Source organism: Labrus bergylta, chromosome 5 (genome assembly GCF_963930695.1).
Source record: "Labrus bergylta chromosome 5, fLabBer1.1, whole genome shotgun sequence".
Taxonomy (NCBI): domain Eukaryota; kingdom Metazoa; phylum Chordata; class Actinopteri; order Labriformes; family Labridae; genus Labrus; species Labrus bergylta.
The window spans coordinates 25461035-25585089 of record NC_089199.1 but is presented as its reverse complement, the minus strand read 5'-3'; the positions used below and the strand labels follow the sequence as shown (position 1 = coordinate 25585089).

Here is a 124055-nt window from a genome sequence, read left to right as displayed (position 1 = left end):
AAAGAGACAGGTGAGACTAAAGACACAGGTGAGACTAAAGAGACAGGTGAGACTAAAGACACAGGTGAGACAAAAGACACAGGTGAGACAAAAGGCACAGGTAAGACTAAAGACACAGGTGAGACTAACAAGACACAGGTGAGACTAAAGAGACAGGTGAGACTAAAGACACAGGTGAGACTAACAAGACACAGGTGAGACTAACAAGACACAGGTGAGACTAACGAGACATAGGTGAGACTAACAAGACACATGTGAGACTAAAGAGACATAGGTGAGACTAAAGACACAGGCGAGACTAAAGACAGGTGAGACTAGAGAGACAGGTGAGACTAAAGACACAGGCGAGACTAAAGACACAGGTGAGACTAAAGACAGGTGAGACTAAAGAGACAGGTGAGACTAACGACACAGGTGAGACGAAAGACACAGATGAGACACAAGACACAGGTGAGACTAAAGAGACAGGTGAGACTAAATATACAGGTGAGACTAAAGAAACAGGTGAGACTAAAGAGACAGGTGAGACTAAAGACACAGGTGAGACTAAAGAGACACAGGTGAAACTAAAGACACAGGCGAGACTACCAAGACACAGGTGAGACTAAAGACACAGGTGAGACTAAAGAGACATAGGTGAGACTAAAGACAGGCGAGACTAAAGACACAGGTGAGACTAAAGACAGGTGAGACTAGAGAGACAGGTGAGAATAAAGACACAGGTGAGACTAGAGAAACAGGTGAGACTAAAGACACAGGCGAGACTAAAGACACAGGTGAGACTAAAGACAGGTGAGACTAAAGACACAAGTGAGACTAAAGACAGGTGAGACTAAAGACACAGGCGAAACTAAAGACACAGGTGAGACTAAAGAGACAGGTGAGACTAAAGAGACATAGGTGAGAATAAAGACACAGGTGAGACTAAAGAGACAGGTGAGACTAAAGACACAGGTGAGACGAAAGAGACAGGTGAGACTAAAGACAGGTGAGACTAAAGACACAGGTAAGACTAAAGACACAAGTGAGACTAACAAGACACAGGTGAGACTAAAGAGACAGGTGAGACTCAAGACACAGGTGAGACAAACGACACAGGTGAGACTAACAAGACACAGGTGAGACTAACGAGACATAGGTGAGACTAACAAGACACAGGTGAGACTAAAGAGACATAGGTGAGACTAACAAGACACAGGTGAGACTAAAGACAGCTGAGACTAAAGACACAGGTGAGACTAAAGACACAGGGGAGACTAAAGACAGCTGAGACTAAAGAGACAGGTGAGACTAAAGACACAGGTGAGACTAAAGACAGCTGAGACTAAAGAAACAGGTGAGACTAAAGACACAGGGGAGACTAAAGACACAGGTGAGACTAAAGACAGCTGAGACTAAAGAAACAGGTGAGACTAAAGAGACAGGTGAGACTAAAGACACAGGTGAGACTAAAGAAACAGGTGAGACTAAAGACAGCTGAGACTAAAGAAACAGGGGAGACTAAAGACAGCTGAGACTAAAGAAACAGGTGAGACTAAAGACACAGGCGAGACTAAAGACACAGGTGAGACTAAAGAGACAGGCGAGACTAAAGACACAGGTGAGACTAAAGACAGGTGAGACTAAAGAGACAGGTGAGACTAAAGACACAGGCGAGACTAAAGACACAGGTGAGACTAAAGACAGGTGAGACTAAAGAGACAGGTGAGACTAAAGACACAGGCGAGACTAAAGACACAGGTGAGACTAAAGACAGGTGAGACTAAAGAGACAGGCGAGACTAAAGACACAGGTGAGACTAAAGACACAGGCGAGACTAAAGACACAGGTGAGACTAAAGACAGGTGAGACTAAAGACACAGATGAGACTAACAAGATGCATGTGAGACAAAAGACACAGGTGAGACAAAGGCTACTTCTCATGTCTCTTAAATTACATCCACGTTTACTTCACTTGCTTCCCTCACTTGGGTCTTAGCCCCTCCCACCAGAGATCCACGGAGAGACGTGAGGAAACGAAGCCAAGGAGAGAGGAAACAAGGAAACGAAGAGGAAACGAAGAGGAAATGAGGAAACGATGCCAAGGAGAGAGGAAATGAGGAAACGAAGCAGAGGAAAGACGAAAACGAGGAAACAAAGCCGAGGAGAGAGGAAATGAGGAAACAAAGCAGAGGAAAGACGAAACGAGGAAACGAAGCAGAGGAAGGATTTTTATGATCGTAAGGGGCGGCAGTGGCTCAGTTGGTAGAGTCGTCGCCTCCCAACCGGAAGGTCGAGGGTTCCCAGCTGGGCAGCATGTCCGATGTCTCCTTGGGCAAGACACTTAACCTCGAATTGCTCCCGCTGCTTCGGTGGGGGTGTATTAATAGGATTAGTTACTTCTGATGGATGATACTACCATCAGTGTATGAATGGGCAGGTGTGACATGCAGTGTAAAAGCGCTTTGAGTAGTTATGTCCATTTACCATTTACCATTGACACACACACACACACAAAGTAGGTGTTTATTACGGAGTGACATCAGAGTAAAAAGTGATGATTCATTAACCTCGGACAGTTTTTCAGTCTGATCAGGAAGCTGCAGGTGAGAATTCAAGTCAGTCACCTGAACCCTCGGCTCACCTGAACCATCGACTCACCTTAACCATCGACTCACCTAAGACTGTTAAACCAGATTCAGACCAGAGATCTGTCAAACCAGGACCATGACTTCGTCAGTGTCAGCCTCAGCAGGTGGAGTGCTGGTAGTCACCCAGGTGTACCCTCCTAATTCTCAGCACCAAGGGCAGCAGGTGTGTGAGGGGATGCAGACGTTCAGCCGGGCACACCCGCTTGCTGTCGGGGTGAGTTTGACACTGACCAGGTGATCCGAATTTTCTCCAGTTTTAGTTCATTATTATATTGTGAAATCTGTGTGTTTCTCAGGTGTTTCATGTTGTAAACCTCCAAGTGATAAAACCTGAACAGAATCTCTGAGTTCACAAATAAATGTTTTATATCTTTGATGACAGTCATGTGATATGTCATCAGAGCAGTAAGTCTCTTAGATTATAAACATGTGACAGACACCTAAATCAAAGATGAAATCTTTTTTTTGCTTTTCTCTCAAAGTGTCAGTTTGATTCTTTCGAAGCTGTTCCCCCTTTTCATCAAGGTTCCTCTTCCTCCTCTTCCTCTTTTTCTGTGGCCTCTGCAGACGGTGCAGATCATTATTGGTGCGATGGTGTTTTTGTTCGGGGTTGCCATGGTTGCCACCCAACCATTCTTTCTGGCGGTGTACAGTGGTTTCTTCGTATGGGGAGCTGCGTTTGTGAGTTTTTACAGATTTTTATAATTTATTTAAAGTTTAATTATAAAGTTCCGTCCATTTTCTGCTGCTTATCCGTGGTCGAAGGTTGCAGTGGGAGCAGGTGAAATCAGTCGCACCCGACTTCCTGCTCTCCAGCAACCTTTTTCCCCAGCCCAGGTTTGAATCCCCCAGTAGATCTATAGAGTTCCCAGGATTTCCAGGACCCCACCCACAGACTCCAGGACGGCTGTTAGGTGCATACGCACCTGTGCGAATAGAATGTCATGTTTCATGTTATAAACACATTTTAAACAAAACATTAAAAGTTAAAATATTTATTTTCAAATATTGAAAAATGTAGATTTTAAAGTTTGATAATGTTTTCCACATCTTTGAAATCTTTCTGAATATACTAATCACTTTTTAAATATTAAAGTGTTTTATTTTTATCTGATGTTCTCAGTACATCACAGCCGGCTCTCTCACAGTGGCTGCTGGGAAATCTTTCAACCGCTGCCTGGTGAGTAACTTCCTGTTTCCTGTCAGTAGCTGCTGTTCTCCACTGGAGGGCAGTGACACCAATGAAGCCTTGGTAATGTTAGCATCATGTTAATAACTTAAAATCTCCCAGCATGCTTCACTTCTCATGTCGTCTGGCGTGTCGTCTGCTCCCTTCCAGGTAAACACCACTCTGGGGTTTAACGTGGTTGCCTCGGTGGCGTCGGGTACGGCCATCATCCTGTACACTATGGACGCTACAATATGGTTTTGCTACGATTGCCCCTACCTGGTATTTAGTTTGCTTTCTTTTTTCTCAGATTTGAGAATAAGTAGACACCAAACAGCTCCACGTCTGATCAGCTCCATGTCTGGTCAGACCTCCAACTCCATTGTTCGGGGGGGGGGGGGGGGGGGGGGTGGGCTGGTCCTTGTTTGGGGGGGGGGGGGAGCTGGTTGTTGACCATCCATTGGGAAATGTTGCTGGGGAGGAGATGTAGGTCAACATGCCTCCCGTGACTGTAACTGAGCCCCAGACCATAAACAATAAATGATGATTCAGCGTGTGAGTCACATCCATCAGGTGATAAAAAACAGGTAGCTTCATTAAGGCAGGCTGTTGTCAAATGATAAGTAACCTACTTCAGAGTTCAAAGGTCAGCATCAGTTAGCTGCTGCAGGCACGGTCAATAAAACTTTATTTATATTTATGCAACACAGCAAGCAGACAAAGAACAAAGCACGCTAATGACACTGAGACACGACGACGTAATTACAGTGTGTGTGTGTGTGTGTGTGTGTGTGTGTGTGTGTGTGTGTGTGTGTGTCTGTCTGTGTGTGTTGTAGAATCAGATGCACGGTATCTCGGGGGTCCTGGCCGTGTTCCATTTATTGGAGTTCATTGTTTCCATCACCGTCTCAGCGTTCGCCTGTAAGGCTACCTGTAACTGTGGCAGACAGGTGAGTTCCTCCAGCCCGACTGTATATGTTTTTGTGTTCAGCTGTGAGGGATGTGTGTGTGTGCAGAGACTAACTGATGTGTGTGTTTGGTGTGTGTGTGTGTGTGTGTGTGTGTGTGTGTGTGTGTGTGTGTGTGTGTGTGTGTGTGTGTGTGTGTGTGCAGAGACTAACTGATGTGTGTGTGTGTTTGTTGTGTTTCAGCAGCAGCCGTTCTACATCATTCCTGGAAATGCTTCAATGGGTCCACAAGCTGTTCCCACTTTCGAAGCTGCGTCGGCCTCCGTGACTCTGCCCCCCCCACAGGTCAGCTGCCCCCTCCCTGAAGGAGGCGCTACAGAGCTCAGTGACTCAAGCAAACACAATCAGAACCAGGTTCAGTTGGGGGGGGGGGGGGGGGGGGGGGGGGGAGTTGGTCATTGTTCAGGGGGGTGCAGGTCCTGGTCGTTGTTCGGGGGGGGAGCTGGTCGTTGTTCGGGGGGGGGAGCTTGACGTTGTTCAGGGGCGGGGGGATATGGTTGTTATTCGGGGGGGCGCTGGTCATTGTTCGGGGGGGTGCAGGTGCTGGTCGTTGTTCGGGGGGGAGCTGGTCGTTGTTCGGAGGGGGGGAGCTGGTCGTTATTCAGGAGGGGGAGCTGGTCGTTGTTCGGGGGGAGCTGGTCGTTGTTCGGGGGGGGAGCTTGTCGTTGTTCGGGGGGAGCTGGTCGTTGTTCGGGGGGGGAGCTTGTCGTTGTTCGGGGGGGGAGCTGGTTGTTATTCGGGGGGGGAGTTGGTCGTTATTCAGGAGGGGGAGCTGGTCGTTGTTCGGGGGGGGAGCTGGTTGTTGTTCGGGGGGGGGGAGCTTGACGTTATTCAGGAGGGGGAGCTGGTCGTTGTTCGGGGGGGGAGCTGGTTGTTATTCGGGGGGGGAGTTGGTCGTTATTCAGGAGGGGGAGCTGGTCGTTGTTCGGGGGGGGAGCTGGTTGTTATTCGGGGGGGGAGTTGGTCGTTATTCAGGAGGGGGCGCTGGTCATTGTTCGGGGGGGTGCAGGTGCTGGTCGTTGTTCGGGGGGGAGCTGGTCGTTGTTCGGAGGGGGGGAGCTGGTCGTTATTCAGGAGGGGGAGCTGGTCGTTGTTCGGGGGGAGCTGGTTGTTATTCGGGGGGGAGCTGGTCGTTGTTCGGGGGGGGAGCTGGTTGTTATTCGGGGGGGAGCTGGTCGTTGTTCGGGGGGGAGCTGGTCGTTGTTCGGGGGGGAGCTGGTCGTTGTTTGGGGGGTGGAGCTGGTCGTTATTCAGGAGGGGGAGCTGGTCGTTGTTCGGGGGGGGAGCTGGTTGTTGTTCGGGGGGGGGAGCTGGTCGTTATTCAGGAGGGGGAGCTGGTCGTTGTTCGGGGGGGGGAGCTGGTCGTTGTTCGGGGGGGGGAGCTGGTTGTTATTCGGGGGGGAGCTGGTCGTTGTTCGGGGGGGAGCTGGTCGTTGTTCGGGGGGGGAGCTGGTCGTTATTCAGGGGGGGGAGCTGGTCGTTATTCAGGGGGGGGAGCTGGTCGTTATTCAGGGGGGGGAGCTGGTCGTTGTTCGAGGGGGGGAGCTGGTCGTTATTCAGGAGAGGGAGCTGGTCGTTGTTCGGGGGGGGAGCTGGTCGTTGTTCGGGGGGGAGCTGGTCGTTGTTCGGGGGGGGGGAGCTGGTCGTTATTCAGGGGGGGGAGCTGGTCGTTGTTCGAGGGGGGGAGCTGGTCGTTGTTCGAGGGGGGGAGCTGGTCATTGTTCGGGGGGGGGGAGCTGGTCGTTGTTCAGGGGGGGGGAGCTGGTCGTTGTTCAGATTTAGGATTGCAAGTGTCCAGGGTCAGGAGAGGGCGTGAGTGGGAAACCCATTGCCGCAACTTGGCCCTGGTTTGTCCTCATGGATGAGGTGTTGGGACAGAGGCATTCCACCTCACCCCCTGTCCTAATTGCCTCCATCCCTGAAGACACACCAGGGCCAAGTGAGGCTGTGGGTGACCAGGAGGAGGAGAGGAAAGAGAGAGAGAGACAATCATGATGAACTGATGCAATTAATCAAAGAGGACATGCGGTTCTAGAGGGAGGCAGCAGAGAAGAGGGCACAGGAGAGCAAGGCACAGATGGAGAGGATGTTCTCCCTTCTGGAGCGTTTGAGGGATGTGTGTGTGTGCAGAGACTAACTGATGAGTGTGTGTGTGTGTGTGTGTGTGTGTGTGTGTGTGTGTGTGTGTGTGTGTGTGTGTGTGTGTGCAGAGACTAACTGATGTGTGTGTGTGTTTGTTGTGTTTCAGCAGCAGCCGTTCTACATCATTCCTGGAAATGCTTCAATGGCTCCACAAGCTGTTCCCACTTTCGAAGCTGCGTCGGCCTCCGTGACTCCGCCCCCCCCACAGGTCAGCTGCCCCCTCCCTGAAGGAGGCGCTACAGAGCTCAGTGACTCAAGCAAACACAATCAGAACCAGGTTCAGTTGGGGGGGGGGAGCTGGTGGTTGTTCGGGGGGGGGGAGCTGGTCGTTGTTCGGGGGAGGGGGGGGGGAGCTGGTCGTTGTTCAGGGGGGGAGCTGGTCGTTGTTCGGGGGGGGGGAGCTGGTCGTTGTTCAGGGGGGGGGAGCTGGTCGTTGTTCGGGGGAGGGGGGAGCTGGTCGTTGTTCGGGGGAGGGGGGGGGGAGCTGGTCGTTGTTCAGGGGGGGAGCTGGTCGTTGTTCGGGTGGGGGGAGCTGGTCGTTGTTCAGGGGGGGGGAGCTGGTCGTTGTTCAGGGGGGGGGGAGCTGGTCGTTGTTCGAGGGGGGGAGCTGGTCGTTATTCAGACTTAGGATTGCAAGTGTCCAGGGTCAGGAGAGGGCGTGAGTGGGAAACCCATTGCCGCAACTTGGCCCTGGTTTGTCCTCATGGATGAGGTGTTGGGACAGAGGCATTCCACCTCACCCCCAGTCCTAATTGCCTCCATCCCTGAGGACACACCAGGGCCAAGTGAGGCTGTGGGTGACCAGGAGGAGGAAAGAGAAAGAGAGAGAGAGACAATCATGATGTACTGATGCAATTAATCAAAGAGGACATGCGGTTCCAGAGGGAGGCAGCAGAGAAGAGGGCACAGGAGAGCAAGGCACAGATGGAGAGGATGTTCTCCCTTCTGGAGCGTTTGATAGAAAAATGATGTAAATAAAATATTTGAATTAAAATAGGAATCATTCATTTTCTTCATTTTTATGTTTGCTCTGTTTAGTGTTACTTTAATGTACTTTATAATTAATGAAAATCATTTAAATTGAATTCAGATATAAATGGTTTCTATTATTATATTATTGTTGTTTTTATGGTAATCTAATATGCCAATCCATAAAATGTATATAAATTGAAAACATTTGGTTAATTTAAATAATGTTGTTCATTTTGTTTATATTTATGAATGCATAAAAATGATTGAACTTAGAAACTGATTTAAATTATGACTTATGATTAATTGATTCTCTACAGGTGCAAACTAAATAACAAGAAAATAATCTGACCTTCAACGCTGTCACACATGCTGCTTTTCCTCCCCCAAGAAAATATTTAGACTGCACATTATTTACTGTACCAGCTACCTACCTTAGAGACCAGAAAATAACCAGACTTGTTTGAATATTTAAAATTATAAATAAAATGCTGTGACTAAATCCACAGAAAACTACAGTCCCAGTGATTACTAAGTATCAAGGAGCCACTGCTAGTAGTTTCTCACAGGAAAGAAATGTAAGAATATCAGTAGACTAATGCAAGAGTAAATTGGAAGCAACTGGGCTTGCACTTCAACCAATCCTCATAGCTTCATTATCCCAAAATACCTACAGTTAGTCTGGCACTTTAGGGAAATGGAATTTTCGGATGGAACTAAGAAAAATTACCTAATGGTAGTATCAGTATGAAGAGTATTATTACAACCCTGCTTCACAGTATACACAAAATTTAACCTCTATTGTGTAGATTATCAAAAATCAAAAAATGGGATTCAAACAGGCTAAAATCCATCTCTCTCTCTCTCATCAATAATTGAATAAACAAAATAAATAAAGTCACAATCTCTAGAGGTTCCATTTGATTTGACTAAAATTAAATTAATAAGTAGCTAAGTTAGAAAAGAAAGTTAATTAATGAGATGGAAAAGACAAAAGGAAAAGGAAAAACGTTAGCCTAAGTGATCTGTCAAAAAACGTCAAAACGAACGCTGTCAGGGTTGCTAGGAGACAGAACAGTTAGTGACGCAAGTAGGAAGTCCTCTCGTAGACAAGACCGTCTCATTTCGGAGACCGCTCGGAGCCACGTCCTCCGTAGACCGAGAAGACCTCGGCCTTCGAAGGCTGCGGCCGCTGGAATGGGACACAGCTATTAAATCTGTTCCTAGTCCAGGTTTTGTTCCTGGTCCAGGTTGTGGTCCTGGATCTGGTTTGGGTTGTGATGGTGCTGTGTTGTTTTGCAGATGGTGAACCTCCATAAAGAGGGACTTACTGTTCCGGAGCCTCCAGCATACGATGTTAACTGACACAGCGTCACGAACCTGTTTCACGCTGACATGAGGTTCGACTGCAACGTGAAATAAATTTAATAACTTTAAAACAAAGTGATTATAAAATGTAAAAACTGAAACTTAAACACTGAACTTTGAATCAAAATGTTTTCCAGAATAAACTGTTGAAATCTGACTCTAAATAAACTCCTTTCTGCTGACAGACATTTTGTCTTCTCATCATTTCAAACGCATTAGCAAAGCCTCCACTGATCATGCTAAAGCCATTAAAGGGAGATCATGCTAACGCCATTAAAGGGAGACTCCGCTGATCATGCTAATGCCATTAAAGGGAAACGTTATGAGTGTTGTTCACCACACTGATCCTTGGGTCACATGTCTGGTCTGTTCCCGTCCTGTGGTTGTACAAGGTGTCTCCTTCATTGACATTTTAACCTCTTCTGGAACCGATTGTTCAGTTAGGATGACATTCAACCGAACTGGTAAAGCTGATAACGGAGTTCATATATATATATGTTCATCCGGAGGGAAGTTCAAGCACCAATAAAATGTAAAATAATCTGCATCTCTCTCCGTATATTAATGAAATCATGACTAATCGGAATAAGTAAGAATTCTGCTTAATGTTATACCTCCTGGAGTTTTACAAATCACTCAGATTAGTCAATTGCCAAAACTTTTTTAATTGCAGTGAACATTTAAAACAACTTAGTGCAACTTAGTGAAAATTTTTATCTAAAATAAACTAAATAAAATACAGCATGCAAATAAAATATTTAAAAACGTAAACAGTAAAAAAGGAACTTCAATATACATACAGCAGACTAGACTACAAGCCATCCATCTCTCGCTCCGTATGCTACTATAATGTCTCTGCATTGTGTTGTGTATGATGAGACGAGGACCAAAAACTTCCTTGCCAACTGGAGAAAATTAATTTTCACACCATCTGCCTGTGTAAAATAAAATACATTCAGTACAGCAACTTCATACGACTGGGCTTCAACATGCACACCTCTCCTCAGCGGGGTCTCAGGCCGTCTCACACAATGCATACGGGTGTGCTGTGACATTCTTTTATAAACGAGAACGAAAACTAAATAAAAAGTATAAATTGTATTTCAGCTTATTTCTTACTCAACAATGGCAATTTTGTGTTTTTGTCAAAACCGAATGTGCTTAAACAGCTAAACTAATCTTCTTATACGGTACACTTCACGTTATATTAAAATAACAAAATAATTTGTGATCAAATATATCTGTTAACTACAAGAACAAAGAAAGAGCTCACATGCCTGTGTAAAATAAAATACATTCAGTACAGCAACTTCATACGACTGGGCTTCAACATGCACACCTTTAAAGGGAAGGAGAAAATACAGCGGACCACGAGAAACCACACGGATGCTCTAGCTTGAAGTTTGCCTAATTAGCATATACAAACTAAGAGCTGTACGACAAATGAAACTCTTTAAATACATTAACCAACAGTGAACATGTTATTAAAACGTCTGTGAGCCTAACGAAGTATAGTTGAACCACTATTTAGCATGTTATTCCCATGTTTTGTCCCTACATTGTGTTCAAGTGCTAATTTTTCTGTGAAGTTTGTTTTAAATAAGTTATTTGAAGTTGAAAAACGGGATTTTATGTCATATTTGACGATGATTGACAGCCGCCGACCTTGCATAGCTCTCTTTGTGAATAGCAAAAGTTACGTAGGGAAGGAAAGCCGAGACGCCATTGAATTTTTCCGTTCAGTTTTTTCGTCTTTTTTGAGCTGGCAAAATGAGTTGTTCTGCAGGAAACTGTTCTAACCGACCTGTGGGAGCTAAGGGATCTTTGCAGTTTTTAAGATTTATGTGTCATTGGTTGGTTAAAGTCGTTATCTAGCTAGCTAACACATAAGCAGTCTAAGGTTAGCTGAAATGTTGTAAAGCTAGGTTACTTATCCGGCATGATTTATCTTTTTATTTTATTTTTTAAAATGAGCAAACCTAATAACTGACATGCTATGTTTCTTGATATTGTTATATTGTTATTGTGATTGAAATTGAATTTAAAACCAAGAATCGTAATATAAAATCCGCTCACAGATGCGGTTCATTGACTGTACAGTTATTTTACAGCAAAAAATAAATACGTCTGGTAAGGTCTCAAAAAAGTATCTAGGGCAAAAACAAAGCCAAATAATTGTAATCTGGTCTGTATCATTACTAATGTGTACATGTTTACAGTCTGAGTGATAAGTGGGCTATACCCAGAGAGTAATAGGTTTTACTTTAACCGTGAAGGCTGAAATTCATAATACTATATACGAGGGTAGAATATTTCTCTAGCTATCCAGATAAAACTAAAGGTATGATCTGATTTAATATAACTGTTACTGATTTAAGAGACTAACCGAACGTGAACGCAAACATCAACAACCGGCGGCGGTGTAATGCAATATTAACCGAGCATCATGCCGCTTAAACATGCTAAATGTTCTGCATTGGCTTCCACACACACCAATTCAACAGTCACAAGTTGATCATATTGTAAATGTAATGACGCTCATTGAGAATTTGTACTAAAAATTTACAAAACCTGACAAAAATTGCGGTGATTATGACTGTGTCTGTATTTAACACCTTTGAAAGGAAGGTGTTAATGCAGGAGACCAGCGTTACACACAACATGTTGCTGTTACGTTAGTTAGGAGGAGACATATTTTAAACTGGGATTTCCTTTTTCTCAGGTTGTGCGTCTCTCCCCCAGCTCGCCCCCTCTGGTGCGCTCCTCTCCATAATGCGCTCGTCTCCTCCCTCTACAGCTGATGCTACTCTGTAGGACGCTTGGATTGGGGAACCTCACCAATAAAATGCTATTTTATATTTTATAAGCAGTTTGCCACCACACTGCACTTTTACTCTCCAAAGGCATATGAGTATGTGCGTGACAACTTTAACAAAGCTTTAGCAGACAGTCACACCATCCGCACAGCTGATCCAGGATTTACTGTAGCATCTTTTACAGCGCTAAAAGGTCATGTACAGGCAAACAGAGAGAAGGGAAAAGAAACAATCTGTGCTCTCAAATAACAAAGCAGTCTCAAATCTTTTTGAGGAATTACAGCTAAAAATTCTACTTTGCATACAGTACATCCTCTGATAAATAAACTAAAGTACTTTAAATGCATTTCTGTGGTGTTCCTGTAGGTGACCATGATGCAGCCAGACTGCCAGACTGTTTGACAAGTCTTTGATTGAATAAATTGAAATGGAATCTCATGCGTATCTTGCTATGCTTATTGGCTTTAGATGTTTAATTTTAAATAAGTTTGAAGGCCAATTATCTCAGACGAGCCCGGCTGTGACAAGCTGAGCTCGTCTGTTAGCTTTGCTGTTGTTGGTCAAGAAGAAATTAATGTCAGTTCAAGGCCTTTTCAAATGTGAACTATAAACTTAACTGCTAAATTATTTTACTGTGACCAACATTTTGTAGTGCTCCAGTTAATCAGAGAAAGTCAATTCAGATTTTAAAAAAGTTTATTTAAACATTTTATGAAAAAAAAACAACCCCTGGCTTCATTAACCACGTGGAAAATAAGTAAGGGAGACCATCAGGTCGAATTGCTGGGAGAAAGTATAAAAAATAATTTAACAAAGAAATCCCAACAAAAATCTAATAAAGTTTAGAGATCCTGGATGATTGTTTGACTGTTAAAATATGATGGAAAAATCAAATCCAACACAACCCTCCAGCATTTGGCCTTTCAAACACAGGGCAACATCATGTAAAGAAAATAGCACCATTGAATATTGACCAGGATCTCTGTGTTTTCTCTGAGGATGACTATGGTAGCCTTCTCACTGTTCACTGTCACAAAGCACCAGACTCTGTCCACCTTCTTCAGACGTCGATCAGCTCCTCTGGGTGATGGCAGAGAGGACTCTTCATCTGGGAGAGCTGCTGGTGTAAGGTCATTTCTACCACAGTGGATGAGCAGAGCATCGGGCACAGCTCTTACTCCAAGCACAGGTGAAAAAAGGAGGAGGTTCCTTCAAACTATGTGACCCCACCCTGACCTCTGTAACAGGTGTGCAGACAAAGGTTGAAATGAGTCATTTTTAGGTTCAGTTGATTGTAAAATGGAAAAGAAAACATCACCTTCCTATTTAACATTTAGCTGGTGTATGACTCAGTGTGATTTTTATTTTATTTTAGAAGACTGTATTGTTAACAATATCTTGTTTTGACAATCCTCTTATGAAACTTCAAAAAAAAATCACAGGATATATAACTTTTAACAGATGATTTTAACTTACGCTTCACCTCTGTGGAAGATATCAGACCAGCTGCTTTTATCTCTTCTTTGCCTAAATAAAGATACAAAAACAACTGAATTACTGTTTACTTAAACATATTAGAAAAGCAGACATGAATCACATTGTAGACTATCAGTTTCTAACAAAATACAACATATCTTACCACCTGTAGCCCACGGTCTGTGATGCTAACCTAGCTTAAATATAGAACGATTTCGGCAGAAACAGAGGACCCAGCAGCCCACGTATTTTCAATAATGATCAAAATAGCAGGATTTTTTAAAACAGTGTGTTTAAATATTAGACTTTAAATACGGTGGTTTGTTGTACTTACACATTTCTTCATAAGACTCGTAGACCGGCAGAGCGCTTTCGGCGTAGCTGGGCTGCGTAAGTCATCAGGGCAGTACGCTAAATGGGTGGGGCGTGTTACCGGGGCCCCTGCCCCCGGACCCTACAGCGCAGACTCTGGCTCCAAATGACGTCAAAATCGCAAGATGGAAGCGCCCGTAAGGGGCGTATTTTGGCTTCAAGAATGTTGAGTGGGAACAGCTACAGTGCGCGCCCACTGGTCCTACCCAATTGACCCTGGATATTGGAATCCGCCCAAATTTCCAATAAGGTCTCTACCTCCGCATCGCACCAACGTGAACCCTTTGCCACCATTGTTTAAAATGATTGTCGAGAGGAGGGGTCGCAGTGATTATACCTAATTTCCTGCTTGTGCTCGTGCATGATGTGTACCGTGCCGAAGGACTGCCGTAAGGCCAGCCGCTCCTCTCTTTTACATGGTGAAGTGAGCCGCAAGGAAGGATTTTTATGATTGTAAATTTAAAGGTGAACACACACACACACACACACACACACACACACACACACACACACACACACACACACACACACACACAAGTAGGTGTTTATTACAGAGTGACATCAGAGTACAAAGTGATGAATCATTAACCTCGGACAGTTTTTCAGTCTGATTAGGAAGCTGCAGGTGAGAACTCAAGTCAGTCACCCTAACCATCGACTCACCTGAACCATCGACTCACCTGAACCATCGACTCACCTAAGACTGTTAAACCAGATTCAGACCAGAGATCTGTCAAACCAGGACCATGACTTCGTCAGTGTCAGCCTCAGCAGGTGGAATGCTGGTAGTCACCCAGGTGTACCCTCCTAATTCTCAGCACCAAGGGCAGCAGGTGTGTGAGGGGATGCAGACGTTCAGCCGGGCACACCTGCTTGCTGTCGGGGTGAGTTTGACACTGACCAGGTGATCCGAATTTTCTCCAGTTTTAGTTCATTATTATATTGTGAAATCTGTGTGTTTCTCAGGTGTTTCATGTTGTAAACCTCCGAGGAAGTCTCTTAGATTATAAACATGTGACAGACACCTAAATCAAAGATGAAATCTTTTTTTTGATTTTCTCTCAAAGTGTCAGTTTGATTCTTTCGAAGCTGTGCCCCCTTTTCATCAAGGTTCCTCTTCCTCCTCTTCCTCTTTTTCTGTGGCCTCTGCAGACGGTGCAGATCATTATTGGTGCGATGGTGTTTTTGTTCGGGATTGTCACGTTTGCCACCCAACCATCCTTTATGGTGTCGTACAGTGGTTTCTTCGTATGGGGAGCTGTGTTTGTGAGTTTTTACAGATTTTTATAATTTATTTAAACTTTAATTATAAAGTTCCGTCCATTTTCTGCTGCTTATCCGTGGTCGAAGGTTGCAGTGGGAGCAGGTGAAATCAGTCGCACCCGACTTCCCGCTCTCCAGCAACCTTTTTCCCCAGCCCAGGTTTGAATCCCCCAGTAGATCTATAGAGTTCCCAGGATTTCCAGGACCCCACCCACAGACTCCAGGACGGCTGTTAGGTGCATACGCACCTGTGCGAATAGAATGTCATGTTTCATGTTATAAACACATTTTAAACAAAACATTAAAAGTTAAAATATTTATTTTTAAATATTGAAAAATGTAGATTTTAAAGTTTGATAATGTTTTCCACATCTTTGAAATCTTTCTGAATATACTAATCACTTTTTAAATATTAAAGTGTTTTATTTGTATCTGATGTTCTCAGTACATCACAGCCGGCTCTCTCACAGTGGCTGCTGGGAAATCTTTCAACCGCTGCCTGGTGAGTAACTTCCTGTTTCCTGTCAGTAGCTGCTGTTCTCCACTGGAGGGCAGTGACACCAATGAAGCCTTGGTAATGTTAGCATCATGATAATAACTTAAAATCTCCCAGCATGCTTCACTTCTCATGTCGTCTGGCGTGTCGTCTGCTCCCTTCCAGGTGAAGACCACTCTTGGGTTTAACGTGGTTGCCTCGATGGCGTCGGGTACGGCCATCATCCTGTACACTTTGGACGCTACAATACAGTTTTGCTACTACTGCCCCTACACGGTATTTAGTTTGCTTTCTTTTTTCTCAGATTTCAGAATAAGTAGACACCAAACAGCTCCACGTCTGATCAGCTCCATGTCTGGTCAGACCTCCATTCTTCTTCATGTCTTTTAGAGGACTGGGGGTCTTCTGGGAGTTCTGGAGGAGACAGTTTGCAGTTTATTGTGGTCAGGGTCAGCTCCTTGAAGTCTGCAGGAAAACGGGGGGAGCATCCATTGGGAAATGTTGCTGGGGAGGAGATGTAGGTCAACATGCCTACGTGACTGTAACTGAGCCCCAGACCATAAACATGAAAAATTATCAAACAATAAATGATGATTCAGCGTGAGTCACATCCATCAGGTGATAAAAAACAGGTAGCTTCATTAAGGCAGGCTGTTGTCAAATGATAAGTAACCTACTTCAGAGTTCAAAGGTCAGCATCAGTTAGCTGCTGCAGGCACGGTCAATAAAACTTTATTTATATTTATGCAACACAGCAAGCAGACAAAGAACAAAGCACGCTAATGACACTGAGACAGTGTGTGTGTGTGTGTGTGTGTGTGTGTGTGTGTGTGTGTGTGTGTGTGTGTCTGTCTGTCTGTGTGTGTTGCAGAATCAGATGCAGGGTGTCTCGGGGGTCCTGGCCGTGTTTCAATTATTGGAGTTCATTGTTTCCATCACCGTCTCAGCGTTCGCCTGTAAGGCTACCTGTAACTGTTGCAGATAGGTGAGTTCCTCCAGCCCGACTGTATATGTTTTTGTGTTCAGCTGTGAGGGATGTGTGTGTGTGCAGAGACTAACTGATGTGTGTGTGTGTGTGTGTGTGTGTGTGTGTGTGTGTGTGTGTGTGTGTGTGTGTGTGTGTGTGTGTGTGCAGAGACTAACTGATGTGTGTGTGTGTGTGTGTGTGTGTGTGTGTGTGTGTGTGTGTGTGTGTGCATAGACTAACTGATGTGTGTGTGTGTTTGTTGTGTTTCAAAAAAATTACCTAATGGTAGTATCAGTATGAAGAGTATTATTACAACCCTGCTTCACAGTATACACAAAATTTAACCTCTATTGTGTAGATTATCAAAAATCAAAAAATGGGATTCAAACAGGCTAAAATCCATCTCTCTCTCTCTTATCAATAATTGAATAAACAAAATAAATAAAGTTACAATCTCTAGAGGTTCCATTTGATTTGACTAAAATTAAATTAATAAGTAGCTAAGTTAGAAAAGAAAGTTAATTAATGAGATGGAAAAGACAAAAGGAAAAGGAAAAACGTTGGCCTAAGTGATCTGTCAAAAAACGTCAAAACGAACGCTGTCAGGGTTGCTAGGAGACAGAACAGTTAGTGACGCAAGTAGGAAGTCCTCTCGTAGACAAGACCGTCTCATTTCGTAGACCGCTCAGAGCCACGTCCTCCGTAGACCGAGAAGACCTCGGCCTTCGAAGGCTGCGGCCGCTGGAATGGGACACAGCTATTAAATCTGTTCCTAGTCCAGGTTTTGTTCCTGGTCCAGGTTGTGGTCCTGGATCTGGTTTGGGTTGTGATGGTGCTGTGTTGTTTTGCAGATGGTGAACCTCCATAAAGAGGGACTTACTGTTCCGGAGCCTCCAGCATACGATGTTAACTGACACAGCGTCACGAACCTGTTTCACGCTGACATGAGGTTCGACTGCAACGTGAAATAAATTTAATAACTTTAAAACAAAGTGATTATAAAATGTAAAAACTGAAACTTAAACACTGAACTTTGAATCAAAATGTTTTCCAGAATAAACTGTTGAAATCTGACTCTAAATAAACTCCTTTCTGCTGACAGACATTTTGTCTTCTCATCATTTCAAACGCATTAGCAAAGCCTCCACTGATCATGCTAAAGCCATTAAAGGGAGATCATGCTAACGACATTAAAGAGAGACTCCGCTGATCATGCTAACGCCATTAAAAGGGAAACGTTATGAGTGTTGTTCACCACACTGATCCTTGGGTCACATGTCCGGTCTGTTCCCGTCCTGTGGTTGTACAAGGTGTCTCCTTCATTGACATTTTAACCTCTTCTGGAACCGATTGTTCAGTTAGGATGACATTCAACCGAACTGGTAAAGCTGATAACGGAGTTCATATATATATATGTTCATCCGGAGGGAAGTTCAAGCACCAATAAAATGTAAAATAATCTGCATCTCTCTCCGTATATTAATGAAATCATGACTAATCGGAATAAGTAAGAATTCTGCTTAATGTTATACCTCCTGGAGTTTTACAAATCACTCAGATTAGTCAATTGCCAAAACTTTTTTAATTGCAGTGAACATTTAAAACAACTTAGTGCAACTTAGTGAAAATTTTTATCTAAAATAAACTAAATAAAATACAGCATGCAAATAAAATATTTAAAAACGTAAACAGTAAAAAAGGAACTTCAATATACATACAGCAGACTAGACTACAAGCCATCCATCTCTCGCTCCGTATGCTACTATAATGTCTCTGCATTGTGTTGTGTATGATGAGACGAGGACCAAAAACTTCCTTGCCAACTGGAGAAAATTAATTTTCACACCATCTGCCTGTGTAAAATAAAATACATTCAGTACAGCAACTTCATACGACTGGGCTTCAACATGCACACCTCTCCTCAGCGGGGTCTCAGGCCGTCTCACACAATGCATACGGGTGTGCTGTGACATTCTTTTATAAACGAGAACGAAAACTAAATAAAAAGTATAAATTGTATTTCAGCTTATTTCTCACTCAACAGTGGCAATTTTGTGTTTTTGTCAAAACCGAAAATGTGCTTAAACAGCTAAACTAATCTTCTTATACGGTACACTTCACGTTATATTAAAATAACAAAATAATTTGTGATCAAATATATCTGTTAACTACAAGAACAAAGAAAGAGCTCACATGCCTGTGTAAAATAAAATACATTCAGTACAGCAACTTCATACGACTGGGCTTCAACATGCACACCTTTAAAGGGAAGGAGAAAATACAGCGGACCACGAGAAACCACACGGATGCTCTAGCTTGAAGTTTGCCTAATTAGCATATACAAACTAAGAGCTGTACGACAAATTAAACTCTTTAAATACATTAACCAACAGTGAACATGTTATTAAAACGTCTGTGAGCCTAACGAAGTATAGTTGAACCACTATTTAGCATGTTATTCCCATGTTTTGTCCTTGTGTTGCTTTTTCTGCAGGTTTAGAAACGCCTCCATCATGTCCTCCTTACTGGTCCTCTTCCTGCTCACAGATGTAGTGAGTAAGGGTGCTGGTTGAAGGAGTAGGCTGTGCTGCCTCACTCATCGTCTCCTCGGGAGTCAGTGATCCGTCTGTCAAAACAACGACTTTCAAGATGGTCACGGATCTGACCAAAGAACTCAGAGTTTTTGTGAGTCCTACCCATAGACTGTAAAAATAATGGATGGGACAAGGTCCCTGGTCTAGTGAAGCTTTTATTTTTAGAGCTCCCCCTGCTGACTGGCTGGAGTATAGGTCATAAACCCCGCCTCCTCAATGATAACAGATGGGATGTGGGTCAAACTGTAAAGTTAAAATACTCGTCACATAATTTTTTTCCAAACCTAAACTCTGCTGTGATCATTAGTTATTATCACCCTACATTGTGTTCAAGTGCTCATTTTTCTGTGAAGTTTGTTTTAAATAAGTTATTTGAAGTTGAAAAACGGGATTTTATGTCATATTTGACGATGATTGACAGCCGCCGATCTTGCATAGCTCTCTTTGTGAATAGCAAAAGTTACGTAGGGAAGGAAAGCCGAGACGCCATTGAATTTTTCCGTTCAGTTTTTTCGTCTTTTTTGAGCTGGCAAAATGAGTTGTTCTGCAGGAAACTGTTCTAACCGACCTGTGGGAGCTAAGGGATCTTTGCAGTTTTTAAGATTTATGTGTCATTGGTTGGTTAAAGTCGTTATCTAGCTAGCTAACACATAAGCAGTCTAAGGTTAGCTGAAATGTTGTAAAGCTAGGTTACTTATCCGGCATGATTTATCTTTTTATTTTATTTTTTAAAATGAGCAAACCTAATAACTGACATGCTATGTTTCTTGATATTGTTATATTGTTATTGTGATTGAAATTGAATTTAAAACCAAGAATCGTAATATAAAATCCGCTCACAGATGCGGTTCATTGACTGTACAGTTATTTTACAGCAAAAAATAAATACGTCTGGTAAGGTCTCAAAAAAGTATCTCGGGCAAAAACAAAGCCAAATAATTGTAATCTGGTCTGTATCATTACTAATGTGTACATGTTTACAGTCTGAGTGATAAGTGGGCTATACCCAGAGAGTAATAGGTTTTACTTTAACCGTGCAGGCTGAAATTCATAATACTATATACGAGGGTAGAATATTTCTCTAGCTATCCAGATAAAACTAAAGGTATGATCTGATTTAATATAACTGTTACTGATTTAAGAGACTAACCGAACGTGAACGCAAACATCAACAACCGGCGGCGGTGTAATGCAATATTAACCGAGCATCATGCCGCTTAAACGTGCTAAATGTTCTGCATTGGCTTCCACACACTACCAATTCAACAGTCACAAGTTGATCATATTGTAAATGTAATGACGCTCATTGAGAATTTGTCCTAAAAATTTACAAAACCTGACAAAAATTGCGGTGATTATGACTGTGTCTGTATTTAACACCTTTGAAAGGAAGGTGTTAATGCAGGAGACCAGCGTTACACACAACATGTTGCTGTTATGTTAGTTAGGAGGAGACATATTTTAAACTGGGATTTCCTTTTTCTCAGGTTGTGCATCTCTCCCCCAGCTCGCCCCCTCTGGTGCGCTCCTCTCCATAATGCGCTCGTCTCCTCCCTCTACAGCTGATGCTACTCTGTAGGACGCTTGGATTGGGGAACCTCACCAATAAAATGCTATTTTATATTTTATAAGCAGTTTGCCACCACACTGCACTTTTACTCTCCAAAGGCATATGAGTATGTGCGTGACAACTTTAACAAAGCTTTAGCAGACAGTCACACCATCCGCACAGCTGATCCAGGATTTACTGTAGCATCTTTTACAGCACTAAAAGGTCATGTACAGGCAAACAGAGAGAAGGGGAAAAGAAACAATCTGTGCTCTCAAATAACAAAGCAGTCTCAAATCTTTTTGAGGAATTACAGCTAAAAATTGTACTTTGCATACAGTACATCCTCTGATAAATAAACTAAAGTACTTTAAATGCATTTCTGTGGTGTTCCTGTAGGTGACCATGATGCAGCCAGACTGCCAGACTGTTTGACAAGTCTTTGGTTGAATAAATTGAAATGGAATCTCATGCGTATCTTGCTATGCTTATTGGCTTTAGATGTTTAATTTTAAATAAGTTTGAAGGCCAATTATCTCAGACGAGCCCGGCTGTGACAAGCTGAGCTCGTCTGTTAGCTTTGCTGTTGTCTTAGCTGTTGTTGGTCAAGAAGAAATTAATGTCAGTTCAAGGCCTTTTCAAATGTGAACTATAAACTTAACTGCTAAATTATTTTACTGTGACCAACATTTTGTAGTGCTCCAGTTAATCAGAGAAAGTCAATTCAGATTTTAAAAAAGTTTATTTAAACATTTTATGAAAAAAAAACAACCCCTGGCTTCATTAACCACGTGGAAAATAAGTAAGGGAGACCATCAGGTCGAATTGCTGGGAGAAAGTATAAAAAATAATTTAACAAAGAAATCCCAACAAAAATCTAATAAAGTTTAGAGATCCTGGATGATTGTTTGACTGTTAAAATATGATGGAAAAAACAAATCCAACACAACCCTCCAGCATTTGGCTTTTCAAACACAGGGCAACATCATGTAAAGAGAATAGCACCATTGAATATTGACCAGGATCTCTGTGTTTTCTCTGAGGATGACTATGGTAGCCTTCTCACTGTTCACTGTCACAAAGCACCAGACTCTGTCCACCTTCTTCAGACGTCGATCAGCTCCTCTGGGTGATGGCAGAGAGGACTCTTCATCTGGGAGAGCTGCTGGTGTAAGGTCATTTCTACCACAGTGGATGAGCAGAGCATCGGGCACAGCTCTTACTCCAAGCACAGGTGAAAAAAGGAGGAGGTTCCTTCAAACTATGTGACCCCACCCTGACCTCTGTAACAGGTGTGCAGACAAAGGTTGAAATGAGTCATTTTTAGGTTCAGTTGATTGTAAAATGGAAAAGAAAACATCACCTTCCTATTTAACATTTAGCTGGTGTATGACTCAGTGTGATTTTTATTTTATTTTAGAAGACTGTATTGTTAACAATATCTTGTTTTGACAATCCTCTTATGAAACTTCAAAAAAAAATCACAGGATATATAACTTTTAACAGATGATTTTAACTTACGCTTCGCCTCTGTGGAAGATATCAGACCAGCTGCTTTTATCTCTTCTTTGCCTAAATAAAGATACAAAAACAACTGAATTACTGTTTACTTAAACATATTAGAAAAGCAGACATGAATCACATTGTAGACTATCAGTTTCTAACAAAATACAACATATCTTACCACCTGTAGCCTACGGTCTGTGATGCTAACCTAGCTTAACTAGAGAACGATTTCGGCAGAAACAGAGGACCCAGCAGCCCACGTATTTTCAATAATGATCAAAATAGCAGGATTTTTTAAAACAGTGTGTTTAAATATTAGACTTTAAATACGGTGGTTTGTTGTACTTACACATTTCTTCATAAGACTCGTAGACCAGCAGAGCGCTTTCGGCGTAGCTGGGCTGCGTAAGTCATCAGGGCAGTACGCTAAATGGGTGGGGCGTGTTACCAGGGCTCCTGCCCCCGGACCCTACAGCGCAGACTCTGGCTCCAAATGACGTCAAAATCGCAAGATGGAAGCGCCCGTAAGGGGCGTATTTTGGCTTCAAGAATGTTGAGTGGGAACAGCTACAGTGCGCGCCCACTGGTCCTATCCAATTGACCCTGGATATTGGAATCCGCCCAAATTTCCAATAAGGTCTCTACCTCCGCATCGCACCAACGTGAACCCTTTGCCGCCATTGTTTAAAATGATTGTCGAGAGGAGGGGTCGCAGTGATTATACGTAATTTCCTGCTTGTGCTCGTGTATGATGTGTACCGTGCCGAAGGACTGCCGTAAGGCCAGCCGCTCCTCTCTTTTACATGGTGAAGTGAGCCGCAAGGAAGGATTTTTATGATTGTAAATTTAAAGGTGAACACACACACACACACACACACACACACACACACACACACACACACACACACACACACACACACACACACACACACAAAGTAGGTGTTTATTACAGAGTGACATCAGAGTACAAAGTGATGAATCATTAACCTCGGACAGTTTTTCAGTCTGATTAGGAAGCTGCAGGTGAGAACTCAAGTCAGTCACCCTAACCATCGACTCACCTGAACAATCGACTCACCTGAACCATCGACTCACCTAAGACTGTTAAACCAGATTCAGACCAGAGATCTGTCAAACCAGGACCATGACTTCGTCAGTGTCAGCCTCAGCAGGTGGAATGCTGGTAGTCACCCAGGTGTACCCTGCTAATTCTCAGCACCAAGGGCAGCAGGTGTGTGAGGGGATGCAGACGTTCAGCCGGGCACACCTGCTTGCTGTCGGGGTGAGTTTGACACTGACCAGGTGATCCGAATTTTCTCCAGTTTTAGTTCATTATTATATTGTGAAATCTGTGTGTTTTTCAGGTGTTTCATGTTGTAAACCTCCGAGGAAGTCTCTTAGATTATAAACATGTGACAGACACCTAAATCAAAGATGAAATCTTTTTTTTGCTTTTCTCTCAAAGTGTCAGTTTGATTCTTTCGAAGCTGTGCCCCCTTTTCATCAAGGTTCCTCTTCCTCCTCTTCCTCTTTTTCTGTGGCCTCTGCAGACGGTGCAGATCATTATTGGTGCGATGGTGTTTTTGTTCGGGATTGTCACGGTTGCCACCCAACCACCCTATCTGGTGGCGTACAGTGGTTTCTTCGTATGGGGAGCTGTGTTTGTGAGTTTTTACAGATTTTTATAATTTATTTAAACTTTAATTATAAAGTTCCGTCCATTTTCTGCTGCTTATCCGTGGTCGAAGGTTGCAGTGGGAGCAGGTGAAATCAGTCGCACCCGACTTCCTGCTCTCCAGCAACCTTTTTCCCCAGCCCAGGTTTGAATCCCCCAGTAGATCTATAGAGTTCCCAGGATTTCCAGGACCCCACCCACAGACTCCAGGACGGCTGTTAGGTGCATACGCACCTGTGCGAATAGAATGTCATGTTTCATGTTATAAACACATTTTAAACAAAACATTAAAAGTTAAAATATTTATTTTTAAATATTGAAAAATGTAGATTTTAAAGTTTGATAATGTTTTCCACATCTTTGAAATCTTTCTGAATATACTAATCACTTTTTAAATATTAAAGTGTTTTATTTTTATCTGATGTTCTCAGTACATCACAGCCGGCTCTCTCACAGTGGCTGCTGGGAAATCTTTCAACCGCTGCCTGGTGAGTAACTTCCTGTTTCCTGTCAGTAGCTGCTGTTCTCCACTGGAGGGCAGTGACACCAATGAAGCCTTGGTAATGTTAGCATCATGATAATAACTTAAAATCTCCCAGCATGCTTCACTTCTCATGTCGTCTGGCGTGTCGTCTGCTCCCTTCCAGGTGAAGACCACTCTCGGGTTTAACGTGGTTGCCTCGATGGCGTCATGTACGGCCATCATAATGTACACTTTGGAAGCTACAATACCGCTTTGCTACTACTGCCCCTCCACGGTATTTAGTTTGCTTTCTTTTTTCTCAGATTTCAGAATAAGTAGACACCAAACAGCTCCACGTCTGATCAGCTCCATGTCTGGTCAGACCTCCATTCTTCTTCATGTCTTTTAGAGGACTGGGGGTCTTCTGGGAGTTCTGGAGGAGACAGTTTGCAGTTTATTGTGGTCAGGGTCAGCTCCTTGAAGTCTGCAGGAAAACGGGGGGAGCATCCATTGGGAAATGTTGCTGGGGAGGAGATGTAGGTCAACATGCCTACGTGACTGTAACTGAGCCCCAGACCATAAACATGAAAAATTATCAAACAATAAATGATGATTTAGCGTGTGAGTCACATCCATCAGGTGATAAAAAACAGGTAGCTTCATTAAGGCAGGCTGTTGTCAAATGATAAGTAACCTACTTCAGAGTTCAAAGGTCAGCATCAGTTAGCTGCTGCAGGCACGGTCAATAAAACTTTATTTATATTTATGCAACACAGCAAGCAGACAAAGAACAAAGCACGCTAATGACACTGAGACAGTGTGTGTGTGTGTGTGTGTGTGTGTGTGTGTGTGTGTGTTGCAGAATCAGATGAAGGGTGTCTCGGGGGTCCTGGCCGTGTTCCATTTATTGGAGTTCATTGTTTCCATCACCGTCTCAGCGTTCGCCTGTAAGGCTACCTGTAACTGTTGCAGATAGGTGAGTTCCTCCAGCCCGACTGTATATGTTTTTGTGTTCAGCTGTGAGGGATGTGTGTGTGTGCAGAGACTAACTGATGTGTGTGTGTGTGTGTGTGTGTGTGTGTGTGTGTGTGTGTGTGTGCGTGTGTGTGCAGAGACTAACTGATGTGTGTGTGTGTGTGTGTGTGTGGGTGTGTGTGTGTGTGTGTGTGTGTGTGTGTGTGTGTGTGTGTGTGTGTGTGCAGAGACTAACTGATGTGTGTGTGTGTTTGTTGTGTTTCAGCAGCAAACACAATCAGAACCAGGTTCAGTTGGGGGGGGGGGGCTAGTCATTGTTCGGGGGGGGGGGGGGGCTAGTCATTGTTCGGGGGGGGGGAGCTGGTCGTTATTCAGGGGGGGGAGCTGGTCGTTGTTCGGGGGGGGGAGCTGGTCGTTGTTCGGGGGGGGGGGGGGGGGGCTGGTCGTTATTCAGGGGGGGGAGCTGGTCGTTATTCAGGGGGGGAGCTGGTCATTGTTCGGGGGGGGGGGAGCTGGTCGTTATTCAGGGGGGGGGAGCTGGTCGTTGTTCGGGGGGGGAGCTGGTCGTTGTTCGGGGGGGGGAGCTGGTCGTTGTTCGGGGGGGGGGGGGGGGGGGGGCTGGTCGTTGTTCAGGGGGGGGGAGCTGGTCGTTGTTCGAGGGGGGGAGCTGGTCGTTATTCAGACTTAGGATTGCAAGTGTCCAGGGTCAGGAAGAGGGCGTGAGTGGGAAACCCATTGCCGCAACTTGGCCCTGGTTTGTCCTCATGGATGAGGTGTTGGGACAAAGGCATTCCACCTCACCCCCTGTCCTAATTGCCTCCATCCCTGAGGACACACCAGGGCCAAGTGAGGCTGTGGGTGACCAGGAGGAGGAAAGAGAAAGAGAGAGAGAGACAATCATGATGAACTGATGCAATTAATCAAAGAGGACATGCGGTTCTAGAGGGAGGCAGCAGAGAAGAGGGCACAGGAGAGCAAGGCACAGATGGAGAGGATGTTCTCCCTTCTGGAGCGTTTGATAGAAAAATGATGTAAATAAAATATTTGAATTAAAATAGGAATCATTCATTTTCTTAATTTTTATGTTTGCTCTGTTTAGTGTTACTTTAATATACTTTTTAATTAATGAAAATCATTTAAATTGAATTCAGATATAAATGGTTTCTATTATTATATTATTGTTGTATTTATGGTAATCGAATATGCCAATCCATAAAATGTATATAAATTGAAAACATTTGGTTAATTTAACGAACGCTGTCAGGGTTGCTAGGAGACAGAACAGTTAGTGACGCAAGTAGGAAGTCCTCTCGTAGACAAGACCGTCTCATTTCGGAGACCGCTCGGAGCCACATCCTCCGTAGACCAAGAAGACCTCGGCCTTCGAAGGCTGCGGCCGCTGGAATGGGACACAGCTATTAAATCTGTTCCTGGTCCAGGTTTTGTTCCTGGTCCAGGTTGTGGTCCTGGATCTGGTTTGGGTTGTGATGGTGCTGTGTTGTTTTGCAGATGGTGAACCTCCATAAAGAGGGACTTACTGTTCCGGAGCCTCCAGCATACGATGTTAACTGACACAGCGTCACGAACCTGTTTCACGCTGACATGAGGTTCGACTGCAACGTGAAATAAATTTAATAACTTTAAAACAAAGTGATTATAAAATGTAAAAACTGAAACTTAAACACTGAACTTTGAATCACAATGTTTTCCAGAATAAACTGTTGAAATCTGACTCTAAATAAACTCCTTTCTGCTGACAGACTTTTTGTCTTCTCATCATTTCAAACGCATTAGCAAAGCCTCCACTGATCATGCTAACGCCATTAAAGGGAGATCATGCTAACGCCATTAAAGGGAGACTCCGCTGATCATGCTAACGCCATTAAAGGGAGATCATGCTAACGCCATTAAAGGGAGACTCCCCTGATCATGCACACGGTGTCTCCTTCATCAACATTTTAACCTCTTCTGGAAGCGATTATTCAGTTCGGACAACATTCACCCGAACTGGTAAAGCTGCTAATGGAGTTTCTCGCTCACATGTTATGCTCCAAGGTAATCATAAACATTCACCGAAGTCCACTCCCTCTGACCAGGCCCACTACCAGTGACGTCCCCCAGGTCCTAGGGCAAGTGTTAGTTACTGTGGTCCTTTAGTTACTGGTCCTTTAGTTACTGTGGTCCTTTAGTTACTGTTCCTTTAGTTACTGTTCCTTTAGTTGCTGGTCATTTAGTTACTGTTCCTTTAGTTACTGGTCATTTAGTTACTGTTCCTTTAGTTACTGTTCCTTTAGTTACTGGTCATTTAGTTACTGTTCCTTTAGTTACTGTTCCTTTAGTTGCTGGTCATTTAGTTACTGTTCCTTTAGTTACTGGTCATTTAGTTACTGTTCCTTTAGTTACTGTTCCTTTAGTTACTGGTCATTTAGTTACTGTTCCTTTAGTTACTGGTCATTTAGTTACTGGTCATTTAGCTACTGTTCCTTTAGTTACTCTGGTCCTTTAGTTACTGGTCATTTAGTTACTGTTCCTTTAGTTGCTGGTCCTTTAGTTACTGTTCCTTTAGTTGCTGGTCATTTAGTTACTGTTCCTTTAGTTACTGGTCATTTAGTTACTGGTCATTTAGTTACTGTTCCTTTAGTTACTCTGGTCCTTTAGTTACTGGTCATTTAGTTACTGTTCCTTCAGTTACTGGTCCTTTAGGTACTGTGGTCATATAGTTACTGGTCCTTTAGTTACTGGTCCTTCAGTTACTGGTCCTTTAGTTACTGTGGTCATTTAGTTACTGTGGTCCTTTAGTTACTGGTCCCTTAGTTACTGTGGTCATTTAGTTACTGGTCCTTCAGTTACTGGTCCTTTAGTTACTGTGGTCATTTAGTTACTGTGGTCCTTTAGTTACTGTGGTCCTTTAGTTACTGGTCCTTTAGTTACTGTGGTCATTTAGTTACTGTGGTCCTTTAGTTACTGGTCCTTTCGTTACTGTGGTCCTGTGTGTGTGTGTGTGTGTGTGTGTGTGTGTGTGTGTGTGTGTGTGTGTGTGTGTGTATATGTGTTTGTGTGTGTGCATCTGACTATGTATGTGTGTGAGTGTGTGTTTATTTTGGTTTTAATTGGATTTCTGAATCATAATTATGATTGTTGAAATATCTGTTTCTTGTCTTCCTGTTTTTAACCTTTGTGTAAAGCTCACTGAGCTTACCTGTAACGAAATGCTTCATAAATAAATGTTCTATTGTAAACCACAGTGTTGTTCTATCTAAACTCGCAGCACAAGCTGCCCTCTGATCCTGATCCAGAGTCAGTCCTGCAACAAAAACCGGTCTGTGAACCCTGAGATCACTAATTCTTGCTGCGAAATAAACGTAATGGACTGTCTGGGCCTCTTTTGTGGTGCGCCTGCAGTCAGGCTCATTGTCTATATTTATTCTGTCACCAAACAGCTGCTCAGAAAAGAAATCCCTGACACGTCGAGCCGACAGCTGCCATTCCTCTGAGGGTTCAGAGTGAAAATGGTAACAGACAGAGAGGAGCTCAGAGCGATGTCCCTCAACAGAAACAACCTGAACAACATGAAAGGGAATCATTAAGGAGCTTTAACAGGCACTCAGGACCACCACATTTAAAACATATCTTGAGCAATCCTTTATAAAATACATCAAACTGCAAACTCTCTCTCCTGGATCCATAATGGCCGACAGCAGCAGCCCCCCGCTGACGTCCTATATCATGGACGAGGAGACTCTGAAGAGAAAACAGAAGGAGAAGCTGAAGAAGCTGATGGCTACAGGGGGAAACCCCCGACCTGCTCGCTCGCTCCTCTTCCTCACACTGAGGAACCCGTTCAGGAAGGCCTGCATCAGCATTGTCGAGTGGAAGTATCCTAAACCCCGTTTTGCTCTGACTGTAGATCCATGTGGTCAACTATGACCTGTCATGTAAATCTTTACTGCTCTACCAATTAGCTTTATTATGGTAGCCATGTAAGTTCTTCTTGGTAGCGTCGTTACTTTCTTATTGTTATCTTTGTTAGCTTCTTGTTGTTTGCATCGTTACCTTCTTATTCTTAGCCTTGTTAGTTTCTTGTAGTTAGCCTTGTTAGCTTCTTGTAGTTAGTTAGCCTTGTTAGCTTCTTGTAGTTAGTTAGCCTTGTCAGCTTCTTGTAGTTAGTTAGCCTTGTGAGCTTCTTGTAGTTAGTTAGCCTTGTGAGCTTCTTGTAGTTAGCCTTGTTAGCTACTTGTAGTTAGTTAGCCTTGTTAGCTTCTTGTAGTTAGTTTGCCTTGTGAGCTTCTTGTAGTTAGCCTTGTTAGCTTCTTGTAGTTAGTTAGCCTTGTTAGCTTCTTGTAGTTAGTTAGCCTTGTGAGCTTCTTGTAGTTAGCCTTGTTAGCTTCTTGTAGTTAGTTAGCCTTGTTAGCTTCTTGTAGTTAGTTTGCCTTGTGAGCTTCTCGTAGTTAGCCTTGTTAGCTTCTTGTAGTTAGTTAGCCTTGTTAGCTTCTTGTAGTTAGCCTTGTTAGCGTCTTGTAGTTAGCCTTGTTAGCTTCCTATAAATCCTCTTCAGACCTTTTGAGATCATCATCCTGTTAGCCATCTTTGCTAACTGCGTTGCTCTGGCTGTATATCTGCCCATGCCAGAGGAAGACAGCAACAACACCAATAGCAACCTGGTGCGTCATTGCGTGTGTTTGTGTGTGTGCGCGCGCGTGTGTTTTCGTGTGTGTCTTAGTAAATACTGTGTTTTAAATTCTAACAGTTTTAATGTCTCACAACGTGCAGATTGAGTTGTCATAACTCTTTTCACAGCATGTTTTCATTGATAATAATATATCAAGATGACTTGTAACATTAATGTGTCACATTGATTAATAAAGAATTGAATGAATCTTCTTTGTTCATCTAATCTTTTAATGTTCATGTTTTCATCACAAATTAAAACGGTTTGAAACAAAGTCCAGAGTCTTGTTTGATTTCATTAACATTTCATTTTTTAACTCAATGAATGTTTGACGAACTCAACATGTTTTTTTTTACTCACATGAACACTACGGCCTACGTTACACACAGCACCGCCAGACATCACAGCGACAGCACTGCTGTTAAATGCTGACTTTGGAGGGGCAATATGTCCAGGTCTCTAAAGACCCTCCATGGTCCACACTCTGATGACTGAGAAACAAGGCTGGGCCACAAACGCACACAGATATGGGATGACTGATGGGACCAGTGGGTTCATAAATTGGGATGTTTAGGACCAGTGGGTTCAGGGATTGACCTTGCCCCCATTTGATCGTGGATGGATGTCAGTAGGTGTGTTCTGTCCGTTCAGAAAATGACATACCAATGAAACTTGCCAAACATGGGGTCAACATATGGAACCAACATGTGTGATGGTCCAGCTAAACATGGCGTCAACAATATTACAAAGAATAAATTAAAATCCTTAAAAGCACAAAAATATCTCTTTAAAGTTTCAGATCATTCCCAGATTTATCAGTGGGATTGTTAACTGTAACTAATTTTTCCACAGTCAGGTGTAAGGTGTAATGGCTGTGAATTTGCTTTTATTTAGCAAACAAACAGGAAGTACCTGAAATGAACTTGAAATATCGGTCACACGTGTTTCTTATCATTTTAAAGGTGAAGTAAAGTTTACTGTAAAGTTTAACATTCAGTAAAGGTTACCGTAAAAATGATGATGTAACTCTACCAAACCATTCCAACACTTTAAAGTTAAATACTTTTATTACAGATTATAATCAGTCTAATCAGTGTTTCTGTATTATCTCTGATCTATGGGTTAGGGTTAGTATGAAACGCGCTCTGATGGTGGACCCAGCTGCAGTTTCAAAATGAAGGATTGACCTGATTTATCTCCAAGGACAAATATTGTCTCAAATATCAGCTGATTGAAATTAGAATGAAAGAGGACACAGGCAATCCTCTGAAAGACAGACAGGCAGGAGCAGATGGACAGAGAGAGACAGACAGACAGACAGACAGACAGAAAGACAGACAGACAGACAGGCAGGCAAACAGGCAGGCAGGCAGACAGACAGACAGACAGACAGACAGACAGGCAGGCAGGCAAACAGACAGGCAGGCAGGCAGGCGGGCAGACAGACAGACAGACAGACAGACAGACAGACAGACAGACAGACAGGCAGGCAGGCAAACAGAGAGGCAGGCAGGCAGGCAGACAGACAGACAGACAGACAGAAATACTTTTATTACAGATTATAATCAGTCTAATCGGTGTTTCTGTATTATCTCTGATCTATGGGTTAGGGTTAGTATGAAACGCGCTCTGATGGTGGACCCAGCTGCAGTTTCAAAATGAAGGATTGACCTGATTAATGTCCAAGGACAAAAATTGTCTCAAATATCAGCTGATTGAAATTAGAATGAAAGAGGACACAGGCAATCCTCTGAAAGACAGACAGACAGACAGACAGATTTAAAATCAACATAAAGTGACATATTAAAGTGAAATATAACCATTTGAACCAATGCAGTCAGTTTTTCTGTTTTCAGCGGTGTGAAAATGGTCTTTTCAGATCATAACAACAAACTACCGCCGCCTGCTGACAAGGAGAGTTATTTCCTTTCATGCATGAGCGTGGTGGTTGGCCGTCGGCTGTAGTCTTAGCGGTGTGTTCAAGTGCAACTTTTTGGCCAAGACGTGAGGCAACACCACAGGCGGCCTTCGTCGACAATACTTCTTTGCCGTCTGCTTGTTGTGTCATGGCCTTTAGTAGTAGCCTTAAATAGTAGTTCTCGAAGTTGCAAAGGTGACAGGCGCCCTCTTTTGGTATAAAATGGTATTACATGTGACTGCTGGTAAACTAGTAAACAGCTTGTCGGTTAATATATTTTTAATCGGTTGGATTCTTCATTAATCAGCGATTAATCGATTGATCACTAACATCCCTAATTGTTGTTGTTCATCGTTGTTGTGTGTTGTTGTTGTTTATTGTTTTTGCTTATCATTGTTGTTTATATTTGTTTGTTGTTCATGGTTGTTGATGTTTATTGTTGTGACACAGGAGAGTCTGGAGTACATCTTCCTCATCATTTTCTCCATCGAGTGTTTCCTGAAGATCGTGGCGTACGGATTTCTCTTCCACGCAGATGCTTACTTAAGAAACTGCTGGAACATTCTGGACTTTGTTTGTGTGTCTGTCGGGTCAGTATTTGTTTGTATACCATTCACACACACACACATGCAAACATACACAGATATGACTTGGGGGTTAAAACAGTCCGGGGCTGTCAGCGGCTCCACGATTCGTCCATGTGTTTTTTTAAAATCTGGATAGCATTGCTATGTTACGGGAAGGACACTTTGTTAGACACCAAGGGTGGAGAAATTGGCAAAAGCAAATGATGCTGACTTTAGCAAGCTGCGTTCCATTATTAGTGATTATCTCAACAGAAGAAGTGACGTGTTTGTTTACACATGTATGTTCTAATGTTCTGTGTGTATGTGCATCATTTTTCTGTTTCAATATAATCACTTTGTTTACCTGCAGCTTGTTCAATGTATACTGTGTGTGTGTGTGTAGCTTGTTCACAGTAGCAGTAGATGCCATTAACCACCTAAGTGGGGTGGAGGCTCCGGTGGGAGAAAAAGGTGGAGGTTTTGACATGAAAGCTTTGAGAGCGTTCAGAGTCCTCAGACCTCTCAGACTGGTTTCTGGAGTCCCCAGTAAGACACTCGTGTGAATGATCAGCGCATGTGTGAGGACATTAATACACGTATCTGTATCAGAGAGGTATTACCTGTGTTTTCTTTTGTACCTCCATCAGGCCTGCAGGTGGTGATGAACTCCATCCTGAAGTCCATGCTCCCTCTCTTCCACATCACCCTGCTCGTCCTCTTCATGGTCACCATCTACTCCATCATGGGCCTAGAGCTCTTCAAGTGTAAGATGCACAAGACCTGCTACTACACCGGCACAGGTAAGATCACCGTAGTAACTGATTCTAAACACCTGGGGCTGAAACTTCAAGGATAGTTCAGTATACCCAGAGTGTCTGTCAGTTACTTGTCTTCACTAACCTGACATCAGAGATCACACATAACGGTCACATGAAGCTCTTTAGCAACCTCACAAATCCACCCGGAGTTTCTGTGACAGCGTTCACATAAAAAGGGCAGATTTAGCTTCATATAACGATCATCATACTAAACAATGACACTCATCACTGTGACCTGTATGAGAAGGTCCGTTGGCCTTCTCTTTATATATCTTTAAGGCTCTTATTGGTAAACTTCCACCTTACATCACAGACCTGTTGGAGTGGAATACGAGTGCCTATACGAGTGCCTACATGACCCGTTCTTCTGATTGGCTCGTTCTTAAAGTCCTTGGAGCTTTTACTGAACTCGGTAAATCTGCATTTTCTTTTGATGCCCCAAATTTGTGGAACGCCCTCCAGCTAACTCTAAGGATCGGAGTTCTTCCCTCTCTTCCAGAGTTTAGGAATTTGATTTTGAACAACTTTGTTTCAAATTGTAACTGTTTTAAATGATCTCAGTGGTTTTTGTCACAGATTCTGAGTGTTTGATGTGTTTTTGCTTGTTTTACTGTGCTTGTAATCTCGACTGCATTGGAAATGAGGGAAACCTCAGTGTCTTTTCGAGAATAAATAAAGGTTTGAATTGAATTAAATTTCAGCTGATGTTAACATAGTGCCTATCAGTCTGTGCTGAAGGTTAAGGATTAATACCAGTAAAGAACAACTTAAATTTAATGTAATGTGTGTTTGCGCTCTCCTCACCTTCAGCTCACAGTGCTCCATGATGAAGAGATCTGATTGGTTATTAAGCGGAGTTTGTGTGTTTAGAATATTAATCAATTTAGAATTTAGAACTCATTTAAACTCATGATGTTTTCAAACTAAAAGAAAGATCCTCTGAAGCTGCCTTCTGTTGTTATATCTCAGGGTGATGGGATTGAGTGCTATAATCTCAACTACCTCAGAGTCTGAAAGCTGAATCTGTTTTTTAAGTTTAATATTAGCAGCCTGTAAAGAAGTAAAAGTTGCAGCTGGGCTTTAATTTTAAGTATTTAAGTCTTGACTCTCTCTAGCTGCAGAAATGGGACTTGTTTCTGTTCCTTTTATGCCTTTTAATGACTGTGGTGATGTTTTATGTATGCATGCATCTTCTCAATGCCTGAAAGTTTGGATACTGTTGTTACGATTTGATGTGATTAATTCAAACAGGACACAACAAAGTTATCAAAATAACCAACCCACAACACACACTAAACAACAGCTTGATGTGTGCTTTGCTTGTAATTATAAAATAATGAAAACTATATTTAAAGATTAAACTCTTGATTTCTTTGCGCTAAAAGAAAGCTGGTTTATTTGGGGCCTCACACGGGGCACATGTGTTATGATGTGATTAATAATTATACTGAATTACTAGTATTAATAAACTCAATAATTTATCTGAATTAATAACAACCGGGCACCACCATGGAATCATGATAATAATAGGATAAGATAATGGTGCCATAAGCCTAACCCTAACCCTATTTTATCTTCATACAAATGTTAGAAGATTCAGTCCACTGTGACCCAATCACAAATCCCATTCCTGTTATCTGTTAAAGTGCGTCTTGAAACAGGGAAAAGGAGTTTCAGGTTCGCTGCTCCTGCAGGATGGATGTGATCTGACTCATGACTTCCTGCTCTGTGACTAAGATATATTGCCCTGTCTTTGTTTTGTATCTTACATCTGTATCTTTGTTAAAATGAGCTGCTGAGCTGAGCTTGTTAAGGGGACTCTTAACAATCTCGACGAGGTTTTCCTGGTTAAATAGTCTTTTGATTAAAGAAATGTTCCCATTTATTGCAGGCATTATAGCCACAGTAGAAAATGAGAAGCCCTCTCCGTGCGCTCAGGCAGGAAATGGTCGTCGGTGTTCGATAAACGGTACGGAGTGCCGAGCTGGTTGGCCCGGTCCGAACCATGGGATCACACACTTTGATAACCTGGGTTTCTCCATGCTGACCGTGTACCAGTGCATCACCACGCAGGGTTGGACCGACGTTCTGTACTGGGTCAGTCATCACAGTGTTTGATCCTGTCAGGTTTACGATTTAACACATAATGACTTATTTAAACACCGGATGTGTTCTTACAGGTGAACGATGCCATTGGGATGGAATGGCCCTGGATCTTTTTTACCACACTCATCCTTGTGGGATCATTCTTCGTCCTAAACCTGGTTCTGGGAGTGCTCAGTGGGTATGTACCAGCCTTTATTTCTTTGATATTAATGACGTTATCCTTCATTCTGTTTGTTTCACTCTACTCTGACTCAGAGAGTTCACGAAGGAGCGTGAGAAGGCAAAGTCTCGAGGAGAGTTTCAGAAGCTGAGGGAGACTCAGCAGCTGGATGAAGATCTGAAGGGTTACATGGAGTGGATCACTCAGGCTGAAGTGATGGACAACGACCAGGAGGGGCAGGGTGATACACACACACACACACACACACACACGCACACGCACACACACACACACAACAATAACAACAGGTTAATTTACATAAGCTGCTCAATAAACTGTGTATGTACTTTAATTGTGTGTGTCTGTGTGTGTCTGTGTGTGTATGTGTGTCCTCAGGTCTGCTGGACACAGAAAATGGCGGCTCAGAGACAGGAAGTGTCAGTAAGATGGACACCATGCAGCTCATCGTTTATTACTAGTCAGTGAATTTAAGTTTCTGGTTAGAGATGTTAATGAAGCTTCTCATATATATTCATAATATTAATGAGTATAATAAAAAGTAAGAATAATAAGTTCCTCTGATTCAATCCGTTTTATTCTTTGTTCAGTAAACTCGCTCGTAAGTGGAACCGCTGGCTTCGCCGGCGATGTCTTGTTTACGTGAAGTCGAGACTTTTCTATTGGTGGGTCATCATGCTCGTCTTCTTCAACACGCTCGCCATTGCCACCGAACACCACCAACAGTCTGAACGACTCACAAACTGGCAAGGTGAGAGTGTAACACAAACACACAAACACACAAACACACACTCCTCCTCCTCCTCCTCCTCCTCCTCCTCAGATGATGCTAACAAGCTGCTGCTGTCCCTGTTTGCTCTGGAGATGATGAAGGCAATGTACTCTCTCTCCTCCTCCTCCTTGCTCTCCTCCTCCTCCTCCTTCTCTTCCTCCTCTCTCCTCCTCCTCCTTCTCTTCCTCCTCTCACCTCCTCCTCGCTCTCTTCCTCCTCCTCCTCCTCTCTCCTCCTCTCTCCTCCTCCTCCTCCTCCTCCTCCTCCTCCTTGCTCTCCTCCTCCTCCTCGCTCTCCTCCTCTCTCCTCCTCCTCCTCCTCACTCTCCTCCTCTCTGTTCCTCCTCCTCTCTCCTCCTCCTCCTCCTCCTCTCTCCTCTTCCTCCTCCTCTCTCTCCTCCTCTCTTCTCCTCTCTCTCCTCCACTTCCTCCTCTCTCCTCTTCCTCCTCTCTCTCCTCCTCCTCTCTCTCCTCCTCTCTTCTCCTCTCTCTCCTCCGCTTCCTCCTCTCTCCTCTTCCTCCTCTCTCCTCCTCCTCCTCTCTCTCCTCCTCCTCTCTCTCCTCCTCTCTTCTCCTCTCTCTCCTCCTCCTCCTCTCTCTCCTCCTCCTCTCTCTTCTCCTCTCTCTCCTCCTCCTCCTCTCTCTCCTCCTCCTCTCTCTCCTCCTCTCTTCTCCTCTCTCTCCTCCTCCTCCTCTCTCTCCTCCTCCTCTCTCTTCTCCTCTCTCTCCTCCTCCTCCTCTCTCTCCTCCTCCTCTCTCTCCTCCTCTCTTCTCCTCTCTCTCCTCCTCCTCCTCTCTCTCCTCCTCCTCCTCTCTTCTCCTCTCTCTCCTCCTCCTCCTCCTCTCTTCTCCTCTCTCTCCTCCTCCTCCTCTCTCTCCTCCTCCTCTCTCTCCTCTTCCTCCTCAGATAATGCTAACAAGCTGCTGCTGTCCATGTTTGCTCTGGAGATGATGATGAAGATGTACGCTCTGGGTCTGCCCTCGTATTTCATGTCTCTGTTTAACCGCTTCGACTGCTTCGTGGTGTCGACAGGAATCATGGAGCTCGTCCTTGTGCACATGGGCATCATGTCAGTGATGGGGATCTCTGTGCTACGCTGCATCCGCCTGCTGCGCCTGCTCAAAGTCACACGGTCTGCACTCATTCATTCACAACATGACCATGATCACATGATCTCTGTGGCTTCACTGATTGGTTGTCCTCCTTTCCCGAAAAAACAAACAGCTGATTAAAAACATTATGAACAGAAGGACTGTTATTTGTAGTCACTATCTGAAGTTCTTTATTGTTCATTTATTTGTTTGTTTGTAGTTACTGGACCTCTCTCAGTAATCTCGTGGCGTCCCTCCTGAATTCGGTTCGCTCCATCGCCTGCCTGCTGCTGCTCCTCTTCCTCTTTATTGTCATCTTCTCTCTGCTCGGCATGCAGGTGTTTGGAGGAAAGTTCAACTTTCCCAACAAGCTGAAACCTCGCAGCTCTTTCGACAGCTTCCCTCAGGCCCTCATCACCGTCTTCCAGGTACAAACACACTGTTCAAGCCCTCATCACCGTCTTCCAGGTACAAACACACACAGGTACAAACACACTGTTCAAGCCCTCAACACCGTCTTCCAGGTACAAACACACACAGGTACAAACCGACTGTTCAAGCCCTCATCTACGTCTAACAGGCTCAAACACATTGTTCTAGCCCTCATCAGCGTCTTCCAGGTACAAACATATTGTTCAAGCCCTGATCACCGTCTCACAGGTACAACGACAGACTTTGACAGTAAAGTTTCTGTTTAGTTTTAGCTCTCTTTAGGCCGGACTAAACCCAAACTCTTTTGGATAAATGAAGCAATTGTAATTGTTTGGAGTCCTGGTAAGAGTGCTGTCAGCTGTTTCATCTCTGAAATAAAGGCACCCTGATGATGGGGCTTATGGGGAGGATGGCGATTGTGATGATGATGAATATTAATCGTCATGTTCAAGATCCTGACAGGTGAGGACTGGAACGCTGTCATGTATGATGGCATCATGGCTCATGGAGGACCGAGCATGCCCGGCATCCTTGTCAGCATTTACTTCATCATTCTTTTCGTCTGCGGAAACTGTATCCTCACAGAGAGAGAGTGTGTGTGTGTGTGTGTGTGTGTGTGTGTGTGTGTGTGTGTGTGTGTGTGTTTCTGTGTGTGTGTGTGTGTGTGTGTGTGTGTGTGTGTGTGTGTGTGTGTGTGTGTGTGTGTGTGTGTGTGTGTGTGTGTGTGTGTGTGTGTGTGTGTGTGCTCATAGTTTAGTTTAGATCTTTGACTCGTCTGTTTTCAGTCATCCTGCTGAACGTATTCTTGGCGATTGCTGTGGATAATCTGGCTGAAGCTGAGTCACTGACTTTGGCTCAGAAAGAAAAAGCAGAGGAGCAGAAACGTAAGAAGGCTCTCAGGTGGGTCTTCTCCTTTCTCAAAGTAACACATTACAATTAAACCTGTTCTTTTTCCATGTCGTCAAATACCGATGCTTTGTCTATAATGAGTTTAACCTCAGGAGATGGCGGTCAGCTGACCATCACGTGGAAGAACAGAATGCAGTCAGGTTTCCGATTCCAAATTCTGATAAGCTTTATGTTCTCATTTGGTGTTTTGTGACAGAGATGTTAAATAAAATCTAATGATTGGTAAACTTTGAGACATCAAACAGTTGATGATGATCGATGCCTCCTGTTTGAAGTTTATATACAGAATGAGTTTCTTCTGTTGTCGAACTAATTGTCTGGTCGACCTCTATAGCGCTTTAATTAAAGAAATCATTTGACTCTTTGATCACTTTGAAATTCTTCTTGAAACTTTGAAAATGTCACATCGTCTCTGAAACTGTTGTGAGAGTTTAGTTTGTCACAATAACTAGCCCATGTTCAGTGACAGGAAGTCCTCCTGTTTATATTATCCCCAGTGTCCTATGAACGCCTCAGTTTAGATGAAGTCTTCTTTTGTTCGATAGTCTTAATGGAAATCTGCAGCTCGCTATAGACATTTTTATGGTCCAGACCATACATTTCTATGTAACAACCTCTGTGTTGATCACAGAGCCAACATGCCGGACAAAGCTTCAGAGGAGAAAGCAAACCTGGCTAAGAAGTTAGCTGAGCAGCGAGCGAAGGGCGTGGAGGGCATTCCAACTACAGCCAAGGTGAGGCGACAGCTCAACGTCTCATTATAACAATATGAAGTGTTCTCTGCCTTAAGCTCTGTTAATAAGTAAACACATCCAATTTATTTTCAGCTGAAAATCGACGAGTTTGAGTCCAATGTGAACGAGATCAAAGACCCGTTTCCTCCGGCAGACTTTCCAGGTGAATCTGTGTGAAGCCTGCAATGAATCAAACTGTTCTTGTTTACTGATTGATGGATTTATGGATTTGTTGAACCCTCTCTCTCTGACCAGGTGACGATGAAGAGGAGGACCCTGAGATCCCGGATAGTCCCCGACCTCGTCCTATGGCGGACCTGCAGCTGAAAGAGGAGGCCGTGCCGATGCCTGAGGCCAGCTCATTTTTCATCTTTGGACCTCAGAACAAGTACGAAGCCGTTTAACGATGATCAATCTGTTGTGGTTCAAAAAGAAGCTGACCACAGCTGAGGAGAATCAGAACGTTAACCAGAAATAAATAATGTCCAGACTGTCAGAGGTCGAATGACTGGTGGAAAATCGAGTGTTAGAAAAGGTTTAGTTTGATTTTGAAATACAGAGATGTCCCCTTAAGACAAAAACAACAGAAAACACTAAAACATTGTCTGAAAGCTCGAGACTTTGACAGAACTGGAGGTCACTTTTCTCTACATCACGTTATCACTGCGAGAGAGCGAGGTTAAAGAAAACGAGGAAATGAGGAATAATTGTAAAAGTGACCAGTTTCAGTTCTGACAGTAAAACAGATTAATCTGTGTTAAAGCTGTGAAGACGTCTGGAACCACACTACAGACAAAACCACCAAAACAGACAAAGCAAGAGATCCTGAGCAGCAGCTGGCTGTTAGTTAAATGTAGAGATACATGTGCATGTATGGTGGCCCTGAGTTGTCCAACAATCCTCGAAATGATTAGGACAGAGAATCCAACCTGTTCTGTAGATTTACACGAAAGTTTCAAAGCCAGTGCGCAAACGTGATTGGCTCGACATGAGTTCTTATTTCTCTTTAAACGTCAGTGATGAAGACGTCTTTAACCCTTCAGGTTCAGAAAGCTGTGCCATCGTATCATCAATGCGACCACCTTCACCAACATCATCCTCCTCTTCATCCTGCTCTCCTCCGTCTCTCTGGCTGCTGAGGATCCCATCGACCCCATGTCCTTCAGGAACCAGGTGACCCCCCCACACACCTGTGCAGATCATATGAAGCACTGAAAAGTCTTTCTGATAGAAATGTGTAATAAAGTCAAACACTTCTTATTACTTCTTATCTACGTGTTTGTACAGACAGAATAATTATCGATTTTTCCAGGTGTTGGCGTCCGCTGACATCGTCTTCACCTCCGTGTTCACAGCAGAGATCGTTCTGAAGGTAAAAACTGATGTTTACATTAAAGTGTAAATAATTTATTATACATATGAACAAACTTCACAGACCATTCAAATGTTGTTGGAATAAAAAGAACCAAAAGAATACTGATTCTGATCGACCTGTGTCACCTGATCGTTTCCTCCTCACCTGTTCAAATGCTAAGAACGTCACACAGTGGACATACATTTACCATCATGGAGAGAAGACGTCTGATTGGCTGTGATAAACAGGTGACCTGTCCAGGTGTACGCCCCCCCCCCCCCCACATGTTTATTTCATACCTGTGTTTCAGATGACGACGTACGGAGCCATCCTTCATACCGGTTCATTCTGCAGAAACTCGTTCAACATCCTCGACCTGCTGGTGGTCAGCGTGTCGCTGCTGTCCATGGGCATGGAGTGAGTCAATGTACACAACACTACTACACACCTACTACACGACACTACTACACACCTACTACACGACACTACTACACACCTACTACACGACACTACTACACACCTACTACACAACTAATTCACACAACGAATATACACACAACAGAACTAAAAGAACCCAGGTGGTGTTCTGTTATTGGACTTCTAGTCATAAACTGGAAAAACGAACACTATGTTCAAGGGGGGTCCATAACAGAACCTGGTCCTTCTACATAGCCTCTCCGAATTCCTCCCACATCTAGGTGTTTTGCTTCTGTAATTACCAATGTCTTTTTGCAGTAACCTCTGGCAGCCGCTTCCACCATGAAGGTTTTGAACAAAGACCACTCAGACTCCATGTACCCAACCAGGTTACACATGACATTTTTCTAGGGGTGGGTGTTGAAGACTTCACAGACAGGAGTCTATGTCAGACATTCCTAGTTCACCCTTACTACATAAAACACACCACACACAACACAACACATTGCCTCTATGGGCATAGGTCACACTACACATATAACACACAACTCATACACACAAAGAACAACACACTTTCTCTGCTGTCCATGTGTATGTGATCAGATCCAGTGCCATCTCTGTGGTGAAGATCCTCAGGGTGCTGAGGGTGTTGAGGCCTTTAAGGGCGATAAACAGAGCCAAGGGACTGAAGGTGAGACAGAGAATGGATAATAATGTCCTCAAATATCTGCACGTGTGTGTGTGTGTGTGTGTGTGGTAATATATAATGACTATGTCTCTGCAGCACGTGGTTCAGTGTGTGTTTGTGGCTGTGAAGACGATCGGAAACATTGTTCTGGTGACGATGCTGCTCGACTTCATGTTCGCCTGTATCGGAGTTCAGCTCTTCAAAGTGAGTCAGAGAGTAAATCTGTGTTTATTATTAATGATAATAATAGTGTTTCATAATGATGTCATCATTTTAACGTAATATTTATAAACTGTTTCCTATACATGTAATGTTTATTATGACTTGTGTTTGTTATGAGATCTTGAGCTCATTGGGTTCAGTAGCAGAATAAATAAAGGGGAAATGAAAAATAAAATCATTCAAATATTTACTGATGGCTTTTTCTCTCTAAGGGGAAGTTTTACTCATGCACAGATCCAGACCAGATGACCGAGGAGACCTGCAGGTATGTTTATCATGTAAACAAACACTTGTGTTGTTTTTTCACGTGTCTGATAGTTACTCACCTGTACCCCCACACCCCGACTCCCCTGTGTCTCAGAGGCTGGTTCATTAGGTACCAGGAGGGGGCGCTGCACGAGATGGAGCTCCATCAGAGACGCTGGACCAACTCGGAGCTGAATTTTGACAACATCCTAAATGGCATGCTGGCCCTGTTCACCATCTCCACCTTCGAGGGTTGGCCGAGGTCAGACCTGATCCTAGTCCTAATCCTTAAACTGACCCTACACCTGAGCCTAGTCCTGATCGCCTAGTCCTGATCCTTAAACCGATGCCAGACCTTAGCCTAGACCTAATCGTTAAACTGACCCAACACATGAGCTTGGTCCTAATAACCTAGTCCTGATCCTTAAAATGACCCCAGACCTTAGCCTAGTCCTGATCCTTAAAATGACCCCAGACCTTAGTCTAGTCCTAATCATTAAACTGACCCCCAGACCTGAGCCTCCTGATCCTTAAACTAAAAAACAGTATCATCTGCGTACATTATGGTTTCAACCTCAGGACAAATAGATGGAAGGTCATTAATGTGAAGGCTGAACAAGAGGGGGACCAAGAATGGATCCTTGCAGGACACCAAGAAGAAGTGGGTTTCACGCAGGCAGCAGTCAGGTCACCTAAAGGTGCCAATGACAAATTAGATCCTGTCCACAAACAGGTGATCAGCTGGAGCTCAGGGCGGAGTCTATGAGACAATCACAGGTCATGACAGTCTGAAAGGTTCTGAGCCAGCAGGTTGTGTGTTTTAGCTCGACCTGCTAACTCAGGTGTGTGTATGTGTGTGTGTGTGTGTGTGTGTGTGTGTGTGTGTGTGTATGTGTGTGTGTGTGTGTGTGTGTGTGTGTGTGTGTGTGTGTGTGTGTGTGTGTGTGTGTGTGTGTGTGTGTGTGTCACAGACTCCTGTATAAAGCCATAGACTCTAACCTGGAGGACAAAGGTCCCGTGTACGACAACAGAGTGGCCATTTCCATCTTCTTCATCGTCTACCTCATCCTCATCGCCTTCTTCATGATGAACATCTTCGTCGGCTTCGTCATTGTCACCTTCCAGGAGCAGGGAGAGCAGGAGTACAAGAACTGCGAGCTGGACAAGAACCAGGTACACACACTACACAAACACACACACAGAAACACACACACCTATTGAATTAATATTGTTTTACCTGTTGACCTATGTGACTCGTTCAACTGTCTCACTTGTCTTACCTTTTCACCTGAGTGACCAGTTCACCTATTGACTTGTCCACTGGTCTTACCTGTAAGACCTGTTCACCGGTCTTACCTGTTCACCGGTCTTACCTGCTCACCTGTCTTACCTGTGTCACCTGCAGCGTCAATGTGTGCAATACGCTCTGAAGGCCCGCCCCCTTAGGTGTTACATACCCAAGAACCCGTATCAGTACCAGGTGTGGTATATCGTCACTTCCTGTTACTTTGAGTACCTGATGTTCCTGCTCATCATGCTCAACACCATGTGTCTGGGGATGCAGGTACACACACACACTCACTCACACTACACACACACACACACACACACACACACACACACACACACACACACACACACACACACACACACACACACACAAAGGGTTAAATGTTCCTCTAACCCAGTGCAAACTGTGTCTCTGTGTGTCGCTGCGGTTTGTATTTAAATGACCCATTATTCAGTCATTTGAAGAATAATCATCTCTTTCTCTGTGAATCAGCCTCATTGTAAAAAGAGTCTAACTCACCAACAGGGGGCGCTAACAGCCACGCACAGTTAGAGTGTAAACATGGTCGTCTGCTGAGAGTTGGTGGTAACTACGCCGCAGTATTTGTAAGAGATGTGACGCTCAAACACTCCAGAGATCAGGAAAACCCTTCCACCTCTGTAAGACTCACCTGTCTGATTATATATTTACCTGTCAGCACTGTAACCAGTCGGATCACGTCACTCACCTGTCTGATTATGTATTTACCTGTCAGCACTGTAACCAGTCGGATCACGTCACTCACCTGTCTGATTATGTATTTACCTGTCAGCACTGTAACCAGTCGGATCACGTCACTCACCTGTCCGACATGCTGAACGTGATCTTCACGGTCCTCTTCACTGTGGAGATGATCCTGAAGCTCATGGCGTTCAAAGCAAAGGTCAGTCTGTATATTTGTATTCATGTTTTAAATATTAAATATGGAGGATCTTATTTTATCTTGTGAATAATTATTTCTTAAACAGGTTTATCAATTCTCTGATTTGAACTTCATTTTCCTGTGAAAACACAAACATGAAAACCTGTAAATATTTAATAATCATGAATATCACTGAACACACACACACACATTAACACACACATACATTAAGATGTATATACATTATATGTGTATACATGTATATATGTATGTATTATATGTATTGTATATACATTATATGTATATACATTAAGACCACACATTTACACACATTTACACACACACATCGTGTCATTGTTATAGGGTTACTTTGGAGACCCGTGGAACGTGTTCGACTTCGTCATCGTTATTGGGAGTGTGGTGGACGTCATTCTGAGCGAGATCGATGTAAGAAACATAATTCTTCTATTGAACATTATTTCATCATTATCTGCCTGTCCATGTGTAATCCCGCCCCTCACACACACATACATCATTATCTACCTGTCCAGGTGTAACCCCAGTTATCTCACACACACGCACACACACACACACACACACACACACACACACACACACACACACACACACACACACACACACACACACACACACACACACACACAAACACACACACACACACACACACACACACACATCATTATCTTCCTGATAATGTAGTTTGTGCATACTCGCGTATAAACCAAACTCACCCTGGTGAAGTAAACGTTCCCCCTCGATCACAGAATACTGAAGAGCACTTTTTTTAAACTCTTTAAATAACGAGCTAATGAGCGGCTGTGATGCTCTGACACGGCGAATGATCTTCACCCCCAGTCTTCCATTATGACATCACTTTCTGTCACTGTCACAGGCTTGCCTTCACATCCTGTAGCACCTGATTTTTGTTCTTCTGTGACATCACTTCCTGTGTGTGTCTCCTCCCACAGGCAGCTCTGGCCTCCTCTGGAGGACTTTACTGTCTCCACGGCTGTGCTGTAACTATCCACCTGCTGCACCTGCATGAACATGATGCATGACACACCTGAGCATTGTTCACACACAGGTGGACCTTTACCTCAAGTATCAGGACACCAACATCTGAAAACCTTTACCTTATATGGAGTTGTCTTCCTGTCAGCAGCTGGTCTCCACCAATCAGAAGAAGCTGAATTTAGAAACATATCCATGTTTACAGGGTTTAAGGTGCTAGTTCATGATGACACACATAAAGAGATGAAGCATCTGAGTGAGAAAGCAGGTTTGTTTGAGAGCACAGAGCTAAACATCGCTGTGTCGTCTGCATAACGCTGAATCTTAAGGACGAGAGAGAGTTCAAAATATCGAAATTCATCTGTTTGTAAAGACATGAATCTGTAGAAGGACTCTGATCCATAACGCTGTAATATTCGTGAACAATTAGCATGAATGACCCTGTTGAATATTTCAGATCTCTAATACGTGTTCAGCGTTCCTGTTAGCCTGCATGTTTGAATCTCCTCCCATAATAACATCATGATGAACGTGTGGTTACACAAAGTTTAAATAAACACCAACAATGTTTGAAACATGAGCTAAAATATTAAAAACGTTTTATTTCTGCAGGCTGTGGATCCTATGCAGGCCATCGCGGTGAGTTTCAACGGCTTCATTTAAATTCAACTTATACTCAACGCACCTGTGATCATTTAAACTGACCTGTGATCAGAGAACATGATGTTCAAACTGACCTGTGATCAGGAACATGATGTTTAAACTGACCTGTGATCAGGAACATGATGTTTAAACTGACCTGTGATCAGAGAACATGATGTTTAAACTGACCTGTGATCAGGAACATGATGTTTAAACTGACCTGTGATCAGGAACATGATGTTTAAACTGACCTGTGATCAGGAACATGATGTTTAAACTGACCTGTGATCAGAGAACATGATGTTTAAACTGACCTGTGATCAGAGAACATGATGTTTAAACTGACCTGTGATCAGTCCTCAGAAAACATGAGTGTTTCCGTGACTTTCTTCCGGCTGTTCCGTGTGATGCGTTTGGTGAAACTTTTAAATCGATCTGAGGGTATCAGGAATCTTCTGTGGACCTTCATCAAGTCCCTGCAGGTTAATATTCTTCTTATTATTATTATCATCATTAATATATATATATATATATTTTTTTTGTTTTATTTATTTTATTTTTTTTTACTGTCTGTGTCTCAGGCTCTTCCATATGTGGCGCTTCTCATCCTCATGTTGTTCTTTATATATGCTGTGGTTGGAATGCAGGTACACACACACACACACACACACACATACACACACATACACACACACACACACACACACATACACACACACACACACACACACACACACACACACTGGCTTGAAATCTTAAGTGGTATAACAGTGGGATTGATGGACTGGTAAGGACGCATGAGTGTGACATCAGTGCAGCCGGAGTTGTCTGCCTGAAGTACCTCGCAGCAGAGACACATCATCGAGGATTTCATGTTCTCGGTCTTTCTGAGGTTCAGAATCAGTTACAGACAAGACAGAGCTGGTTCAATATGTTTTAGGCACAGAAGAATAATATATAGTGTCATCAGCATAAGGATTTTCTGAATTTTGTTTGATATCATTTGTAAATGATGTAATCAGATGTGGGCCTGCTATAGCTCCCTCGGGTACTCCTTTATGATCACTTTAAGAATAATCAGGTAGTGGAGACTGTAGACCAGCAAAGGGAAAGACAGCAGCTGACCAGTCTTTCTTCTGATTTAAAGGTCCACAGATTAAGAATACTCTCCCACCAGAAATAAAACATGAACTGATCAAAAGCTCTTAATAACAAAATATGGCTTAAACATCGGCAAACCTGCAAACACTAAATTACATGTTTTATTATAGCACAGCATATTTTACTTATTTTTTCTTTGTGTTTGTTCATAGGTGTTATTTTTAATTATTGCTCTTAAATTCTTACTCTGAGTCATTATCATGTCAAAGTGTGCTTTACTGTTTGTTTTTATGCATCTTAGATAACCTTAGAAAACAGTCCTCATCATTAAAGAACTGGTTTTAACTGGTTACATTTGAGTTTTTATTAGCAACAGGACCCTAACGCCCTAAACCAGGACCCTAACCCCCTCACCCAGGACCCTAACGCCCTAAACCAGGACCCTAACCCCCTCACCCAGGACCTTAACACCCTAAACCGGGACCCTAACCCCTTCACCCCGGCCCCTAACCCAGGACCCTAACCCAGGACCCAAACCCCCTAACCCCCTAACCCACCACCCTAACCCCCTCACCCAGGACCCTAAACCTAACCCAGTGGGAACAGATGATGCACAGTCTGTAACAACATCTTCTCTTTATGCAGATATTTGGTAAAATTGCGTTGGTTGACGGAACATACATCAACAGGAACAACAACTTTCAGACGTTCCCACAGGCGGTGCTGCTGCTATTCAGGTGTTTATGAACGTGTGACTGATCAGCTGTTTGTGTTTATGAACGTGTGACTGATCAGCTGTTTGTGTTTATGAGTGTGTGAATTCAGTTTCCTTGTCTCTATTGTGCAGGTGTGCGACAGGTGAGGCGTGGCACGAGGTCATGTTAGCAAGTATGTACGGCAAGAAGTGTGACCCAAAATCAGATTACCTTCCCGGAGAGGAGAACACCTGTGGCTCCAACTTCGCCATCATCTACTTCATGAGTTTCTACATGCTGTGTGCATTCCTGGTAACACACACACACACACACACTAATACTGACTAACTGACTAATAACGTTAAACATGACTGATGGATTTCCTTGTGTGTGTGTGTGTGTGTGTGTGTGTGTGTGTGTGTGTGTGTGTGTGTGTGTGTGGTGTTCTTGTTCTTCAAAGATCATCAACCTGTTTGTGGCCGTCATCATGGATAACTTTGACTACCTGACTCGTGATTGGTCGATCCTCGGTCCTCAGCACCTGGATGAGTTTAAGAAGATCTGGGCGGAGTACGATCCTGAGGCCACGTAAGCCACCGTACTTTGATGTCTTATATGTTTGGCCCTTAGGAGCCACTGTACTTTAATGTCTTATATGTGTGGCCCTTAGGAGCCACTGTACTTTAATGTCTTATATGTGTGGCCAGTGTGGACTATGCACAGCTCTACCAGGCATCTTTCTCTCCAACGTGCGCTCACTGTGCAACAAACTGGACGAACTTCAGCTACTGATGGGAAGAAAAAGAGACTTTTATACATCCTGTGTTTTGTGTTTCATGGAGACGTGGCTGTGTGGAGTGATACCGTACTCACAACTTTCCGGGAAAAAAAAAGGGTGGAGGAATCTGTTTCTATGTCAACAGTAGCTGGTGTACGGATGTAAATGTAATCCAAAGGCATTGTTCTCCTGAGCTGGAATCTTTTTTTCATTCATTGCAAACCTTTTGATTCCCCCCGCGAGTTCGCTTCATTCATTCTGGCCGGTGTTTACATTTCACCGCAAGCCAACTTGCAGGAGGCACAGCGCCCTCTCGCCGACCAGATACTGTGGTGGAGTGTGGAGCGGACAAACCCGGACTCCTTAATTATTGTCCTCGGCGACTTTAACAAAGGTAATCTCAGTCATGAGCTCCCTAAGTACAGACAGATTATTAAATGTCTGACCAGAGAGAGAAATGTTTTGGATCACTGTTACACCACCGTCAGCAATGCCTATCACGCTGTCCCCCGCGCTGCACTGGGCCACTTTGAACATGTCATGGTCCATTTGATTCCTTCATACAAGCAGAAATTAAAGCTCTGTAAACCTGTGGTGATGACATCAAAGCAGGGGACCAGTGAAGTTGTGGAAGAATTAAAGGCGTGCTTATACTGTACAGACTGGGATGTTTTCAGGTCTGCCACAGTCTGGATGAGTACACAGAGGCTGTGACGTCATACATTGACTTCTGCCAGGTCTTGTGTGTAACATCACGCACTACGGTGAGTAACAACAACGACAAGCCCTGGTTCACAGCTAAACTCAGACGGTTAAGGCAGAAATCGGAGGAGGCATTCAAGAGCGGGGACAGGGAGAGTTTTAAAAAGGCTAAATACACCTTCAATAGGGCGTTGAGAGATGCCAATCGTCTTTACTCTGAGAAACTACAACAACAGTTCTCAGACAGAGATACTAGCTCAGTCTGGAAAGGTCTCAGACAGCTCACCAGCTACAAGCCTAAAACCCCACACTCTGCAAGTGACCTGCGTCTGGCCAACAACCTGAACAACTTCTACTGTCGCTTTGAAAGACAATGGGACAGCCCAGAAACCAACAACTCCACTCCACAACTTTGTTTGAGGTGTTAATAAGATCTTTAAGAGACAGAACCCCCGCAAAGCAGCTGGACCAGACTCTGTCTCTCCCTCTATCCTGAAGCACTGTGCTGATCAGCTGTCTCCAGTCTTTACAGACATTTTTAACAGCTCATTGGAGACATGCCATGTGCCAGCCTGCTTCAAGTCCTCAACCATCATCCCTGTCCCCAAAAAGCTAAGGACCACAAGACTTAATGACTTCAGACCCATCACCCTGACCTCTGTGGTGATGAAGTCTTTTGAGCGCCTTGTGCTCTCCCACCTCAAAAACATCACAGACCCTCTCCTGGACCCCCTGCAGTTTGCCTACAGAGCCAACAGGTCTGTGGATGATGCTGTCAACCTGGCCCTTCACCACATCCTCAAGCATCTGGACCCAGCAGGAACCTACGCCAGGATCCTGTTTGTGGATTTCAGCTCTGCTTTCAATACAATAATCCCGGCTCTGCTCCAGGACAAGCTCTCCCAGCTGAAAGTGCCTGAGTCCACCTGCAGGTGGATCACAGACTTCCTGTCTGACAGGAGACAGCAAGTGAAGCTGGGGAAGAGTGTTTCGGACAGCAGGACTATCAGCACTGGCTCCCCTCAAGGCTTCGTTTTTTCTCCTCTGCTCTTCTCCCTGTACACCAACAGTTGTACCTCCAGTCATCAGTCTGTCAAGCTCCTCAAGTTCGCAGACGTCACCACCCTCATTGGACTGATCTCTCGTGGTGATGAGTCTGCCTACAGGTGGGAGGCTGACCATCTGGTGATCTGGTGCGGCGAAAACAATCTAGAGCTTAACGCTTTGAAGACAGTGGAGATGGTTGTGGACTTTAGGAAAAATGCAGCCGCCCCCAGCCCCATCACCATCGATGAATCCATGGTGTCTAATGTGAAGTTTTTCCGCTCCCTGGGGACCATCATCTCCCAGGACCTCAAGTGGGAGCTGAACATCACCTCCCTCATCAAGAAAGGACAGCAGAGGATGTACTTGCTGCGGCAGCTGAAGAAGTTCAACCTGCCAAAGACCATGATGGTTCACTTCTACACTGCCATCATTGAGTCCATCCTCTCCTCCTCCATCACAGTCTGGTAGCGCATCATCCGCTCTGCTGAGAAGGTGATTGGCTGCAACCTGCCATCTCTCCACGACCTGTAAACCTCCAGGACCCTGAGGCGTGCAGGTAAGATTGTGGCCGACCCCTCTCACCCCGCACATGGACTGTTTGAGACTCTCCCCTCTGGTAAGAGGCTGCGGTCCATCAAGACCAAAACCTCTCGCCACAAGAACAGTTTCTTCCCCTCCGCTGTCAGCCTGATGAACAATGTCCCTGCTCCCCCCCTCCTCCCACATAACACAGACTCTCATCAGCCCCACAGTCAGTAAAACATCAAAGTAATGTGAATGCTGAACTGTTCTTTATGAGCTACATTAACGCCCACTGGACTTTAAATTTATTTTCCTTACATGCACTCTGTGAGTAGGTTACATACACTGTAAGATTTTTCTCATAGTCCACAGCACAGCTCCTACATTGCACCTTTTGTACATTTTGTGTTTTGTATTTTTTACATTTTATATTTTACATTTTTAAATTATATTTTATATATTTTAATAGCTTCTTATACTGTATTATTTAAGTTGTTGCTAGTTTTGCTCTATTTCCTTGTTAATTGTTTAGAACCAATACACCAAGTCAAATTTCAATGTGTAAATGTACTTGGCAATAAAACCCGATTCTGATTCTGATTCTGATTCTGATCATGCAGGTGACAGGTCCTGATAGTATCATGGTGACATGGTCCTGATAGTATCATGGTGACATGGTCCTGATAGTATCATGGTGACAGGGTCCTGCTAATGACAGGGTCCTGCTAATGACAGGGTCCTGCTGGTGAACTCAATTAGTTGTTCATGATTGATCTGTTTGCTCTGGTGAGACTAATTCAGGTAGAGGTGCTGTTATGACTTTGGTGGTCCATGTGTGAAGGCTTAACAGACTGAACTGAAGAGACTCTTTTTGAGTCCAAAGTTGGTCCATATTAAAGTATGAAATAAACTACTGTATTTGTGTGTTAGTATCTAACCCTTTTTTAAATATTGTCTGGCCTATAGGGGGCGTATTAAGCACCTTGACGTGGTGACTCTCTTGCGTAGGATTCCTCCTCCTCTGGGTTTTGGAAAGTTTTGTCCACATCGAATCGCCTGCAAGGTGAGAAACTGTTGCACCTGGTGTCAGGTCAACATCGAGTTGGTATAAACGCTTCACAACGTTCACACACCATGACGCTTACATCCTCTGATATCTAACCATGACCCCAACTTCCTGTGATATCTAACCATGACCCCAACATCCTGTGATAGCTAACCATGACCCCAACATCCTGTGATAGCTAACCATGACCCCAACATCCTGTGATAGCTAACCATGACCCCAACATCCTGTGATAGCTAACCATGACCCCAACATCCTGTGATATCTAACCATGACCCCAACATCCTGTGATAGCTAACCATGACCCCAACATCCTGTGATAGCTAACCATGACCCCAACATCCTGTGATAGCTAACCATGACCATGACCCCCTGTTGAACGCCATTGACAACTGTGTAGTAAAAAGGTGAAATTTCTCCATCTCTCTCTCCGCTCACTCTAATAAATGCAGAAGGAGGCACATTGCACTCAGTTGGCGGTAAATGCGGTGCAGTAACTCTAAGTATTTATAAGAGCTGTGACGCTCAAATTTTCCAGTGATCAGGAAAACACTTTCACCTCTTTATGCCTTCAAAATAAAAGCTCTGTAAATAATGGATTAACATAACCAGGGGTTAAATCAGTCTGGGACTGTCAGCGCTCTGGAGCCTTTACCATGACAATGCAAGATTTCCTCCTGTTTCAGTTTCCTTTGATTGCTCCATATAGCGAACTTACAGTGTGTGTGTGTGTGTGTGTGTGTGTGTGTGTGTGTGTGTGTGTGTGTGTGTCTGTGTGTGTGTGTGTGTGTGTGTGTGTGTGTGTGTGTGTGTGTTACAGAGGCTGGTGTCTATGAACATGCCCCTGAACAGTGACGGCACAGTTACCTTTAACGCCACGCTGTTCGCTCTGGTCAGAACGGCTCTGAAGATCAAGACTGAAGGTCAGTGTGTGTGTGTCTGTGTTACACTTTGTGTAAATTGGCTGAGTGGTGTTGATGAACCAGCAGCTCATGGTGTGATTTTTAGGATTTTTCTGTCTGTTCAGGAAACTTTGAACAAGCTAATGAGGAGCTCCGAGGGATCATCAAGAAGATCTGGAAACGAACCAGCATGAAACTCCTGGACCAGGTCATCCCACCAATCGGAGGTCAGAGACTGACGGACAGTAACATCTGGATCTGATATGAGGATGAACTCTATGAATACATAAGCTCGGTATTAAAACTCTGTGTGTTCTCTCAGACGATGAGGTGACAGTGGGGAAGTTCTACGCCACCTTCCTGATCCAGGATTATTTCAGGAAACTGAAGAAGAGACAGGAGGAGTACTACGGTTGCCGACCCACCAAGAACAACGCCACACATGAGATTCAGGTGAGCTCAGAATGAGCTCAGCATGAGGTTGATTTCTGATGATTGCTTGAAGACTAACAGGTGTTTGTGTGGATCAGGCCGGTCTGAGGAACATCGAGGAGGAAGCAGCTCCTGAACTTCACAGAACGATCTCTGGAGACCTGGTCACCGAGGAGGAGATGGAGCGAGCCATCGATGAAGCTACTGACACCATCTTCAGGGTGACAACGACACTGGAAGTGTTTTAACAGAATAGGGATAAACAGTTCCATCTGACACAGGATTTAAGATTGGCATCACACCTAACACCTGTATCACATCTAACACCTGTATCACACCTGTATCATACCTGTATCACACCTAACACCTGTATCACACCTGTATCATACCTGTATCATACCTAACACCTGTATCACATCTAACACCTGTATCACACCTGTATCACACCTAACACCTGTATCACACCTGTCTCACACCTGTATCACACCTGTATCACATCTAACACCAGTATCACACCTAACCCCTGTATTACACATAACACCTGTATCATACCTGTATCACACCTAACACCTGTATCATATCTAACACCTGTATCACACCTGTATCATACCTAACACCTGTATCACACCTGTATCATACCTAACACCTGTATCACATCTAACACCTGTATCACACCTGTATCACATCTAACACCTGTATCATACCTGTATCATACCTGTATCACACCTGTATCATACCTAACACCTGTATCACATCTAACACCTGTATCACATCTAACACCTGTATCACACCTAACACCTGTATAACACCTGTATCACACCTGTATCACACCTAACACCTGTATCACATCTAACAGCTGTATCACACCTAACACCTGTATCACATCTAACACCTGTATCACATCTAACACCTGTATCACACCTAACACCTGTATCATACCTAACACCTGTATCACATCTAACACCTGTATCACACCTGTATCACACCTGTATCATACCTAACACCTGTATCACAACTAACACCTGTATCACAACTAACACCTGTATCACACCTATATTATACCTGTATCACACCTAACACCTGTATCATACCTGTATCATAACTTTATCACACCTATATCATACCTGTATTGTACCTGTATCATCCCTGTATCATACCTGTATCACACCTATATCATACCTGTATCATACCTGTATCATACATTTATCACACCTGTATCACACCTGTATCATAACTTCATCACACCTGTCTAAAACCTGTATAGTATAACACCTCTCTAACATCGAGGCTGTCTAACACCTGTCTACACCTGTCTAACAGCTGTATAGTATAACACCTGTATATCGTGTCACAGAGACAGGGCAGTCTGTTTGGGAACACTGAGCCGTTTCCTGGAGACACAACCCAGGACACAAACCAGAGGCCCCTGCAGATGACTGAGGGAAACCCCAACAACAGAGCACATCGAGACAGGTACCGCAGTGTGTGTGTGTGTGTGTGTGTGTGTGTGTGTGTGTTTACTGTGCTCTGACTTTTTGTCTTTTTTTCAGTCTTTATTAAAGTGTGAGGAGCTGATCTCTGATTGGACGACCTGATGGATATGAACTCTTCCTGTTGAAATATTTCAAATAAAAATCTGTGAAATGCTTTGACTGTTTGTCTGCTTGTTATTCCACGTTTACATTTTTACTCTAATGTTATTAAAACAGCTGATCATGCTCCAAATCACATCTGTATTTAATGACTTCATGAACTTCTGATCAGGTGAGCCTCAGTTTTACAGCTGGGTCATCAAACAGTCACCTGTTCGTGATTCAGCACTTTGTTTTCATTCATTAAAGGGACACTGCCTGAAACATTAATTTAAAGACACAGCACCCCCTAGTGGTTACAGGATGTCATTAGGATTAAGATTAACTTTATTGTCCCAGTGGGAAATTTGTCTTGGACTTCACAGAGCTCTGATGCAGTAGCAAAAAATAACAAAATACATGAATTTGTCGGTAAAACATGTCAGTTAAATAATCATTAAATTCCATACAAGTGAATTACTGAAACCATTAATATGTAATAGTTATGAAAAGTGATAACAGTGCAGGTACATCTACACATCTTCACACACACACTCACACCACCTCATACATGCACACGTATACACACACATTACAGCTTAGGTGCTGTTGAGGGCTTTGATGGACAAGGGAACAAAGGTATGTCTCAAACGGTTGTTCCTCCCTCGGGGTACCCTGTATCGTCGGCCTGAGGGGAGGAGCTGTTACTCAGGGTGAAGAACATGAGATGGGTCTGAGATTATTTTTTGTGCCTGTCTGATTATGGTTTATTGAAAGATGTCTTGGAGGCTGGGGTGTTGATGAACTCCCATGAGTTTCATGGCTGTCTTTGTGAGTCTGTTGATTTGGGCCTTTGACTGAACGGTCAAATTTCCAAAACATGCAGAGATTTGGAAATTTAACCGTTCATGTTCATGTTGTCACTGTGAGCTGCAGCTCCTCACCTGTTGAAGGTATCCTCGTCAGATTTACTCAGTGAGAGCTTATGAATGTTGTCTTCAGAGTTTATGTCAGGGGGCGGGGCTTCGCCTCAGTTAGTCATCATCGGATCTAAACTAACATTTTTGTGACGTCTGAGCCCAAATTCATCTCTGTGTTTACATTTTAAAAAGTTATAGCGCCCCGTACAGGCAACATAAGCAACTGTTAATTTAACCTCACCTGTGACTATTACAAAGTTTAATATATCCCTTGTGGTGGAGTTTCTGTACCTATTTAGACTTAAATGTATAGACAGTCAGACCTGATGGTGTTCAGCTGTGACAAGATGAACACGGACAGCTCAACGGGTTTCTCTCATCAACGTTTGGCTCCAAATTGTACTTGACATCACAGACTAGTTTAGGTGGGTCAATGTGACCCGGACGTCAATAATGTCTTTTTCATATAGGCAAAGCCTTGGTGGAGGGCAGAATGAGTTGCAAGGCACTAAGCAAGGTGAGAAGTAAGTCTCCTCATGAGCATTCTGCAATTCTACAATTCACTTAGCAGACGCTTTTATCCAAAGCGACGTACATCAGAGAGTAAGTATAACACAAGCAAGGATCTAGGAAAAAGGGAACAATGTCAGTAAGAGCAAACGATCAGCTTTGAGTTCGATTGGACACACAGGTGCTGACAGGAAGTGACCAGAAGCAAAGCATAACATTGAGGGCAGTTCTTGAGAGCTCTAATCAGTATAGAAACCATCTTGTAAGTCCTCGTTATCAAACAAAAACCAGCGTCACAACCATCATCATCATCAATAATATGGAGACCATCATCATTAAGTTAGTAGATATTCATGAAAGAGCTGGGTCTTTAGCTTTTTCTTAAAGGTGCAAAGGGACTCTGCAGATTGAATGGAGTTTGGAAGTTCATTCCACCACCGGGGGGCGACAGAGGAGAAGAGTCTAGTCAGCGTCTTAGGACCCTGTTATGAAGGTTGGATAAGACGCCTTTCATTGGCAGAGCGTAGTGGACGGGAGGGAGTGTAGACCTGGATGCAGAGGGGTGACAGTCAGGTTTGCTGTCGAGCAGTTCTGAGTCAGAATTAAATCAAGAGTGTTGCCGTGGTGTTCCATCATCAGGGATTTCTGAGAGTAGCTTTCATTTTATAAACAACTGAATCATTACTGTGTGAAGTCAGGTCTTAGTCATTTCCTCAACATCCCTCTCCAATTTGTTCAGAATGGTGATAAGCTCAAAGGCCTGTTGCCATGTCAACCCACTACTCGCTGTGGGGACTGTATTTTATTTTTGATTTTTGATTTTTTTAAGGGCCCGAGCACGCACAGGGTGCGAGGACCCTATTGTAACCCAAGGAATTATTATTATCATATAGCCTTAAATCATTTCATCATCACCCCTCCCCCCCCCGGTATCTCCCCCTGGTGTCTGCCCCCCGGTGTTCCCCCTGATGAACCTCCCCCCCACCCCATCCATTTGTTTCAGGTGTGTTTTGGGGGGAAAAAAAGAGTTCTTATGTATTCAGGCCGATAAGGTTTATTTTTGATGTTCACCATAGATCAGCTTAAACAGTAAAACAGGTTCTACTTATTTCTCTCGTGTGTCCTACATGTTTTCTTAACAGTCCATCAGGACCCGCCCACAGGTAGACGGGGCAGGCAGATGTAGGCGGAGGCGAACAGGTTAAGGTCGAAGGGGTTTCCGTCCAGGCGGATGTCCTCCAGATTTCTGCGAATGAAGTTTCTGTCGTGTCGGTGACAGAATGTGTCGACATGCAGAGACTGGATGTTGTTGTTCTGATCGAGACAGAAGAGTAGAGAAGAAGTCAGAGAACCATCGATATGATGAATGAATGAGATGAATGAATGAGAAAGATGGTGGACTGAGACACAAAGGAAAAAGATTACAGAGGTGTGTGTGTGTGTGTGTGTGTGTGTGTGTGTGTGTGTGTGTGTGTGTGTGTGTGTGTGTGTGTGTGTGTGTTTGTGTGTGTGTGTTTGTGTGTGTGTGTGTGTATGTGTGTACCTGCAGGTGTAACACTCGGAGGCTCAGGGGAAGCGGTGTGGGGATATAATCCAGATTATTGTTGGACAGATACAGGAACTCCAGCTGACTCAAGTCCTGCAGAGTGAACAAACACACAGTGCAATAAGAGAGTGTTCTCCAGAGGGAGCTCTGGTGCAGCATTACCTGAACACGCAGTGAGTGGATATATGACTCATCAGATTCACAGTGATCTTTAAAAAGTCAAGTTAACCTTTTCTGGATGTTTACAGACAGCCAATCAGAGTCCAGGATTCTAATAAAGTTATTCTGCAGCTCACTAAGTACTGCTTCAATCTGAGCATGCTCAGTTTGTGCTTCTGAAACTGTCTGTTATTAGTAATAATTAATGATTATACTAATTTATACCTGTATCATTATTATACTGATTTATATATGAAAATAAACTCATACAGATGAAGCCTAGAAAAACTTCCGCCATTTCTGTATGACTGTAACGAGAACCCCCATGGTGACGCAGTCGATGGCGTCGTCAACGTGACCTGTAACGCCCCTAAGCGTCACTTGAGGAAACTAGTTGCAACGTTAATCTAACCACCAGGAGGAGCAGTGATTATGGAAGCTAAAGGGATTACTGCTAACACACACCTGAGAGAGTTCCTCCCCCTAACACACACCTGTCAGAGCTCCTCCCCCTAACACACACCTGTCAGAGCGCCTCCTCCTTATTCACCTGACAGAGCTCCTCCTCCTAACACACACCTGTCAGAGCTCCTCCTCACACACATGATGAATCACCTGGATATTACCTTGAAGCCCTCAGCATGCAGCCCACGGCTGCTCAGCTGGTTGTTCCTCACGTCAATGAGCTTCAGAGAGCGCGGCAGCTCAGGTAGAACCTTAATATTATTATCAGCTAATAGTAAGTCCTCCAGGTGAGACAGAGACACAAACACGTCCTCGTCCATCCCTGAGATCGTGTTCCCCGACAGGTCGATGGACTGCAGACGCTCTGAAAACAAAAACATCACATTTACCTCTACCTGGAGAGTAGATCACAGGTCTCACAGGTGAGTTAGAGTTATTTATATAACAGGTGATGTACAGGTGAGTTAGAGTTGTTTATATAACAGGTGATGTACAGGTGAGTTAGAGTTATTTATATAACAGGTGATGTACAGGTGAGTTAGAGTTGTTTATATAACAGGTGATGTACAGGTGAGTTAGAGTTATTTATATAACAGGTAATGTACAGGTGAGTTAGAGTTGTTTATATAACAGGTGATGTACAGGTGAGTTAGAGTTGTTTATATAACAGGTGATGTACAGGTGAGTTAGAGTTATTTCTATAACAGGTGATGTACAGGTGAGTTAGAGTTATTTATATAACAGGTGATGTACAGGTGAGTGAGAGTTATTTATATAACAGGTGATGTGTTGTAGTTTTTAATTGCTGTGATCTCAGGTGAGTTTGTCCTCACTCAGGTTCATAAAGTCCGTGTTCTTCACGTGTCGGATTCTGTTGAAACGCCCATAAAAGCGGGTCGTTTCTTTGGGGAGGGGGGGGATCTGGTCCAGACCCGTGTCGTCACAGTACACACTCCCACTGATACACACACACAGCAGACAGGTGGGCATACCTGCAGGTGGACAGTGGGTATGGCTCAACAGAGGAGTATAGAAACATTGAACATGATTATGAACTAACTCTCTGACATACCAAGACCAGTCTCAGGTCCAAACAGACCCGGTCCATTAAAATCCAGAGTGACAGGGGTGGGAGGGTGGGTGGGGAGGGAGGGCTGGGTAGGCGGAGTCACTTCCTCTTCCTGCTCTTCAGGTGTGGGCTGGGGGGGTGGGGCATCGGTGTCAGGGACTATGGGACCCACCTCAATCTGAGAGAGGGAGATCCAGAAAGAGAGAAGTGTTCAGCTCAAAATTTAAGTAAAATAGTCGGATAAACATCGTCTTCACTTGATAACATCCTCAGAGGAGATTAAGCTACGATCAGGACCAGGTCCCAGTCTGATGACCTGTTAGCTACGATCAGGACCAGGTCCCAGTCTGAAGACCTGTTTGCTAGGATCAGGACCAGGTCCCAGTCTGATGACCTGTTAAATAGGATCAATACCAGGTCCCAGTCTGATGACCTGTTAGCTAGGATCAGTACCAGGTCCCAGTTTGATGACCTGTTAGATAGGATCAGGACCAGGTCCCAGTCTGATGACCTGTTAGCTAGGATCAGGACCAGGTCCCAGTCTGATGACCTGCTAGCCACGATCAGTACCAGGTCCCAGTTTGATGACCTGTTAGATAGGATCAGGACCAGGTCCCAGTCTGATGACCTGTTAGCCAGGATCAGTACCAGGTCCCAGTCTGATGACCTGTTAGATAGGATCAGTACCAGGTCCAAGTCTGATGACCTGTTAGATAGGATCAGTACCAGGTCCCAGTCTGATGACCTGTTAGCTAGGATCAGGACCAGGTCCCAGTCTGATTACCTGTTAGCTAGGATCAGTACCAGGTCCCAGTCTGAAGACCTGTTAGCTAGGATCCGTACCAGGTCCCAGTCTGAAGACCTGTTAGCTAGGATCAGTACCAGGTCCCAGTCTGATTACCTATTCTGCAAGACGAGGAGAGACGACTTGTGAGGGCAAACCAAAACTCATGAATGAAGCATCATGTTCCCAAAACAAGCAGATTTTATTATTACGATATTTTATTTTACAGAGATGTAATCCTAATAAACAGGCTGAAAGGATGCTGAAATCATGAACCATGTTCAAAGTAACCAACCACATATCTTCCTGGTAGCTCCCTTATGACGTTAAAATGATCAAAAGTGTTTATTGACATGTTGATGTCGGGGGTTCGGGTTTTTAATCATCTTCAGGTAGACTTCAGAACCTGTTTAGAAAGTCTTTTCAGTGAGGGTCAGGTGCCCGTCTGGATCAGTTTTCAGATGGACTGCACAAAGCTGTATTCATGATTTGTTTATTACAAAATTAGAAACATAAAAATGATAACCGGATTCAACCATCCGCTGCAACAATGATTCATTCTCCATTCAATGTGAACATTTGATCAAAAATGAACAGAAAAGGCTGTTTTGTGACACGTTGACGTTTCAGTATTACAAGGTTTTTGATGTTGAGAACTGATTTCTAACTTCTAACACTTTTCCCTCTCTCTGTGGGAACACTAACCCCCTTCAATGATCAATCAGTTCCCACACCCACCCCCCCACCCCCCACCCCTCCCCCAATGCACACACACCTCCTGGTCCAGGTCTTCATAGTCATAGCTGTCTCCATAGTTGTTGGAGTCCAGGTTCTCCCAGTCCACCTCACTGGTCAGGTCGTAGTTCTCAAGGTCGAACACTTCTCCATCAGGCTCTCCTGGAGGGGCAGAGAGGGCGGGCAAGGGGCCCACCACCAGGACCAGGACCATGGCCCCCATCAGGGCCCACAGTAGCCTCGTCCTGTCAGACATAGAGACCTGCTGACATAGAGTTAATGTACCTGCGTCAAAGGCTTTATATGCAATTCTTTTCATCCAGCTTTATATGCAATTCTTTTCATCCAGCTTTATATGCAATTCTTTTCATCCAGCTTTATATGCAATTCTTTTCACCAGCATGAAACCAAAACAACTCGCGCTGCATTGTTGAGTTAGCATGCTAATGCTAGCGATCTTTACTATGCTCGTATCTTCACACTGCATGTAAATTTACCCGAAATGACCGTGATCTAGAAGTTAAGCAATGAGTACAGTATGTTGTTCTTCTTTTTTCTAGTCCCTCAATTAAACAACTTCAATACGCAAGGGGAGGAGTCTGCCTGCCATCCTAGCGATATAAACAAACTGAAGACAGGACTCGGAAAACCCGGAAAACATCACAGACAGTGGGACTCGGGTGTTACACCCATTGTAGACAGTCATGACTCAGAGTTATTTTCAGAGGATATACTTGATTTCTATTACATTTAAGTGTGAAAAATTGCATATAAAGCCTTTAAAGGATTGAGCGACTGAGCTTATAATTTTCTTTAAACAGCTGATTAACAATTGTTACAAAGGGTTAAATGTTCCTCAAACTGCGCTGCAGTGCAAACTGTGTCTCTGTGCGTCGATTCTGTTTGTTAAATGATCCATTATTCAGTCATTTGAAGAACAATCATCTCTTTTTCTATAAATCAGCCTCATTGTAAAAAGAGTCTAACTCACAGACAGGGGGCGCTAACAGCCACGCACAGTTAGAGTGAAAACATGGTTGTGTTCTGATAGTTGGTGGTAACTGTGCCGAAGTATTTATATGAGATGTGATGCTCAAACATTCCAGAGATCTGGAAAACCACCTCTGTATGTCTTCAAAATGAAAGCTCTGTAAATAAATTCTGTAAATATGACTATTATTAATATAAACACTGAGGGGTTAAATCAGTCCGGGACTGTCAGCAGCTTTGTCCTCTTTAAAAAGTGTCAAAAGTTTCTCATCTTTATGTGGACAGAACTGAGCTCAGTCATTATGAGAGTGGAACTCCGTCAGTGTGAGAGTGCAGCCCCGTCAGTGTGAGAGTGCAGCCCCGTCAGTGTGAGAGTGCAGCCCCGTCAGTGTGAGAGTGCAGCCCCGTCAGTGACAGTGCAGCTCCATCAGTATGAGAGTGCAGCTCCATCAATGTGAGAGTGTAGCTCTGTCATCATGAGAGTGCAGCTCCGTCACCATGAGAGTGCAGCTCCGTCACCATGAGAGTGCAGCTCCGTCAGAGTGAAAGTGCAGCTCCATCGTCATGAGAATGCAGCTCCATCAGTGTGATAGTGCAGCTCTGTCACCATGAGAGTGCAGCTCCGTCAGAGTGAGAGTGCAGCTCCATCGTCATGAGAATGCAGCTCCATCAGTGTGATAGTGCAGCTCTGTCACCATGAGAGTGCAGCTCCGTCACCATGAGAGTGCAGCTCCGTCAGAGTGAAAGTGCAGCTCCGTCAGCGTGAGAGTGCAGCTCCATCAGCGTGAGAGTGCAGCTCCGTCAGTGTGAGAGTGCAGCTCCATCAGTGTGAGAGTGCAGCTGAGTGAAGCTGCAGATATCTTCTCTCAAACACTAAAGAAGAGCTAACTGTGTTCGTGTCTGAAGATCATCAGAGCTTTGAGATTTAGACTCTCTCTCCGAGTTAGACAGAGATGATAGAGAACATGATGAAAGAGTTATCAGAGACCATTATGTCGGTGTGCGTGTATGTGTGTGTGAGTGAGTGTGTGTTGTGTGTGTGTGTGTGTGTGTGTGTGTGTGTGTGTGTGTGTGTGTGTGTGTGTGTGTGTGTGTGTGTGTGTGTGTGTGTGTGTGTGCTTTGTCAGTTTGTTCAGATGCACAGAGGAATGTTTCACTGAAGCTGACAGCAGTGTGTGAGTGTGCTGGCAGACACACAAACACACAAACAAAGGTTAGAGTTAATTAAACCTGTAATAATCAAACAGCTGTTCTTTGTAAACTGAGAGAGAGATTAAGAATTCCAGCAGAGATTAGAGCGGCTGCTGACACACACACATGCACGCACACACGCGCACACACATGCACACGCACGCACGCACGCACACACACACACACACACACACGTTGTTCTTTTCTTGTGTTTAATTAATATAGGAAGAACGTCATATTTAATATTGATTAATTAATGAGTACACACTAATTATTTATTTTTATTATTACATCACTGTGTACATTTGATTCTGATTGGCGGATTACACATAGCAACGTCCTGCTGTCCCTTAATAGATAACAGCAGTTACAAAGAACAAATCAAGGCAGAAGCTATGGCTGCAGAGTTAACCGCTGCTATGGAAACGGCTCTAACAGTAGATTGTGATGGACTATTTTCTGAGTGGATGAAATATTTTTATTTTTATTTTTAAAAGTCGTTATTTTATTTCAAGTGATTGATCTCTGAAGGCGTGTTGTTGTCCTATCGGCTGAAACAAATCATCAATGTGACAAACACTTACTGATTCTGTTCGATCGGGAACAAGCCAAAACCTCCAACTCTGATCCTGATCCTGTTCTGATGGATCCTGTCCTGGTGGGTCCTATCCTGGTGGGTATTGTACTGGTGAGTCCTGTTCTAGTGGATCCTGTCCTTGTGGGTCCTGTTCTAGTGGATCCTGTCCTGGTGGATGTTTCTCTCTGTCTCTCACTTTCTGTATTTCTGGTCAGACTGAGAGGACAAAGCTTTATTGTGAGCTGGAGGGAAGGGGGGTGGTCATTTCAGTCAGCGTGTACTCAGCTGTCTGCAGTGACCCCAAACACACACACACAAGCACGCATGCACGCACGCACGCACACACACACACACACACACACACGCACACACACATACACACGCACACTATAAACCCTGTTGTGTAAACAAAGTTTGGAAAAATAAATGCAGTTTGTTTCTAATGACTAGAGTTCGTTCTCACTGGGTGCTGAGAGTTTATATAATACAGGCAGAAACCTGGATCAGAACCAGACTCAGGTTGAACAGACAGAAACCTGGAGCAGAACCAGGCTCATGATGAACAGACAGAAACCTTGGGCAGAACCAGACTCAGGTTGAACAGACAGAAACCTGGAGCAGAACCAGGCTCATGATGAACAGACAGAAACCTGGGGCAGAACCAGACTCAGGTTGAACAGACAGAAACCTGGAGCAGAACCAGGCTCATGATGAACAGACAGAAACCTTGGGCAGAACCAGACTCAGGTTGAACAGACAGAAACCTGGAGCAGAACCAGGCTCATGATGAACAGACAGAAACCTGGGGAAGAACCAGACTCATGTTCATATAAACCTAAAGGCCTATAGCAGCATAACAAGCAGCATAACAGCCCTAACTATATGCTTTATCAAAAAGGAAAGTTTTAAGCGTATTCTTAAAAATACAGTGTGTCTCCCTCCCAGACTCTGACTGGTAGATGATTCCAGAGGAGAGTGGCTTGTTAAGTGAAGGCTCTACCTCCCATAGTACATTTAGAGACTGTAGGTACCATGAGCAGGCCCGATAACTGAAGGCTCTACCTCCCATAGTACATTTAGAGACTGTAGGTACCACGAGCAGGCCCGATAACTGAAGGCTCTACCTCCCATAGTACATTTAGAGACCGTAGGTACCACGAGCAGGCCCGATAACTGAAGGCTCTACCTCCCATAGTACATTTAGAGACCGTAGGTACCACGAGCAGGCCCGATAACTGAAGGCTCTACCTCCCATAGTACATTTAGAGACCGTAGGTACCACGAGCAGGCCCGATAAGTGAAGGCTCTACCTCCCATAGTACATTTAGAGACCGTAGGTACCACGAGCAGGCCCGATAACTGAAGGCTCTACCTCCCATAGTACATTTAGAGACTGTAGGTACCACGAGCAGGCCCGATAACTGAAGGCTCTACCTCTCATAGTACATTTAGAGACCGTAGGTAACATGAGCAGGCCTGGTCTACACTGATCGTGCAGCCAAAGCAGTTTTACTAATTTGTTGACGTCCCTCTTAGCTGGATAGACCATAATGTCCTTATGGCTGTATGTGACCAGGGATCAGGTCAGCCTTCATGACTGTGAAACAGGGTTGGAAATTAGCACCTGTCACCCGCCAAATACGGGTGATTTTTTGCAGTGACGGGTGAATTTGCTCAACCTCACGTTGGTGGGTAAATAAAAATTACATAACAGAGTGCTTTGTGACAACAAATGGCATTAAATTAATCCCTGCGTCGGCTCTGACTTGATGAGAAGACACAGTCGTTCATATGGCCCACAGGGCTCCGCCTCCTCCTCGGGTCAGTGTTTACAATGATAGGCTATCTGCTGAAATGGCTTGACTCTATGTCTCTTTAGCCAAGCGCATTCCGGATTAGCATCTAAATTTCAGAAGGTCTACCTGCTAAATGTGTGTTTAAACCGATGCCTCCCTGTCTTAAGTCCAAGATGATTAAAAGAAGCGGGCCGTGGCGGTGTTGGGGACAAGTGATCAAAAGAGCAGCTGTAAATACTTTCACTCCTTACAACCTTATCGCTAATCTTAGCTCCACTAAAACTTCTTCCGCTTAATAATAAATGCATTCGTTATCCGATAAGGTCTTCACAATAAAAGTTCCAAGTTTAAATGTCGATGACAGACTTTTATTGTGAAACAGTGATATCAGGAAATGGGGTACTTTCAGTGCTAACAACTTAACACAGACGCAGGAGAGAAACAAACCTTTAAACCTCACAGATTCAGTTAGAAGCTACATCCTCCTTAGAGGTGAAAACAGTAACTAAACGACTTTCTAAATGAAATTCTTTCCAGCAGAAACTTGTATGTTTGTGCTGACTCTCCAGATTTAAGTTCATATGCTTTTAAAACAACACACTGATTATCTTGCCTCTCAGTCGAGCTTAGGTGCAGCTAAATCAGACTTTAAGAACATAACTGAATGGAAGCTCTTGAGAGATGAAGAGGATGCCAGTATTTTCTTCAATAGCTGAAGGAAATTCCCTTTATAAAATAGTAAATTATTGAAATACTGTAAGCCTTGATTTGATATTATTCGTCATGACATTTTACTGCCGGTAAAAAACTGACATGTAAAAAAAATTATTGACGGCTAGATTTTTGAATCCACCAGTCACAGTTGCAGGTAGGCGAAAAATTTAATTTCCAACCCTGCTGTGAACGTATACTCCTTTCTACTGAGGATGTATGCTAACAATAGAGTCATCCTCAGACCAGGCTCTGACAGCTGAACTCTCAGAAAACATCTTACTATAGTTCACGACCGCATCTGGATCATGTAGCATAGCTTTACGCCTAGAGTGAAAGAATATAGTTTCATCTCAAAGTATAGATTAATATCATACAGTATAGTAAGAAATCACTATGTATGAAATAAAAGTCTATATAAAGTCAACTCAGATTTAAAAATTGTAGAATTGAAGGGCAATAAAGAAGTTATTCAGCTTTTAAAAACTTTCTTTGATTAACTAACAGATGATCAATCTCAGTGAAGAAGAAACACTTCCTGGTTTTTGTGGAAGAACTGGAGAGTCAGTCATTTGACTCTGAAATGCTTCCCTCTAGTGCCCACTTGCTGCAAACACACACAGTGGGCATATCTCAAACTGCTCCTTCCACACTCACACTCTTCCCAGAGTGATCTCAATCTGATGTCACACAGCTGACTTCAGGTGAAGGGGATAACTATAGCAGCAAGCTTTGAGGCTACCTCCCCTTACTCCTGGAAAAAAGAACTTTATGTTACCATGGTTTCATGTAACTCAAATATAAGTTGTCCTCACACATAACTTTAGGAATACTCATTTAAATAACTTAACAATGTTTGAAAACAGATATTGTAAGACTATCATCTTCCGGTGGAGAGAGGTGATAACGGGCGAGATGTTTGTGTAGAGACGCTGGAGACCACTAGAGTCTGTCTTCTGCAGTGAGTCAGTCCCCATAGAGCCCAATGTTAAAATGTCCAACTTTACAGCTGCAGTTCCTCCAGTGTCCACTAGAGTCTGTCTCCTGCAGTGAGTCGGTCCCCATAGAGCCCCATGTTAAAATGTCCAACTTTACAGCTGCAGTTCCTCCAGTGTCCACTAGAGTCTGTCTCCTGCAGTGAGTCGGTCCTCATAGAGTCCCATGTTAAAATGTCCAACTTTACAGCTGCAGTTCCTCCAGTGTCCACTAGAGTCTGTCTCCTGCAGTGAGTCGGTCCTCATAGAGTCCCATGTTAAAATGTCCAACTTTACAGCTGCAGTTCCTCCAGTGTCCACTAGAGTCTGTCTCCTGCAGTGAGTCGGTCCTCATAGAGCCCAATGTTAAAATGTCCAACTTTACAGCTGCAGTTCCTCCAGTGTCCACTAGAGTCTGTCTCCTGCAGTGAGTCAGTCCCCATAGAGCCCAATGTTAAAATGTCCAACTTTACAGCTGCAGTTCCTCCAGTGTCCACTAGAGTCTGTCTCCTGCAGTGAGTCAGTCCCCATAGAGCCCCATGTTAAAATGTCCAACTTTACAGCTGCAGTTCCTCCAGTGTCCACTAGAGTCTGTCTCCTGCAGTGAGTCGGTCCCCATAGAGCCCCATGTTAAAATGTCCAACTTTACAGCTGCAGTTCCTCCAGTGTCCACTAGAGTCTGTCTCCTGCAGTGAGTCGGTCCTCATAGAGTCCCATGTTAAAATGTCCAACTTTACAGCTGCAGTTCCTCCAGTGTCCACTAGAGTCTGTCTCCTGCAGTGAGTCGGTCCTCATAGAGCCCAATGTTAAAATGTCCAACTTTACAGCTGCAGTTCCTCCAGTGTCCACTAAAGTCTGTCTCCTGCAGTGAGTCAGTCCCCATAGAGCCCCATGTTAAAATGTCTAACTGTACAGCTGTCGGGTTGAATGTTTATACAACATACTGTACATTATATTAAGACTGTCTGAGTGTGTGTAATTTTTTGTGTGTGTGCGTGTGTGTGTGTGTCTGTGTGTGTGTGTGTGTGTGTGTGTGTGCGTGTGTGTGTCTGTGTGTGTGTCTGTGTGTGTGTGTGTGTGTGTGTGTGTGCGTGTGTGTGTGCGTGTGTGTGTGTGTGTGTCTGTGTGTGTGTGCGTGTGTGTGTGTGTGTGTGTGTGTGTGTGTGTGTGTGTGTGTGTGTGGATGGGTGGGTGGGTGGGTGTGTGTGTGTGTGTGTGTGTGTGTGTGTGTGTGTGTGTGTGTGTGTGTGTGTGTGTGTGTGTGTGTGTATGTGTGTGTGTGTGTGTGTGTGTACCTCAGTGAGGCAGCTGGGCCCACATCCAGCAAGGGGGCTGGTCAGAGGCAGGACCAGCAGCTACCTCCCTGCTCTCCCCTCCTCCCACTCTTTCTGTCTCTCTCTGTGGAGGGATGGAGGTCTAAAAGCAGGGAGGCAGAGTCTCAGCCTGACACTCTGCCTAGTGGTGCCTTCACTGCCTCATGGTGCCTTCACTGAGTCTCGGACCCCCCCTCTTTGAACCAATGACGCTAAAACTGGACTCTGTTCTCCTGTGCTCCCCCAGCTCAGCCAGATGAACACACACAGGAGAGGACTTACAGCCAAGGTAAGAAAAACCAACCACACAGCTTTGAGAGCAGGCGGCTTGATCAGACCCAACGTCTCTGGAAACCTGCTGAGATTGTCTGGAGTTAGATGTCAGAGAAACAGAGTCAGAGTGATACCTAATGTGTGATGTAATGTGACTGTAAATGATCCAATTATACACAAAACATGTTCTGCACGTTTTATACTCAGTAACACAGACACATGCAACCACAACTTCACTGGTTCAGAGGCAGTGGTAGAGTTGGTCGTCTCTCAGCCCAAATGTCAGGTTTGATGCCCAGCTTCTGCTACTACATGTTGACACTTAACCTTAAGTTGCTCCTTCTGCTTGTGTGTATGAATGAATGAGTTAATACTGATGGACTCTTTACCCAGCAGCCTCTGCCATCAGTGTGTGAATGTGTATGAATGGATGAGTTAATACTGATGGACTCTTTACCCAGCAGCCTCTACCATCAGTGTGTGAATGTGTATGAATGGATGAGTTAATACTGATGGACTCTTTACCCAGCAGCCTCTACCATCAGTGTGTGAATGTGTATGAATGAATGAGTTAATACTGATGGACTCTTTACTCAGCAGCCTCTACCATCAGTGTGTGAATGTGTATGAATGAATGAGTTAATACTGATGGACTCTTTACTCAGCAGCCTCTACCATCAGTGTGTGAATGTGTAGCTGTTTCTCAAGTGTTCTCTGTGTTGTTTCTTGATGTGTGTCTGTGTTGTTCCTTGTTGTGTGTCTGTGTTGTTCCTCGATGTGTGTTTGTGTTGTTTCTTGATGTGTGTCTGTGTTGTTCCTTGCTGTGTGTCTGTGTTGTTCCTTGTTGTGTGTCTGTGTTGCTCCTGATTGCGTGTCTGTGTTGTTTCTTGCTGTGTGTCTGTGTTGTTCCTCATTGTGTGTCTGTGTTGTTCCTCATTGTGTGTCTGTGTTGTTCCTCGTTGTGTGTCTGTGTTGTTCCTCGATGTGTGTGTTGTTCCTCGATGTGTGTCTGTGTTGTTCCTCGTTGTGTGTCTGTGTTGTTCCTTGTTGTGTGTCTGTGTTGTTCCTCATTGTGTGTCTGTGTTGTTCCTCGTTGTGTGTCTGTGTTGTTCCTCGTTGTGTGTCTGTGTTGTTCCTCATTGTGTGTCTGTGTTGTTCCTCGTTGTGTGTTTGTGTTGTTTCTTGCTGTGTGTCTGTGTTGTTCCTCATTGTGTGTCTGTGTTGTTCCTCATTGTGTGTCTGTGTTGTTCCTCGTTGTGTGTCTGTGTTGTTCCTCGATGTGTGTGTTGTTCCTCGATGTGTGTCTGTGTTGTTCCTCGTTGTGTGTCTGTGTTGTTCCTTGTTGTGTGTCTGTGTTGTTCCTCATTGTGTGTCTGTGTTGTTCCTCGTTGTGTGTCTGTGTTGTTCCTCGTTGTGTGTCTGTGTTGTTCCTCATTGTGTGTCTGTGTTGTTCCTCGTTGTGTGTTTGTGTTGTTTCTTGTTGTGTGTCTGTGTTGTTCCTCGATGTGTGTTTGTGTTGTTTCTTGATGTGTGTCTGTGTTGTTCCTTGCTGTGTGTCTGTGTTGTTCCTCGTTGTGTGTCTGTGTTGTTCCTTGTTGTGTGTCTGTGTTGCTCCTGATTGCGTGTCTGTGTTGTTTCTTGCTGTGTGTCTGTGTTGTTCCTCATTGTGTGTCTGTGTTGTTCCTCATTGTGTGTCTGTGTTGTTCCTCGTTGTGTGTCTGTGTTGTTCCTCGATGTGTGTCTGTGTTGTTCCTCGTTGTGTGTCTGTGTTGTTCCTCGTTGTGTGTCTGTGTTGTTCCTCATTGTGTGTCTGTGTTGTTCCTCGTTGTGTGTCTGTGTTGTTCCTCGTTGTGTGTCTGTGTTGTTCCTCATTGTGTGTCTGTGTTGTTCCTCGTTGTGTGTCTGTGTTGTTCCTTGTTGTGTGTCTGTGTTGTTCCTCGATGTGTGTCTGTGTTGTTCCTCGATGTGTGTCTGTGTTGTTCCTCGTTGTGTGTCTGTGTTGTTCCTCGTTGTGTGTCTGTGTTGTTCCTCGTTGTGTGTTTGTGTTGTTTCTTGTTGTGTGTCTGTGTTGTTCCTCGATGTGTGTCTGTGTTGTTCCTCAATGTGTGTCTGTGTTGTTCCTTGATGTGTGTTTGTGTTGTTTCTTGTTGTGTGTCTGTGTTGTTCCTCGATGTGTGTCTGTGTTGTTCCTCGATGTGTCTGTGTTGTTCCTCGTTGTGTGTTTGTGTTGTTCCTTGATGTGTGTTTGTGTTGTTTCTTGTTGTGTGTCTGTGTTGTTCCTCGTTGTGTGTCTGTGTTGTTCCTCGTTGTGTGTTTGTGTTGTTCCTTGATGTGTGTTTGTGTTGTTTCTTGTTGTGTGTCTGTGTTGTTCATCGATGTGTGTCTGTGTTGTTCCTCGATGTGTGTCTGTGTTGTTCCTCGTTGTGTGTTTTTGTTGTTCCTCGTTGTGTGTCTGTGTTGTTCCTCGTTTTGTGTTTGTTTTGTTCCTCGATGTGTGTTTGTTTTGTTCCTCGTTGTGTGTCTGTGTTCTGACTCTGTGTAGTCACTCTGTTTAACTCAGAGCTCCATCTGACTTTTATTTCTCTCTGTGGTTTTGGTTGATGCCAGAATTGCTCTGATGACGCTCGGTGACTCCCGGGGCCGGGAGAATGGGGGTCGATTCAGGGTTGGGGCCATGTCACTCAGAGCTGGAGCATTAGTGTTTCCTTCCGAGAGCAGCAGACAGACTGCTTATAGAAAAGATAAATAATTTCTCCTCTTACATGATAATAAGCCTCCTAATGTAAACTTTAAGATGATCACCAAAACTCTGACTCAGAGATGAAACTGGCTCTCTCATCTGATCATCACCACACACACACTTTCACATCATTGAATTAGTAAAAAGAATAATCTCAGCTCACAGTCCAGAGAAGCAGCAGACAAAGCTGCAGAGAGTCAGGACAGTCTGAAACGGTCCTGTAGGGAGTCAGGCTCAAGGGAGTCAGGGCCAGAGGTGTTAAGTAACTAAGTACAAATACTTTGTTACCTTACTTAAGTACAAATTTTGGGTATCTTTACTTTACTGGAGTAATTATTTTTCAGCCATCTTTTTACTTCTACTCCTTACATTTTCACGCAATTATCTGTAATTTCTACTCATTACATTTTAAAAATAGCCTCGTTACTCTTATTTCACTCTGGCTTGTCATCGTTCAAAAAAACACACTCAAAAGCAATCCTATCCAGATAAATTGCGCCATCCGGATAGAGTGAATTTGATTGTGGTTGGATGAGAAGTATAAACATATACCATTCCGACACCCTATTGGTTTGTACGCGATCCATCGCACCTGCAAATGACACAAATCACGTCATACTCCAGCAAGGAAATAGCAGACGTATGTAGCCTAGTACAAAGATGTCCGTGGCAGAGCAACTAGTGATCATATCTTCAGCTCCATGAAACACATGTTAATGCTCAGTAGTACACATATATGGTTCTTTAATGTATTTGCATTGTACTAAAATGCGTTCATTTTCAATGGGCATAAATGTGGATGAAACAGGTGCATCCCAAATTTTTCAACATTAACATTTTAATATAACATTATAGTCATTATGGCCTTTAGAAAAATGTTTTTTTGGGGAGGTGGGGTAGTGCACTATAGGCCCCTGTGGCGCGGCCTAAGCTTTTGTGCTTAATGGCATTTTTTTCCCCTTACATTACCTTTACTTTTATACTTTAAGTAGTTTTGAAACCAGTACTTTTACACTTTTACTTGAGTAAAAAGCTTGAGCTTCAACTTCTACAGAAGTCTTTTTAAAACCTAGTATCTATACTTCTACCTGAGTAATGAATGTCAATACTTTTGACACCTCTGGTCAGGACTGTAGGGAGTAAGGAAAGTCTGAGACGGTCCTGTAGGGAGTCAGGACTGTAGGGAGTCAGGACAGTCTTAGACAGTCCTGTAGGGAGTCAGGACTGTAGGGAGTCAGGACAGTCTGAGAGGTTCCTGTAGGGAGTCAGGACTGTAGGGAGTCAGGACAGTCTGAGAGGTTCCTGTAGGGAGTCAGGACTGTAGGGAGTCAGGACAGTCTTAGACAGTCCTGTAGGGAGTCAGGACAGTCTGAGAGGTTCCTGTAGGGAGTCAGGACTGCAGGGGAAGATCTTCTTAAAATGTTTCAAAGAATCAAACTGCTAGAGCTAAAATCATCAGAGGAAGAGAAAGACGAAAAGTCCTTGTTTCAAACATTTAAAAACATCTAAAGAAATGATCATTCAAAACAAGCAGACAGAATGAAAAGTATAACAGATTAACAATAAGTAAAACGTGAGTCACTTCAAGTGGTCACCTGAGTAACTGCAGTTTGTTACACGCCTGTATTAGCTTAATTCAGGATGCTGCTTTAAACATTTGCAGATTTTCAGATGACTCAGCAGTATGAGGGAGAGATTTTCTAAAACACATGTTCATTCAGAGTGAAGTCACACATGACTAACATCTCAATCATTTACTCTCATCTTTTATTAGCGACATGTTCAACACTCGGCTGTGACTCAGTCCAACTTCTAACTGTGACAGGATGTCCACTTAACCACAAGCGGGGGACATATAATCATCAACTTCTGGAGAATTCGTTTGATGGAATGAAATCTGCAGATGATTGTTGAAGAGATAAAATGGATTTATGTGAAATCTCAGAATCAGAGAGAGCCGGGGGCAGGTCGAGGAGAGAGAAAGTATTATGGAATGTTTTTCTTTAAAAATGAAGGATATTTGAGATGAGATGAGATAAGATACGATAAGATAAGATACATTTCAGAGAATCTGTTTGGGTGCAGAACCAAACCAGACAGTGACGGAGTTGCAGAGAGTTAGAGCAGACGTTTGTGTAAAAGGAGAAGAGCAGTGAGGAGAGGACAAATCCATGGGGAGCGCCAGGGCTGCATGTGATGCTCCCCAGCCTCCTGTCAATCAGGAGGTTAGTGATCCACTGACAGGAGGAGGCAGGTACTGAGAGCTGGTTCCATTTGTGCTGAAGGATATCTGGGATGATGGTGTCACACACACACACACACACACACACACACACACACACACACACACACACACACACAAACACACACACACACACACACACACACACACACACACACACACACACACACACACACACACAAACACACACACACACACAAACACACACACACACACACACACACACACACACACACACACACACATCCTCTAAGGCCGCAATCTCACAGAGATGCGTCGCTACAGGAGCGGGCGCTCATAAAACGCATCAAGCTGCGTGCCCAAGGCGGCGATTAAAGGTTATTTGGTAACAGAGGATTCAAGCAGACTCCGAGCTCTCGCTGTTGCTGTCCTATTGGATGAGGAGGGGGCAGAGATTTTGGGTTCATGACATACTGAGCAAAAGAAGACAGTGAAGACCATCTCTTTAGTGAGCTGTGTCTACACGCTACTCATTCTTCTTCGTGGGAGAGAAAGAGGTAAAGTAGTAAGGCCCACCTCTTGACTGATTTGATTGGCTCCCTGTGCCAGCTGTAACATTGATGAGCGGTGCGACTAAAATAATAATAATAATAATAATAATAATAATAAATAATAATAAATAATAATAAATAATAATAAATAATAAATAAAATAATAATAATAATAAATAATAATAAATAATAATAAATAATAAATAAAATAATATTTTATATATTGTGCCGAGGATCTCTGAGGGTCTGGTTCTGTGCTTAGGGTCTTTGACGGGTCTGGCAATGTGCCGAGGGTCTCTGAGGGTCTGGTTCTGTGCTTAGGGTCTCTGAGGGTGTGGCTATGTGCTTAGGGTCTCTGAGGGTCTGGTTCTGTGCTTAGGGCCTCTGAGGGTCTGGTTCTGTGCTTAGGGTCTCTGAGGGTCTGGTTCTGTGCTTAGGGCCTCTGAGGGTCTGGTTCTGTGCTTAGGGCCTCTGAGGGTCTGGCACAACTGGGGGACAACTGGGCCGAGTGTGAGTGAACCCTGAAACAGACTGACAGACAAACAGACAGTACACGTCTGTCTGTCTGCACGCTTATGTAAATGAAGCAGAGCGAGTTATACAACATGATGAGTCAGAATCTGTTTTTGATGAACAGACGGAGCAGCAGAAGACGAGTAAACAAACATCTTTGATTTTGCTGGATGATAAGAGATTATTTAGATCCAGCTTTAGATTGTTGGCTTCATATGTTTAAACTGTTTGTTTAGTTCAGCCCAGGATCAGCACAGAGACGTATTAGATTTATTTAAAGATGTCGCTGAGCCGGTCATGTTTGCTCCTCGACTCTTTCTGCAGTCAATAAGAAAGTTATTTTATACAGAGAGTCAGACAGTAGCTCAACATATTTCATATTTTATTATTATTTCATTGTTTTATAATAATAATAATAATATATTGGTTTTTTATAGCGCTTTTCTAGGAACCCAAAGACGCTTTGACAAAATATAAAACCATAAAAACAAAACAAAAAACGACGAGGACAGTACAATAAAGAAGTAATGTAGGGGGAGGAGGGGAGTTAGTGGTTGTAGGCAATATTGAAGAGGTGAGTTTTGGGGATTTCTTGAACGAGCTGAGTGTGGGGGAGTCTCTAATGTTTTTTGGGAGTGAGTTCCAGAGGGTGGGAGCAGCAACAGAGAAAGCCCTGTCCCCCCAGGACCGAAGGTTTGTCCTGCAGGGGGAGGGGGGGGGGGGCAGGAGGTTTGCATCTCCAGACCTGAGAGTGCGGGTGGGAGTGTGTTGGTGGAGGAGGTGAGACAGGTAGGGGAGAGCCAGGTTGTAAAGGGCTTTGAAGGTGATGATGAGGAGCTTGAAGTTGATACGCTGTGGGATGGGGAGCCAGTGGAGGTCATGAAGGACGGGGGTGATGTGGTCTCTGGTGTGGGAGTGTGTGAGGAGACGGGCTGCGGAGTTCTGAATGTATTGAAGTTTTTTGAGCGAGTGTGATGGTGATCCGTAGAGGAGACTGTTGCAATAGTCTAATCTGGAGGTAATGAATGCATGAGTGAGGGTCTCGGCAGCTAAAAATGAGAGGGATGGGCGGAGGCGGGCAATGTTTTTGAGGTGGAAAAAGGCTGTTTTGGTGATGTGTTTGATGTGTTTGTTGTAGGAAAGGGTTTGGTCGAAGATGACACCAAGGTTACGGATGTGGGGGGAAGGCAGCACTGTGGATTTGGGGCCGATGATGATGACTTCTGATTTGTCGCAGTTGAGTTTGAGAAAGTTGATTTGAAGCCAGGATTTAATTTCAGTGATGCAGTCAGTGAGGATTGAGTGAGTGGCAGGAGTGATGGCTTTGGTGGCGATGTGGAGCTGGATGTCGTCAGCAAAGCAGTGAAACTGCAGACCATAGCGGTGGATGATGTGACCAAGGGGGAGCATGTACATGATGAAGAGGAGGGGACCTAGTACTGAACCTTGGGGAACACCTTGGGAGAGAGGAGCAGTAGGGGATTTGCAGTGGTTAATGCTGATGAACTGGTATCTGTCAGAGAGGTGTGATTTGAGCCAGAAGAGAGCAGTGCCGGTGATGTTGAAGGTGGTTTCAAGATGGGAGAGAAGGATGGAATGGTTGATGGTGTCAAAAGCTGTGCTTAGGTCCAGTAGGACGAGGATGTTGAGATTTCTGGCATCAGAGGAGAGGAGAAGGTCGTTGGTGATCTTGAGGAGAGCTGTTTCTGTGCTGTGGTGGGAACAGAAACCAGATTGGAATGATTCATAAAGGTTATTGGCAGAAAAGTGGATTTTAAGTTGAGATGCAACTGCACATTCCAGAATTTATGAAAGAAAGGGGAGGTTGGAGATGGGTCTGAAGTTGTTTGGGATGTCAGGATTGAGTCCAGGTTTTTTTCAAAATGGGGGTGACAGCAGCAAGTTTGAGAGATGGCGGAACCTGTGGAAAAGGAGGCGTTAATTGTTGAGATAATGAGTGGGGATAGGGTAGGAAGGCAGGCCTTGACATATTTGTATGTATTAAAGGGGAATTAAACTATCTGAACACAAATGTCAAGAGTCACTGATTTAGTTTTGTGTGTTTGTTTATTTCAGTTTTAAGATATAAATTACTTTTATTTTGACATTCATCCTAGTGTTCATATTCCTAGATAAAGCTCTGAGTGTTTTATGTTCACTTTGTCAGATGTATCCTCAAGTTCCTCTTTTCACTGTGTGCACACATTTCCCTAGTCTTGTCCCCAGTGTTAATCAATTAATCAATCAATATTTTTATAGAGCCATTTCCTAACAACTATTGTCTCGAGAGGCTTTACAAAAGAGCATATGGATTAAGATGTAGAAAGGATTTCTCCTTCGTATTCCTTGTGTTCCTGTTGTCCACACTGAAACCCTTTTCACACATATGGAAATCTCCAGAAAAACTCCGGAGATTTCTATCAGGAGCTGTATGTGTGAACGCAACAGCCAAGTGTTTTACTCCGATATTACCCGGAGTTTATCCTGCCAGACCCCTAGTGTTTTTTCTGCAGATAATCCGGAGGAGTTGATGTCTGAAAATGGCTGAATATACTCCAGAGATTTTCAATTCGAGCCAATAGGAAGAGAGTGACATTTATATACAGTGACTGGCTAAAGTGTCTGCCCGCGACCACTACGATCTCTGTGCACGTAATAAAACGGCTGCATTATGTTTTCTGTTCATCAGTATGTTGTTCTCTTTTGTGGATGTTGTCATTCCATTGGATTACACATAGCATTGATATAAAGGCAAATATTGTCATTATAACGTCGTGTAGCGGACTCTGTTGCTTCGGCCGCTACTTCCGCATTGTTTATTTACGTCACGTCTTACGTCGGGAAATCCTCCGCGGCCCCTCCCCTCTTACAGGGAAAGTCCCCCGCTGTGAGGAACATATGTGAACGGCTAGTTCGGGATAATCTCTGGTGAAGTCCTCCTGTAAATATCTAGACATTATCCGGAGTGAAAATGGCTTAACTGAAAGCTCTACCTCCCACAGTACATTTAGAGACTGTAGGTACCACGACCAGGCCTGATAACTGAAGGCTCTACCTCCCATAATATATTTACCGTAATGTTCTCGAAGGGTAATATGGCACTATTAGCTCTTTAAGATAAGCTGCAGATCCAGACAAACCAAGTCATTTTCAGTTTAACACTCTCTCCTGTTCCTAACCGCTGTGTGGTTAAAGTGGAATCAATCTTCAGGTGAACTCTCGACCTGTTTGTTGTGTTGCTGTGTAGGCAGGCAGCAGATAATCTTCACTATTCTAACTGTGGTTACTGGTCCACACAGACATATTAAACAGGACACTGAATGTCTTACAACACTTTGTCTGTTGTCTTACATCGTGTGTGTTCAGTGTGTAATGTCAATGCTTTGCTGTGTCTGACTGTCAGCTGCTTGTTTATCACTCTGGTGGAGGCGGAGTCATGGTGCAATCCTTCTTGGACAGCTCAGATTAGAACCGTTTCCTAGGGAACGAGTTCTGTTGGCTTCTCATGTTGGAAAACACATTAAGGAGCAAACAGTGAGTTACTATGTTGAATCTTTGTGAGTCCTAATGTCTTGGGTGTCTTTAGAGCGAGGGCTGTAAATCTATGGTGACATTTCAAACATGGCTGGAATCTGTGGTTTCCAGTCGTTCCAGTGCTCATACCAGTGGTCATACCAGTGGTCATACCAGTGGTCATACCTTGGGTGTATCCAGCTTTGGATAGTACAGAAAACTTCTCCTCAGAGCTCTTCATACTGTCCTTCACATGAATGTCCTGTGTTATCCTGTTCACCAGGTACAGATGTTTACCTGGCACAGATGTTTACCTGGTACTGATTTTCACCTGGTACAGATGTTTACCTGGTACAGATGTACTCCTGGCACTGATTTTCAGTTGGCACAGATGTTCACCTGGTACAGATGTTCAGTTGGAACAGATGTTCACTGATTACCAGGTACAGATGTTTACCTGGTGTTCAGTTGGTACTGATTGTCGTCACTTGTCGTACTTTATATTTGAACAAATTTTACGTGTTGTAATTCTTAAAGTCTAGTAAATTCCTTTTCATTATTTCTTTGGCTTGTTTTTTATTATTGCCTTGTTTTGTCTTATTATCAATCAATCAACCCATATGTTCATATGTAAAGCACCAATTAATAACAAATGTTATCTGTAGACACTTTACCAAAAGCAGGTCTAGACCACTTCATTATGCTATATAACAAAGACCCAACTGCGCACTAAACAACATTGAACTCATCCCACCCTGTCCCGTCTTATTGACCTGGGACCTGTGTCTGAGGAGTTCATCAGGGAGATGACTTCAGGCTTATGTTGATATTCTGACTGTTTATAACCCTGCAGTGGGTTGATGGATGTGTGTGAGAAGCATGCTCAAACCTGTATGCTTTAATATGTTGTTGGGGTTGTATCAAGTCAACTCTGGTTATATTCTTTAATAATTATATTTAATTATTATTAAGATAAATAACAATATCATTAAACTATGTTTAATCAACTCGGGGGAAACCACCCTGAAATCAGGGAAATATAACCAAAATATCACTAAAATCAGTCTGAAATTAGTTACTTAATTACTAATATTATTAATAATGAATAACTATATTTAATAAATAAAAGGTGTGAAATCCGTACACAAAGCCCTCATGTCCAGCTTATATCACAATGCAAATAAAGCAGTAATCACAAACAACTGCTCTCTTAAATTATAACAGAATTTATTTACATCAACATCAATCCAAAATCAATGAACTTAATCAAACAAATAACTATTAAAAACTAATCTAAGCAAACAAACATTATCAAGCAAAACTTGTGAATGAGGTGTAAAAGTGTAGTTGTGTGTGTGTGTGTGTGTGTGTGTGTGTGTGTGTGTGTGTGTGTGTGTGTGTGTGTGTGTGTGTGTGTGTGTGTGTGTGTGTGTGGATGAGAGAGAGAGGAGGGAGAGAGAAAACAAGATGGTGGAGAGAGACAATGCACCATGTGGCTTTGTTACATGGTGACAAAATGGTGGACAACAAAGGAAGCCGTGTGGCTGCCTTTTGAAATAGTTTGAGCTCTCTGAGCTGAGGTCAGTAACTGTTACTTAAACACCAGAAAACCAGTGGCCGGACTTTGATTCAACGGCAGGTACACTGGTCTTTCTGTTTGTGAAAGCCGTTGAATAAGGATAAACTAGCATAGCATTACACACATAGGCGAACACAGTGGTTCATCACAATAAAACAGATGCAGCAGCTTACAACAGATAATAAACAGAATGTGATGTCTCGTCAACGATGATGCATAATTATCAGTGGTTATAAAAGAAACATCACTATTTCTGAAACAATTTCTGCCCAGACCAAAGCTCTTACTTGGGGTAACTCCGGGTGATCATTGAAAAGTTGGTTAGATTGTCACTCTGTTGAATATTAAATCAACAGATTCAGGCAGGTTTCCTTCATGGCAGATGAAGGAGCAGGGTAGCGGGATTCAGAGCTTCGACCAGAGCACTGCTCTAGGGTCTTCTGGTTGCAGGAGCCGAGTTCTTTATGTGTCCTTATGGATTCAGAGATCAGTGGGCTTCCTTCAGCGCTCCTGTCCAGTTACGTTCAATGACGTCTTACGAAAAATCAAAGGAAAGAAACTCTTCCTTTTGTTTGAACCTGATAGCATCTGATTGTGCCCAAAACTCCTAAAAATATGCAGTGGAAGTAGTCAGCTGAATCCTCTGATGCTTGAATTCAGCATGTGAAAAGTTACCTAGACTGAGCAACCTCAGCTCTGGAGTTTAACCTATGTAAGTCAAGAGCAGGAAGATTGCCTCCTCGAATGCTGGAGTCCATCTTGTTGGAGAGTGTGTCCTCTGGTGTAGTAGACCACACTTGAAGAGAAAGAAGCAATGCCTGGCAATTGCTTTTAAAGACTGGAACTGCCTGTGAGTTTACCTCAGGCCTCTTCCAATGAGGATAGAGAATTCAGACACCCCCCACCCCCCCCCACTTTTCACACCTATTTGTTAGTTGCTGTTGGGGGGTGCTGGGCTAAGACTCCTTTGTTTAGTTCCCTCCAAAACAACTCTAGTCAGGCCTGAGAACTACAATACAGGCCTGAGTCCTTTGTCCAGCACACATGGCTGAGGCTCAACAATGTCTTCTTACTTTCTATGACCTCTGGCTTCTCTCATCTCATCAAATCCAAACACGTCAAGCCCATGACAGTCCTTGTGTTTTATTTGATGCTATGGTAACGGTTTGGATCTGTGCCTCTTGGTTAACAGTGTTCTGGAAAGCATGGGTGCCGCTAAAGTTGGCCAAAAGTGCACAAGCCCACATGTCTGGTTTCCACAATGCTTATTGCTTATTAAAAACTACACATCAACCTTACAAAGCCAGGTTGCACAGCTACTATTTTATCATACATGAGCAACATGGCGTCCACACGAAACCTCACACCAGGGTTAAGTTGAGAAACAAAACAAAAACCGCTCAAACTAAGTTTAAGGATAAAAACAACGTGCTGAATAGGGACGTCGCTCCCCTAGTAACTTAGCAACACGGTGTGTCTTAATGGTAGATTCCACAGTTTTCACTGGTACACTCTGCTCACATAATAAATAAAGATGATGGCTTGTGAGCTCGTTGTCATCTTGCTATTTCAACATGATGCTTTGAGCACTGTACTTTTGATTTCAGCCTGATATTATGAGTTATTTACAGATTTATTTAAACTCTTTCTTCTTTTCCTGTCTTCCTCCAGGCCCAGCAGCTGTGCTTCTGGCTCTTTCTTTGCTTCCGCCCGGCGCTGGCTGGTGTCCCTGGTCCCTGCCGTCACTCTGTAACCCAGGATCATTTCCTGAGCCTAAACCGCCTGGTGAGAGGTCACCCAAACAGCTAATAGGGAGGAATTTTGTATTCAAAACACAATAAAGGGTTTCTAATTCTCAATAAAAGAAAAGCAGTTTTATTTTTCAGTCTCGGCATTAAAACCTCTGATTGTTTCCATGTTATGGGCTGAGTCTATGTTAGTACGAATTTTCATGAATTCATACATTTTGGTAACTTTCTGAATGAACCATTTAAATCTGTTTACCATCTAACTCTTCTCTCAGGTTCAAGATGAAACCATATCTATGTAAGGCATCTCATGGCATCAGAGTTATATTTTGTTTGGAGTCAACTGTCTGTTGGAAACAAAGGGTTTGCTAAGAATGAAATGTATATGTCTGACATTTACGAGTCAAGCAGATGCCTTGCCTTATAGAGATGTACCAAAATAGCCAAGAATGTGTAGGATGTACCTTCTAGCAGAATATAAGCAAGTCTGTGAACATAGAAACTTTGTCATCATTTTGTTGGTTCACGATTGTTAACCAATTGTGTTCTGTTACAACTGTCTGACCTCGGCCGATTAAACCACGTTATAATCCACAGTCTGTTTCACGATTTCATCATTGAATTTATACAGCAGCAACAACCCCCACCCATCAGTCTATCCACTACTGAATGTGTCAGATGGCTGTGATTAAAACATTTGACTCACCACCTGCAATCTAACCCCTGCTGGTCTCAGACTGAGTTTGTTGAAGTGGTTAATTTCTAAAACATTGGGCTCATTGCTGCAGGCACTACTGGTTCTGAATCTCAGTCCAAAGAAAGGCTTGACTCTTGTTTTCAGGAGCTGTTCAGGCTGAGAGGTGCCAGGAGGTTGTGGTGAAACTCACCAGCCTCCAGTTGACCGCGGCTGTTTAGAGATCTCCCTGGAGACCATGTGGGTCGGGTCTACGTGACAGCAGAGAACGGCTCTGACTGTTTGTGCTCATGCATCACAGTCCAGAGAACTCCACCGCCTCAGATTGTTTGTCCTGAAATGGACACCTCCTCTGGAGGATCCTGTGCAGAGGTTGAAGGCATGAATCACAGTGGGCCATGTTTAGCCTCCTTTCTGGAAGCTGCTGTTGGACACCAGCACTAGAGGAAGTCCTCTGGCTGAAGTGGTCTTTTGGGTTTAGTTAGCTGAGGGATTTCTGGAAGCTGCAGACAGGTACAAACTGAAGAGGAGGGATTTGGTTTCTGTGATTAGAAAAGTAAAAACCCAGCTGTGGGATGAGATTAGGAAAAGGACTTTCTATTGACCTCAAGGAAACTCTGTCAGACTGTTAGCTTGACTCAGACTGTTTTTAGCTGGTGTGGAGAACTGCTGACCTGGGGCCTATACGACGAAGCAAGTTCAACATACCATGGGTATCTCTGGGTCATTCGTCTTCAAAACCCTGACATCAGAGATTACACTAAACAGTCTGATGAAGCTGGTTATCAGTTTAAATCAAACCAAAGAGAAAATCCTGCTAAGGGGTGCTTTATCCCCATCACAAGTCCGTCTAGCCCTGGTTAAGCCCCCTAATGTATTATGGTAGTTTTCTTTTCTTTATGAATAAAATGTAAAAATAGTTTCCCACACATAGACGATACTTGGGCGAGAGGGAGAGAGAAAGTGCAGGCAAGCACGTTTCCCTGCTCCTCTCTCTGCTGTCATGACTGTGAGCATCGCAGGGCATGCTCTCACACACACACACACACACACACACACACACACACACACACACACACACACACACACACACACACACACACACACAGCCTACATTGCTGCACACATACACACACACACACACACACACACACACACACACACACACACACACACACACACACACACACACACACACACACACACGCAAACACACACACTGGCGCACCAGCTTTTTACTTTTAGTGCTACAGCACACAGTTGATCCATGATTTTTTTTCTGGACTTAAAGAAGGCCTCCACTGTGTCCCATGGGTGATACTGATTCAGCAGTAATGCCGGCCTTTTGCTAAACTGTTGTGGTTCAGAGGGAGGAAGAGACGTTCAGCGCATGCTCTGCAGCCACCCCCCCTCCCCCCCGCCGTGCTCTGACCAACAGGTCAAACCATTTAAATGTGCAGCAGAGCAGACATCGTGTTGTCATCTGTCTTCAGATATCACGATCAGATAGAGGGATAGCGTCAATAGATGGATTATCTCTCGCTGCTCGTACAGTGGGTTAAGAGCAGCAGATAATGAAATGGACTAATGGAGATATAATTGTAGCTCCACTTCACTGTGCATGGAGACACAGGCTGAGGGGTCCAGACATCCGGAGGGGGGGGCTGGAGTACAGCTGGTTAACATTAACAAACTGACAGTGGATTAACTTTGTGATGTTTCCTCCACAGATTGATAACCAGTTGGATAACAGCTGTTTCATTATCTACCCGTTCACCGAGTGTCTCAATCTGGTGAGTTTATTTAAAGAAGTAAAACATGAGCAACACACTTTATGAAGGTCTGAAGCCCTGTTTCGACCGAGCGGTCTGGTATGGATCAGTACAGTTTGGTTCGGTAAAGCCTGATCCTGTCTATGTTTCCACAGCCAATCGTAGTTATCATACTCTTTTTTTAGCCGCTTCAGCTACGTAATAGTGTGAGAATCATAGCAGTGCGACACAGTAGACAAAGAGCAACAATGGAGGACATCCAGCAGTGTGTGGTTGTTCTCATTGGCTTGTGGTTCTTTGTTACAAAATGAAGCTTTGTTTCAGACGAGGATGTGTGCTGTGAGGAAAAATACAGCCATCCTTTAATACCGCTGTCACACAGGAAGTTACGATTCTTTGGACCAATCAACGGACTGCAGTGTTTAGCTCCAGCTTTTAGGGTCGGATCGGTAGACTTGGCACCCCAACAGAAGTATAGCAAAAAGTAAGACGGTACGGGACAGTAATTTGGGGACTTTCCCGACTTTTAATAATGGAAACGCCACAAAATGACGAACCGAACTGAACTGCTTGGTGGAAACGGGGCTTCAGTGAGCTCCATGTTTCTTTAAAAACTCAGTCTCACTTTTCTCATCAGCTCTAATGAAGGCTTCTCTCTGATCATTAGCTTAAAACGGAATAAAAACAAACATCCATATCAAAGACATGAACCACAAACACCTGCCAACGATAGCAAATCAAAAGATTCAAATCTTTTATTGAGCTAAAACTACAAAAGTGAGCTGGAGAACATCAAATTAAAGATTTGGACGTTTGTGAGAGAGCTGGCATCATGAAACGTTCAAACCAAAACTTGTTGCTGTGAGCTGTATAAGTTCTGGCTCTAGTGGCTCTAGATTTATGAGCTTTTTGATGAGGACTGGAAGAATCTGTCTCGGATTAATGTCTACACCCTGCTCATTAACTCCAAAGTGATTTCACCTGAGCTCCGGGGCAGAGCCGTGTTTAATGATGCCTTGTTCTTCTTTCAGAGTAAAGTGTGTTGTGTTAAAGCAGCGTTCCCACACATCCTCGATCTCCTCAGCTCACATTTCCATTATGCCCAGAGTTCAGACAACAGACGATACGTCAGCACATTGGAAACCGTCATCTTCCACCTGTACTCACAGGGCTGCGTCCCTGAGATCAACGAGGAGTATGAGGTGAGAGCTTCAGTCTGCAGACATCACGTCCTTACCGGTTCTGTACAGGTGAGCTGAATCAGTGAGGTTAGTACACTCTGTTTAACAACGACTCATAACACAACAGTTCTTCTTCATGTCATCAGCAGCAGGTAGGACAGCAGGGACCTTCTCAGGTGTTTGTCTTTATATTTACTGTAAATGAACAGCCCATGTGTTCACCGGATTATCTGAAGGGTTTCATTCTGCTGATGACACTACGACAGACATGAGGTTTCTTTAATTTGACGTACACTTTGAAAGTGCAGCCAGTACAATGACATGATGCTGAGGTCAGTTCTTAACTCTTAACTTCCTGCTTGTAGAAACATATATGATCAAATGAGACTTCAGAAGAAAAACTTGCTGCTCTGTTAGTTCAGTGTTAGCATGCTACTCAGAGTTAGCTCAGTGTTAGCATCCTGCTCTGTGTTAGCATGCTACTTGAGGTTGGATCAGTATTAGCATATTGCTCAGTCAGCATGCTGCTAAGTGTTAGCTCAGTGTTAGCATGCTGCTCAGTGTTAGCATGCTGCTCATCGTTATAATGGAGGATGGAGTACTTCCTTAATGCAGCTCAAACACTCAGACACTTAAAAGTCCAACAGTGAGACCACCAGAACTAACTGTTACTGTCTGATGCGCCATGAGTTTACGACTCTGTCAAAAGAAAAGTCTGCAGTTACGATCTGTGTTTTCATGAAGCATCATATTAAACTTTACCTAAAGCTGAAGCAAACTGACACACTGAGCACATTGTGCAAAAAAGGTTCTTTCAACGTGCTCTGGTGCTTCCTCTCTTTGGTACAAGCTGTCTCTCGATTACTGATGATTTTATGGTTCATTTGGAGCCAATAGGGTTTACAACAACTGGAGGACTGCAGAGTGGAGACGATATATATGGCACATTAAAGCTTGTAGGTTTGGATCGACCGATTGAAGAAGGTGAAAGTTGAAGGTTTTAATCTGTGCACACACATTCAAGGTTACAGATCACATTAAAACAGACTGTTTTTTTATTTTATTTTACCTATATGCTTCAGTTCATTCATGAGGACCAATCCATCGACGGGATGCAATTAGACATTTATAAATTATTACGATCTGAATTCAGTGTTGTTAATCAAACGTACTGTCAAACATTCTGTTTGTTTGTTTTTTGTGTTCGTGTCTGGCTGCAGCATCCTGGACATGTTGAAACTGATGTGTGGGGGCCTGGTTGAGAACTGGTGGATGCCTGGTTGACAACTGGTTGTGGCCTGGTAGAGGCCTGGTTGAGGCCTGGTTAAGAACTGGTGGAGGCCTGGTTGAGACCTGGTTGTGGCCTGATTGAGACCTGGTAGAGGCCTGGTTGAGGCCTGGTTAAGAACTGGTGGAGGCCTGGTTGAGTCCTGGTTGTGGCCTGATTGAGACCTGGTAGAGGCCTGGTTGAGGCCTGGTTGTGGCTGAGGCTTGGTTGATGCCAAACTACAGAGTTACAGGATTCAGGTATCAATGATTGTTTCGGGGTCTTTGTGAAATATGATTTCCCTTGTTTTAGAAATGATCCTGAGTTAAAATAGTCTGGATTCGATGACTGTGCTGGTTCGTTTCTCTCAAATTCACACGAAAATGTTGAAATTCTATTCAAATGAATTTATTTAAATTTTTTTGCTCCATTTGTTGTTCTGTTTCTTACATCTGTATCTCAGTTCATCAAAGTTTAAGTTTAACAAAGATTGTCTCTCATGTTCATGTTTTTCTCATGCTGGATTGTCGGTGGAAATAAAAAAGGTATTGCTCTCGAAGGAAAGAGTCCTGTGTTCAAAATAACATGGTTGATTGGTTGGTTAATTCGTTGGTGGGCTTTGTTGCTTTGCTGCTTTGTTGGTTCATTGCTTGGTTGTTTTTTTGGTTGGCTGGTGGTTGGATGTATTGGTTGATTGATTGACTGTTTAATTGATTGATTAATTTATGGTGTTCTTTGTTCCAGGACAGTCCAGTCCGGTTCCTGAGGATTGAGCAGAGTTCTCCTAAGGAGGCTCTCAAGAAGGTCCGCTCTGTGATCAGGATGTACATGAGCCTGATAAATGAGAACTCCGACCCCCTGGACTGGGACTGTAAGGATCAGTACGCTGCTGAGGACGACCCACAATCCACACCTGGAACCAGCCAACCAGGTAAAGAACTTCTGTACCACAGGTTAACATCAGGACCAGTGAGCTTCATTCAATCTAAGAAAATCAAGTTAACTTTAATTCAAAAAGGCTTTGAGATCTGTAATAAGGTTGAGTTACAGTAAAGGTTCACATCACAGATGAGATAACAAAAAGCTGTTATAAAAGAAAAATAACTGCTATAACTATATTCAAGAAGTCTAAAAAGGTCCTTAAATAAAGAGTTGTATGGAAAGCTGTTTGGCCAATTATTCCATATTCTTCTCAAGCTTCCTGTGCTAGTTCGGTCTTTGGCAACACAAGTTAACCAGTCGATCACAAAAATGTGTAAATTGTAGTTGCTGTGGTGGTCTGACAGATGTGTAGATTGTAGCTGCTGTGGTGATCTGACAGATGTGTAGATTGTATCTGCTGTGGTGGTCTGACAGATGTGTAGATTGTAGTTGTTGTGGTGGTCTGACAGATGTGTAGATTGTAGTTGTTGTGGTGGTCTGACTGTTGTGTAGATTGTGGCTGCTGTGGTGGTCTGACCCACACTTGGCTGTCAGGGTGTGTGCCAAACATATTCCAAACAATTAGAGCTGTCACAGTTAACTCTCTTTAGCTCAGCATTTATATTCTCGAGAGTTTAATGACACGAGAGAGATGCACAGAAAATAAATCAGTCAGAGAAACCTTTAGAAGAAAGAAAGGAGTCTGACGGAGAGATGGAGTCGTAGGAAACATACCGACTGAAATCCAGTCTAGCTTGTGCGAGGAGACTTTTAGTGATGTAGAGTTGGCGTTTGTGTGCAGTGGTGTGGTAATGTCTGAAGAAGTGATTATACTCTTAATGTGTCCCGTCCTGCAGAGGAAAAATAGTGTCTGTTATAAACACTGACATGTATGACTGCTCTGAAATATTTATTTCACATAAACAATGAGACTTTGGTATTTACACATGAACACTCAACTTGTGCTGCTTGTCTTCAGGGAGGAGAGATCGTTACATGAACATCAACCACAGAAAAAGAGAAGGGTTACTTAACGATTTGGTTTCACAATTCAAGTAATCAGTTATTATTAAAGGGCCCATATTATTTTTTTCCTGGTTTTATATGCTCTTTAGTGTGTTTTCCATGTATCCTGTGCATGTTTACGCACATCTATTTGCAAAAATTCAAAGTCAGCGTAAACGCAGCTTCTCCTACGTCCTCCTGTTAGCTGCAGCATTAGCTGCATGTAACACTCGGTTCTAGCCCCCCTCGATTAAAAATTTGCCAGTGTGACGTCTTGTCAGTGTGATATCACTGATCTAAGCCCATTGGCTCGTTGTGGAAAGCCCAGCAGCTCATGTTGCACGCCCATTAACTTCTGTAGCGCGTCCACGATATGCCATAGCCTGCGGTAGCACAGTAGTGCTAAGGTGCTCATGAGCGACTGACGAATAACGGCAGAGCCGACAGGCCGACCAATCAGATCAGACTTGGCACACGTGGGGACTCTGAACGTGAAAACAGACACTTTTTTCGAACTTTAGCTATTGTGAACATACTTTAGTAGCTACATAGATTAAATATACGAACCCCAAAAAGGGCATAATATGGGCTCTTTAAGAAATGTTTATACCCTCTGGACATTGAACAATATGTGGGTTTACCTGTGTACACCTGTGTATACCACATATACCTGTGTATGCTACACTTTGTATACTACACATACCTGTGTATACTACACATACTTGTGTATACTACACATACCTGTGTATACTACACATACCTGTGTATACCACACATACCTGTGTATACCACACATACCTATGTACACTACACCTACCTGTGTATACCACACATACCTGTGTATTCCTACAGATACCTGTGTATACCACACATACCTGTGTATTCCTACAGATACCTGTGTATACCACACATACCTGTGTATACTTGCGTATACCTGTGTATTCCTGGGCCTCGAGTTTGGAAGTGTTTCTGGTGTTTCTGTGCAGAGCATGAAGTCAGTTTGAGGACAGAGAGGAGACCCATCCTGTAATCCGACACAGTAATGTCATCACCACGATTAATCTAAACCAATCAGAGACGCCGGGCAGGAGCTAATAATGAAATGTGTGTATATAAGAAAAGTATTCACTCTGAGACATGTTAATAATAATTTGATTCATCGCTGAACTTTGTCTTTGTCCTCAGAGCGTCCTGCGAGTCTGGCTCTCTGAGTGCTGCTGCTGCTAATCCAGAACTGGAGCTGAGTCATGAACTCTCTGTCGTCAGGGAGACTTGAAGCTGCTCTGTAAGGAGGAGACAGAGGAGGAGGAGTAAGAGGATGGGGAGGAGGAGGGGGGAACACAGGAGGAGGAGGAGGATCCTGGATGAAGACCTGATGGAGGAGCACTGAGGAGCACTGAGGAGGACTGAGGAGGACTGAGGAGGAGAAGGAGGAGCAGAGGAGAGGAGAAACTTTGAGGACAGAACTGTAACAAACAATAAATATGACATGACAACATGTAAGTATGATGACATCATGCATAAAGGCTCTTTCAGATCAATATTTTATTTCATTTTATGAAAGTGAAATAAAGTCTCATATTTAAACTTCACACCTTTCAGACGACGTCTCAGTCTGTCCTTGCAGAGCTTCACTCACACATCAACTCGTTTTGAGACTAACCCTGACCCACAAAGACTAACCCATACCCACAAAGACCCACAAAGACTCACAAAGACTCACAACCCTGACCCGCAAATACCCACAAAGACTCACAAAGACTAACCCTGACCCTCAAAGATTAACCCTGACCCACAAAGACTCCAGATAAAGTCTGAGTGAAACATTGAGCTGTTTGTGTTCACACATGCATGATTATGACAACTACATGATAATTTCTTCTGTTGATCTAATGGTTTAACCCGGGAGAGATTAGCTCCTTTTCATTTCCTCATCACGGCCCATTCAAAACATTTAAATCAAAATATTCAAGGACTGTCCTGTTTTCCAGGGCTGCCATGTCTTTCAGGACTATTCTATTTTAACTGGACTCTAATACTTTTTAAGGACTGCCATGTTTTCATGGACTGCCATGTTTTTCAAGGGCTGCCATGTTTTCCAGAACTATCCTCACAATGATTTAAAAAAGTCTCAGTCAACCATCCAGGGTGACCAGGGAGCAAAGCTGTGGTTTCACAAAAAGAGGATTTATTTGGACTGAAACAGTTCATAGGATCAATTTCACTCTTTGTTTGTTCAGTCACTCTTCACGCCAGTCCTGCTTTAGCGGGCGACTTGTTGGACATCTGCTAATAATGAAGGACAAACAAATCTCTGTTATTTCCAGCCCTTACACGCGAGTATACCCGTGTATACACAGGTATACAAAGGCACATGCAGGTATCTACAGTGTTGGGTTGTATCAAGTCAACTTTGGTTATATTCTTTAATAATTATATTCAATTATTAATAATATAAATAAAATATTATTAAACTATGTTTAATCTCATTTTGGGGCACCAACCTGTACTCAGGGAAATATAACCAAAATATCACTCAAATCAGTCTCAAATTAGTTACTTATGTACTAATATTATTAATAATGAATAACTATATTTAATAAATTGAAGGCGTGAAATCCGTACACAAAGCCTTCACACCCAGCTTATATCACAATGCAAATACAACCAGTAATCACAAACAACTGCTCTCTTAAATTATAACAGAATTTATTTAAACAAAGCAACATCGCGTGTGTGTGTGTGTGTGTGTGTGTGTGTGTGTGTGTCCGTCTCCGTCTCCGTCTCCGGGGCTTCCTTGACTCTGTACCTCCAGTAAAAACTCGGAGATGTCTTGCAACCATACCCCTTGGTTAAACGAGGACTTACAACTCCTGTGACCAGAGGTGCTGACCGGAAGTGATCAGATGGAGAGCACAGGTGCTGACAGGAAGTGACCAGATGTGCTGACAGGAAGTGACCACAGTTCATAATAGTTCTAATCAGCATCAAAACCATCCTAAATATCACCATAATCTTCATCATCAGAAGCATCATGTGTGGAGAAGTTAATGAAATAGCGGTCTTTCCCTGTGTATACCTCTGTTTAGATACATATACCTGTGTACACCTGTGGATACCTGTAGATATCTGCGTGTGCCGGTATTCCTGTGTATACACAGGTATCCCAAAAGAACACAATATCTGACCCAGTGGGGATAGGTAAAGTGAAAACAGCAATGGACCCAGTAAAGACCCCTGTGGAGTTCATTCAGCATTTCAGCTAGCAGACATCAAAGCGTACCTCCGCTAGCTTAGCTTAGCACCAGCCTGAACAGTAGTTGAGTGTCAGGTCTACAGTTTGAAGCCTCACCGCTTAGTCTGGATCCACTTTAGTCGTCTAAAAGGTTCCGTGTATCTAAGCAGTCTTTTATTAAATACCTCCTCTCAGAGAAACATCTCCCATATTTCAAACATATGTGTCTGTTATGCTGACGGCAACCTGCAGCTGCACATTCATAACAGACGACCTGCTAAGAATAAGAATCAGAGTCACGTTTAGGATCGCTGCTTTCAATAAACACACATGAAAATATACATACATATAGCGGATACATATTATTCTGAATTAATATAAATATTTATGATATGGACAATGAACTAAGTCTAATATAATTAATTAAAATCTTTGGAGCAGAGGATGGAGAAAAGAGAGCCGAGGTTGACGGGACGTTTTCACTGTACGAGGTCACGACTGCTCCCTCTGAGCTCGCATTCATCACACAGGGACTTTGAAACATTGGGTCTTTCCTTTCTTTGCAAACCAGGAGGTCTAACAGAGCCCTGATGATGGATGAACTCTGAAGCCTGGCTCAGTGAACACGTCCTGTACAGCTCGTATCAGAGCTCTCAGGAAAGACATGAACAAAGGTTGAAGGACAGATGTCACCATCTTAAAGATGTCCTCATTTAGTAACTGTAAACCTTTTTGTTCACCGCGGGAGTTCTCCTCGTCTGTTCTCCGTTGACATGGAGAAATGACAACTAGACTCCCTGCTCATCTTTCAACCTCACCTTGGTGACATGCTGTCAGTGAACACATCACAGAGTGAACATGCTGTCAGTGAACACATCAGAGAGTGAACATGCTGTCAGTGAACACATCACAGAGTGAACATGCTGTCAGTGAACACATCGCAGAGTAGACACATCGCAGAGTGGACATGCTGTCAGTGAACACATTGCAGAGTGAACATGCTGTCAGTGAACACATCGCAGAGTGGACACATCGCAGAGTGAACATGCTGTCAGTGAACACATCGCAGAGTGGACATGCTGTCAGTGAACACATCGCAGAGTGGACATGCTGTCAGTGAACACATCGCAGAGTGAACATGCTGTCAGTGAACACATCGCAGAGTGGACATGCTGTCAGTGAACCCGTCGCAGAGTGAACATGCAGTCAGTCGCAGAGTAAACCTGCTGTCAGTGAACACATCGCAGAGTGGACATGCTGTCAGTGAACACGTCGCAGAGTGAACATGCTGTCAGTGAACACGTCGCAGAGTGAACATGCAGTCAGTCGCAGAGTGGACATGCTGTCAGTGAACACATCGCAGAGTGGACATGCTGTCAGTGAACACGTCGCAGAGTGGACATGCTGTCAGTGAACACATTGCAGAGTGGACATGCTGTCAGTGAACACATCGCAGAGTGGACATGCAGTCAGTGAACACATCGCAGAGTGGACATGCTGTCAGTGGACATATTGCAGAGTGGACATGCTGTCAGTGAACACATCGCAGAGTGGACATGCGGTCAGTGAACACATCACAGAGTGGACATGCTGTCAGTGAACACATCGCAGAGTGGACATGCTGTCAGTGACCACATCGAGGAGTGGACATGCGGTCAGTGAACACATCACAGAGTGGACATGCTGTCAGTGAACACATCGCAGAGTGGACATGCTGTCAGTGACCACATCGAGGAGTGGACATGCTGTCAGTGAACACGTCGCAGAGTGAACATGCAGTCAGTCGCAGAGTGGACATGCTGTCAGTGAACACATCGCAGAGTGGACATGCTGTCAGTGAACACGTCGCAGAGTGGACATGCTGTCAGTGAACACATTGCAGAGTGGACATGCTGTCAGTGAACACATCGCAGAGTGGACATGCAGTCAGTGAACACATCGCAGAGTGGACATGCTGTCAGTGGACATATTGCAGAGTGGACATGCTGTCAGTGAACACATCGCAGAGTGGACATGCGGTCAGTGAACACATCACAGAGTGGACATGCTGTCAGTGAACACATCGCAGAGTGGACATGCTGTCAGTGACCACATCGCAGAGTAGACATGCGGTCAGTGAACACATCACCTTGGTGACATGCTGTCAGTGACCACATCGAGGAGTGGACATGCTGTCAGTGAACACATCGCAGAGTGGACATGCTGTCAGTGAACACATCGCAGAGTGGACATGCTGTCAGTGAACACGTAGCAGAGTGAACACATCACAGAGTGAACATGCTGTCAGTGAACACATCGCAGAGTGGACATGCTATCAGTGAACACATCGCAGAGTGGACATGCTGTCAGTGAACACATCGCAGAATGAACATGCGGTCAGTGAACACATCCCAGAGTGGACATGCTGTCAGTGAACACATCGCAGAGTGGACATGCGGTCAGTGAACACATCGCAGAGTGGACATGTGGCCAGTGAACACATCGCAGAGTGAACATGCAGTCAGTGAACACATCGCAGAGTGGACATGCCGTCAGTGAACACATCATAGTGGACATGCCGTCAGTGAACACGTCGCAGAGTGGACATGCCGTCAGTGAACACGTCGCAGAGTGGACATGCCGTCAGTGAACACGTCGCAGAGTGGACATGCCGTCAGTGAACACGTCGCAGAGTGGACATGCTGTCAGTGAACACGTCGCAGAGTGGACATGCGGTCAGTGAACACGTCGCAGAGTGGACATGCTGTCAGTGAACACGTCGCAGAGTGGACATGCGGTCAGTGAACACGTCGCAGAGTGGACATGCTGTCAGTGAACACGTCGCAGAGTGGACATGCGGTCAGTGAACACGTCGCAGAGTGGACATGCTGTCAGTGAACACATCGCAGAGTGGACATGCTGTCAGTGAACACGTCATAGTGGACGTGCCGTCAGTGAACACGTCATAGTGGACGTGCCGTCAGTGAACATATCACAGAGTGAACATGCTGTCAGTGAACCCGTCGCAGAGTGAACATGCAGTCAGTCGCAGAGTAAACCTGCTGTCAGTGAACACATCGCAGAGTGGACATGCTGTCAGTGAACACGTCGCAGAGTGAACATGCTGTCAGTGAACACGTCGCAGAGTGAACATGCAGTCAGTCGCAGAGTGGACATGCTGTCAGTGAACACATCGCAGAGTGGACATGCTGTCAGTGAACACGTCGCAGAGTGGACATGCTGTCAGTGAACACATCGCAGAGTGGACATGCTGTCAGTGAACACATCGCAGAGTGGACATGCGGTCAGTGAACACATCGCAGAGTGGACATGCTGTCAGTGAACATATTGCAGAGTGGACATGCTGTCAGTGAACACATCGCAGAGTGGACATGCTGTCAGTGAACACATCGCAGAGTGGACATGCTGTCAGTGAACATATCGCAGAGTGGACATGCTGTCAGTGACCACATCGAGGAGTGGACATGCTGTCAGTGAACACATCGCAGAGTGGACATGCGGTCAGTGAACACATCGCAGAGTGGACATGCTGTCAGTGAACACATCGCAGAGTGGACATGCTGTCAGTGACCACATCGAGGAGTGGACATGCTGTCAGTGAACACATCGCAGAGTGGACATGCGGTCAGTGAACACATCGCAGAGTGGACATGCGGTCAGTGAACACATGGCAGAGTGGACATGCTGTCAGTGAACATATTGCAGAGTGGACATGCGGTCAGTGAACACATCGCAGAGTGGACATGCGGTCAGTGAACACATCGCAGAGTGGACATGCTGTCAGTGAACACATCGCAGAGTGGACATGCCGTCAGTGAACACATATCGCAGAGTGGACATGCTGTCAGTGACCACATCGAGGAGTGGACATGCTGTCAGTGAACACATCGCAGAGTGGACATGCTGTCAGTGAACACATCGCAGAGTGGACATGCTGTCAGTGAACACGTAGCAGAGTGAACACATCACAGAGTGAACATGCGGTCAGTGAACACATCCCATAGTGGACATGCGGTCAGTGAACACATCCCAGAGTGGACATGCTGTCAGTGAACACATCCCAGAGTGGACATGCGGTCAGTGAACACATCCCAGAGTGGACATGCTGTCAGTGAACACATTGCAGAGTGGACATGCGGTCAGTGAACACATCGCAGAGTGGACATGTGGCCAGTGAACACATCGCAGAGTGAACATGCAGTCAGTGAACACATCGCAGAGTGGACATGCCGTCAGTGAACACATCATAGTGGACATGCCGTCAGTGAACACGTCGCAGAGTGGACATGCCGTCAGTGAACACGTCGCAGAGTGGACATGCCGTAAGTGAACACGTCGCAGAGTGGACATGCTGTCAGTGAACACATCGCAGAGTGGACATGCGGTCAGTGAACACATCGCAGAGTGGACATGTGGCCAGTGAACACATCGCAGAGTGAACATGCAGTCAGTGAACACATCGCAGAGTGGACATGCCGTCAGTGAACACATCATAGTGGACATGCTGTCAGTGAACACGTCGCAGAGTGGACATGCGGTCAGTGAACACGTCGCAGAGTGGACATGCTGTCAGTGAACACGTCGCAGAGTGGACATGCGGTCAGTGAACACGTCGCAGAGTGGACATGCTGTCAGTGAACACGTCGCAGAGTGGACATTGCGGTCAGTGAACACATCGCAGAGTGGACATGCGGTCAGTCAACACATCGCAGAGTGGACATGCTGTCAGTGAACACATCGCAGAGTGGACATGCTGTCAGTGAACACGTCATAGTGGACGTGCCGTCAGTGAACACGTCATAGTGGACGTGACGTCAGTGAACATGTCGCAGAGTGGACATGGGGTCAGTGAACACGTCGCAGAGTGGACATGCTGTCAGTGAACACATCACCTTGGTGACATGCTGTCAGTGAACACATCGCAGAGTGAACATGCTGTCAATGAACACATCGCAGAGTGGACATGCGGTTAGTGAACACATCGCAGAGTGGACATGCTGTCAGTGAACACATCGCAGAGTGGACATGCTGTCAGTGAACACATTGCAGAGTGGACATGCTGTCAGTGAACACATCGCAGAGTGGACATGCGGTCAGTCAACACGTCGCAGAGTGGACATGCTGTCAGTGAACACGTCGCAGAGTGGACATGCCGTAAGTGAACACATCATAGTGGACGTGCCGTCAGTGAACACGTCATAGTGGACGTGCCATCAGTGAACACGTCGCAGAGTGGACATGCCGTCAGTGAACACGTCGCAGAGTGGACATGCTGTCAGTGAACACGTCATAGTGGACGTGCCGTCAGTGAACACGTCATAGTGGACGTGCCATCAGTGAACACGTCGCAGAGTGGACATGCCGTCAGTGAACACGTCATAGTGGACATGCCGTCAGTGAACACATCATAGTGGACATGCCGTCAGTGAACACGTCGCAGAGTGGACATGCTGTCAGTGAACACGTCATAGTGGACATGCGGTCAGTGAACACATGGCAGAGTGGACATGCGGTCAGTGAACACATTGCAGAGTGGACATGCTGTCAGTGAACACATGGCAGAGTGGACATGCGTTCAGTGAACACATGGCAGAGTGGACATGCGTTCAGTGAACACATCGCAGAGTGGACATGCTGTCAGTGAACACATGGCAGAGTGGACATGCGTTCAGTGAACACATGGCAGAGTGGACATGCTGTCAGTGAACACATCGCAGAGTGGACATGCTGTCAGTGAACACGTCATAGTGGACATGCGGTCAGTGAACACATGGCAGAGTGGACATGCGGTCAGTGAACACATGGCAGAGTGGACATGCTGTCAGTGAACACATGGCAGAGTGGACATGCGTTCAGTGAACACATGGCAGAGTGGACATGCGGTCAGTGAACACATCGCAGAGTGGACATGCTGTCAGTGAACACATGGCAGAGTGGACATGCGTTCAGTGAACACATGGCAGAGTGGACATGCTGTCAGTGAACACATCGCAGAGTGGACATGCTGTCAGTGAACACATGGCAGAGTGGACATGCGTTCAGTGAACACATGGCAGAGTGGACATGCTGTCAGTGAACACATCGCAGAGTGGACATGCTGTCAGTGAACACATGGCAGAGTGGACATGCGTTCAGTGAACACATGGCAGAGTGGACATGCTGTCAGTGAACACATCGCAGAGTGAACATGCTGTCAGTGAACACATGGCAGAGTGGAGTTTGCTGGAAAAGATTACAGATCCTTTCTGAGGTCAAAGAAAAAAGATGTGCTGCTTGTATTTTTAGTTTCTATTTTATTTCCTGTTTTACTTTCTCTGTGACCTGCAGGCCTTTTGTCTGACCACAGAGTTCATTACAGAGACCGAGCGAGGAATGTGACACACACACACACACACACACACACACACACACACACACACACACACACACACACACACACAGGATGACGCAGGAAGTGTCACCCTCTAAAAGAGAGCAGAGGTCCAGGAGGAAGGTCAGGGAGTCTCAGTCAGCTCTAAGGTAAGTCCACCACTTGTTCTGTCTCTGCGTGTGTGTGTCTGTGTGTGTGTATGTGTGTGTGTGTGTGAGAAAAGACTTGTTTATGTGACAAACTGTGGACCTGCGTTTGAACCGACTGATTCTGAGGACAAAAACAAAATGTGAAACGGATTGAATCTTGTATTTTGTTTTTCATTATTTTAGTTATCATAGTGGACATGCTGTCAGTGAACACGTCATAGTGGACATGCCGTCAGTGAACACATGGCAGAGTGGACATGCAGTCAGTGAACACATCGCAGAGTGAACATGCTGTCAGTGAACACATCGCAGAGTGGACATGCAGTCAGTGAACACATCGCAGAGTGGACATGCAGTCAGTGAACACATCGCAGAGTGGACATGCTGTCAGTGAACACATGGCAGAGTGGACATGCGGTCAGTGAACACGTCGCAGAGTGGACATGCGGTCAGTGAACACGTCGCAGAGTGGACATGCCGTCAGTGAACACGTCGCAGAGTGGACATGCCGTCAGTGAACACATCATAGTGGACATGCCATCAGTGAACACGTCGCAGAGTGGACATGCCGTCAGTGAACACATCAGAGTGGACATGCCGTCAGTGAACACGTCATAGTGGACATGCCGTCAGTTAACACGTCGCAGAGTAGACATGCCGTCAGTGAACACATCAGAGTGGACATGCCGTAAGTGAACACATCAGAGTGGACATGCCGTCAGTGAACACGTCATAGTGGACATGCCGTCAGTGAACACATCATAGTGGACATGCCGTCAGTGAACACGTCATAGTGGACATGCTGTCAGTGAACACATCGCAGAGTGGACATGCCGTCAGTGAACACATCATAGTGGACATGCCGTCAGTGAACACGTCATAGTGGACATGCTGTCAGTGAACACATCGCAGAGTGGACATGCCGTCAGTGAACACGTCAGAGTGGACATGCTGTCAGTGAACACGTCGCATAGTAGACATGCTGTCAGTGAACACATCATAGTGGACATGCCGTCAGTGAACACGTCATAGTGGACATGCCGTCAGTGAACACGTCATAGTGGACATGCCGTCAGTTAACACGTCATAGTGGACATGCCGTCAGTTAACACGTCATAGTGGACATGCCGTCAGTGAACACGTCGCAGAGTGGACATGCTGTCAGTGAACACATCATAGTGGACATGCTGTCAGTGAACACATCATAGTGGACATGCCGTCAGTGAACACATCGCAGAGTGGACATGCCGTCAGTGAACACGTCATAGTGGACATGCCGTCAGTGAACACATCATAGTGGACATGCCGTCAGTGAACACGTCATAGTGGACATGCCGTCAGTGAACACATCGCAGAGTGGACATGCCGTCAGTGAACACGTCATAGTGGACATGCCGTCAGTGAACACATCATAGTGGACATGCCGTCAGTGAACACGTCATAGTGGACATGCCGTCAGTGAACACATCGCAGAGTGAACATGCCGTCAGTGAACACGTCATAGTGGACATGCCGTCAGTGAACACATCATAGTGGACATGCCGTCAGTGAACACGTCATAGTGGACATGCCGTCAGTGAACACATCGCAGAGTGAACATGCTGTCAGTGAACACACGTGAGCGAGGCAGATGAAGGGTTGGGTATATTGTCGGCCGATCTGGTTGTGGGTCAGAAACATGCAGCTGTGTGTTGGTCTCAGTGTGAAACAGCAGAGTGGGCGTAATGACGGGTTTTGTGTAGTGTTTTTAGGATTTTTAGGAGTTGTTTAAAAATGGATCATTATATATGAGGAGTTTGCTGGAAAAGATTACAGATCCTTTCTGAGGTCAAAGAAAAAAGATGTGCTGCTTGTATTTTTAGTTTCTATTTTATTTCCTGTTTTACTTTCTCTGTGACCTGCAGGCCTTTTGTCTGACCACAGAGCTCATTACAGAGACCGAGCGAGGAATGTGACACACACACACACACACACACACACACACACACACACACACACACACACACACACACACACACACACACACACACACACACACACACACACACAGAATGACGCAGGAAGTGTCACCCTATAAAAGAGAGCAGAGGTCCAGGAGGAAGGTCAGGGAGTCTCAGTCAGCTCTAAGGTAAGTCCACCACTTGTTCTGTCTCTGCGTGTGTGTGTCTGTGTATGTGTGTGTGTGAGAGAAGACTTGTTTATGTGACAAACTGTGGACCTGCGTTTGAACCGACTGATTCTGAGGACAAAAACAAAATGTGAAACGGATTGAATCTTGTATTTAGTTTTTCATTATTTTAGTTATTTTTAAATCTTTGGAATGCAGAATAATAATAATAAAATAGATATGATGGTTGTTATTTAATGATTTGTGGGGACAGTTAAATACTTTACATCTTTGTGTTTTTATTATTAACTCTTTCATTCAGTCTTGTTTTATTTGGCGCTTTATAAACCGTGTTTTTAATTTTAATACAGCGAGCAGATCCTTAAAGACATTTTGAAACATTAAAGTTTGAATAAAGACAAAACAAGAATTAATCATAGACAATAACTTCAATTATTTTTATCCATGTGAGAAATAACTTCTGAATTTAAAATAATTTAACAATTATTCTAATTTCAACAGAAAAACAAAGTTATAATACTTTACCGTAAATGTTTACCGTAAATGTGTTTTAATCCTTTGATGTTTAATGTTTTATATTCAACATTAAAACGGTTTTATTTATATTTTAGTAATAAATTTGAATGTGACTCCAGCTGAAGAGGTTTGATCTCTGAATATATTTTTGTTTACATTTACATATAAACTTTGATCTTTGTGACATTTAAACGTCTCCAGCTGTGATGAATTATTGATCAAATAAAGTTTTAATCTCTGCAGGACGTTTGAGGTCACTGTGAGGCGTTACCTAGCGACCAGGCTGTGTGTGAAGTGTATACCTGTTTATCATACAGACTAAGGACCGTGCATCAGTGACCTCCGTGTGTTTTTACCTCTTCATGTACGTACATCATCCTCAGACCTCATCACACTGAGGTTAGACGTTATGAAAACATTTTAAATAAAATTCTTTATTCTTGTTTACTTGAAGCTCATTGCAGACTTCCTGTTTTCACAGGAGCTGAAAGATATCTGATTTATTCTGACTCTACGATGACCATTACTGTTTGCATGTTAGCACGTTAGCATGTTAGTATGTTCAGGCTCTACGCAGGTTTTTATTTTTGAATGTTTCTCATGCCGTACGTCTGCAGACCGTGACGATGAACGGGCTGATGGTCATTGTAATGGCGGCGGCGGCGGCTCTGTGTGCAGACATCTCTGTCAGTCTTACTTCAACCCACACCGAAGGTTCCTATTATACTGTTATTAATGTTTACTGTATTATACTGTATAACATTTACAGAACAATTCACTTTGTACATTTTAATACACCGAGTGTTCATGAAGGTTCATAGAAATATAAATGTAGAGCGTAAATCTATAAAAACGTGAATAGAAACTTCTTTGTGTTGTCGTCGATCAGAACAGGAAATCCTTAACGCTCTGAGAGGTCTCAGCCGCTCATCCATCGAGCCAGCAGCAAAGACTTCTGGGAGTTTATGTGGTGAAAAGGAGCAATCTGCTGATGGAAAGTTCCCAGGGACAGGATGGAGGATGTGTGACCTCCTCCGTCCTAAAACCATCGCTAAACGCCAAGACGGGAACTCGTACAACCTGAACTCCTTCGGTCTAAGATACGGGAAGAGACAGCACTCCTGATTTCTCCTCGTTTTCATTTCATCACCTTGAATATAAATGAATAATGTGAGTGGCTGAACAATAAAATAAAAAATAAAATACAATTTTAAACTGTGTAATGTGTCATCACCCCACTTCAACAGATTTATTCTTTTTTTTTTAAAGATTATTTTATATACACACATATCTATATATATATATATTATATTTTTGGGCTTTTGGGGCCTTTAATTGAGAGATAGGACAGTGGATAGAGTCAGAAATGGGGGAGAGAGAGTAGGGAATGACATGCGGGAAAGGAGCCACAGGCTGGATTTAAACCCGGGCCGCCAGCTTGGAGGACTATAGCCTCGGTACATAGGGCGTGCGCCACCAGCGCCCCCGCACTTCAACAGATTTAATCATGATTTTATTAAAAGTTGTCTTGAGATGAATTTAAATTAAATCTTTGTGTCGTGAGTCTGACTCAAGGTTTTTATTTTGACAAAAATTAAATAAATCTTTATTTATCTGTTGATTTATGTTTGAGGCATCAACATTAAAATATTCGTTGAATTGTCTAAAACTCTGTGAGTTAAATATTTATAACCGATCAAACGTGATTTTAAATTTCAATAGAGAAAAAATATTTAACAGGATTTTCACCACAAACCGAATTTAAAAAGTCTCAGCAGATCGTTAGCATCACTTTCGAAATTTGGCTTTAACTTTAATTTAATCTCTGTTTCAACTTTTGATTTGTAATCTTTGTGATATGATCTTTAAGTCTCAGACTGGCTGCAGTCAAATGGGGGCCCTTAGGGAGGTTTCCTACTGTCATTGCAACAATTGTACATTTTGAGCCACTGCTGTGGTTTAAAGTTTGTCAGCCCCCTACTGGCCTGAGGCCGACACACATCCAAACATAACCTGCTCCTCAGCAGGTCAGGTGTTTAACATGCGTTACCATGGTGATCTACCCAGGTAAGATGTGAACCACCTTCATAGTCCTGAGAACTCCATGGTAACCAAAAGTCCTGCTGGGTCTGTTTGTGTCAGACCACCTGTCCAGGTGTAACCTGACTGAAGTAAAGTTTCAAAACAAATCTGAATGTAAAATTCATTTTAATATCTAGATTTAAAAACATTCATACACATTATAATTTGACTCTGGTGTCACACAAGGTCTGAAGATTCAGAAATCAGCATGCAGACGAGTAGGTTAAATATTTATAAATCATTATTTTATTTGTCTGATGGTTTTGAATGTAAACTTATGAAGGGTCAGGGGTTAGGGGATTAGGGGGTTAGGGGTTAGCAGGTAAGCGTCACTTCTCCTTCTTCATGGCTCAGACCATCGACGAGCTGCTGGGAAACATCTGAAACACCAGAAACCAGATTTCAATCTGTGTTCTTCAGTAAAAATAGTTTTATGTTCTTAATGTGTGTTTGTGTGGGAACAGGACTCACCACATTAAGAAACGGGATGTTGACAGCTGACAGCACAAAGCTTAGCGCCATTGGGAAGAATGACCTGCGGCGAGATACGAACAAACGTATTTAAGCATTATGAGAATAATAACATAAATCTAGACTTTATTATTATTACTTGAAGTGAATCTTCGTCTGTGACTGACCTGAATAAAAGCACAAAGCCATAACTCTCCACTAGGATGCCGATGATTGGCCAGCGGCAGAGCACCAAGGCCACGCCCCCCAGGAAGAAGAAGGAACCTCTAAATTTGTGTCTCTGGAAGAAGAATTGAGCCGTCCTCCTCACGCCCACGATCAACATCAGACCACTCAGGAACAAGACCTATAAGAGACGAGACCTGACCTTAAAGAGACCCCTCAGGAACAAGACCTGACCTTAAAGAGACCCCTCAGGAACAAGACCTGACCTTAAAGAGACCACTCAGGAACAAGACCTATAAGAGACAAGACCTCACCTTAAAGAGACCGCTCAGGATCAAGATCTGACCTTAAAGAGACCCCTCAGGAACAAGACCTACAAGAGACGAGACCTGACCTTAAAGAGACTCCTCAGGAACAAGGTCTGACCTTAGAGGGACCCCACAGGAACAAGACCTATAAGAGACGAGACCTGACCTTAAAGAGACCGCTCAGGAACAAGACCTACAAGAGACGAGACCTGACCTTAAAGAGACACCTCAGGAACAAGATCTGACCTTTAAGAGACCCCTCAGGAACAAGACCTATAAGAGACGAGAACTGACCTTAAAGAGACCGCTCAGGAACAAGACCTGACTTTAAAGAGACCCTCAGGAACAAGACCTATAAGAGACGAGGACTGACCTTAAAGAGACCCCTCAGGAACAAAATCTGACCTTAAAGAGACCCCTCAGGAACAAGACCTATAAGAGACTAGACCTGACCTTAGAGAGACCCCTCAGGAACAAGAACTATAAGAGATGAGACCTGACCTTAAAGAGACCCCTCAGGAACAAGACCTATAAGAGACGAGACCTGACCTTAAAGTGACCCCTCAGGAAAAAGACCTATAAGAGACGAGACCTGACCTTAAAGAGACCCCTCAGGAACAAGACCTATAAGTGGCAAGACCTGACCTTAAAGAGACCCCTCAGGAACAAGACCTGACCTTAAAGAGACCCCTCAGGAACAAGACCTATAAGAGAGAGACCTGTCCTTAAAGTGACCCCTCAGGAACAAGACCTGACCTTAAAGAGACCACTCAGGAACAAGACCTATAAGAGAGAGACCTGACCTTAAAGAGACCCCTCAGGAACTACATCTAGGAGAAAGTAGATCTGACCTTGGGAGTTACGTTTATATTCTTTGTATCAAAGGATTGAAACACAGCAGAAAACACTTAATGTTTCAAAAAGTCAAAAAGAGAAGTATCATTTAAGGGCTGATGGCAAAGTGGTTAGTTTGAGCACCCCATGTACAGACGCTATTGACTCTGAGAGCGGGCAGCCTGTTTCCCAATTCGACATGTGGCTCCTTTCCTGCATGTCACTCTCTCTCTCTCTCTGATTTCCTACTCCATCCAATGTCCTGTCTCTCAAATAAAGGCACCAAAACATATTTAAAAAAACATTTTAAAGAAACATATTTAAAAAAACATTTTAAAGAAGTTTTTGTTAAAGTGTACTTACGTTCCCAAAAGCCAGCAGGACTGAATCAAAGTACAACAACACACCAAAGAGCAGGAAGAACATCCCGAACCCCATCAGTCCCATCCCTATTTCTGTAACAGAAAATCAATCAATCTATCAATCAGACAATCAATCAATCAATCAATCAATCAATCAATCAGACAGTCAGTCGATTAATCAATCAATCCTTCCATCCACCCATCCATCCATCAAATATTTTATTAAAGAAATCTTGCTATTCTAAGTGTCATGAACTCATCCATCGGTTCTGTCTGTGTTCCTGATCTATTGAAGACACTTTCGAAAAAACACAGTCTTGATCTGTCAAATTATAATAATAATAATATCTTTATTTATATAGCACCTTTAAAAACAAATGTTTACAAAATGCTGTGACAGACAGAGCAAATACAGCAAAACAACAACAGAACAGAGATCAACAGAGAGGGCAAAAATGCAAATAACAGGAATAATATCGAGTCAACAGGCAGGTAATTAGTTTAAAATCAATCAGGAGAGAACAAAATTAAAATTGAGGGAGAGTGGGACGACATCACATCACAGGCTGTAAACACAGAATGAAGATAAAAAGAAGGGATAAACGGGACATTGGTTAAATGAATAAAGCAACAGAGAGCTGAAGAGTTAAACGATAAAAGGAGTAGGAATTTAAAAAGAGCAGTAAAATTAATACAGGAAGGGATACATATAAAGGCTAAAACATTTAAAGAAGAGAAAGATAAAAAGGTTAAAAGCAATAAAATTAATAAAAGGAAGGGATAGATCACATAAAATCACATAAAAGCAAGTCTGTAAAAGTGAGTTTTAAGAAGTGATTAAAAAGATGCCACTGACTCTGCCCGCCTTATAACCTGGGACAACTTGGGACAAATTTCTAAATGGACCTTTAGAAAAATGATTCTGGTTCTGTTACAGGATTCTGTCTGTTCAACATGAGTCTGGTTCTGCTCCAGGTTTCTGCCTGTTCATCATGAGTCTGGTTCTGATCCAGGTTTCTGCCTGTTCATCATGAATCTGGTTCTGCTCCAAGTTGTTACAGGTCTCAAAGGCAGTCTTTCCTCTCCACTGTAACCTTGCTAAATGTTGCTTAGTGCTCGTGGAGTATTAATGTTGGATCTTTGGTTATACAACAAAGAGTTTGTTCTATTTGCAAAGTATCTGCATAGCTAAACAAATGAAGATTGATGAATTGATTGAGTAGTAAAAAACACAACACGTTTACAGTGTAACACTTACTCTGCAGCTCTGTGACCACAGCCATGATGACAGTCCTCCCGGCCTCTGGACTGTCCCCCCGTGTGTGAGTCTGTGATAGGTGTATAAACCTCTTTCTCTCAGGTATAATCGATTCTCTCAGGTATAATTGTTTCTCTCAGGTATAATCGTGTCTCTCAGGTATAATCGTTTCTCTCAGGTATAATCGTGTCGCTAATGTGTGAGGGAGTCTCTCTCGGGTATGTGTGTCTGTAAAGGTAAAACTGTGTGTCTCCTCCCTCAGTTTTGACCTTTGTGCATTGATGCTGTCAGAGTGTGATCATTAACCTGAGCAGGCGCACAATGACCCAACTGAGTGATGTCATCAGTCACAGATGTATTGAATGTATTTAACTGTTATCAGGTGTAAATTTCCTGGTTAGTTCAAATTTATTCAGAGCTTCAATCAAACCCAGCACAGATAAAAGGTAAATATCTTCTTCAAGCCTTAATATAATGTATACTGGTGAGTTGTATAAACATTCAGCCCATACAGTTGAAGAGAGAAATAAGCTCTAGAGACCCAAACTGTTTTTAACGTGGGGCTCTAAAGGGACTGACTCACTACAGGAGACAGACTCTCGTGGACACTGGAGGAACTGCAGCTGTAAAGTTTGTCATTTTAACATGGGGCTCTATGGGGACTGACTCAATGCAGGAGACAGACTCTCGTGGATGCTGAAGGAACTGCAGCTGTAAAGTTTGTCATTTTAACATGGGGCTCTATGGGGACTGACTCAATGCAGGAGACAGACTCTAGTGGACACTGGAGGTACTGCAGCTGTAAAGTTGGACATTTTAACATGGGGCTCTATGGGGACTGACTCACTGCAGGAGACAGACTCTCAATTCAATTCAATTCAATTCCAAAAACTTTATTTGTCCCCCGGGGGGCAATTCTAGTGGACACTGGAGGAACTGCAGCTGTAAAGTTGGACATTTTAACATGGAGCTCTATGGGGACTGACTCACTGCAGGAGACAGACTCCCATCGCCCCCCTGTGTTTAGTCTCTGTGTTCCTTCTCTTATATTGGTTGGTAATCCTTATGGTCCTTGTGTTTTTGGAGGGGGCGGGATCGGTTGGTGACAGCGGGCAAGGGGAGGAGTATGTTGGTGACAGTGGGCAAGGGGAGAAGTATGTTGGTGACAACGGGCAAGGGGAGGAGTATGTTGGTGACAACGGGCAAGGGGAGGAGTATGTTGGTGACAGTGGGCGAGGGGAGGGATCTGTTGGTGACAGCGGGCAAGGGGAGGGGTATGTTGGTGATGGGGAGGGGAGGGGTATGTTGGTGACAGCGGACAAGGGGAGGGGTATGTTTGTGACAGCGGGCGAGGGGAGGGGTATGTTGGTGACAGCGGACAAGGGGAGGGGTATGTTGGTGATGGGCGAGGGGAGAGGTATTTTGGTGATGAGGGAGGGAAGGGGTATGTTGGTGATGAGGGAGGGAAGGGGTATGTTGATGATGAGGGAGGGAAGGGGTATGTTGGTGATGGGGGAGGGAAGGGGTATGTTGGTGATGAGGGAGGGAAGGGGTATGTTGGTGATGGGGGAGGGGAGGGGTATGTTGGTGATGAGGGAGGGAAGGGGTATGTTGGTGATGGGGGAGGGGAGGGGTATGTTGGTGATGAGGGAGGGAAGGGGTATGTTGGTGATGAGGGAGGGAAGGGGTATGTTGGTGATGAGGGAGGGGAGGGGTATGTTGGTGATGGGGGAGGGGAGGGGTATGTTGGTGATGAGGGAGGGAAGGGGTATGTTGGTGATGAGGGAGGGAAGGGGTATGTTGGTGATGGGGGAGGGAAGGGGTATGTTGGTGATGGGGGAGGGGAGGGGTATGTTGGTGATGAGGGAGGGAAGGGGTATGTTGGTGATGAGGGAGGGAAGGGGTATGTTGGTGATGGGGGAGGGGAGGGGTATGTTGGTGAGTAGTTTTTTGGCAGTGAACTTTTTCATGGACACGAGGAGCAGTAAATATAGATCATCATTCAGGCAGCAGAGGTCAAACAAACACTGGAGGAGTCAGAAGCTTCTAGAGAAACACTTGGTTTGTTTACATTCACTTTATTGCAAGCGTCATATTATTTGTCTGTTTTTTAACATTTGCATAGATCAAGCAGTTTGTGTATTTCCCCCAGAGGAGCAGTGGTTACATGTGCAGATATACTGGAAAACATTATGTACACTGGTTACACTGAACAGATGCTACATGTGGTATCAAAGATGAACTCTTCTTCGAGCTGTCTGTCTGCAACACGTTCAAAAAGATCCAAAAATATCAAAGTTCTGCCGTCGTAGTGCCAGTGTTCCTCAAACACGCCCCCTGTGTGAAGAGCGTCAAACTGAACCCCGAGTATAAACCTGTCTTCAAATCTCCATGCAGCTAAAAAAATACTCCCTGGCTCTGCAGACACGTTCCCTTCTTACAAAACTCAAACAAAAATAGACGTTTTCTCTGAAATCCTGTTTGCACATAAAATGAACGCCGTCACTGCGCCCGCCTCAGACCGGCGTCCGAGTCAGAAAAACTTTATTTAAACTTTATTTCGTACATGAGGGGGGAGGGGCTCCGAGTCTGAACGCTTTCTACAAACAACATGACCGACTGAACAACATTGAGGCAGCAGAGATATACGTAACAGGTTGTGTGTGTCTGTGTGTGTGTGCGCGTATGTGTGTGTGTGTGTGTCTGTGTGTGTGTGTGTGGAGGGTCAGAATGTTTACATCTGGAGGAAGCTTCAGCAAAGAGATGACCTTCACACTAACAGGTCCTCAAACTGAGAAATTAAATAAGATTCTGATTAATTATTCCTTAAAAACACATTTCAGTGAAACTTTGATCGATGGCTGCAGTTCACAAATTAAAAATATACGAAACAAAAAACTCAACAGGGCATTTTATTAGAGAAGTAGTTTGTTTTGAAGTACGGAAGCCCGGAGGGATGAATTCTGAAGAGTTCCTTAAAGTTTAATTTGACTTTGTGATCATTGTGTATAAAAACATTTCTGCTGGTTAAAAACATTTTCACGTAAAAAAAAAAAAACAACTAATTTTAGCATTTTATTTCAGCCTCTAGTGGCTGAATTGAGTATTACAACAAGAAACACTGATTTAATTTATTTATCAGACAAAATCATAAACATCAGAAATAAATCCTTTCAGAAGAGAATGAACGTGTTTTCATCGTGTTCTGATCCAGATGAATGATTTATAGTCGTCTGTAAACATCGATCTTATTTAACGCTGACTGCTCGAGCTGCAGCTCCTCCAGAGTTCAGGAGATGAATAAACGTCAGACGAATGGCACTGCATGAGTTCAGGAATAGAACGATATGATAAACAACATGTCTTCTAAGGTCACTTCTAGTTTCACTTCCACAGATCCAACGTAATCACTTTCTAACCTACGCTTTACAAACGCACACGACCAGCGGAGGGTCCGACCACCACTACGACCTTTGAGATGGTTCTAAGAAGAATCGAAAACACGGGGACGTTTGGGTAAAGGTCCGTGTCATTTAGAGAGCTTCAGCACTTTTTGATTCTATCGATCCATTAAAGAAAAGAGCGTTTGAAAACTTGTGGTATAAAAAAGAATCAACGTACCGAACACATAAACAGCCTTGATGGAAGGGGGAGGGGCCTGAGTGCTGTCATGATGACCCACAAACAAACATACAGAGAGAGGAGCTGCTCACTTAGAGGACCCCTCTGATATAAGGGAGTGAAAAAAAACCCAGGTGAACCAATCAGAAGAGTCGGTGTATACAGATAAAAAAACGAGCATTTTACTGGGATGGGTGGTGGTGGGAGGGCGGGGGGGGGGGGGGGGGGGGGGGTGGTGAAACAGATGTCACAGTGAGTTCAGGTAAGTCATTAGATCTATACACTTGATGAGAGGTTTCACTCTGAGGGTCTGAATCTCTGAAGAGCTGCTTGTATTTAAATGATCCGTTATTCAGTCATTTGGGGAGCAATCATCTCTTTCTCTGTGAATCAGCCTCATTGTAAAAAGAGGCTAACTCACCAACAGGGGTCGCTAACAGCTACGCACAGTTAGGCTGAGTGTAAACATGGTCGTCTGCTGAGAGTTGGCGGTAACTGCACCGCATTATTTATCAGAGATGTGACGCTCAAACACTCCAGAGATCAAACCCTCCAGAGACCCTCAGACTGAGCCCCCTCCTCTCTCTCCAACATGAAATGATAATGAAACCTTCATGGTCCTCGTCTTCTTTAATATGTCCTCCTTGTTCTTCTCCCGCCTGGTCCTCTCACATGCAATACTCCCCGGATCCATCAGACCTCAGTTCTCAGAGTTTAAAACACGCCATCATCAACATAGTGACCTAGCAACATCTGTAATCTTTGTGTCCTGAGCTAAATGGTGAATCACACAGCTGGTCAATCTGCAGCCTCACACAGTGGGAGACCGTCAGGGTTGGAGGGATCAGAGGTTATTGTGTGTATGTGTGTGTGTTGGGGGGTCAGAAGTCCTTTAGCTTCTTGATGGGTTTGTAAATGTACCCCAGTGCTTCTGTTGAGTCAGTTTAGGTGCTAAAGAAAATAAAAAGTCTATCTTTCTCGTTCAGTTCGTCCAGTGGTCCTCAGAAAGACGCCCCATCAAACTTCACGGCCGCCAGGGCTTGAGCTACAAAGATAGAGGGAGGAGAGGGAGAAAGAGAGAGAGAGAGAGGAGAGAGAGGAGAGAGAGAGAGGGAGAGAGAGGAGAGAGAGGAGAGAGAGAGACAGAGAGAGGGAGAGGGAGAGAGAGGAGAGAGGGAGGGAGGGAGAGGGAGAGAGAGAGAGGGAGAGTGAGAGAGGAGAGAGAGAGAGGGGGGGAGAGAGAGAGGAGAGAGAGGAGAGAGAGAGAGGAGAGACAGAGGGAGAGAGAGAGAGGAGAGAGAGAGAGGGAGAGAGAGAGACAGAGAGAGGGAGAGGGAGAGAGAGGAGAGAGGGAGAGAGAGGAGAGAGAGAGGAGAGGGAGAGAGAGAGAGAGGGAGAGAGAGAGAGAGAGAGGGAAAGAGGAGAGAGAGAGAGAGGGAGATAGAGAGTTATTATAAATTATAGAACTCATCAAATGTAAACATTTATAGTATAGTTTTAGCTTCCTGGCTCTTAGCTTAGCTGAAGCCTTCTACCAGCTGAGCGGACAGGAAACATCTCCAGTTTACAAACACATCCTTATATTCTTTGGAAGGTGTTTGTGGTATAAGCAGGAACATGTCCAAACAGGGGTTCAATATCAGGACTGAACAGACTCCAGATCATCTACACTCCTGATAAAAGACGTCTGATCGAGCAGTGTCCTTGATGTTATCACTGCTGCAACAGTCAGTGGTTTTTATTCACATCAGAGCTTTTAAACCCGTAAACATGAACAGAACGTGCGCTATCATGAAGCTCACGAGGAAATCAGGAGAGAGAGGGAGAGAGAGAGAGGAGAGAGAGAGAGGGAGAAAGGAGAGAGGAGAGAGAGAGAGAGAGAAGAGAGAGAGAGAGAGAGAGAGAGGGAGAGGGAGAGGGAGAGAGATAATTATTATAAATCATAGAACTCATAAAATGTAAACATTTCTGGTATAGTTTTAGCTTCCTGGCTCTTAGCTTAGCTGATTGAGCAGTGTCCTTGATGTTATCACTGCTGCAACAGGAAGTGGTTTTTATTCACATCAGAGCTTGTAAACCCGTAAACATGAACAGAACGTGCGCTATCATGAAGCTCACGAGGAAATCAGGAGAAAAAGCAGCAGAGGGTGGAGGGGACATGGTGTGGTGGTCGCACACTCACCTGGTAGGACTCACACCTTCATGATGTGGGCAGAGTTTGGGAGGTCAGCTGAGGAAGGGGGAGGGGCCAGGCTGGTCGGGGAGGTGGGGGGGCTGGGGACGCACTGGGCTGGAATGAGATGGAGGGAGGAGGAAGAGGAGTGAACGGAGTGAAGCAATCAGAAAGACAACACTGAGGAAGAGGACGGACATCTGAGGACCTGTTCATGTGGTTTACCTGGATGCCATGTATCCTGATGATACATGTCCATGTGAGACTGTGCAGTCCACCTGAGACTGTGCACAACCAGCAGGTAAGACTGAGAGTCCACCTGAGACTGTGCACAACCAGCAGGTAAGACTGAGAGTCCACCTGAGACTGTGCACAACCAGCAGGTAAGACTGAGAGTCCACCTGAGTCTGTGCACAACCAGCAGGTAAGACTGAGAGTCCACCTGAGACTGAGCACAACCAGCAGGTAAGACTGAGAGTCCACCTGAGACTGAGCACAACCAGCAGGTAAGACTGAGAGTCCACCTGAGTCTGTGCACAACCAGCAGGTAAGACTGAGAGTCCACCTGAGACTGAGCACAACCAGCAGGTAAGACTGAGAGTCCACCTGAGACTGTGCACAACCAGCAGTAAGAGCTTTGGTCTGGGCAGAAATAGTTTCAGAAATAGTGATGTTTCTTTTATAACCACTGATAATTATGCATCATTGTTGACAAGACGTCACATTCTGTTTATTATCTGTTGTAAGCTGCTGCATCTGTTTTATTGTGATGAACCGCCGTGTTCGCCTATGTATGTAATGCTATGCTAGTTTACCTTCAGTCAACGGCTTTCACAAACAGAAAGACCAGTGTACCCGCCGTTGAATCAAAGTCCGGCCACTGGTTTTCTGGTGTTTAAGTAACAGTTACTGAACTCAGCCACATGTTGCATTGTCTCTCTCCACTATCTTGTTCTCTCTCCCTCCTCTCTCTCTCATCCACACACACACACACACACACACACACACACACACACACACACACACACACACACACACACACACACAGATAACTACACTTTTACACCTCATTCACAAGTTTAGCTTGATAATGTTTGTTTGCTTAGATTAGTTTGTAATAGTTATTTGTTTGATTAAGTTCATTGATTTTGGATTGATGTTGCAATAGCTTAAATAAATTCTGTTATAATTTAAGAGAGCAGTTGTTTGTGATTACTGGTTTATTTGCATTGTGATATAAGCTGGATGCGAGGGCTTTGTGTACAGATTTCACGCCTTCAATTTATTAAATACAGTTGTTAATTATTAATAATATTAGTAATTAAGTAACTAATTTGAGACTGATTTTAGTGATATTTTGGTTTCCACTTTTCAGGGTGGTGCCCCTGAGTCAATTAAACGTAGTTTAATAACATTGTTATTTATTTTAATAATTAATTAAAGCTAATTATTAATAATATAACCAAATTTGACTAGATAAAACCCCAACACACCTGTATGTACGTCCTCATGTTAGACCTGTATGTTCATGTCACACCTGTCTTGTGTTTCAGAGAATTTTTGGTTATAAACTCAGAGAATGACAGAAACAGCTCATGCTTCAGCTGCAGTGTTCATAGGGTTAAACAGATCCATGTGTCTCTGCTGAATATGAGAGGATTAACATATGATGACATCATGACTTCATGTAGTGAAATACTGAGCACCTGGTCTACATATATTATCATTCATAATACAGCTTTAACATGAACATGAGCTGAGTAATGAAGGAGAGAACATCATATTTCATCCTTGTGAAATCCTTGTGACGATCCACTCCTCAGTTTACAGTGTTGGCTGTAATAACATCTAACACTTCGCCTGCTGAGCTCCTGGAGCACGACCACAGACTGAAGTGGAGGAGAGTTCAGCAGCAGAGCTGACAGGAGACCTTCAAACTCTCACAGACGAGACGAGATCTGGCTCACAGCTGCAGGTACTGGGAGCAATGAGAGCAACCTGTGTGTTTTCATGGATTATGTGTTCACACAGACTCCTTCTTTTCCAAACCCTCAGTAAGGTTTTTATATCTCAGAACAATACACAGTGACTACTTTAAACCAACCCAAAACTGTCCCAAGCAGCCAAAGTGATATCTTCACTTTGGAAAACGTCAGTTTGTTTATTTCCACAAGGACTAAAATAATCCACAAAACAACGTTTCCTGGACCTGAAATAAGGATACGACATGAAGCGGTTCAATCCAAAACCATGATAACACTCTGACACGGTCAAACACTTGTTTGCTTCCATCACACCTGATTCCAATTACCTGAAGCCTTGTCTTTATGCCGAGCATAAACCAAGACTCCACCTAAGGGTCAAAGCTGGATTTACAACCATAATACAGAATCCCACAGTGTGAAAGAAAGATGGGAAAAGAGAGCGTGAGCGAGCAAGAAGCCGGACTAGAGGAAATATTGGACAGAGAGCTCCAAGTCTGAAGCCGAGCTGGGTATGTCAATACACTATCTGTTTTATGACAGTGCAGTTACACTCATACCTGTAGTGGGTGAAAAAGTGCACCAACAGAATCCCTCCATCGTGATGGTTTAAAGGGTCTCACACAGATTTAAAACACAACAAACACAAACACACACATTTAGTGGACCAGATGTGCTTCACGTCACACAGTTTAATCTGACCATTGACCAACCTTTTGATTAAAAACAACAGTACGTTCCTGTACTGAGAGATTTGGTGACATCACGGGTCACAGGTGGTATTACAGAAGCTTGTCTGTCAGAGATTCAACGAGGAGAAAGGAGCCAATCAAATCACAAGGAAGCCAAACAAGCTCCGCCTCTTTAAAGTCATGACACTTGTAAAGCGGTCTGTTTGTGTCACTGTTTATGATCAGGTCCTGTCAGACTCATCACGTCACACAATCCTCTGATCACAGCAGAACAGCTGGTGAGTCAAATGTTTCATAACCAACCAAGAAGAACAGCCAAGTCAACAAAAACTACCTGAAAAGTAAAGTTTGTCAATGAATTCCCTCCATGAAAGTCTGTGAGGATGCAATGCTAAAATAATCATTTATAAACATTTTAATTGACCTGTCTTTGGCACAGTTTGGATTTAAAATCACAAAGTAGAGCATCAGAGCAATTAGCAGTGGTTAGCGTTGGTCAGCAACAGTTAGCAGCAACTGGAAGTAGTTAGCTGCAGTTAGCAGCTGTTAGCAGTAGTTAGCAACAGTTAGCAAAAGTTAGCAGTTAGCAGCAGTTGGCAGTAGTTAACATGCAGTTAGCAGTAAGCAGCTGTTAGCAGATGTTAGCGGTGCAGGGTCAGTGCATGCCCATGGTGTCCCTGCAGCAGAGTGGAGAGGGTCCTCACCAGACAGAATGCGGCTTCGGCGAGACGCCTCAGCAGCCAGAGCGCAGGAGATTTCGATTCTCTTCTCCTGCTCCTGCAGCTGCTGCTGGGAGGTAACGGGAGCTACGCCCTCCACGGGACCGTCCAGCACAGGAACCATGTTCTGCAGACTGATGGAGGAAGGATGGAGGAGAGGCCGAGATACAGACAGAAACAGAGAGAGAGATTTTATTAAGGTTATAATTAAAGGGATACTTCACCCATTTGCATTAAGCTTTGTATCATTAGAAACCTGGTAGTATTTTTGAATGGTCGTGCATCCCAGCCTCATTTTCCCCTGAGATGGGAAATCTTTGTTTTTCTGAGTCTGGAAAGGAGCTTCCAGTGACGCAAAATTATGATTTTTGCGTCACTGGAAGCTGCTGTGGTTAGCGGGGTGAAACTACAATGCTAGTTCCTCATATTTTTGACCACTGAAGCTACAGACCAATCACACATCAGTGGGTGGGAACTAACTCCCAGAATCGAAACTTAACGTCCGCCTTATTGCTTGGAAGCTATGCTTACAGGCTCTATGGAGAAAGCTGATAATGGCAAAAAAATATAAATATAGCGGCGAGACGGCTGCTGCCGACAGGCCGGTCTTGTGTTTGGGCTGCTTCAGCCGCTGGCTACTTTTTGATCAAAATAATAGAGCGTGTCAACCTCACTGATATTTCAGAGAGAATACAGTATCATCTGCATAAAGAGAGATCAAGTTGTTTAAGTTAATGATGGTTTGAACTGATTGTTTATAAGATGTGTTTTAATGCTAAAATGAGCAGATATAAATCCAGCAGACCTTGACCTCTTTATATTTAAGTCTTTCAGATGGAAACGCTGTTAAACAGGGGAAAGCACGCCGTCACTTTCACAGGTTTCATCGTGTCTTTTGATGGCCTATAAAAAGCTTTTATTTAAAAACAGAGTTTGTCTCATAAAAATACATTTTCTGTGTTTGAGTCAGATCTGAGTTACTTTAGGACAAGATTTCTAAAATAATAACGCAGATTAAATAACGTGATGTTTTCTTCTCCATGATTTGTCTTCACGCTAAAAACCTCTAAAATCAGGTTGTCTGACTTCTTTTTCTTATGAATGAACTAAAAGTCAGTCTTCACATTTAAATATTAACTTATATAATTTATGGATTCGTTTCAAATTCAGATTTGATTTTTTTTTGTTACATTTTGAGGTCTTCACCAGCTCTGTGTTTTCACCGCCATCTTTGTAAATCAAGTTTAAAACTTCTGAATTTGATTGAAAACAGTGTGACATTAGAAACAGTTCAGGGACAGACAGGTAGCAGGATTGTTCTGGAGGAGAGTTTGGTATTTAATATGAGAACACTCTGAAATAAACGGACTTTGATTTGGCGATGAGCGTCTTTATCCTCTCCAGCTTCTTCTGCTTCTCCTTCTGCTCCTCGGGGCTCAGAGGAGTGTCATCCTCCACGTCCAGGTAGCGCTCCGGGATCAGGACTTTATCAGGAGCCATCAGCTACAACAAACATGACGACTATACATGAAGATAGATTCACACAGACGGAGGCCGTGTGCACAAACAGACATAGAAACAACATGTGACAGAGAAACATTCACAGAGCGAAGCTGCAGCTCACTGATCTTACCCCCTTGCCAATGTCCAGCTCGTAGTGGTCCGGTTCAATCCGCAGCCGTCTCAGACGTGCGATTTCCTCCCGAGGTGACTCCAGACCCTGACCTCGAACCGCCGCCTCCAAGTCTTTGATGTCGATCTCGTGGGCCGTCAACCGCCGTCGAATCTGCAGACACACACAGTCCAGGTACTAAAAGTGTGTATTTGTGTTTGTGCTAAATCACTCCACAGAGGAGTAAACTTTCTCTCGACTTCAAAGAACCCAGGCAGGAGGCACCCAGACCAGGTTCAGATAGTGGATCGTACCACTTTGTAGTTGGCTGGAGACTGGCCACCTGACAGGTTAAGGCTCCGCCTCTTGTCCCTCACAGAGCTGCTCTGGTTCCGTCTGATTCGCTCATTCTGCTCCTCCACGCTCATCTTGGATTTGACCTCGGCAGTGAACACGGCGCTCTTTGGACGCTCCTGTGACAGACAAGGGGAGGGGACAGTCGTCAATGGATATTAAACAAGTTTAGCATCATGTTCACAATCAACAGGATTATTACATTACAGCAGCTCCTCCCTCTCTAACCACGAGAGCCAGCAGCTCCTCCCCCTCTAACCATTAGAGCCAGCAGTTCCTCCACCTCTAACCATTAGAGCCAGCAGCTCCTCCCCCTCTAATCATTAGAGCCAGCAGCTCCTCCCCCTCTAACCATTAAAGCCAGCAACTCCTACCCCTCTAACCAAGAGAGCAAGCAGCTCCTCCCCCACTAACAACGAGAGCCAGCAGCTCCTCCCCCTCTAACCATGAGAGCCAGCATCTCCTCCCCCTCTAACCACGAGAGCCAGCAGCACATTTACACTATGACCTTTAAAACAGAAACAATTTTAACATGCATCATAACCAGCAACTGTTAAAAACACAGTTAGAACCTGGATCAGAACCAGACTCTTGGATTCTTCACTCTTTGGGTGGTGTGTTAGCTTTGATTTGATTATTAAAGTTGAGTTCTTACCCTGGAGATTCCGTTCTGTGCTCGGCTGTTATACCGAGAAGCTCGAGCTGGTCCCATGTGTGACTCGTCTGTCGGTGACTTAGTTCTTGGAGGAACGATACCAACTGGCAAAGACACAAGATTATTAATTAATAACAGAAACTGAATGATAACCAATGATAATAGAGGGAGCAGAATCCTAACCCTAACTTTACAGAAACTCAGAGTGAGCTGATGTGAGAACGCAGCAGGATATAATCAGGAGAATTCACCTGGAGCAAGTGGGAGGGGGTGGTGACGTTTATTCCCTTTGATCGCTGCACGACCATAGACTGTCTGCACCCCACCTATACCATCTCCGTGCTCTAATGAACCTGCTGCATTATGTTTCCTGTTCTCTGGTATGTTCTTCTCCACTCTTTAGTTCAAATTGAGATTCTGTTCAACTACATGTAGCATTGATAGAAAGACACATATTCTCATTATAGAGTCATATGGAGGATTCTGTTTCTTTGTCCGCTAACGTCTTAGCGGACTTAGGCTCCTGCTGTGAGGTGCATGTGTGAACAGGTCAGGAGGATTTCAGAAGCAGTCATGAAGTGATCTAGATTCAGGAGTTTAGATGTGAAAATGTGTTTCGGTTGTCACTAAGGATACTGTTTGATACTATATCTCTAGTGCACATGCAGGTGGAGGTAAAGGCAAGTCTCTCTCCAGCCTTTTGAGTTATTTTCTGGATTATAATCAGCTGATCAGGAGGTCAATCACAGATTACCTGAAGCTTCTGTCCTACCTTTGTTCACGCTGGACTGTCGGTCCTGGAGCTGCTCCTGCACATCGCCCATGATCTGTTCTCCAAACTGTGAGACAGAAAACTGAAATCATTTCCCATCATGCATCTCATTATGCATGACTGTCTCCAGCCACGGGGCTGAACCAAGAATATAGAAACACACAGAGCTGATCAAACCAGCATGTTTTACAGAGACCATCCAGGTACAGGACGGGATGCTACCATTAGCATTAGAATGATTAGTCAGCTAGGACGGGCTAATGCTGTTTGTAAATTGTAACGCTCTGGTTAATGGGCCTGCTCTGTTGCTCTACTACCCAGATGTAAACAAGCACAGTAAAAAGAGAGCAGAGCTGTTTGTCAGTGTTTAGATCTATAACATGGATATAAAGCTGTATGTAAGCTGTGTCGGGTTAAACTGGGATATCGACCACGTTTAACCTGCAGGGACGACTGGTGGAGCTAGCACTGCTAATGTTAGCCACACTCTGCTAACCAATTGGACATTTTATACCTGCAGAATTAAACTAGACTAGTCGACTAGTCTGAATTTAAATTTGTGTCACTACAGAGAAGCTAGACACGTAGACACATGGAGAGTGGATAACTCCCAACAGGAAGCAGAAGTCAGAGCTTAGTTAAAGAAACACACACTTAATGTTTGAACATGCAGCTGGCAGAGTTTCTGTGAATAAGGCGTTGGAGGGAGAACACGGGGAGGTCATGTACAGCCTGTTATGAAAGAGAGATAATCAGGGGGATGATGGGGGGAGCTGTTGGACAAATGGAGGTTTGGATGGATGAACAACATGTGGAGTGAGGAACGGTCTCCTGGTGCTCATGAGGTTGAAGTGATGAATTTAAACAATGAAAGTGGACGACGGTTGGGATGTGGGTTAGAGCGAGGTCAGGACAGGCACAGAAACACCCAAATACCTTTCTGAAGAGACCATCTTCACCGTCTAGGTAACCTTCATCGATACCCAAGCTGTGCAGCCAGGCGGTGCTGTCAAAGGGCAGGGGGGGGATGGAGGGGGGGAAGGTGGAGGAGGGCTCCAAAGGGTAGTAAGACTTAGGGAGGGGAGGCCTTGGGGGGACGTTTTCCTAGACCACCATAAGGGTAGAGAGGAGGGAGAAAGGAGAAAGGAAAGGAGAGGAGGAAGAGAGAGTGCTGAGCATCAGGAGGAGTGATAACAAGCCAGGCAAAGAGCAGAGCAGAAAGGCATCATGGGAATGATTCTGTGGAGCTCATGGTCAGGAGTTAGATATGAAAATCACCCGGAGGACAATGAAAAACCACCGGTCTGCCTCTGTGGGTTCATGTTTTTATCTTCCCTTCACGGACTCCCTCTGCTCTGCGTTTATTATTATTAAAGAAACCTTTAAACGGCTCGATCTTATCTGTCTGACCTTTGAAAACCACATTTTAATCATGGATGCTCCGACCCTCTGATCAGTTACTTCTCACTGTCCTAAGGTCAAATGTGACGGATCTCTCTGAATGCTGTGCTCCACATGTTGGCCCTCCCCCACACTGCCTGGTTGTAAATCAGTGCTCCTCTCTTCCCCTAATGTCCTAAATCTTTTAGTAAAGAAGTTTCTGTTGTTTTTAGATTGGTCTGTACCAATAAGACGACAATGTGGCGCCAAGTAGGCTCCTCCACTGGTACACCTTTAAGGCCATTTTTGGTCTGCTTCCTCTCTATCTATGTGTTTTTATCATGCAGAGAAGTACCGGACAGTATTCTTTGTCTTCTCAGGACCTCTTTATGCTCTCTGTCCCAAACGCTCGGACAGAAATTGGGAAAAGGTCCTCTGGATATTCTGCACCCTCAGCCTGGAATCTACTGCAGAACGACTAAAAACTCAAGGAGCTGGTGTCCTTAAATGTTTTTTAAATCTAAAATAAAAGACATGGAAGCAGATTCTACAGGATGTTGATGTTTTGGCTCGACTGTTTGAACAACTGACTCCTAGATTTGATCATAGATGGTTCTATTTTAATGTAAGATTGAGTGTTTTGTAAATAGTACTTTGTTTCTTTGTCTCTCTCTAACTTTGTGATTTTGCTGCTGACTGTCTCGGCCAGGTCTCCCTTAAAAAAATAGGTTTTTGATCTCAATGGGACCAAACTGATTCAATATAAATAAAATAAAGTAAAATAAAAAGACACCAATCGCAGCCTTCTATGGAAGTGGCGCTGAACGAGTAACGCTTTTCTGGTTTTACCGCAGCGCTGAGTCAGACTCTGACCTTCAGTTTCAAACATGGCGGCGTTTTCAGGTCAGTACCACTACGTGTGTTTCCACTGGTCGTTATCACCAAACTGTCTCTGGATGCTACCACCTTCAGAACAACAGAAGTGCTGAGTCAGCTAAAGACCATGTTTGTTTTTGTACACATTGATGATGTGTTTTGTGGGTGGAGCATAACTGGTGGCAGAAGGTTAGTTAGCGGTAGCATTAGGAGACATCTTAAGCAGTATATTCTCTTTAAAGATGGGTCTCTACGTGGTGACAGAGCTGTGGAGGTGCAGCAGCTTCACCAGCTGGACATAGCAGCCAATGATCCAGCTGATGAGGGCTGACGCTCCTACAACACGAGGACGGGGGGCTGTAGGGTAGAGATATAATATCAGTGTGATAGGAGTCGTGGAGGAGCAGGAGCTGAGATTCAGGTAAAGAGAAACGTCTGTTAAACGGGTTTCTTACTGAGAGGGGACATGTTAGGGTCTCTGGATAGACCTCTTTTCTCACACCAATCTTTATGTCTCTGTCGCAAACATCTGAGTTTAAAGAGCTCACGTCCTGAAGGTCAGAGAGGGCTTGGACTCTATCTAAATGCTGATTGGTTGAGTCCTGACACTGTACCTGGAGTACACAGGTGTGGTCTCTGCAGGTCATGTTTGGGTCTGCCTCCTCGACCACAGGGTCTAGTCTACTAAAAGGCTCCCTGACCTCCTGGAGAGTGAGGCTGAGCGGGCGAACGTTGTCATCAGGGCTTTCATAAGGGTAGTATTTTATATGCTCTGTGGGCAGAGGGTTTGTGTAGCTGGGGGGTCTGCTCTGATGCAGAGGGTCTGTGTCAATGGGGGGTCCACACTGATGCAGAGGGTCTGTGTCAATGGGGGGTCCACACTGATGCAGAGGGTCTGTATTACTGGGGGGTCCACAGTGATGCAGAGGGTCTGTATTACTGGGGGGTCCAAAGTGATGCAGAGGGTCTGTATTACTGGGGGGTCCACAGTGATACAGAGGGTCTGTGTCAATGGGGGGTCCACAGTGATACAGAGGGTCTGTCCTAAAGTAAGGCAGTGTACAGGACAGTGGGCGGGGTTTAAGGTTTGATGTTTTCTGATTTCTGGGATCGGCTCTACAGTCTGAACATGGGCTTGTAGCAGGTTTTGAATGGGGATTGGTCCCCAGCTGGGGGTGTCCGGTACTTACCTCCGGGCCCAGCTGTTTGGTGGGGGAGGCCTGGGAGCCGGGCACAGGGGAGAAGGGGCTGAGCGGGCTGGTGAGGCTTACTGAGCTCAGGGGACTGGCTGGACTATTGGTACTAAAGGAGCCTGTTGCACCGCCGGCCACTGTGGAGGAGAGAGATAGTTTGAATACAGATATGAGAAAGCAGACACACATCTTCCACCTGCTCAGGTGTGTGCTACCTCTGTGCTTGGCTGTGTCTGTTCCTCTGGACGAGTTGTTCTTGTGCAGTCCCTCTAACACGTCCTGCACACGCCAAAACTCTTTCTGGATGTGCCGACGAACCAGCTCACTCTGCAAACGGAGTTGATGTAGAGAGAGGAGGTGAACTACCATCTATCGAACAGTTTAAAGGGTTCAAGTCCCTGTCCAATACATAAAGATACCAAATGACCGACAGGATTTAATGCCTCAACGAGTTGACTCACAAGAGTTCACAGATTCAGAAAAATCCTGAAAACTGTAAAAAGCTGTTTGACTAGCAAATGCAGCACAAAGTCAAAAACAAAGCTGGGGACCTCATTTCCTCTTCCTTTACTTCATCCATGAATCACGCTTATTATTCCTGCTGTGCTAAGAAAGCCTCCCTACATGGAACGGAAACAAACGTCCTCTGGTGGCCGTCCATTGAAGACAAAGAGATCCTCAGAACAGTTCTTATTCATGAGGGACAGATCCATCAGGATTCATTCCAAAGCACCTCGTTAGTGACCCCATAACACCGGTGGTATGTCGGACAGGTCTGTTGGAGTTTCTCTCACCATGAAATGTATTACACAAGCAAATCATGCAGAACCCCGTCTTCTTCAACATGCAAAACCAGCTTTTCTTTGAAATCATGCCACATAACCCGTTAAAAACATTTTTCAGACACGCAAGCTTTAAAGTCTTCAGTCAGTGTGTCCATGCATAGTGAAGTCCATCTAATGGTTCTAATGTGTTAGTCCCACTTCAGCTACGATCAGCTAAATTTAAAGCCCACTTTTTCTAATTTCATATAAACACACTGAGTGTTACCTCTACCTGTCCTCCTGCATTCAGCTGCTCCCACAGGTCTCCATGAATGGCGCTGGCCTCGTCCTCCAACGCTTCAAACTCCATACGAGTGGTGGTTAAAGCCTGAAGGAGGCACCAACACAAACACAACACACAGGTAAACAGAAGCTCCAAAGTGAGGCTCTCATTACAACCTTTTTATATTTCAGGCTGACATCTG

At 44.1% G+C, this 124055-nt stretch overlaps 9 protein-coding genes and 4 long non-coding RNA genes across 31 annotated transcripts in view; 5 read left to right on the top strand and 8 right to left on the bottom strand.

Moving 5' to 3' along the window:
- Positions 1–309, bottom strand: part of LOC136179271 (uncharacterized) — a 1783-nt gene extending 1474 nt beyond the window's left edge. The window contains exon 1 of the long non-coding RNA XR_010666446.1: positions 1–309. This exon is cut by the window's left edge and continues 899 nt beyond it. This is a non-coding gene — a long non-coding RNA (uncharacterized lncRNA).
- A 2268-nt stretch (positions 310–2577) lies between these two features.
- Positions 2578–9431, top strand: LOC110005079 (membrane-spanning 4-domains subfamily A member 4A). Of its 14 annotated transcripts, none has more exons than XM_065955296.1 (8): positions 2578–2844; positions 3198–3311; positions 3754–3810; positions 3970–4080; positions 4635–4748; positions 4947–5051; positions 7012–7116; positions 9180–9431. In XM_065955296.1, exons 1-8 carry the CDS (start codon positions 2707–2709, stop codon positions 9240–9242), a joined length of 807 nt encoding a protein of 268 aa, XP_065811368.1. In that variant the 5' UTR covers positions 2578–2706; the 3' UTR covers positions 9243–9431. The 14 variants fall into 14 exon arrangements, with proteins under 14 accessions (XP_065811368.1, XP_065811377.1, XP_065811373.1 ...); XM_065955301.1 differs by having other exon boundaries at positions 2579–2844; positions 4953–5051; XM_065955303.1 differs by having other exon boundaries at positions 2580–2844; positions 4953–5051; positions 7018–7116.
- Positions 9432–12687: 3256 nt separating this feature from the next.
- Positions 12688–14368, bottom strand: LOC136179353 (uncharacterized). Its single transcript, XR_010666492.1, has 3 exons — positions 13872–14368; positions 13538–13588; positions 12688–13299 (listed from the first exon to the last, which is right to left on the bottom strand). It is a non-coding gene; the product is annotated as an uncharacterized lncRNA (long non-coding RNA).
- A 131-nt stretch (positions 14369–14499) lies between these two features.
- Positions 14500–17738, top strand: LOC110004448 (membrane-spanning 4-domains subfamily A member 8). Of its 2 annotated transcripts, XM_065955294.1 has the most exons (7): positions 14500–14793; positions 15062–15175; positions 15618–15674; positions 15834–15944; positions 16016–16185; positions 16540–16653; positions 17487–17738. In XM_065955294.1, exons 1-7 carry the CDS (start codon positions 14656–14658, stop codon positions 17491–17493), a joined length of 711 nt encoding a protein of 236 aa, XP_065811366.1. In that variant the 5' UTR covers positions 14500–14655; the 3' UTR covers positions 17494–17738. The 2 variants fall into 2 exon arrangements, with proteins under 2 accessions (XP_065811366.1, XP_065811367.1); XM_065955295.1 differs by lacking the exon at positions 16016–16185 and having other exon boundaries at positions 14502–14793.
- Positions 17739–21737: 3999 nt separating this feature from the next.
- Positions 21738–23144, bottom strand: LOC136179270 (uncharacterized). Its single transcript, XR_010666445.1, has 3 exons — positions 22634–23144; positions 22300–22350; positions 21738–22061 (listed from the first exon to the last, which is right to left on the bottom strand). It is a non-coding gene; the product is annotated as an uncharacterized lncRNA (long non-coding RNA).
- A 147-nt stretch (positions 23145–23291) lies between these two features.
- LOC110004451 (membrane-spanning 4-domains subfamily A member 3) lies at positions 23292–27156 on the top strand. The gene is made up of 7 exons (XM_065955308.1): positions 23292–23566; positions 23835–23948; positions 24391–24447; positions 24607–24717; positions 24789–24958; positions 25285–25398; positions 26907–27156. Exons 1-6 carry the CDS (start codon positions 23429–23431, stop codon positions 25292–25294), a joined length of 600 nt encoding a protein of 199 aa, XP_065811380.1. The 5' UTR covers positions 23292–23428; the 3' UTR covers positions 25295–25398; positions 26907–27156.
- Positions 27157–28896: 1740 nt separating this feature from the next.
- On the top strand, positions 28897–55275 carry LOC110004450 (dihydropyridine-sensitive L-type skeletal muscle calcium channel subunit alpha-1-like). The gene is made up of 42 exons (XM_065955293.1): positions 28897–29272; positions 29953–30058; positions 32435–32574; positions 32954–33096; positions 33198–33350; positions 35260–35465; positions 35549–35652; positions 35730–35875; positions 36031–36112; positions 36243–36403; positions 37331–37556; positions 37736–37943; positions 38400–38520; positions 38733–38847; positions 39488–39590; positions 39684–39753; positions 39846–39978; positions 40634–40763; positions 40903–40962; positions 41255–41361; positions 41965–42052; positions 42146–42253; positions 42484–42536; positions 42633–42779; positions 43489–43690; positions 43923–44081; positions 44620–44730; positions 45073–45156; positions 45699–45746; positions 46354–46380; positions 46740–46865; positions 46965–47030; positions 48130–48221; positions 48332–48491; positions 48640–48767; positions 52195–52291; positions 53115–53217; positions 53322–53423; positions 53519–53649; positions 53727–53849; positions 54983–55101; positions 55179–55275. The coding sequence occupies exons 1-42, from the start codon at positions 29085–29087 to the stop codon at positions 55186–55188; spliced, it is 4986 nt and encodes a 1661-aa protein (XP_065811365.1). The 5' UTR covers positions 28897–29084; the 3' UTR covers positions 55189–55275.
- Positions 53791–54118, bottom strand: LOC136179269 (uncharacterized). Its single transcript, XR_010666444.1, has 3 exons — positions 54036–54118; positions 53967–53995; positions 53791–53930 (listed from the first exon to the last, which is right to left on the bottom strand). It is a non-coding gene; the product is annotated as an uncharacterized lncRNA (long non-coding RNA).
- A 2392-nt stretch (positions 55276–57667) lies between the features above and the next one.
- Positions 57668–64366, bottom strand: optc (opticin). 2 transcript variants are annotated; one of them, XM_020659267.3, is made up of 7 exons: positions 64153–64366; positions 61428–61652; positions 59872–60046; positions 59633–59791; positions 58961–59163; positions 58173–58268; positions 57668–57943 (listed from the first exon to the last, which is right to left on the bottom strand). In XM_020659267.3, the coding sequence occupies exons 2-7, from the start codon at positions 61641–61643 to the stop codon at positions 57776–57778; spliced, it is 1017 nt and encodes a 338-aa protein (XP_020514923.1). In that variant the 5' UTR covers positions 61644–61652; positions 64153–64366; the 3' UTR covers positions 57668–57775. The 2 variants fall into 2 exon arrangements, with proteins under 2 accessions (XP_020514923.1, XP_020514924.1); XM_020659268.3 differs by having other exon boundaries at positions 61428–61649.
- Positions 64367–69010: 4644 nt separating this feature from the next.
- On the top strand, positions 69011–101932 carry csf1a (colony stimulating factor 1a (macrophage)). Of its 4 annotated transcripts, XM_065955290.1 has the most exons (10): positions 69014–69228; positions 81983–82096; positions 84484–84546; positions 85557–85727; positions 87718–87904; positions 90085–90398; positions 98462–98653; positions 100558–100781; positions 101541–101661; positions 101915–101932. In XM_065955290.1, exons 1-6 carry the CDS (start codon positions 69196–69198, stop codon positions 90108–90110), a joined length of 594 nt encoding a protein of 197 aa, XP_065811362.1. In that variant the 5' UTR covers positions 69014–69195; the 3' UTR covers positions 90111–90398; positions 98462–98653; positions 100558–100781; positions 101541–101661; positions 101915–101932. The 4 variants fall into 4 exon arrangements, with proteins under 4 accessions (XP_065811359.1, XP_065811361.1, XP_065811360.1 ...); XM_065955287.1 differs by lacking the exon at positions 98462–98653 and having other exon boundaries at positions 69011–69228; positions 85557–85775; XM_065955289.1 differs by lacking the exons at positions 98462–98653; positions 100558–100781; positions 101915–101932 and having other exon boundaries at positions 69011–69228; positions 85557–85775.
- Positions 101933–103488: 1556 nt separating this feature from the next.
- golt1a (golgi transport 1A) lies at positions 103489–107305 on the bottom strand. The gene is made up of 5 exons (XM_020659844.3): positions 106778–107305; positions 105521–105612; positions 104018–104196; positions 103851–103914; positions 103489–103759 (listed from the first exon to the last, which is right to left on the bottom strand). Exons 1-5 carry the CDS (start codon positions 106800–106802, stop codon positions 103730–103732), a joined length of 390 nt encoding a protein of 129 aa, XP_020515500.2. The 5' UTR covers positions 106803–107305; the 3' UTR covers positions 103489–103729.
- Positions 107306–107763: 458 nt separating this feature from the next.
- Positions 107764–108747, bottom strand: LOC136179274 (uncharacterized). The gene has a single exon (XM_065955319.1). It carries the CDS (start codon positions 108745–108747, stop codon positions 107764–107766), a length of 984 nt encoding a protein of 327 aa, XP_065811391.1.
- A 74-nt stretch (positions 108748–108821) lies between these two features.
- Positions 108822–124055, bottom strand: part of plekha6 (pleckstrin homology domain containing, family A member 6) — a 47818-nt gene continuing 32584 nt past the window's right edge. Inside the window, 12 exon segments of the mRNA XM_065955286.1 lie at positions 108822–111443; positions 112581–112688; positions 115950–116098; positions 117334–117467; positions 117598–117750; positions 117891–118049; positions 118586–118689; positions 119358–119424; positions 120294–120461; positions 122804–122943; positions 123022–123133; positions 123863–123958. Of these exon segments, the coding sequence (XP_065811358.1) occupies positions 112591–112688; positions 115950–116098; positions 117334–117467; positions 117598–117750; positions 117891–118049; positions 118586–118689; positions 119358–119424; positions 120294–120461; positions 122804–122943; positions 123022–123133; positions 123863–123958 (1380 nt within the window). The 3' untranslated portion in view covers positions 108822–111443; positions 112581–112590.

Excerpts from the sequence above, each read along its gene's own strand:
- LOC110005079 (XM_065955296.1), top strand. The coding sequence starts at position 2,707 with ATGACTTCGTCAGTGTCAGCCTCAGCAGGTGGAGTGCTGGTAGTCACC. Across the intron at positions 4,081-4,634 it reads GCTACGATTGCCCCTACCTG|AATCAGATGCACGGTATCTC; the intron begins GTATTTAGTTTG and ends TGTGTGTTGTAG. Across the intron at positions 4,749-4,946 it reads CCTGTAACTGTGGCAGACAG|CAGCAGCAGCCGTTCTACAT; the intron begins GTGAGTTCCTCC and ends TTTGTTGTGTTT.
- LOC110004448 (XM_065955294.1), top strand. The coding sequence starts at position 14,656 with ATGACTTCGTCAGTGTCAGCCTCAGCAGGTGGAATGCTGGTAGTCACC. Across the intron at positions 14,794-15,061 it reads CACACCTGCTTGCTGTCGGG|ACGGTGCAGATCATTATTGG; the intron begins GTGAGTTTGACA and ends TGGCCTCTGCAG. Across the intron at positions 15,675-15,833 it reads AATCTTTCAACCGCTGCCTG|GTGAAGACCACTCTTGGGTT; the intron begins GTGAGTAACTTC and ends GCTCCCTTCCAG.
- LOC110004451 (XM_065955308.1), top strand. The coding sequence starts at position 23,429 with ATGACTTCGTCAGTGTCAGCCTCAGCAGGTGGAATGCTGGTAGTCACC. Across the intron at positions 23,567-23,834 it reads CACACCTGCTTGCTGTCGGG|ACGGTGCAGATCATTATTGG; the intron begins GTGAGTTTGACA and ends TGGCCTCTGCAG. Across the intron at positions 24,718-24,788 it reads GCTACTACTGCCCCTCCACG|CTCCATGTCTGGTCAGACCT; the intron begins GTATTTAGTTTG and ends ACGTCTGATCAG.
- LOC136179274 (XM_065955319.1), bottom strand. The coding sequence starts at position 108,747 with ATGAAAAAGTTCACTGCCAAAAAACTACTCACCAACATACCCCTCCCC.
- golt1a (XM_020659844.3), bottom strand. The coding sequence starts at position 106,802 with ATGGCTGTGGTCACAGAGCTGCAGA. Across the intron at positions 105,613-106,777 it reads TGTGGTCACAGAGCTGCAGA|AAATAGGGATGGGACTGATG; the intron begins GTAAGTGTTACA and ends TTTCTGTTACAG. Across the intron at positions 103,915-104,017 it reads GGCTTTGTGCTTTTATTCAG|GTCATTCTTCCCAATGGCGC; the intron begins GTCAGTCACAGA and ends ATCTCGCCGCAG.
- csf1a (XM_065955287.1), top strand. The coding sequence starts at position 69,196 with ATGAACACACACAGGAGAGGACTTACAGCCAAG. Across the intron at positions 82,097-84,483 it reads TCCTGAGCCTAAACCGCCTG|ATTGATAACCAGTTGGATAA; the intron begins GTGAGAGGTCAC and ends TTTCCTCCACAG. Across the intron at positions 84,547-85,556 it reads TCACCGAGTGTCTCAATCTG|AGTAAAGTGTGTTGTGTTAA; the intron begins GTGAGTTTATTT and ends TTCTTCTTTCAG.
- optc (XM_020659267.3), bottom strand. The coding sequence starts at position 61,643 with ATGTCTGACAGGACGAGGCTACTGTGGGCCCTGATGGGGGCCATGGTC. Across the intron at positions 59,792-59,871 it reads TGGACCTGAGACTGGTCTTG|GTATGCCCACCTGTCTGCTG; the intron begins GTATGTCAGAGA and ends GTCCACCTGCAG. Across the intron at positions 57,944-58,172 it reads TCCGAGTGTTACACCTGCAG|AACAACAACATCCAGTCTCT; the intron begins GTACACACATAC and ends TGTCTCGATCAG.
- LOC110004450 (XM_065955293.1), top strand. The coding sequence starts at position 29,085 with ATGGCCGACAGCAGCAGCCCCCCGCTGACGTCCTATATCATGGACGAG. Across the intron at positions 38,521-38,732 it reads TCTTTTCGTCTGCGGAAACT|TCATCCTGCTGAACGTATTC; the intron begins GTATCCTCACAG and ends GTCTGTTTTCAG. Across the intron at positions 41,362-41,964 it reads CTGCTGTCCATGGGCATGGA|ATCCAGTGCCATCTCTGTGG; the intron begins GTGAGTCAATGT and ends GTATGTGATCAG.